The sequence below is a fragment of the Balaenoptera acutorostrata genome, chromosome X, assembly GCF_949987535.1.
Source record: "Balaenoptera acutorostrata chromosome X, mBalAcu1.1, whole genome shotgun sequence".
NCBI lineage: Eukaryota > Metazoa > Chordata > Mammalia > Artiodactyla > Balaenopteridae > Balaenoptera > Balaenoptera acutorostrata.
In genome coordinates this window covers 120641389-120785567 of record NC_080085.1, presented here as the reverse complement: position 1 = coordinate 120785567, position 144179 = coordinate 120641389, and the positions used below count along the sequence as shown (strand labels likewise).

The 144179-nt window shown below is 39.7% G+C and overlaps 2 protein-coding genes, 1 non-coding gene and 1 pseudogene across 12 annotated transcripts; 2 read left to right on the top strand and 2 right to left on the bottom strand.

Annotated features, from left to right (window-relative positions):
- Nucleotides 1-30353: 30353 nt before the first annotated feature.
- On the top strand, nt 30354-96407 carry MCF2 (MCF.2 cell line derived transforming sequence). 10 transcript variants are annotated; one of them, XM_028165022.2, is made up of 26 exons: nt 30354-30693; nt 40534-40653; nt 41460-41576; nt 43053-43202; nt 45863-45996; nt 46303-46417; nt 49119-49238; nt 51510-51701; nt 53317-53508; nt 55194-55365; nt 56870-56917; nt 59681-59718; nt 62779-62867; nt 64087-64153; nt 64807-64922; nt 65038-65107; nt 66924-67016; nt 71176-71268; nt 72785-72910; nt 73560-73781; nt 78231-78323; nt 79807-79885; nt 80452-80512; nt 83466-83575; nt 85148-85257; nt 94828-96407. In XM_028165022.2, exons 1-26 carry the CDS (start codon nt 30643-30645, stop codon nt 94837-94839), a joined length of 2790 nt encoding a protein of 929 aa, XP_028020823.2. In that variant the 5' UTR covers nt 30354-30642; the 3' UTR covers nt 94840-96407. The 10 variants fall into 10 exon arrangements, with proteins under 10 accessions (XP_028020823.2, XP_057395124.1, XP_057395125.1 ...); XM_057539141.1 differs by lacking the exon at nt 94828-96407 and adding an exon at nt 88383-88532; XM_057539142.1 differs by lacking the exon at nt 94828-96407 and adding an exon at nt 87170-87854.
- On the top strand, nt 63679-63805 carry LOC114236988 (U4 spliceosomal RNA; annotated as a pseudogene).
- Nucleotides 96408-105799: 9392 nt separating the features above from the next.
- Nucleotides 105800-135124, bottom strand: F9 (coagulation factor IX). Its single transcript, XM_007176522.3, has 8 exons — nt 134838-135124; nt 129698-129861; nt 129469-129493; nt 125020-125133; nt 118208-118336; nt 115775-115980; nt 108543-108657; nt 105800-107877 (listed from the first exon to the last, which is right to left on the bottom strand). The coding sequence occupies exons 1-8, from the start codon at nt 134923-134925 to the stop codon at nt 107330-107332; spliced, it is 1389 nt and encodes a 462-aa protein (XP_007176584.1). The 5' UTR covers nt 134926-135124; the 3' UTR covers nt 105800-107329.
- Nucleotides 116466-116538, bottom strand: TRNAK-CUU (transfer RNA lysine (anticodon CUU)). The gene has a single exon. It is a non-coding gene; the product is annotated as a tRNA-Lys (tRNA).
- Nucleotides 135125-144179: the final 9055 nt, after the last annotated feature.

The following is a 144179-nucleotide window of genomic DNA, read 5'->3' as shown; positions in this document are numbered from 1 at the left end:
GCTCAGCAGCTGTGGCTCACGGGCCCAGCTGCTCCGTGGCATGTGGGATCTTCCCAGACCAGGGCTCGAACCCGTGTCTCCTGCATTAGCAGGCAGATTCTCAACCACTGCGCCACCAGGGAAGCCCCCATACAAGTTTTTTTTTTTAACAGCTTTATTGAGATGTAATTCACATACCATACAATTAACCCATTTAAAGTGTACATTTCAGTAGGTTTTAGTATAATCACAGAGTTGTGCGTTAATTACCACAAGTTTACAACATTCCCATCACCCCAAAAAGAAACCCTCATACCCATTAGCCATCACTCCCCATTTCCTCCCTACAGCCCTTCCCACCAGCCCCTGGGAGCCACTAACACACTTTCTGTCTTTAAAGATGTGTCTATTCCACAGATTTCAGACAAATAGAATCATAATAGATGATCTTTTGTGACTAGCTTCTTTCACTTAGCATAATGTTTTCAAGTTTCATCCATGTTGTAGCATGTGTCAGTATTTCATTCTTTTATCTGGCTGAATATTTTAATTATCCATTCTTCAGTTGATGGACACTTGAATTATTTCCACCTTTTGTCTATTATGAATAATGTTGCTATGAATATTCTTATACAAGTTTTTGTGTGGACATGTTTTCACTTCTCTTGAGTATATATCTAGGAGTGGATTTGCTAGGTCATAGAGTCACTGTATGTTTAATCTTTTGAGGAACTCCCAGACTTCCAAAGCAACTGTACCATTTCACATTCCCACCATCGTTGTATGAGGGTTCCATTTTCTCTACATCCTTCTGAGAACTTGTTAATCTCTGTCTGTCTGATTCCAGCCAGCCTAGTGGGTGTGAAGTGCAAAGTGGTTTCACATTGTGGTTTTGATTTGCATTTCCCCAATGGCTAGTGATGTTGAGCACCTTTTCATGTGCTTATTGGCCATTTGTATATCTTCTATGGAGAAATGTCTATGAAGATTCTTTGCCCATTTTAAAATTGGTCTATTTCTCTTTTTACTATTTAGTTAGTTGTAAGAGTTATTTATATAGTCTGGATTCAAGAATCCTTATCAGATATTAATTTGCAAATATTTTCTCCCATTCTGTGGATTATCTTTCATTTTCTTGATGGTTTCATTTGAAGCACAAGCGTTTTTAATTTTGAAGTCAAATTTACCTATTTTTCTCTCTCTTTTTTGAGTCTCTGTTTTCAATTCTTTTTTTAAGTTGAGGTATAATTGACATATAACATTATATTAGTTTCAGGTGTACAACATAATGATTCAATAGTTGTGTGTATTGGAAATGATTACTGCAATAAGTCTAATTAACATCCGTCACCACACATAGTTACAAAAATTTTTTTCTTGTGATGAGAACTTTTAAGATTTGCTCTGTTAGCAACTTTCAAATATGCAGTAAAGTATTTTTTTTAAAAAATTTATGCATTTATTTATTCATTCATTTATTTATTATTTATTTTTGGCTGCATTGGGTCCTAGTTGCGGCATGCAGGCTCTTCGTTGTGGTGCGTGGTCTCTCTCATTGAGGCGCGCGAGCTCAGTAGTTGTGGTGCACGGGCTTAGTTGCCCCACGGCATGTGGGATCTTAGTTCCCCGACCAGGAATCAAACCCGTGTTCCCTGCATTGGAAGGCAGATTCTCAACCACTGGACCACCAGGGAAGTCCCAAGTATTTTTAAAAAATTAATTAATTAATTAATTAATTGGCTGTGTTGTGTCTTTGTTGCTTCACGTGGGCTTTCTCTAGTTGCAGCAAGCAGGGGCTACCCTTCGTTGCAGTGCTCGGGCTTCTCATTGCAGTGGCTTCTCTTGTTGTGGAGCACGGGCTCTAGGCCCGCCGGCTTCAGTAGTTGCAGCACATGGGCTCAGTAGTTCTGGCTCGCGGGCTCTAGAGCACAGGCTCAGTAGTTGTGGCGCACGGGCTTAGTTGCTCCGCGGCATGTGGGATCTTCCCAGACCAGGGCTCGAACCCGTGTCCCCTGCATTGGCAGGTGGATTCTTAACCACTGCACCACCAGGGAAGTTCCCCAAGTAATTTAAACTATAGTCACTCTGCTGCACCTTATATCCCCATGACTTATTTATTTCGTAACTGGAAGTTTGTACCTTTTGACCCCCTTCACCCATGTCTCCCACCCCATCTCATCTCCCACCTCTGGCAACCACCAATCTGTTCTCTTTGTTTGTTTATTTTATAAGATTCCACATATAAGTGAGACCATCATATGATATTTGTCTTTCTCTGTCTGACTGACTTCACTTAGCCTAATGCCTTCAGGGTCCGTCCATGTTGTCACAAATGGCAAGATTTCCTTCTTTTCTATGGCTGAATAATATTCCATTGTATATGTATGTATGTATGTGTGTATATATATATATATATATATATATATATATATATATACCACAGCTTCTTTATCTATTTATCCATTGATGGACACTTAGGTTGTTTCTATGTCTTGGCTATTGTAAATAATGCTGCAATGAACATAGGGGTGCATATATCTTTTTGAGTTATTGTTTTCGTTTTCTTTGGATAAATACCCAGAAGTGGAATTACTGGATCATATGGTACTTCTATGTTTAATTTTTTGAGGCACCTCCATACTGTTTTCCATACCAATTTACATTAACACCAGCAGTGCACAAGAGTTCCCTTTTATCCACATCCTCTCCAACACTTCTTTCTTGTCTTTTTGATAATAGCTATTCTAACAGGTGTGAGGTGATACCTCATTGTGGTTTTGATTTGCATTTCCCTGATGAGTAGTGATGCTGAGCATCTTTTCTTGTACCTGTCGACCTGTTTTTTCTCTTGTCTTCTTTGCTTTCGGTGTCATATATAAGATAATATTGCCTAACCCAAGGTCACGAAGAATTCCATCTATATTTACATCTGAGCTTTATAGATTTAGGTCTTACATTTCAGTCTTTGATCCATTTTGAGTTGATTTTTGTACATGGTGTGAGCTAGGGGTCCAACTTCATTCTTTTAACCATATGCATATATACAGGTGTTCCCAGCACCATCTGTTGAAAAGAATATTCTTTTCCCACTAAAATGTCTTGGTACCCGGGTTTAAAATCAGTTGATCATAGATGTAAGGGTTTATTTCTGGACAATTCTATTCCACTGATCTATCTGTAAGTCTGTCATTATATCTGTATCATACTGTCTTGATTACTGTAGCTGTATACTAAATTTTGAAATCATCAAGTGTGAATTTTCTAACTTTGTTCTTTTTCAAGATTGTTCTGGCTATTCTGGGACACTTCATTTCCATATTAATTTTAGGATTAGCTTGTCATTTTTTACATAAAAAACTAGCCAGGATTTTACTAAGGATTGCATTGAGTCTGTAGATCAATTTAGGGAATGTCTGAATCTCATTTTTTTAGTTGTACAAATTGAGGTTCCCCCAAATATAGGGCATTCCTGTTTAAAGTATTTGGGAATTATTTACTCTAATGCTTTTCTGGCCCATCAGTGCTCACATTGAATGATTACTCGCCTGTAGATTTTCAAGAGTTCAGTTAGGATTATGATATATTACTTCATTCTTATTATGGGAATTATTCTAGAGACCCTGCTAGAAACTTTTAAGAGGCATAAAACAGTAAATATCCACAAGAGTTCTCCCAAGGGAAGACAAATTCACAATGAAGACAAAAACAACAAAATATAATTACAAACTCAATTGCCTTAGTGCTTGTGATTCAACATTTGGCATGTGAGTCTGTGTGGGACTAGAGTGGGTTAACATACAGAAAATGAGAAGCGTGTGTTTTTATACCACATTGACCAGGAATCCGCAAAAGACCTTTCCAGGCTGGACGAGACCATTTGTCAATCAAATGTATAATCCCCCTCCCTGTGGCAGGAGATGTCTTTCAGGAAAATAGATCGCAGTGACTAGACAGTTAAGCTTGGGCCAACTCTGCCGTGGATTTGCTGATGCTTTAAGCAGGAAAAACATTTCCTAATCCCGATTTTTACATACAGTAACATCACCACATATGTAGTTCTCTTCATGGCACGATTCAGTCCCTCTCAAAATTTACCTATATGTATTGGGTTCCCGAGTAATGAATTCACTAGGCTGCAATTGTTAGTCAGGTTCCCAAGACAATGGCAGCTCCCGCCCCTGTACAAGGAAAACATGCTGTCTCTGTTGGGTGGCTTTTAATCTGAAGGAGGGAGGAAGGAAGAGCTTTCCATAGTCACACTCTTAAACACCTGCAAGAGACGCAGGCGAGGCCCAGCAACCTGGGACACCCAGCTCCTGGGTGGAGGCTGCACCTTTTCACTGCCTACCCGCTGCGCCTCATTTTCCGAAATCATGTGCTTTTTGGCCTTCTCCCTTTCATCCCTCTCTCTTCTTGGTTTTCTCTTTTTTATTACTCCTTTTAAACATTTCTCTCTTCCTTGCCTAGTGCCTTAGGTGCTGCTTCTTTCTCTCTGTGTGTGTGTGTGTGTGTGTGTGTGTGTGTGTGTGTGTGTGTGTGTTTTGCTTTTGGTAAGGGATTATCTTTTATTTTTCCATTTTCTTGTGATTTTATTTTTTCTCTGTTCCAATAAAACTTTATTTACAAAAGCAAGGAGTAGGGCGGATTTGGTCCCCAAGCCATAGTTGGCCAACTGCTGCTCTAGTGAACTCTGTCATACACCTGCCTCGTTAAAAGAATCACCTGGCCTTTGGGGTGAACTACAGATTCCATTGTCTTTTTTTCTGATTCAGATTTAGGATGAAGCCCAGGAATATGCATTCTTTTCAAACGTATCAGGTGATTTTTTTTCTCAAGGGACAAGTTGGGGAAACACTGATCTAGGGTATAGTTATTCTTGCTTTGTAATATTAGAAAACCACAAACGTTTATTTCCAGTTTTAACTGATTAATAATGACTTTTCCAATACATATCTGATCAAGGTTGAGTCAAAAGGACTTTAATATTTGGTTTCAATTTGCTTTGGCAGATTATTCTGATTTATATTATTATTTTTTTAAAATGAAGTATAGTTGATATACATTATATGTTATAGTTGTATAAAATTTACAATTTTTAAAGGTTATACTCCATTTATAGTTATTAGAGAATATTGACTATATTCCCTGTGTTGTACAATATATCCTTGTAGCTTATTTTATACATAATAGTTTGTTCTTCTTAATCCCCTAACCCTATATTGTCCCTCCCCCTTTCCCTCTCCCCACTGGTAACCACTAGTTTGTTCTCTATATCTGTGAGTCTGTTTCTTTTATTATATTTACTAGTTTGTTGTATTTTTTAGATTCCACATATAAGTGATACCATATAGTATGGTACTGGCACAAAAACAGACACATAGATTAATGGAACAGAATAGAGAGCCCAGAAATGAATCCACACTTACATGGGCAATTAATCTACGACAAAGCAGGCAAGAACATACAATGGCGAGAACAGAGTCTCTTTGATAAGTGGTTCTGGGAAAACTGGACAGCTATCTATAAAAGTATGAAATTAGAACATTCTGTAACTATCTACAAAAGTAAACTCAAAATGGATTAAAGACCTAAATGTGAGAGTAGAAACCATAAAACTCCTAGAGGAAAACATAAGCAGAACACTCTTTGACATAAATCATAGCAATATTTTTTTGGATCTGTCTCCTAAAGTAAAGGAAATAAAAGCAGAAATAAACAAATGGGACCTAATTAAACTTGGAAGCTTTTGCACAGCAAAGGAGACCATTGACAAAGCAAAAGGACAACCTACAGAATGGGAGAAAATATTTGCAAATGATATGACCAATAAGAGGTTTATATCCAAAATATATAAACAGCTCATACAACTCAACATCAAAAAAATGAACAACCTGATTAAAAAATGGGCAAAAGACCTGAATAGACATTTTTTAAAAAAGGACATGCGGATGGCCAAGAGGCACATAAAAAGATGCTCAACATTGCTAATCATCAGGGAAATGCAAATCAAAACCATAATGAGGTATCACCTCACACCTGTCAGAATGGCTGTCATCAAAAAGACCACAAATAACAAATGTTGGCGAGGATACGGAGTAAAGGGAACCATCGAACACTATGTAAATTGGTGCAGCCACTGTGGAAAACAGTATGGAGGTTTCTCAAACAACTAAAAATTAAAAAAAAAGAGGGCTTCCCTGGTGGCGCAGTGGTTGAGAGTCTGCCTGCCAATGCAGGGGACACGGGTTCGAGCCCTGGTCTGGGAAGATCCCACATGCCGCGGAGCAACTAGGCCCGTGAGCCACAATTACTGAGCCTGCGCGTCTGGAGCCTGCGCTCCGCAACAAGAGAGGCCGCGATAGTGAGAGGCCTGCGCGCCGCGATGAAGAGTGGTCCCCACTTGCCACAACTAGAGAAAGCCCTCGCACAGAAACGAAGACCCAACACAGCCATAAATAAATAAAAAATAAATAAATAAAAAAAAAAATTTAAAAAAAAAAAAAAAAAAAAAAAGAATTACCATGTGACCCAGCAATTCCACTCCTGGGTGTATATCCAAAAGAAACAAAAACACTAATTCGAAAAGATACATGCACCCCTATGTTCAGACATTTATTTATTTATTTATTTATTTATTTATTATTTTATTTATTTATTTATTATTTTATTTATTTATTTATTTATTTATGGCTGCGTTGGGTCTTCGTTGCTGTGCATGGGCTTTCTCTAGTTGCAGTGAAGGGGGGCTACTCTTCGTTGCGGTACGTGGTCTTCTCATTGCGGTGGCTTCTCTTGTTGCAGAGCATGGGCTCTAGGTGCACGGGCTTCAATAGTTGTGGCATGAGGGCTCAGTAGTTGTGGCTTGCAGGCTCTAGAGCGCAGGCTCAGTAGTTGTGACGCACGGGCTTAGCCGCTCCGTGGCATGTGAGATCTTCCTGGACCAGGGCTTGAGCCCATGTCTCCTACATTGACAGGTGGATTCTTAACCACTGCGCCACCAGGGAAGCCCTTATAGCATTATTTACAATAGCCAAGACATGGAAACAACATAAATGTGCATTAACAGATGAATGGATAAAGAAGATGTGATACTTGCACACACACACACACACACACACACACACACACACTGAAATACTACTCAGCCATAAAAAAGAATGAAATTTTGCTATTTGCAACAACATGGATGGACCTGGAGGGTATTATGCTAAGTGAAATAAGAGAAAGACATTTTCTTTTGTTTTTAAATTAAATTATTTATATGCAATCAGTTTGGGATTGTGGAACTTTTCTATGGATATAGATACATTAATTCAATTCAACATGTATTGATCACCTCCACTGTTGGGATATTTCAGTGAACAAAACCCACAAAAATCCCTGCCTACAAGGAGCTTATTTCTAACTGGTGAGAACAACAGTAAAGAATCCATGTGTATCTAAGCATTTTACCAAGCTGGGATCTTCCTCCTTACCTTGAACTGTGACTTGCATTTGAATGTGTTTACTTAAAAATGATTTCATATTGAAATGTGTGATACAAGAGTACAGGAAACATAAAAGATATAATATAAAATCATTTTGTTATGTTATTAAAATTTTTTCCTTTCATGGAAGACAAAGAGGCTACTACACATTCAGGGACACTGGGTTCTCTGTTCATCAAACGCTCACTTGCACTCCTGTGCCACTGATAGTTAAGTTGAAGAATTAGCTGCTCAGTATCAGTCTGATGACAAGAAAAACCATAGGGAGTTATTTTAAATAATATTTCCCGTATTTAAACTGAAATGGTGTGATTATATATTCTTAGACTCTTTGATGACACTGAAAAGTAATATGTGTATTTGCAGGACATCTTTGTGTTTGCATGTGCCAGCCGGATCACGTGATTAGTCACAGAGCAAAAAGCAGCGGCCCTGTTTTTCTTTGCCATTTTGCACTTGTCAGTTTCCAACAGAGGGTCAGTTTTGCTTCCTTCGTTAACACATTCCAAGGACCACTGACAGATGTTGTGTGTTCTTTTGCATGCCTTATAAGCTAAAGTAAGTCATTTTAATCGGATTTACCATTGCAGATGCTGTGTATTTCAAAATTAGATTGTCTGAACCCAAGAAGAGATGAATAGCCACGGAATAGATCTGGCATTTGGTCATATGTCTACATGGATTTTGTGAGTTCTAACATTAGTGGGTCATCTCGTCTTCTTTTATAGCTTGTGCTTTAAATAGCTGCTCTCGAAAGGCTTGATGTTATAATAAAAATTTTAAAAAGAGCCTAATGTTAATATTTACCTGTTACTAAGTTAGTGTGTTTAGAATCATCTAGTGGTGGCGGTAGTGATTTTAAGCTCATGTTCATTTGCCTGCTCATTTGCACCGTGAGTACTTGAATGAGTATGATTTGGATGAATAAAGTGATGTCCCTTTGATTTACATGCTTTTTTCTCAAATTTCTATTGTTAAGAAATAATTTGGAACATTCAAAATTATGTGCTGAAGAGGTTTTTTTTTAAACTGTGCTCTCAGAAGTACCCACGGAAGCAAATTCTGAAAGACATTTATTTTCATAACAGGTAATGTATGGTTTTGAAGATGATGCATAATTGTATATAACATATATGAAATATGTATATAATATATATCCTCATATACATGTTAAAAAGCCCTTTACCAGAGTTCCGGCATTTAGCAAAGATCTTGTCAATTTTTATGGAGTATAAATTTTAAAAGACACATGATCAAGTCACAAAAGCGCTTTCACAGTGAAGAGTAAATAAAGGCTCCACGCTGCAGTTTTTAACCGTTTCTTATCAGTGTGAGCTTCTTCATATTGCCTATTGACTTTACAAGTGATACGAAAGACGGCAGAATGAATTTTCAGAACCAGCCGTTTTAATTACATACTTATTATTTCCAATTCTCTGGACTATACGCATGCGCAGAAACACATAAACGTGGGAGTTGGCAGAAGTTACAGAAATGAACAGTTCCCTTTCATTTGTCTCATGCATGACAGGCTGAGGGAGCTCACTACCACTTACTCCCCTCCTTGGAAGCAGGTCAGAGGCCATCGACCTTGGTATAATGTTGAGTCATGCTGCAAACTGAAAATGCTGCAAACGAATGCCGGGAGGTATTCAGCACAGATTAGGCCACAAAAGCGTTTTCTTTCCATTTTTTATACATCATCTGTTTTATCAGTTTAGTGCTCTATGTCCTTTCTCTGTGTGCTCACAGTATCCTAGGCTCAACACTATTGTAACACTTTGCTCCCAGATGAAGAGCCCATGAGGCTGGGCCAGTGTTTTCACTGGTTTCTGTGTCCCCAGCGCTGCTCGGGGCATGGCAACAGATGGAAGTCTAACAAAGGTTTGTTGAAAGAAGAAATACACAAATGATGAGAGTGGCTGATAGGTAAACGAAAAGGACACTTAAAGTTGTTTTGAAATGTGGATTCCTGATTTGTATTCCTATTCTCTCCTTCCAGCCTCTCATTCCTTCCTTCCCTTTCCCATCATCCTTTAGAATTCCACTTCGTGCTACTGGGGGTAAAATCATCCCACGGTTCTTCCCTTCAAAGCGCAATTAAAAAGGCTGAGCATCCGAGGACAGCCGTATCTGTGGATGTTCTTGCCTGAATTGGAACCTGTTCATTCTTAAGTGCCGTGTAAGCGGGTGCTAAAGCACCGCTGAATGCATAGTAGGTACTCAGGCCACACTTGCGAGTGTTTGAGTTGACATTATACATGTCTTTCATGCCACCGCAGAGTTCCTCTGATCTTTGTTGTCACATCTAACTGATTTTTCTGTTTCCATTTTAGCCTGTGTCTACTCACCGCATTTACCCTTCAGCTCTATCACGGTAAAACTCTCCCTGATATGTTTTCTTTCAGTGATCACTAAAACAATTTTTAATGTGGTCTTTCAAAATGGATGCTTCATGAGAAAAGAAATCTGTGATAAGAGCCACGGCCCAAGCCAAAACATATCTATAATGATTACGCACATATAGGTGCATGCTAACGTCGATGGTTTAAAATTATTGTTTAAGTGGTGGGTAGAAAATATTATCTTACTGTCCTTGAAATTTGCATTTCAAACTTTACAAATGCCGTTGAGGATCTTTACAAATGTTTATTGACCATTCCTATTTCCTTTTCCGTGAAATGCCTGTCTGTGTTATTTTTTTCCCCATTTTTCTGTCATGTGGTTTGTCTTTTTTTTTTTTTTTAATAAATTTATTTATTTATTTATTTTTGGCTGCATTGGGTCTTCGTTGCTCCATGCGGGCTTTCTCTAGTTGCGGTGAGTGGGGGCTTCTCTTCGTTGTGGTGCGTGGGTTTCTCATTACGGTGGCTTCTCTTGTTGCGGAGCACGGGCTCTAGGTGAGCGGGCTTCAGTAGTTGTGGCTTGCGGGCTCTAGAGCGCAGGCTCAGTAGTTGTGGCGCACGGGCTTAGTTGCTCCTTGGCGTGTGGGATCTTCCCGGACCAGGGCTCGAACCCGTGTCCCCTGCATTGGCAGGCGGATTCTTAACCACTGCACCACCAGGGAAATCCCCTGTCTTTTTTTTTTAATTGACTCACAGTCTTTTATATATCCTTGATACTGTTTGTTTGTCACTTATATGTATTGCAGTATCTGCTTCTAATTTGTGGCTTGTCATCATTTTCTTTATGATGTCTTTTGATGAAAGAAAACTTTAAATTTAGTGTAGCCTAAATTATCAATCTTTTCCTTTAAGCTTTCTGCTTCTTGCATTTTGTTTAAAAAACTCTATCCTACCCACAGGTTATACACATATTCTCCTGTGTTTTCTCTGATCTGATGCCTAACGCTGTAGGCTTTGAATCTCCACCAAAGCATGACCATTAAAACCAAGTTCTAAGTCACCTGGGATTTAGCAGCTGCCCTGGGGCAACTTCTATTCTCAGTTGGCTTCTCTCAGAATATTTGCCCTGGTAATGGTTTTGGCCTCTGAGGTTTTCCTTGTCTTTCCTGCCAACTCAGCCATTCATTAGAAAGAATTTAATTTTATTTTCCCCACCATGTTTGTAGGTTTTGTAGCAGGAAGATTTTTTCAGGATTTTTAGTCCCCTGTGAGACCAATAAGGGAAAGCTCCTTCATGTTTGTCAAACTTGAGAGTTCAATTTTTATATTCAAAGGTGATATCATCTCAGAGTTTTCCTTGTATACAAGACTTGAGATATGGATAAGGAACCATGACCTAGTCTCCTATTTGCAGATGAACTGAAAGATGGGAGTGGTATTCTGGCCTAGAAGCAGCCGTGGCTGTTTGGGGAGGGTGGGAATTAAAATCTTTGCAGAACCATAATGCTAACCCAGTCATTATCTGTCACTGCCTGAATGCTCACTTGTACACTAAACCTTTTAAATTGTAATGTTATATTTTCTTTCTTCTGTAACAATGGCCAATGTTTATTGAGCACTTACCATATACTAGACACTCTTCCAAGTCTTTGCATGTATTAACAACTTTACTCATTATAATAACCCTATGAAATAGGTACTGTCATTTTCTCCATATTACCAATAAAGGAAATTGAGACACAGAGAGTTTAAGCAGCTTGTCCAAGGTCATATAACTTGTAAGTGGTAGAGCTGGAATTGGAATATAGGCAATCCGTCTTTGAAGCACGCACTCAAAAGTACTGTGCTATATTACCTCTACAAGAAATATTTGTGTGAAAAAAATCAGAATTCTATATTTATACATCACCTAAGATAACACCGAAATATAACCACTGTGTGAACTTACTGATCGTGTGATGTCCTTGTGGTTTACCTTTATGCACAACCTTCATCTTTTTTCCTGAACATACATTTCCAAAAGTCGAGCCCACTTCTGTTTGTTTTTCATGTTTAAATTCCTTTGGAAGGAGAAGTAGAAAAAAGTGCAACCTTTGCTCAAATGAACTTTTTTCTTATAAACACCGATTCTTTCCTTGATTTATTTTGTAACAGCCTTATTGTGATGTACTTCACATACCATATAATTTACCCATTTAAAGTGTACAGTTCAGTGTTTTTAGCACATTCAGTGCTGTGTAGCCATTACTGAAACCAGTTTTGGGGCATCTCATCATTCCTAAAAGAAACCCTATACCTTTCAGCTACCATCCTCCCAGTTTCCCCATTCCCCAGCCCTAAGCAACCACTCATCTACTTTCTGTATCTCTCTCTATGCCTGTTCAGGATATTTCATATAAATGGAATCATATAATTTGTGGCTTCTTTCAGTTAGCAAAATGTTGTCAAGGTCCATCCATGTTGTAGCATGTATCAGTCCTTCATTACTTTTTATTGCTGAATAATATTCCATCATGTGGATATAGCACATTTTGTTTATCCATTCTTCAGTTGATAGACATTTGGGTTGTTTCCACCTTTTGGTTATTATGAATAATGCTATTGACATTCCTGTATGTGTTTTTGTGTAGATGTATGTTTTCATTTCTTTCGGGTATATACCTAGATGTAGAATTGCTGGGTCGTATGGTAACTCTCTGTTTAACTTTTTGAGAAATTACATAACTGTTTTGCACAGGGGCTGAACCATTTTACATTCCCTTGAACAGTAGATGAGTTTTCTAATTTGTCCACATACTTGTTGACACGTGTTACTGTCCATCTTTTTCCTTATAGCCATCCCCATGGGTATGAAGTGGTAACTAATTGTGGTCTTGATATGTATTTCCAAAATGACTAAATGATGTTGAGCATCTTTGCATGTGCTTATTGGTCAGTTTTATACCTTCTTTGGAGATGTGTGTATTCAAATCCTTTGCCCATTTTTAATTGTGCTATTTGCCTTTTTATTATTGATTACTAAGTGTTCTTTATGTATTCTAGATACATATTCCTTAACAGATAATGATTTGCAAATATATTCTCCCTTTCTGTAGATTGTCTTTTCCTTTTCTTGTTAGTGTCCTTTGAAGTACAAAAATATAAATTTTTTTTTCTTTTGTTGCTTCTACTTTTGATATCATGTATATGAAGTCTTTGCTTAATGCAAGGTCACAAAGATTTATTACTGTATTTTATTTTAAGAGTTTTATTGCTTTAGCTCTTATATTTCAATGTTTGGTTCATTTTGAGTTAATTTTTGTATATGGTGTTAAGGTAAGGGTCCAAGTTCATTCTTTTGAATGTGGATATCCTGATGGGATGGGACACATCACCATTTGTTGAAAAGACTATTCTTTCCTCATTGAATTATCTTGTCCTTGTCAAAAATCAGTTGACACTAGATGTATGGCCTAATTTTTGAATGCTCAATTCTATTCCACTGATCTTTATGTCTGTCATTATGCCAGTACCACACTGTCTTGTTTTTACTGCAACTTTGTGTAGTAAGATTTGAAATTGGGACGTGTGAGTCCTCCAGTTTTGTTCCTTTTTTTTTCAAGATTGTTTTGGTTAACCTGCCTCCCATGCATTTCCATATGAATTTTAGGATCAACTTGTCAATTTCTGTCAAAAAAAAAAAAAAAGCCAGCTAGGATTTTTATTTTTTAATTTTATTTAGTTTTTGGCTGCGTTGGGTCTTCATTGCTGTGCGCGGGCTTTCTCTAGTTGTGGTGAGTGGGGGGGGGCTACTCTTCGTTGCGGTGCGCGGGCTTCTCATTGTGGTGGCTTCTCTTGTTGCAGAGCACAGGCTCTAGGCATGCGGGCTTCAGTAGTTGTGGTGCGCGGGCTCAGTAGTTGTGGCTCGCGGGCTCTAGAGCACAGGCTCAGTAGTTGTGGCGCACAGGCTTAGTTGCTCTGTGGCATGTGGGATCTTCCCAGACCAGGGATCGAAGCCGTGTCCCCTGCATTGGCAGGCGGATTCTTAACCACTGTGCCACCAGGGAAGTCCTGCCAGCTAGGATTTTTATAGGGGTTGTTTTGAATCTGTATATCAATTAGGGGAGTAATGCCGCCATAATAATATTGTCTTTCATTTCATGAATATGGGATGGCTTTCCATTTATTTAGATCATCTTTAATTTCTTTCAATAATGTTTTGTCATTTTCAGAGTATAAGTTTTGCAGTTATACTTTGGACAATAGAAATACAATTGATTTTTGATCTAATATACTACACCCTTGCTAAACTTGTTTATTAGTACTAAAAGGTTTTGTCGTTTTTGTGTCTCTGTGTGTGAATTCCTTATTATTTTCTACAAGCAAGATCAAGTCATTTGCAAATAGAGATAGTTTTACTTCTTCCTTTGGGGAAGTGACTGTGTGTTGGGGGTTCTCAAGACCACCCCAAGTTTGATGCCTTGCTAGACAGACTCACAGGACTCGGCATATTGTTCTACTCATAGCTAGTATTTATTACAGCAAACAGATACAAAGCAAAATCAGCAAAGAGGAAAGGCACATGAGATGAAGTCTGGAGAAAACCAGGTACAAGCTTTCAAGGGCTCTCTCCCAGTGGAGTCACAAAGAATGTGCTTAATCAATTACCCCAGCAACAAGTTGTGACACATGTGAAATGTTGCCAATCAGGGACCCTCTTTAGAGGCTCAGTGCAGGATTGATATTGGTGGGTAGTTACATAGGCACCCAATGCCTAGCAGGTACCAAAATTTTTCCTTGCTCCCGGAAGGAAAGCAGGTATTTAGCATAATCTGCATTGTTTACTTCCTGAATCCAAGTTCCCAGATGCCAGCCAAAGGCTTACTTTGCAATTCAGCCTTTCTAAGGATAAGCAGTCTAGGCCTGCTATGTTAACTCTTTCTGTACTGACTTCTAATGCTACAGGAATTCTTTTTTTTTTCTCCCAGAAAGTTTTTTAAAATTATTAAAAAATAATTTAATACAATTTTAAAGGTTACTTTCCATTTACAGTTATTACAAAATATTGGCTATATTCTCTGTGTTTTACAATACATCCTTGAGCCTACCTTACGCCGGATAGTCTGTACCTCCCACTTCCCCACCTCTATTCCCTCTCTCTCCCATAGCCACTAGTTTGTTCTCTCTGTGAGTCTGCTTCTTTTTTGTTTTATTCACTAGTTTGTTGTATTTTTTAGATTCCACATATAAGTGATATCATACAGTATTTGTCTTTCTCTGTCTGACTTATTTCACTTAGCATAATGCCCTCTAAGTCCATCCATGTTGCTGCAAATGGCAAAAATCTCATTTTTTTATGGCTGAGTAATATTTCATTATATATATTTACCACATCTTCTTTATCCGTTTATCTGTTGATGGACACTTAGATTACTTCCATACCTTGGCAATTGTAAATAATGCTGCTGTGAACATTGGGGTGCATGTGTCTTTTCGAATTAGTGTTTTGGTTTCTTTTGGATATAAACCCAGGAGTGGAGTTGCTTGGTCACATGGTAGTTCTTTTTTCTTTTTTAAGTTTCAGTTTTTTGAGAAACCTCCATACTGTTTTCCACAGTGGCTGCACCAATGTACATTCCCACCAACAGTGCACGAGGGTTCCCCTTTTTCCACATCCTTGCCAACATTTGTTACTTGTGTTCTTTTTGATAATGGCCATTCCGACAGGTGTGAGGTGATATCTCACTGTGGTTTTGATTTACATTTTACAGGATTTCATTTTGAAATGATGGAAATGTTCTGGAGTTAGATAGTGGTGACAGTTGCACAACTTTTTGAATATACGGAAATCTACTGAATTGTATACTTAAAAGGGCGAATTTTTGGTATGTGAATTATATCTCAATATATATAAATAAATATATAATAAAAAGTGTTTCTTCTCAGGCTCACAGGGGACATTGACCAAGATGGACCACCTTAACAAATTTAAAAGAGTATAAATCATAAAATGTCTAGGGGCTTCCCTGGTGGCGCAGTGGTTAAGAATCCCCTTGCCACGGGTTCGAGCCCCGGTCTGGGAATATCTCACATGCCGTGGAGCAACTAAGCCAGTGTGCCACAACTACTGAGCCCACAAGCCACAACTACTGAAGCCCACGCGCCTAGAGCCTGTGCTCCACAGCAAGAGAAGCCACCGCAATGAGAAGCCCGCGCACCACAACGAAGAGTAGCCCCCGCTCGCCGCAACTAGAGAAAGCCCACGCAGCAACAAAGACCGAATGCAGCCAAAAAAATAAAATAAATAAAATAAATAAATTAAAAAAAAATTCTTCCTGGAAGAAAATTGGAGGTTAATAAACTATATATAGTTAGTAATTTGCATTAGAGCTGATTGAGTGTGTTCTTCTGCCTGTCTGAAGGTTAGGGAACCAAATGGATGACACCGTGAAAGCTTCTTCTAAATCTTCTACTGGGTTCTACCTTGGGTCTGAGCAGTGCCTGTGCCTAGCATTTGTTCAGTGTGAATTTCTTAAATGAATAAGTACATGAATAAGAGCCTCTCTGAGCCTGTTTCCTCACCTGTAAGGTGAGGGTTTTATTTATTTTTTATTAATTTTTAATTAATTTTTACTGGAGTATGGTTGCTTTACAATGTTGTTAGTTTCTGCTGTATAGCAAAGTGAATCCATTATACATATACATATATCCCCTCTTTTTTAGATTTCCTTCCCATTTAGGTCACCACAGAGCACTGAGTAAGGTGAGGGTTTTAATATCCATCTTGGAGTACTAGGTGCTCAGCAAATATCTACTTTTAATCATTCACTGCACTTTTCCCCTCTGTTTTCATATTGGCTGTGGCAGTGGGTCAGTTGCCTTGAAAGAGATTGTATCTTTCTGGTTGACACTTCCTTTATTTCCCTTTCTATTTTAATTTGTGCTCCATTTTGGCCTCTTATTTTTAGGAAGAGGTGAGAATAGAGGTATTTGCTCTTTTAAGCAGTTAATATTCGCCCTGGCGCTTGAACAGAACGGCATGTGTGTGCAGCATGGTGCAGAGCTCGTATTCTTCTACGGGGTATGAACAGAAACCCCGGAGAAGGGATAAATGCATTGTACACAAGAGCATGCCACTGTGGCATAAAGCTCAAGGGTTGGAATTATAGCTGTTATACACCAGAATTTGGAGTAAAAACGCTTTCTAGAAAATGGGAATGCTTGTAGATACCAATTTACTTAACTTTATAAACCATCATTTTCCTTATAGGAATCATTAATAAACTCAGTAGAATTTAAATATCTTGGAATGGTAATACATACTCAGTTCGTGGAGGAATAGACTCTTGGAGAAGTAGGGCAAGAAGGATCATTTACTCCAACCCACTTACACGCTCCATTGTCCTCTCTAGCCTCCTTGCTACAGAGCTGCTTGGCCTTCGTTCCAACCCTATTAGTGGTAGGGAAAGGCTTCTCTACCCACCACGGCGGTCATTTCATCTCCAGAGAGTTCTGACTTCTAAAACAAGTGCTTCTTTACATGGAGTCTGTGTAGTTGTCTCTGTTGCTTTCTGTTTGTCTTCTCTCTCTCTCTGAAGGGAAAAACCAACCAACCAACCAACTTCCAACCAACCAAACAACCAGCCAACCAACCAACCACACAAACAAAGAAGTACCTGATCAAGTAGGTTTGGGAAACGCTGCATACATAGCCCATACCCAGGGAGTTGCAATGTGTGTGTGTGTATTTGCTGGGGAATGTTGCAGTATGCTTTACCCCCAATATCACAAAACTTTTTTGATTGCGAATCTTTACTTTTACCCAGAACATCTATCCACAGCTTAGTATCTGGCACATAGTAGGTGCTCAATAAATATTTGTTTTAAAAAAGTGAACGGATGGGGCTTCCCTGGCGGCACAGTGGTTAAGAATCCACCTGCCAATGCAGGGAACACGGGTTCAAGCCCTGGTCCGGGAAGATCCCACAGGCCGTGGAGCAGCTAAGCCCGTGTGCCACAACTATTGAGCCTGCGCTCTAGAGCCCACGAGCCACAAGTACTGAGCTCACGTGCCACAACTACTGAAGCCTACGCGCCTAGAGCCTGTGCTCTGCAACAAGAGAAGCCACAATGCTGAGAAGCTCGCGCACCGCAACGAAGAGTAGCCCCTGCTCGAGGCAACTAGAGGAAACCCATGTGCAGCAATGAAGACCCAACGCAGCCAAAAAAAAAAAAAGTGAATGGATGCAAGATAATTCTTTAAAAGCTATAAAGGGCACCCTGTATCAAGGTGACAAGTGTTTTGGGTTTTTTTTTTGAATATTTATTTATTTATTTGGCTGCGCTGGGTCTTAGTTGTGGCGTGCAGGATCTAGTTCCCTGACCAGGGATCAAACCCGGGCCCCCTGCATTGGGAGCACGGAGTCTTAGCCACTGGACCACCAGGGAAGGCCCTGACAAGTGTCTTCTATTTCTGCAAGTGACACAACCAAAATGGATCAACTAATTGGATGGGTTTACCTTCCTCCTCTGCGAACCATCCTAAATATATTATTTATTTCCATGCCTTTTAGGACTTTAAAAATTCTTTGTATTTGCATTCTGAGCTTGTATCCTCATTTGCACAACTACCTGTTATGTTATAAAAGAAATATTAGTGATTGAGTTTGCAATTTATGGCCAAGGCAATAAAAGCTTGCCTCTCTTGCTTCCTGATCAAAAGTATGGAATGAATGAGTTGACAAGCACTCTCCTCGTCTTTTGTTTTCAGTTTGTGCCTGATTGTGTTTGACTGTCCAGTCACATGGTTGGTTCTTCAGCAGAGCTTTTCAATGAAGAGCTGCTCCATCGGGGTGTTTCGAGGCTGTTTGTCAGATTACTTATTGAGTTAGTTCCCTTTTTTGGCTTCCCAACCAGCCCTTTTTCACAACTAGTCCAAAGTAAGGAGAATGCACGCCTTTCATTTTTGAGTGATTGACCTTAACCACATGGGACAGCTCCACAAACCTCCTATCAAATGTGAATGTGGTCAACAGGAATATACTGTAATGTGGACCTGATCCAGCTTTGGTGACCCAGGCTTTTTATTTCTCATGCTCTGGAGTAAAAGAGTTTAAAGGGTCATCAAGAAGAACATTCTAAACCATATTTGTTCTCACATTTACATTTCTGGAGGAAATCTGTGTGGAAATTCAAGAAGGTTAGATACAAAGCTGGGTTTAACTCAGTGTCAGCTTTCTCCGAAGTCCGTGCTCTATTTCTTTCTTCTCAGCAAAAAGCCCGCCTTGTCTTTTGTGGCTGCTCAGTGATAACCCCGTGGCTTCTGTTTCCCTTTCCTGCTGTCTTCTCTCCCTTCAGTCTGTTTCCAACCCAGAACTTGATCATTTTTTAAATTAATTAATTAATTAGGTTGCTCCGGGTCTTAGTTGTGGCTCACCAGCTCCTTAGTTGTGGCAGTTGGGCTCCTTAGTTGTGGCATGCATGTGGGGTGTAGTTCCCTGAGCAGGGATCGAACCTGGGCCCCCTGCATTGGGAGCGTGGAGTCTTAACCACTGAACCACCAGGGAAGTCCCTGATCATTTCTTAAAGTAGTAACATCTTCTCTTTTAACCATTTCTTTTAATTGAGGTGTAGTTGATTTACAATACTATGTTAAGTTTCAGGTGTGCAACATAGTGATTCACAAGTTTTAAAAGTTATACTCCATTTATAGTTATTCTAAAATATTGGCTGTATTCCCTGTGCTGTACAATATATCCTTGCAGCTTATTTATTTTATACATACTAGTTTGTACTTCTTAATCCCCTACCCCTATCTTGCCCCTCCCACCATCCCTCTCCCCACTGGTTACAACTAGTTTGTTCCCTATATCTGTGAGTCCGTTTCTTTTAACCATTATTTTATCCTTTTTTGTTAGTGTGTAAATGTCATTTTGTTGGCATAATTGTGGGAGATATTTTATGATAGTGTGTTTTCCTTATATCTATGGATTTTACCTGTTGTCGGATCTCAGAGAATGTAAGGGGCCTTGGAAAGCATTTGTTGTAGTACCCGCAGAGGGTAGTGAGCTGAGGGGTAGGGAGTGACTTGCCCCAGATCCCAGAGCTGCTCAGTGGCCGAGCCAGCACTGGGCCCAGGTCCTCCCATTCCCAGCCCTCGGCCTTTTATTTTATGCCCTGATGCCTCTCTGATTATGTGAATGGATTAAAAAAAATTGTAGAGTAAGTAGACATAGTTTCTGTAACTGTGCAAGAGCCTGAATGGTATGGGAGGAATCAGGTTGCAGATATTAGTGCTTCCAGATCTGCCACATGACATAAAATTTATCCATTTATGTTGATAGCTATTTCTACTGATCAAAGCAGGGGAGAAAATTGGGTCTTATTATGTAGGAATATTTTAATGCCTAATGCTCTCATCTAAACGGTAGAACACATTTGGGGCATTGCCACTTGTGCAGGCCTCTGAGAGCAGAGAAAGTTCTAGTCCTCTTTGCACTATCCCCATCTCATCCTTCCTTCAGGTCTCCAGGCGTAAAAATGTCAGTATATGACACATGTTTGTGACTGTCATAAACACATGCTTTTATCAGAGGAAGCATGTACCATTGTAAAAATAACTGCTTTTGGCAGTTTGGGTTGTGAAGACTGGGACGTACCAGGAGCCTAATTTTTTAAAATTACAAGACATTTTTAGGAATTGATTTTTATGTCCTGACAAATGGTGGATTTTTAATGGCATGTTTCTTATGAAAAATAAATTTGTCAGTGAATTTATGTTCCAAATCATGTGTTTGTGTGTGTGTGTGTGGCTCTGTAACAGAGGCCCTATTCCACTGTCTGGTGTGGGTCATTGAGAACTTGTCTGTTCAGGGCCCTTGAGCAGGATGGGCCCTGATCCACCACCTCCGTATGGTATGATCTGAAGAGCACTAAGAAGGGTAATGTGTCACCAGTCTGACACCACCAGAGACCAGGTCTTTGAAGGCCCTGTGTATCAGAGGGCAAGGGGAAAATATGGTTTCTCTGAGAGATGTCACAGGCATTAAAACCAGCAATCCAAAATAGCTGAGTTTGATGACCCATTTTCTTTTAAAAAGTTATCCTTGCTCATGGACCAGAGGCAGGTAGTGAACTTTGACCTGGGGCCCCTGTAGAGTTCACTAGAATCGAACATTACAAATTAGCACTTAAGATCTGGGACAACTAAAACATATTGAACATCACATGGATGTGTCCCACCTCTAGTGGTCAAAGATGAGTTAATAGGCTGCCGTTCATGGAACACTGACTCTTATGCCAGTTATTTTGCATTTGGTCAGCAAGGCACCCTGTGGGGTAGATGTTATTATGCCCAGTTTACAGATAAGGAAACTTGAGGCTCTGAGAGGCTAAGTAGCTTGTACATGTTTATACAGCCAGTAAATGCAACAAGCTGGGATTGGAATCTAGGTTTCTCACATGCTTAACCAATACTTTGTACTCGCTCTCTGACATTTTTCCTGACCTGTAAGATGGGATAATAATACCTTTCTCCGGGTTATTTTGAGGATCCAATGCGATAAACGATCCGAAAAGTGCTTTGTAATCGCTAATAAAGCTTTGCAGAGTGAAAGGCATTATTAGAAGTAAAAGACACTATGCCAGTGTCTCTACGTGACTATCTACCCTTTAGATAAATAAATCTGGATGTCCTGGAGTTTGGACCTTTGCCCCTCGCTTTCTGGTGAGGGAGAGTAGTTTATGTACCGGGCGTAGATTCTAAGAACGAGGACACTGGTCCTACTTACCCAGTGATATTGTCCAGAGTGTGATTTCCTTCTTATGTGGCTGAGAGGAATAAAGAGAAGGTCAGCAGTGCGTCTGGGGATGCAGATCTGCGGGACCCCCAGAGTTCTTTTCGGCACGATGAGAAATCATGTGTGCGTTTCTGGCTGTCCTCTAATGTGCCCGCTGTTTCTCTCCCTTTCTCGTTTGTCATAGAAACCGAGGTGCTCCTCCGTGTGAAGGACATCAGCCATTTCTTAATGCAAGACATTGCCTTCCTGTCTGGTAAGCAGACTTTTTCATATATTTAGGCCAGGTAAATGTTTGAATCTATTAGCAAAGTTAGTTTGGTCCTTCTTATATAAGTGGCTGTATAATTTTTATATTTTAATAAACATTCATACATTGTGCATGTAGTTGCTAAAAAACGGACATTTAGAGAATAACTAGAGGTTTGAAATATGTTTAGATATGTGATTAAAACCAGTCTTACCAGTCTTGTATATTGGACGTTTGGACAAGTCTTCAGCAATCTGTGATGGGCGAAAGTGGAATACATCTCCTAGGTGGGTGCAGGCTGAGTGAGAGGGTAACCACTCAGGTGGCCTCTTTGAGGTTTCCCCCTCCACCATAGCTCTGATGACTTAAATGTTCATTACAAATGCTACAAGGCACCCTAATTAAGCAACATGTATTTTTTTTTAAAGGATTTCATTTACACATGATAAAAAAGTTTGCTTTTCTAAAATATGTATAGGTATTTGTATATGTACATGCATTTGTATATAATTTCTAAAAATTGTGATGAAATACACATAACAAAATCTACCGTCTTAACTTTTTTTCTTCTTTTTTAATGAAATTTATTTAATTTATTTATTTATTATTATTTTTATTTTTGGCTGCATTGGTTCTTCATTGCTGTGCACGGGCTTTCTCTAGTTGCGGCGAGCCAGGGCTACTCTTCGTTGTGGTGCGTGGCCTTCTCATTACGGTGGCTTCTCTTGTTGCGGAGCACGGGCTCTAGGCGCGCGGGCTTCAGTAGTTGTGGCGCATGGGCTTAGTTGCTCCACGGGCATGTGGGATCTTCCTGGACCAGAGCTCGAACCCGTGTCCCCTTGCATTGGCAGACGGATTCTTAACCACTGAGCCACCAGGGAAGCCCATTTTTAAGTGTACATTTCAGTGGCATTAAATACATTCACATTGTTGTGCAACCATCACCACCATCCATCTCCAGAACTCTTTTTGTCTTATAAAACTGAAACTCTGTACCTGTTAAAAAAATTACCCCTCATCCCCTCCTCCGTCTAGCCCCTGGCAACTACCATTCTACTTTCTGTCTCATAGGTATTTGACTATTCTAGGTGCCTCATATGAGTGGAATCATTGCTGTATTTGTCTTTTTGTGACTTGCTTATTTCACTTCGCATAATGTTCTCAAGGTCTTTCTATGTTGTAGCGTTTTTCAGAATTTCCTTCCTTTTTAAGGCTGAATAACATTCCGTTGTATGGATGGACCACATTTGTTTATCCATTTATCCATTGATGGACACTTGGGTTGCTTGCATCTTTTGGCTATTGTGAATAATGCTGCTCAAAAGAATTACATATTTTTAGAGATATAGCAATGGGAAACCACCCTTGTCTTTTTAATTTGGTCAGATATCTAGGGAAGGCTTTGCCTAAAGACAAGCAGATTCCTTTCAGGTGTTAGAGTAACTTGAACTATGCCATTAAACATTATATTTATTGTATTAAACAGATAAGAAGAACTTACGAGTATATGAATTGTTTGCATGAAAATCCTTCTTAGGTGTTGAGAGTACAAGAGACCATCTTATTCCTTTTAAGTAGTTTAATTATTTCTTCTGAAATGATACCTACATGCTCGGTTTACTAAACAAACATTTACTTTACAGATGATCCTAATTGGACACTTCAATCTGGCCTCTGCTTTAATGATTATAATTAGCGGTAATTGTGGTGACTTAATTAATGTGATTTTATGTTTTATTTTATAAGTGGTATAAATGTGTGATATGCTTTCACTGTTGAGATTCAGGGATTTTACTGAAGCTTCTTAGTGTTTTTCCAACTGTGTTCCAAATAGAACCACCCTCAGGACCTGTTCCCAGACCTAGATCCCGCTCCACAACTTCTTTCCTTATCTGATTTTTGTAGTTGTTTTCAAAAATGCTTATGCCTATCGTTTCTTTTGAAGAAAGGGTTCCTAATGGGAAAAATACTGAAAACCTCCCAATTAAGAATATAAATATCTCCCTGTTCTTTTCTCGCATGTTTACTACCTAGTATAGCACTTGTAGGTACTCAGCGGTAATAACGGTTTATAGATTAGTCAATGACAATCTGTCCTTAACAAGAACCAACATTCTTTCCTTTGACAGGTATAGTTTGCCTAAGTGTTGCTTGGCAAGTCTAAGTTATATTATGTATAATATATATATAGAGAGAGAGCATTATATGTTATATATTATTTATATTCCTAGTTCTACACCATACGGTACCTATAGAGGCCCTTTGTTTCATGACTGGCTAATCTCTTGGTTCAGAGTTGTACAGTTTCTCCTTTGAGTTCCTTTAAAGTTCTTGGGTGGGTGCCATCATTTTTCATGATTATCTTTCTTCATCCTGCTCTTTAAGTCTAGAATGTTATAAAGATTTATCATCATTTGATTTATTACTTTGGTCTAGTTTGATTCAACAGATACTATGGGAATGGGGACCTCCCTTCAGTTTCCATTGGTAAAGATTAAGGCAAGGAATGAATTTGATCTTTCCCAAGTACACTTGTGTAGAATATGTGTTCTGCTTTTGTTGGATGGAGTGTTCTAGAAACGTAAATTAAGTCACAGTGCTGAGATTGTTATTCAGGCATACTGTTTCCTAGTGAACTTCCTGTCTACTTGTTCTATCACTTATTGAGGGGGTGGTGAAATTTCTGACTAAAATCTGGATTTGTTTATTTCTCCTTGCAGCTCCATCCATTTTTGTTTCATGTATTTTGAAGCTCTGTTATCAGATACATAAGCGCTTAGGATTGTTATGTCCTCTTGATGAATTTACTGCTGTTTGATTATCAAATGATCTTCTTAATCTTGACTCTGAAATCTTCTTTGTCTAAAATTAGACACCTTCCTTTTGACTACTTAGCATGTTATATCTTTTTCCATCTTTTTGCTTTTAATGCATTGTGCCTTTATATTTAAAGTATATTTCTTGTAGGCAATATATAGTTGTGTCTTGATTGTTTTATCCAATTTGACGATCTCTAACTTTTAATTGGGGTGTCAAAATCGTTTACATTTAATGTGATTATTCATGGCTCAGTTTAAACCTATCATTTACTATTTGTTTTCTATTTGTCCTATTCTTCGTTTTTTTCCCTCCATTTTTGCTTTCTTTTGGAATTAGTTGCTTTATCATTCTACTTTCTCTCCTTTGCCTTTGTCATAGTTTTATTGCATCTTGAATTTTTTTATATCCTGTACCTTTCTTTATTCACTTAAATTTAGCCAAATGAGAATTACAACTAAACCTCTCAAAAAATTTCTTTTAGCAAGCTAAATTCAAAGGCCACTGTACAACTTTCCTCCTAAAATAATCTTTCAACTTCCATTTAGCACTAATATGTATTGAGCACCCACTCTGTGCCCAGGTGTTAGGCTGACTACAGAGTGGGACCTTAGGCACATCTAAGGCTCATCCCTGCACTAGGTGGCTTTCATTCTCAATCCTCCAGGCTGCGTAGAGGGCTGTGGAGTGGGGTGCACACTGAATTTTAACCCATGGAGAATTTGTGGTCTTTCTTTCTTTGCATTAGTAAGATTCCTATTCCATTGTTGGTATTATTGCTTATATTGTTTCTTCCACCAATCCGTTAGAACATCACTTATTTCCTATAGCTTGTATCCTATACTGTTTTCATGCTCACCATGACTCTAAGTGGTCAGTTTTATCAAGGTTTCCACTTGTTATCAAGCTGTCAGTGACTCACTTTGAATTTAGGCTCATAACACTGGTATAGAAACAGTTATTTCCCAATACCCATGGTTGTCCAATATGAGTGATCAGCTCTATTTTCAACTGCATTTATTATACATATTCTGTGAAATTTTTTCTCATTTTGCCTTCTCTACTCCCTCCCTCCCCTCTTTCTTTCTTTTTCTTTCTTCCTTCCTTCCTCCCTCCCTCCCTCCTTCTCTTTCTTCCTTTCTTTTCTTCTTTCTTTCTTTCTCTCTGTCTCCCCCCCTTCCTCCCTTTCTTTCTTTCTCCTTTTTTATTTCAAAACCACCCTGCCACTTTTTAGACTTCAGCAGGAGCATGGTGCTGTTTTGGTTTCTGTGGAGATCATCATCCTTATAAAAGTTGCATTGGCCCCAGACTGTCTTCTAACCACCCCTCTCAAATCTAAAATCCTCTTTCTTAACATTGTTGTCGCATAAATGCTAATTTGGTTTTTTATACTATTTTAGGTGGCCGGGGAAAGGACAATGCTTGGATCATTACGTTTCCGGAAAATTGTAATTTCAGATGCATACCAGAAGAGGTGATAGCAAAAGTGCTGACTTACTTGACGTCTGTTGCAAGGTATAGCATTTCGTTACATTTTTTTTCAGTTCGGTTTCTATTGGCTACCCATTTGAATGTAGTAACAGGAAAATGGTGTTTTAGTGTGGCTTTTGTTATTGTAAATGATCATAAGACTCACCTTCAGAGTAGATAAGAAATAACTTAGAAGGGGAAGCTGACAGCTACCTAAATTGCTATAAAAATTATACTGAGGATCTATGAAAACCAAATTGGGGGCCTAGAAGTATTTGTCCCCATGCAGAAGAACATAGGTTAAAAATGATGATCATACATAAAGCCTTTAATTCGCCTAAAAGGAACTCTCACTAGCCAGTAGCTAGACAGCTATTCTTCATTTCTTCCAAGGATAAAATAAGAAGACTGAAAGTTAAATAGACTCAAAAGTGATATTGGAATGGATTAGGAGTTACTTGATATTAGAAATCATTTGAGATGAGAATGCTTTAAGGGGAAAGTTTCAAAAGCTTCCTTAAAGATTTTATTTAGGTTGAAAACAAATTTTTTAAAGGAAACATTTTCTGGTTATTAATCCTGAAGACTAAGAAGGCAGGAATCTAAAATCATAATATTGTGAAGAACCTCATGAACAAAAATCAAATCCCAGAAAACTAAATTTACACTGCACCCCTTAAAGCTTGAAAGTGGTCTTTTTAGGGCAAATGAAAGTTTTATTATCCATTACACTGCCTTCCCTCAAGGAGCAGGCAAGAGGTAGGGATATGTATTTAACAGTGTTTTTCTGAATGAATGAATGAATGAATGGATCATTGACTCCTGATGGATTGCCATGAAGTTACATCTGACGTCATGAAGGACAGCTGTCTATAAGGTTTTCCCATGCCCCAAATCGTAGTATTCCGAATCCATTTTAGTGGCCTACCTGCATGACACTATTACTTGCCTATTTAAAAGATTGACATTAGTGACAAAAAAGAAATTTTAAATAGTGAGTAGTGGAATATGGAATTAAATTGGCTTTCCATTGTAGCACTTTGTGATAACTTTCCAAATCTGTCTTCAGGCAAGGCATCACATGTAAATGAAATAATCAGAAGTAAGGACATATCTAGCAAAGTTGGGTTATTACTAAGAAAAACAGAGTATTTCCTCTCATCTTGTAGGCAAAATGGATCTGACTCCCGATTTACCATTATTCTTGATCGACGACTGGATACCTGGTCTTCTCTCAAAATCTCTCTCCAAAAAATCTCAGTGAGTACCAATTTATTCTACAGTAACTTCTTTTTTTTTAAGTAGATCTTTATTGGAGTATAATTACTTCACAGTGCTGTGTTAGTTTCTGTTGTACAACAAAGTGAATCAGCCATATGCATACCTATGTCCCCATATCCCCTCCCTCTTGAGCCTCCCTCCCACCCTCCCTATCCCACCCCTCTAGGTGGTCACAAAGCACCGAGCTGATCTCCCTGTGCTATGCGGCTGCTTCCCACTAGCTAACTGTTTTACATTTGTATTCTACAGTAACTTCTTGACTTTGTTTTGCATTATACTTTCTGTTTGTGGGGTACAGCTTATTTTGATACTGATGGAGACAATAAAAATAGATGGAATGGGGAGGTGGGAAACTAGAGAGGCGAATTGGTAGAGGAGATTGAGCTAACCAACTCTACCCAAAATAAAACCTAATAGGAAAGAATGAGTAGTTAATGGTTCAAGTTGAGTGAGAAGTGATTCATGGTCCCCTATGCCTTTCAAAGCAAGGCAATTTTTTTATGAGAACTGCTTAAAAAATGGAAATAGGTGTGTTGCTGTATACTTATTATATATGGAATAGTATAAAGAAGAAGGTTTAAAACAATAGTCAGTAATCGAACTGTCCAGAAATAAGCACTTTTTAACATTTTGGTGTGTATCTTTCTAGACTTTTTTTTCCCCTGGGGTAGAGAGGGAAGGGACTCACCTGCAAAATGACATATTGTCCCTATTGGAAGCTAGTCCCCAGCTCTCCAAGACCCAGAGAGGAAAAACAGTTTCCCTAAAGGAGACAATATGAGAGATGCAATCCTGCCCACAGCCAAGATGATCTTTTACATGATTAGGCTCATCTGGATATTGTCTGACACTTCTCTTTCATAGAAGAAGAGGGAGGTGAGGAACCCATAGACTTCTCCTGAGCTGGTAAGAGTGGGGCTGTCCGCAAAAGTGCCATGCAGTCACCTTCCTCTATCAGACCAGAGTAGCTGGGAATCAATATATGTTTTTCTTTGACAGTCCAATGTCATCAGCCATCTGAAATTCTTCCTTGTCTCCGGACTCACGCGGGAGGCCACACCCAGCAGAGGCAGTTGGTTTAGTTGTGAAGGCAAGAAAAAAATCTAGGTTGTTGGACTTATGAGCCAGTGTTCTTTTTGCTCTACTAACTTGCTGACGAGTGTAAGAAATACACTGGCACTCAGATGGTAAAATGAATGAGATCATTATTCTTCTCATACCCAGTATGAATTATTCCTCATCTTGGGCAAGTCAGCAAGGTGGTTTTTTGTTTATTTTTTTATAACAGAAGTGTTTAATCCTAAGCAATGAAGAGAAGAGTTAATTCCAGGTTCATAAAAGTTACCAGAATAAAATAGTAAAACCTCGATTTTGGATAATACATTTTTGCTTTTTCAAAGGCATTCACATTTATTAACTCATGTTGATTCTCTTTGTTTCCTGATTAAGTCCTGTGGGCAGGTATCATTATAATTGTCCCATAGATGAGGGAATTACATTGATATATGCATTTTGGAAAGATTACGTGTTGAATCCAAGGTCAAATACCTGCTGCTTCCTATCATTTTCCAAATGACATGTGGAGAGACAAATACATTAAATTTTTTTTAGAAAAAGGTAAAAATTCCTTTGGAGAGAGTACATCTGGCCTGCAGGTACTATTGAGCCCTATCAATGGGCTGAATCATATAAAAGGTATTTATCGTGCCCTGGCCTTTAGGATCGGTCCTTGGGCTTATTGAGCAGACTTTAGTTTATGACAATAATCAATTATTTAATACTAAATATAGCACTTGTTACAATAAAACATTTTTTTATCACCCAGCCCAGCGTTTTTTCTTTTGGCCAAAACTACCTGCTTGATGAGATTAATTTTCACTGAGTGACTGGTTGGCACATGGCATCAGTTTTTTGGTAAAGTTTTATTTTTATTAATCAAATAGATTGCTTAGAACAGAGGTCTTGTTTTTCCCAAAAGAGAAGTACAAAATTGGGTCTTGATACTATTGGTTTGGGGTCAATAAAGGAATAATGACTTTGTTGACCCCAACAGAAAGGGGAGGTGATGCTCCCCTTTCTGTTTCCCTAGGGAATGCTCTCTCAGTGGGGAAGTGTGAAGTATGCCCAACAAAGAGCTTTGAGCCCAAGGTCGCTTTACTTGCAGAACAGCCGGGCAGGAGTGGGAGGTGGGGGGACGGCAGGTGACGATGACATGTAACTGGCTATAGATTAGTTTAAGCGTTGTTTCTTTTTAGCATTTTAAATGTTTCTGCTTATGGTAGAGCTTCTATACCCATACTCAAAAGCACATTAATTATATCTCAACCATTAATAGCCATTGGACACTGTTTGCAATAGAGGTAAATATTGAATGCAAGCCAATTTCAAGAACAAAAGTTGACATTCAGAAAGAATTTCTGGTGAAAATGGCCATTGTGTAGATCGGTCTAACTGTCTTTAGTACATTATTTTAAACTAGTGTCTATGAAGTAATTATATAATTCAATTTGAAGATCTTAATTTCTAGATTCCAAAAGAAACTACGCAGTTAGGCTATACTTCATAATGATGAGACAAAATTTTTTGTTTTTTAGTTATACATTTTGGGGAAATGTTCATTTGGGAGAGAATCCTATCCGTCTTAGAAAGTTTGCACGTTCTGCTCTTTCTAGATTATCATCTGGCCAAAATTTCACAAGCTATTAACCTTTCACAAGGCTTAAACCCAGAATAGAATTTAATTAAAAAAAAAAAAAACAGAATTGAATTTCAAGTTACAGACCAGGGTAGGACAATATTAAAGATATCAGTTAATACTACCTTCACAAAGATTCTTAGCATTCCACCTTAAAAATCAAATTGCGCAGAGGAGAAAGCCAGTCCCATCTAGCCCCTAGGAGGAGAGTCGTTTTTTTTTCCTTCCTCCACTCCCTGGACGAGGCTGATCTTCTTGAGCAGTCCAGCACCAGCTAATCCATGAGGTTCAATCAGGCTGAGTAATTGGGGGAATGTGTCGACTCTGAATTACAATGAGCAGCAGGGAAGGCTCTGTCAGCTGACGAATCAGGGATAGTGGTTTTTTTGCAGCGCTGCCACGGTGGTAATGGAAGCAGCTACGGTAGCTTTGTTTGATAGAGATTTTTGGCTGCCGCTTTTAAATACTACCTAAGAAGCGGCTCATATTTCATCAATGTGGCATTGACAATTGGAAAAGAAGAGTGTTATTGTGTATAGGCGAGATGGCAGAAGCAACTCCCCCGAGAGGCAAGATGAGGTTCAGAAGGAATGCGGTAAGGGCTCTGCCTGCAGTCCTGGAAAGCCTATTGCCAAGTTCAAGTGCAGGGATGCGGCAGCATGGTGCTATAGCACAAACTGCTGAATGGGGCTTTTAAGGACAGAGGGCGAGAATGGAGACTTGTGTTTGCATGGACTGCATTGATGTGATTCCTGTGATACGGACACAGGGGAATGTTAAGGCCAAGGTGGTAGAATGTAATTTCAAAATCTAAACGTGATCAAGTTTATGAGGAAGCACAATCCGTCATGGTATTTGTTCAAGATTGTATGAGCAATTTTGAATCGTTGGGCACAGTAGCTTTAAGTGACTAGTTAAAATAATATGTAACGAAAGGATTCATCCTTCCTTTCACCATGGTCAAGTAGAGTATGATATCATGGACAGATCTGGAGACGACTTCATCAGCATTTAAAAAGGCAGCCCTTCCTGGGTGTTACCGGACAAGTGAAAAAATGTTGAAGTCTGATGATTTGAAATCTTTCTGATTTCATTTCTTCCCCATATTCAAACTTGAAAGATGCAGATTTCTAGCCTGTTGACAACTGTTTCTTAAAGGAAAAAAAGTGACTCACTGTTCTTTATAAGCTAGAATTTAGAAATCTCTCCTTTCAGATACATTTTCAAATTTTCCCATCGTTGGTTCACTTGTATACTAAATTCCCAGCAAATTTCTGAAGGGATATTTAGATGTATTTTGGAGAGATACGAAGTAACACTAGCTAATTTGATAACTAACTGGTCATCAGCAAGGTTTCTTTCAAAACTTAAGGTAATGTTGTTGATGTTGTGATTTAAAATATAATACTTGCTTATTTAAATAATCAAGACAACACACAAAAAATAAGAGAGTGAAAATCAGTCATAGAAAAAAATGACACTTGGAATCAAAAGTAAGATCAGGGAAATAAACCAGTAAGAATTTTATTGTTGTTGAATGACAGTGAACATCAATGGGTAAGTAAACGGTTTATTTTCTTTTATTTATTTATTTATTTATTTATTTATTTATTTATTTATGACTGTGTTGGGTCTCTTAGTTTTCGTGTGAGGGCTTTCTCTAGTTGCGGCAAGTGGGGGCCACTCTTCATCGCGGTGCGGGGGCCGCTCTTCATCGCGGTGCGCGGGCCTTTCACTATCGCGGCCCCTCCCGTTGCGGGGCACAGGCTCCAGACGCGCAGGCTCAGTAGTTGTGGCTCACGGGCCCAGTTGCTCCGTGGCATGTGGGATCTTCCCAGACCAGGGCTCGAACCCGTGTCCCCTGCATTGGCAGGCAGATTCTCAGCCACTGCGCCACCAGGGAAGCCCGGTTTATTTTCTAATAAAGCTCTTGACACAAAATGATATATTAAAAATTACAGTTTAGGATATGAATCTTTTTTTTTTTAAAGGATTTTCTTATTTATTTATTTATTTATTTATTTATTTATTTATTTATTTTTGGCTGTGTTGGGTCTTCGGTTCGTGCGAGGGCTTTCTCCAGTTGCGGCAAGCGGGGGCCACTCTTCATCGCGGTGCGGGGACCGCTCTTCATCGCGGTGCGCGGGCCTTTCTCTATCGCGGCCCCTCCCGTCGCGGGGCACAGGCTCCAGACGCGCAGGCTCAGCAATTGTGGCTCACGGGCCCAGCTGCTCCGTGGCATGTGGGATCTTCCCAGACCAGGGCTCGAACCCGTGTCCCCTGCATTAGCAGGCAGATTCTCAGCCACTGCGCCACCAGGGAAGCCCGGTTTATTTTCTAATAAAGCTCTTGACACAAAATGATATATTAAAAATTACAGTTTAGGATATGAATCTTTTTATTATGACAAAATTGTATCTCCAGCTCTACACATGATTTTGTATTATGCGAATAATAGCTTCAGACTTTTAACAGACAATTCATGGTGCACAAGAGATGCCTGTGTATATGCTTTGCAATACTGAGTGCAACTGACGTTAGTACTTTTGTTATCAAAAGTAATTTACTTAAGCTTTCAGAAAATTCCTAATTCCTTTATATGCATAGATGTTTTCTCAGTTCTGAACTTTGTTTCGTGTAGATGCACATCCCTTAATATACACACAAATTAATACAGCACACAAGTACTCAGTGAATAGATATATCTAGTACTGTGCCACACACAACATGGGTTACAAAGGTAAACATGGAATGGCTACAGAGCTGAAGGAGCTTTCAGTCTAGCAGAGAAGGTAGGACATGTTCATAAATAACTATTATGAAAGAACTTCTAGTTGGTAGGGAAGGGCTCACAAAGGAGATGACGTTTGTTTGGACCTTCAGGAAGAGCATATGTGTCTATTACCTTCTTGGTTTCTTTCTTCTCTTTTTCTCTCAAATGAATTACTTTAAGTGGTCCCTATGAACAGCTAGCTTGAAATGAAATTGATTGGATTAAGCCTGAAGCCCAGAACTATGGTGGAAGACAAATTTGTTCTGCTTGCATGCATAGGGCCTGACCAGAGTGAAAAATTTGCAACTCAGTTGGTGACACCATAGTTTGACTTGGAAGGATCTCTGGAGTTGGGCTGATTCTAGAGGCTATGATAGGTAGCACCTGGAAGGATGGTAGCAGTGGATTTAAAGTCCAAAGAGAGGCTTAAACTGGCTACTTGGTGGAAATTGCAATGAGTGTGAACAAGTGAGGGGGTTGAGAATGGATATGGGACAAGAAGGGCGAATCACAAGGAAAAGAGTATTGCCTGGGACTGTCCCGCTCCTGAGATCACTTGGCAAGTTATTTGGGTATCTGTGGAGTAGCTCTTCCTTTCTATACTCTTTAAGGGTGGGGTATGTGGGAAGAGTGCAGGAGTAGCTAACGGCCTTGGAAACTCTTCTCTGTAGCTTGAGGTCACAAGATGTTTCCCAGTGTATTCTAACGTGATAGTTTGGACCTTATCGAGGTCAATCACATGCCAACAATTCAGTATTTTATATTCTGTAATAGTTATATTCTGTAACTATTATAATATGAAATTATAATAGTTTTGTTCAGTAGGCTCCATGTTGCTAAATTGTTTCAAACATTTGTTTTTGTTTGTTTTTTTTCAAACATTTGTTTTTACTGTTAGTATTTGTCCCATTTTCTAGATGTCAAGGTCAAGTTATTCCTAAATGCGAGGCAGCAAGTCTGAGTTTGCATTCAGCCTGTGCGTTGTTAAGTATGTGTCCTGGAAAGGGTTAAGGGTCCTGGAAAGAGCTTGTCCTTAGCATTCAGATTGGCCTGGTTTCCCTCTTATTGTGACTGCATTTCTCTGCCCTAAGGATGCAAAGAAAAAGCTCTAGGAATATAAATTGTTTTCATAGTAAAATAATCAAATTTTTATGTGGCATCAGCCATTGTAAGCGTTTTTAAAGAAATAACTAGAATAACTGAAAAGCGAGCAGAGGGTGTATGAATTGCCCGGCTGAGATGCCGCACAAAAGAATATTAAACAAGGTTAATTTCCAGACTTCAGTAGTGAAAAAGCCATGCCTTTTGTCATTGTTATTGCTGTCCAAACTGCCGTGAGGCCATATAACTGGGTGATCGGAAGACAGGCATGAGGAGAAGGGAGTAAATGTCTTCTCTAGGAGGGGAAGGGGAGAGAAAACGAATTCTGTGTGCCTTAACTTGAAGAACCGGTCGGAGCTGCTGCCGAGGGCTGGGGTGGGGCCGTGCTCAGAAACGGGAGAAATGGCTCTGAGCCCTATGAAGACAGGCGGCATGTTCATTTTTACTGAGGCGCCTTTAAGCAGTCACATGTTGGAACTCCAAAAAAAAAAAGCCTGCAACCAGTGCCTAAAACCAATGCTGTTTCCTCTCTCATGCTGCATGCTTTTTTTTTTTTGGTAAAGAAGAAAGCAATAAAAGAAAACAAGGCTGACCCTTGCTCACATCTTTTTGCTTTTTTGACAAGCTCTCAAAAACGATTTATAGTTTGCAAATCTAGGGTTTGATTTTGGAGAAAATAGAAACTGTGCCTTTTCATGTTTATATAACCATCCAGATTAGAGATCTTTAAGGCAGCATACCAGAGAATGTAGAAATGTAGTTTCCCCAAACCGAATGGGAAACCTCAGGGGGCTTGCGCTATATTTGCTATAAGATACGTGCATCTGATCCTGTTTATGATATGTGATATGCTGTTTGAATGTTCATTTCAATAGCGGCTTTAAAATAGATTATCTTGAATCTTTTAGTTATGCAAATATCTGTATATAAAGAATAGAATCTGTCTCTATACCTATTTGTATGCTCACATGCAAACACATGCAGACTCACCCTAAATCCAAAATGGCCTTTCAGGTTAAAATTTCTCAAGAGTGCCCTGTCCCCTCCAGATTCTCATAGCCAGCGATCACAGCCAGAGAAGTGGACAGAGCGTTGATACTGGCCCAGGTTCAGATGTATGAAGCTTTAGTTCCAAGGTTGCAAACTGGTGCTCCATACATGTGTTTTGTTGAGACCATCCAGTGCTTTAACAAACTTTCCATTTGTTTCCCATCTTTGAAAATCGTGTTTCCCACAGAAGTCTGGATTTCTGGCTTCTTTTGAGAAATCACAGCTTTGGCAGAGCTGGGCCCACCTTCCCACATGACAGCGTTTAGCTGGAACTGACTAGTTGTGAAATGAGGATAAAAGAACCTATTGCATGTAAAATACTTAGTATGATGTCATAATATCATGATGAGGATAATTCTCATAATAGTCATTCAATAAAAAACAACACTCCCACCCATGGCCAGCTAACCAATCTCCTGTCCCTACCTTAAGGCTTTGAGGGGTCCTGGATACATGTAAATATATGTACATGTGTATACATATATATATATATATATTTTTTTTTTTTTTTGCTGGAGAGAAGCTATTAAAAGTCATTCACATGAGGTTGTGGTTTTACTATAACTAGTTTGACAAGCACCTATTTAAATTTGGGATAAGTGAGTGGGACTGGGATTAAAAAATCAAGTTTTTCTGATTCATACATGGGATCTGATGAATGTGAGGCATAGAAACAATATGCCTGGTCTGAACTGTATGATTTAGTTTTCTAAAAAAATAACTCTGACAAATCAAATGAATTGTTTGAATGCCACCCAATTGTTTAGTAGTTTTGCCTACTAAATAATAACTATTGCCTACAAGTTATTTGTTCCTTCAAATGGCTTAGATTTGAGAGTAGCTATTGGGTTAACAGAATCCATGTATTCTAGGAAGATTTGCATGGCAGCTCAATAAAGGTCCTAAAATTATCCTATAATGAACAACATTGCAAATGTAATTATACAGGCAATAAATGAAGTGTTCATTCTTGATAGTGCATTTTCTTTAGAAATGCAAATATTTGTAGGCTTTTAAAAATATATATATATTTATTTATTTATTTGGCTGCATTGGGTCTTAGTTGCAGCACATAGGATCTTCCTTGCAGCATGTGGGATCTAGTTCCCTGACCAGGGATTGAACCGAGACCCCCTGCATTGTGAGCTCGGAGTCTTAACCACTGGACCACCAGGGAAGTCCTATAGGCTTTCTGTGATGAGCGAATCACTAAACATTTTGAAGGAATTAAGGGAGGAGAAGGTATGATAAAATAATCAGGAAGTTTTACTTAAGAATGATCTGCTTAGAATGTAGAAATATCTTTAGAAGCATTTTATTCAGCTTTCAATGTTTGGGATAAACCACTTTATCAAATAGACGGAATAACTGATTTAATAAAACAGCCAACATGAAATCCCTGACTTAGGAGCAGCTGAATACCCCCAAACCCTGCCTGAACTCTCTTCCCCATGGATGCTGTGAACAGTGGTTCTGCTTCTCTCTCCTCTCTACTTTGTTCCCTGCTGTGTGATCAGCTGTCCCAGGGCCTGGCTGCTTGTTCTCCTAAGAGTGGCAGGTTAGAGACCAGGGCCTGACCTCGGGGCAGAGAGTTGCCACATGGTCTTCTCTGCTCCCATAGTATCCTCCCCACCCCAGTTTTGGAGGTGGGTCAGTATTCCAGGCTTTAAGTTAGTCATCCCTAGGGTGTTGCATCTAGAGAATTCCAATGCAATACCAGAGAATATGACATTAAGGAAAGTCAGAGACAAAAAAGACAATGAGAGCAGATCAACCTAGAATCCATGAAACAATAAAAGTAATAGTGCTTTAAGTGTTGGCAAAAGTAGGATGCTTTCGATTTCATTTAAAAGTGAAAAAATAAGCTGGGGCAAGGCAGGTTAAGTATAATAATTATACTGGTAATTTGCCCATCTGAAGGAGAAGGAAAGGCTTAACTCCTAAAGTGAATAGGATAGAAATACACTTAGTGCTGTCAGTCTAGAAGTAGGTCCAGAGTTCTCACAAGTCCCTGTCAGAGTTTCCCCTTAAGCAAGCCTTTATCCATATTCCGAAAAAGTTTTCTACCTAAGTCTGCTTGTTCTTCTTTAGGTCCAGGAACCCAAGGTAAATTAAAAAAACTATCTTATTAATTTTTTTAGAGTTGACAAAGTAGCTTTATAGTCATTATTTCTTTTAATTCTTATAATAACTATGGCAAGTATGTACCATTCTTAGCATAAAATATAATAGACATTATGTACATAATAGACGGTAGGATACACATTATCATTGGGACTCTCTGTCTCTACTTCCAGTTCTCTATACATTGTTGGCTTTGTTCTCTGGAATAAGCTTCCTGTAGCAGCAGGGGTCATGGCTACCAGTAGCTCTGGAACTGCACCCTCAAAGTTTCCTTCCCTCAGCGCTAGTTTGAAAAACCCTAGTGTGGGACTTTTTACATCAAATTTTCATCCCACTACAAATCATTGTATGTTAGAAGGGCAAGGTCATGAAGAAACAGAACAGTTCTCATTAGAAACCAATATTAAGAATAATAAGAGGTTGGGCTTCCCTGGTGGCACAATGGTTAAGAATCTGCCTGCCAATGCAGGAGACACAGGTTTGAGCCCTGGTCCGGGAAGATCCCACATGCCGCGGAGCAACTAAGCCCATGTGCCACAACTACTGAGCCTGCACTCTAGAGCCCACGAGCCACAGCTACTGAAGCCTGCATGCCACAACTACTGAAGGCTGCACGCCTAGAGCCTGTGGTCCACAACAAGAGAAGCCACTGCAATGAGAAGCCTGTGCACCGCAATGAAGAGTAGCCCCCGCTCGCCACAACTAGAGAAAGCCCACGTGCAGCCACGAAGACTCAACGCAGCCAAAAATAATAAATAAATAAAACAAATAAATTTATTTAAAAAAAAAGAACAATAGGAGGTTGTCTTAGTCCTTATGGGCTGCTATAACAGAATACCATAGACTGTGTGGCTTATAAACAACAGAAATTTATTTCTCACAGTTCTAGAGTCTGAAGTCCAAGATCAAGGTGCCAACAGATTCGGTGTCTGGTGAGAGCCTACTTCCTGGTTGGTTCATAGATGGCCATCTTTTCTCAGTGTCCTCACATGGCATAAGGTGTGAGGGAGCTCTCTGGGGTCTCTTTTGTAAGGGCACTAATCCCATTCATGAGAGCTCCATGCTCATGCCCTAATCATCTCCTGAAGGCCCCACCACCAAATACCTTCACTTTGTGGGTTAAGTTTCAACATATGAATTTTGAAGGGAGGGGAAGTAGTTTCTCATGAAGGGAGAGGGTAGTACAGATATGGGCACCTAGAGGAGTTTTCAGGTAGATAGCCATCCCGATTCGTGTCTATTTGTCATCATTGTTTAGTTTAATTGATTTAATTTTGTGCTCCTTTCTTTTACCTATTTGTATCACACTCAGTTCTCTTTCCCTGACTCTAGTTCTCATTGCCACTTGTTTATGTTTTTATCATCATCTCAAGTTGAATTTTAAAAATCTCCAGTTTTGAATGTCATTTCAGAGTCTAGGTCTTATCCCTCTATGAAAGTTACTCTTTTTTTTTTAATAGACTTTATTTTTTAGAGCGGGATTAGGTTCACAGCAAATTGAGCAGAAAGTACAGAGTTCCCATATACCCCCGCCTCCACAGTATCTTATTAATTTTTGTTTTATAGTTTTGTTCAATTATTAATATTCCAGCATTCCTAAAAGATGACTGTATTTTAAACATTTTGGACATATTTTGCTTTATTATGCTTTAATCCACTGTTCTGAGACTGATGACTCCCAACTCTACATTCCCAGTGTAGGCTTCTTTCCCTCCTTACTTGTATATCCATTTGTCTGATGGACATCATCAGATTGTCCTGATGACCCTTCCAACAGGTCAAGGAATGGGAATCAGTATCATATCCCCCTCCTGAAAACCTGCTTCTCTTGTGTTCCCATGTCAGTGAGGGTCGTACCATTCACCCAGTTACTCAAGCCAAAAATCTGGAAATAGATTGTCCTAGTCTTTCCTTTCTCATCAGACACAGCCAGTCATCATGCCTTGCAGATAGTACCTCCTAAATTCTACCCTCATCCCTGCTACTGTTGCTCCAGTTCAGAAACTCACCATCCCTGGCTTGGATGACTGTTCCAGCCTTCAGGCTCATCTGTTTGCTTCCACTCTTGTCCAAATCCTGTCCTTTTCCAAAGCCAAAGTGATCCTTCTAAAATGCAGATCTGATCGTGTTGCTCTGCTGCTTAAAAACTCTTGAGTCTCCCTTTGCCTCCAGGAAAAAACCCAAGGTCTTTCCTGATCTGGCTCCTGCTCATCTTTCTAGCACCATCTCCCATTGCTGCACCCCTCCACCCCCATCAGCATTTTCCTGTAGCTTTCTGGACTGGGACCTCTTGATGTGGGGCAGACTCGGGTGCCAATTCAGACTTTACCAGCTGGGTCAAGTTATACTTAAACTCTATGAGCCTCACTATTTTTTGTTTGTAAAAGAGGATAGCCTAACTAATTCACAGGATTATTATGTAGAGGAACTGTGATAATGTTGGCAAAATACTTCGTATACAGTAAGCGTTTGATATGTGGTGTTTTATCATTTATATCAAGCCATACTATTCCACACCTTGCAAATTCTGCATAGCGCTCCCCTTGTCTTTTGCATTCTTTCATTTAACGATTATTTCTTGACCACCTACTATGCGCCAGTATTCTAAGAGGCTGGGAAACATGGGTGCACCAGAACAACATTCTAATCCAATTTATTCCTCTTTACGGGAGACCTTTTTGACATTCCTAGGTCTAGGATGCTCTGTGCTACCACTTCCTGTTGTATATTATTCTAATTCCCTTGTTTCATTTATCAACTTATCGTCCTATAGAGTAAATGATACTAATGGACTCTACTATTAGACTGTCATTTTCTTGCAAGCTGGGTAGGGACTATATTTTATTAATTTGTGTACACCAAGTGTTAACAGTGCCTGATAATCATTCACTTAAATACATGGAGTAGACACGTAGAAGATATTCTGTGAATGTTGCTTGGCTGAAATAAAAATATGAGTCCATAAAATAGTTTTCTTCCATTGTTTACTGTATTCAGTATTTCAGCTCCCTTTGGCATTTAGGGCTATCCTAGAAACCTGCCTCCTAATTCTTTTTTACAGGGATTAAATGCAATTTGAGTACAAACAACTAAGTTTAAAATGAAGTTTAAGAGTATAATTTTTCATAACTTGTGATTGACTTTAGTGTGAGAAAATTCCAGGCCACGAGAACTGCGAGGATCTGACCTGATGACCTTACATTAGTTTTATTTCTATTTTCGTGTTTTTAGATTTTATCAATATCCATTTTTTGAAGTTTTATCCTTTTAGTGGCTTTTATGACTTTAGAATTTGTTTTCTTTAACTATATATTTTCTGCCATGTGCTCACTTGAATGCATGTTTTGACAATTTTTTCTTGCTTTCCTGTGGTCTTTCTTTCTATAGGCTTCCTTCCCTGGGAACTTGCACTTGGTTTTGGTCCTTCGTCCTACCAGTTTTCTCCAACGAACTTTCACAGACATTGGATTTCGATTTAGTCAGGAAGATTTCATACTCAAATTACCAGTAAGAGTATTTAAATGTTTTGTCCCTTTTCTCATGAAAATTTTTCACCACGCTATTGATGTTTTACATGTGGTCACAGAGCATGTAAAAGAAAAAAATAGAATTTGTCTTCCGAAAATGTAAAATCAAAATGCCTAAAAGTCTTCTGCTCCTACTGTTAAAATAGAGGAAAAGATTAATCAACTTGTAACAAAGCAGTTCCTTTGGAAAAAGATGTATGTCACATATGTTGTATATGTGTATATATGTATGTGTGCATGTGTATAAAATCAGGACATTTTATTTTTAGAGAAAAAAAAATGAGTGTGTGTTTTATGTATTTGAACTCCCATGAACTTACATCCTGAGCTAGTTCAGAGTAAAAAATTTTTTTTTTCCAAAAGATATTTTTATACGTTTTTAGAGTTAGGAATAGAGTGCTCATAAATTTTGGTACTTTTGCAAAGATCAGTCCCTCCTGTTAAATTATAATTTACTGCAGAAAGCCCTTTTACTTTGTTATGGGCTTAACATTCTTTCAGAAGGTTGACCATTGACAGTGCAAAATTTTAGATCAGGGAGAATCAGGTGTTTGGGTTTCTATGGAGATTACTTTCACTTTACAGAGAAATGTTTTGTAAATGACAACTGTTATTCCCTGAGGAAAGGTAGTGTATCCATGTGGGAGGGGATGTACAGGAGAGAATTGTTAGAACCATTTATAAAAGATAGCATTCTGCTAAATGAATGCTAAAGTTCATTGTACGGCTGTGTGGAGGGATGCCACGGAGGGCAGTTAACGGTATCTTTCTTGCTTATTTATATAGGTTGTTATGCTGAGCTCAGTTAGTGATTTGCTGACATACATTGATGACGAGCAGTTAACCCCTGAGTTAGGCGGCACCTTGCAGTACTGCCACAGTGAATGGATCATCTTCAGAAATGTATGTTTCTTTTGCCCTTACCGTAGAGCCTATAGTTCGTGTCAGCTTTGAAATCTAGTTCTAGAGTTTTTTTTTTTCCTCCTTGTGAAAAAACAGGTTTCTGGGGCTCCTATTTTTCAAAAACATGTATAATTCAACATCTTGATTTTCTTCCCTAGGAAATATCTAGAAATGATGCAGAGTCACTGAGGATGGCATTTGAATGAGAGGCCTATAGGGAGTAAGGAGATCCTACTCTACCCACCCCCTCCTGTGGCCATGTAGTAACTTGAAGAAACCAAGGGTTTGGGTTCAAATCCTAGCACTGCTGATTTTTAGGGATATAACTTTGTGCAAGTGGTAAAAGCTCTCTCAGCCTCAGTTTTTCCAAGTATAAAATGGGAAGAATAAGACTTTACCTCATAGGAATATCAGGAAGATTAAATGAGATTACAGATGTAAAATGTTTGGCATTGTGGCTGGCCTATGGTCCACCCTCAAAAAATGCAAGTAATCTTATTAATCTCATCAGCCTAGTGATTCTCCTGGGGCAGTTAGATTTGTAGCAAAGATGCCTTCTGTTCTAGAAATGTACGAATAGGCAAGGGCCCTGTGCCTCACAGGTGTGAATCTGTCCTATAAGAATCTTTACTCCAAATCCCAGAGATATGGGAACCCTTCTGAAGGAAATAATGATATTTAATTCAATCAGGATTCTATTTTCCTCATCCTTATTTTCATTCAGCAGTCCTGTTCACTCGTATGAAAGTGTATTGTCAAAATAAGCAGTGTCTTGCCTTTAATAACCTATAAAGCTATAAATAAAAGAGCAGACACCTTGAGTTGCATGGTAAATAGAGGGTTTATATGGTCTCTACATGTTGTCTTTCTTTCTCTGAGTCATTGATTTTGGAAACAAAATAAACAACCCAACCTTACTTGACATTTTAGGGCAGCAGAGCCTTTGGGGGTCACAATTTCAAATCTTCCCCAGTACCTGAAATGAACTGTTGTGACTAATATTCCTCTGTCACCTTAGTCCATTGCCTTGTTTGAAATGCTAATACTTGCTCATAAATGATAAATATAAAGTGGCTTTGATGTTCTCATTTCTCTTCAGAAGTAAAGTTATTATAAAATAATTTTGCAGTTTCAGAATTTAATAGAATAAGGAAACACTGTGTTTTGCAAGAGAATAAAACAAATTACTCTTTACCTGGCATCTTTAAGAAAGAGTTTTCATCGGCGTTCGAGAAATAAGTACGGAAGTTTAGGTAAAAGACATTTGAGAAGACTTTCCACCTCACTTTAGTTTCTTAGGGGCTTAGATGGAAAGTTAGAGTTGATTGTCGAGGGCATTGCCAGCTTTCCTCAGCAGAGTTCATAGTATATATGTTTGCTGTCATACCTAAATGAAAGTTAATACAATTGCTGGTCTAGGTTTTGATATGCTGGCAGAACTTCCATACAATTAAAAGAATCACGGGCTCTTTGCAGGCTATAGAAAATTTTGCCCTCACAGTGAAAGACATGGCTCAGATGTTACAGTCCTTTGGAACTGAACTGGCTGAGACAGAACTACCAGATGATATTCCCGCAATAGAAGAAATCCTTGCAATTCGTGCTGAAAGGTACCACCTGTTAAAGGTATGTCTGATAGAGGGGACAAACCAAAATTTCCCATAGTCTTTCTTTTGATAGAGAGATGTTCAGTGTCCATTTCACACAGATTGCTGGGTAGGGAGACAAAGGAGATATTTATATATTATAAAGCACACTGTTAAAAACAAAAGAATACTTTACAAGAGGAAGATGTCCTGGATATGTTGAATCGAAGTGTCCCTTGTTTAAATGGTGCATTCTCTTGAGCAGCTGTTTATTTGTAAATAGAATAGTTTATCAATGCTCCAGAATAAGGGATCCACAGTCATTTTTGTTGCCATGCATTCTGTATCTTATAGAAAGGCCCTGTCATTTGGAAAGCTAGAGTGAGGATCACGAGGCAGACAGGTGTTCTGTTTCAACATCCAGCAGAGGTACACTGTGAAATGGAGAAGGAGAACTTGATGAGGAGTCAGGAGGCCTGGTTTCTTGTTCCACCTGTGCCATATACTAGCATTGTGACCAAGCCAAACATTGCTAAATTGATTACAAGCTTTCTTTTCCACAGAGTACTAGTTCTTGATGTCTTCTACAATAGACCATAGCTAGCAAGTTGATCTTACTCTCCTCCCCAGTTGTCTGGAGTGTTGTGTTGTGAAGGCTTCTGAGTCACGTTTCAGACAATCACCAAATACTTTTAGATTCACTTTCCCCCAAAAGTTTGAGCATGATCTGAACAAGCACCAGGCATCCCTGTAAAACTTATGTCCTTTGTACGATAACAGGCGTGCTGGGGGCACTGACAGATACAAGCTCTATGTGGAGGTGACATTTTTATGTTAAGAAGAGGAGAGAAATGGAAATTTTGAATCATAATCTAAAAGCAAAACTCTATTCAAGGAAAAAAAGCTCTGTCCCTCACAAGCTGAGTGACTTGGTCATTTGCTTACCCTCTCTGAGTCTCAGTTTCCTTATATGTACGATGGGGTTGATGATGATGATGATGATACATGCATACCTTGTAGGGCTGTCGTGAGGATGAAATGAAGTAAGTATCTGATGTATGTCAAACATTGTTTGACACATGGTTGGCACTTCATAAACAGTAGCTCTTAATGTTTATGTTATTATTTCGTGTTGGTGGTGGTATCTTGGAACCTGTTCCCAGAAAATACATGGGCACCCAAATTTTTCCTTAAAATTTCAGAGGGCCTTTGCATCTCCTGAAGGGAGTCATAGATCACTCTTAGATCCCTAAAGGATCAAGATCCTTCTAAGGTTAAGACCTTCTGAATAGAAGTACATGCTTCATGGTGAATTCATTAATCCAAACGTGAAGTAACAGAGTACTTATGGCCAGCAGTGATTGGTAACAATTAAGGATTAGTAGGAAAGGTATCTAACTATATCTGAATATGCATTAAATATTATTTGTAACTGTATGCTTTCTAGGGTGGTAGTCTTTATTACACTACTACTGCTTTATTGGAGCACATTAAAAATATTAACAAAATAGAATAGAATAAATTAGAACTTTCTTTTTTTATTGAGGTATAGTTGATTTACAATACTATATTCGTTTCAGGTGTACAGCATAGTGATTCACAATTTTTAAAGGTTATGCTCCATTTATAGTTATTATAAAATATTGGCTATATTCCCCGTGCTGTATCCTTGTAGCTCATTTTATTCATAGTAGTTTGTACCTCTTAATTCTCTACCCCTATTTTGCCCTCCCCCCTTCCCTCTCCCCACTGGTAACCACTAGTTTGTTGTCTATATCTGTGAGGCTGTTTCTTTTTTTGCTGTATTCACTAGTTTGTTGTATTTTTTAGATTCCACATATAAGTGATATCATACAGTATTTGTCTTTCTTTGTCAGACTTACCTCACTTAGCATAATACCCTCCAAGTCCATCCATGTTGTTGCAAATGGCAGATTTCATTCTTTTTAATGGCTGAGTAATATTCCATTGTATATATATACCACATCTTCTTTATCCATTCACCTGTTGATGGACACTTAGGTTGTTTCCACATTAAATTAGAACTTTTTTTTTAAATTAATTAATTAATTTATTTATGGCTGTGTTGGGTCTTCGTTGCTGCGCGTGGGCTTTCTCTAGCTGCAGGGAGCAGGGGCTACTCCTCATTGTGGTGCACGGGCTTCTCATTGCAGTGGCTTGTCTTTGTTGTGGTGCACAGGCTCTAGGTGCGCAGGCTTCAGTAGTTGTGGCACACGGGTTCAGGAGTTGTGGCTTGAGAGTGCAGGTTCAGTAGTTGTGGCGCATGGGCTTAGTTGCTCCGTGGCATGTGGCATCTTCTGGGACCAGGGCTCAAACCCATGTGCCCTGCATTGTCAGGCGGATTCTTAACCACTGTGCCACCAGGGAAGTCCCTAAATTAGAACTCTCTACCTGTGACAGAAGGAGGCTACAAACCGAGCATGGGGTACTTCTGTCTGTAAGGATCTTATAAAATTAGTGATTGCAAATCCATCTCAATAGGCAGGGCTTCTTGGAGATCCTCACAGCTTTTGGATTCTGTGGTAATGAGGTATTCCTTGATTTTTCACTTATGAAAGCAAAGGCCGTTCTAGAACTGCTGTTTCTATTCTGCATGCTGCTGCTGTATGCTTCCTTTTCCCCAGGTCATTCAGAGTAGGTTCCCAGCAGGCTGATTCATCCTATTTTGCCTTTGTACAGAAGGATATTACAGCTGTAACCAAAGAAGGAAAAATCCTGCTAACAAATCTGGAAGTGCCTGATGCCGAGGGTGCTGTGAGTTCAAGACTTGAAAATCATCAGCAAATTTGTGGTGACTGGCAAACTATTAATAAGTGAGTAGTACTCTTCTGGGTTTAGAGTTACTTATTTCATACCTCTGAAAGGGAATTATACATTTTTGCTGCTACCTGTTAAGTGTGAAAGTATTCCTGGACCTCTGGGAATCTGAGAACTCCTTCCTGAGTTGTCTCACAGAGATTAGTTTGCTCATAGAGGAGGTTCTGTGGACACTGATAGTCTCTACCTGGACCAAATGTCATGGGCTGTGACTTTGCCTATAATTCTTAACGTCCAGACCAGGTTTATCTGCATACCTGCAACACAAATCGCTGTTTTAATTATGACTTTGCTTTGTTAAGATTGCTGACTCAAGTACATGATATGGAAATAGCTTTTGATGGATTTTGGGAAAAACACCAGCTAAAAATGGAGCAATATCTGCAGCTCTGGAAGTTTGAGCAGGATTTTCAAGAGGTCAGTTAAAACTTTCCTTGATACAGTGTTTTGCATTATGCTGGAGGTTCTTACTCCTTGATCATCAGAAACAGTCTCGCGAGGTGCCCATTTATACCCCCAGAGAGGTGAAAAGAGGCAAGTGTGAGTGAACCTTGACTTAGAATGAAGAAAACAGCTACGAAAATGCCAAGACTTCTACTTATCTGGGTTAAACTCATTTCTTATGAGAAAGCATTTAAGTGCTAACATAGATGACAGGGATAAAGTTGCTATCTACACTGATGTTTGATATTCAAATTTATTTTAGATACAAAATGCTTTCAGCCTATGGGATAACTTTCCAAGGAAATAATGCCAAATTCCTTCATGATTTTTAAAATACCATATATCTATGCTGACCATATTTAATATAATCTAACGAAACATTTTTTTCTGATCCAGCAATTTATTTTCTATGAAAAGCCTGATGTATGAAATTAAATCATGTTTAATTATACATTATTTAAAAGGTTATAAGTATATTCTAGTTCCATCCTTCTGAAAAATCCATCCCATATGGATTTATTTTCTTCTTTTCTTTAATAGTCAGCATCCAAGCTTCTCCCAGTCTCTGTCATAGTATTTTCCCAAGGGTCCAAGGAAAACTCACTTCTCTCTCTTGCACGTGGTCAGCTTGTTTCTACCCATGAGTGGCTGACTCGTCTGGCAGAATCAGTTGGGGGAGGGGCACTGCATTCTGGACTCAGGGCTCAGTTACTACCAGCCTTTTCCCTCCAGTGATTCAGATTTTGAAGTGCTGTGCTCTCCATGAAACCTTTCTTAAAGACAGAATAGGTCAAATTGCTCTTGGGCCTTCCAGATTATTTGTGTCCGTCCCTCCTCCCCAACCAAACACATGCAAAAACAGCACTTTTCCTGAATAGACCCATTGCGCCTCTACTTATATGTTAATTTGCCTCCAGGTTAAATTCTTGTCCCGTGGTTATAGTCTGTTTCATGAAGTCATTGTTGCCTCTGATCAGTATTGCTGTTGTTTGTCTTGGATTGTAATCTCACTGACACGATCTGTCTCTCATAGTGACATGCAGATGGATTCTGGATATTTAGGAATTAACTAAATAAAGGCTTATTTGGCAATTCAAACTTACAAGAAAAAATTGAATATTCTCAAACTTGAGATACTCTTGAACATACAGAATAGGAATATTTTCTTGCATAATCACAGTACAGCGATCAAATTTTGTACATTTACGAATAATGCAGTAGCTTTCTAATTATCTGCCATCAGTATTCGGATTTTGTCAATTGACTCAATCATGCCATTTATATCATTTTCCCCCCTCAGCACAGGATCCAGTCTAGAGGGTCGGGTATTGCATTAAGTTGTCATGTGTCTTTAGTCTCCTTTAATCTGTAACATTTCCATAGCCTTTCTTTGTCTTTTATGACACTGACATTTTGGAAAAATACAGTCATTTTTTAAATAAAATATTCACCATTTTGAGTTTGTCTGACATTGTCTCATGATTAGATTAATCTCCACATGACCAGCAAGAATACTGCATAAGTGATGTTTCCTTTGGGGGGGTATCACATCTGCAGGTAGATTAGGTCCATCTGCCCCTCATTGTTGGTAAGGGTTTTGATCACCCCGTCAGAGTGTTGTTGAATTTCTCCAGAGTATAGTTACTTTTTTCCCTCTTGCAACTAGTAGACAGTATGTGGGGAGAAAATTTAAAGCCATGCAAATATCTTGCTCCTCATCAAAAATTCCCCATCCAGTTTAGCTTCAAAGTATGATGGTTGTGAAATGCTGATTTTCATATCTCAGTGTAGGTATGTCATGGAGTTGTAACTGTTTCAAGCCCATCCATAGGAACAAGAGTACAAATCATTTTGAAGAAGCTAGGAAAATGTCTATCAAGAATGCTGTTTGGGGGAGTTCCCTGGCGGTCCAGCGGTTAGGACTCTGCGCTCTCACAGCTGAGGGCCCGGGTTCAATCCCTGGTTAGAGAACTAAGATCCCACAAGCTGTGCAGTGCAACCAAATAAATAAATAAACAAATAAAGGGGGGTTTTCAAAAAAAAAAAGAATGCTGTTTGGTGTTTATCTATTTATTGGGCTCATGGCTTCTAGTTTTTAATTCATTACTGTTCTTAACTGTTTTGGTGTTTCCACCTGACTGCTGTGTCCTTGTGACATGTCCAAACATTTTGATCACTTCTTTACTTCCTGGCATAAAGAGATGTTCCAAACTAATCTTATTCCTACTCTGCCTCAGCCCTGGAACCAGCCAATTTCCTGCAAAGCCCCGGTTTCTTTTTCTGGGAAATGATATTAAAGACCAAGATCTGGGTGCTAGGTGTGCTCATTGCTACTGAAGGGTCTTTGTTTCTAGAACCATTCACCATAGAGCTAGGGAATATATATGCATGTATATACACGTATATATACTTCCATACCTGTCCATATACACATGCCCTTACATGTACATAGTGATCTTTTATAAATCATCAGTACACACTGATGTCTAGCAGGTTAAATTTTAACAGATTAAATTGATTTCTGTGAATAAAATAACTGAAGACATTTTCCATATGTGCAATTTTTCCATATTGATGTTCTTAATTGCTAGCATTTACTACAAAACTTGATTATTAAGGGAAAATGCTTAATAATCTATATGCTTTTAAGACTTTTTCTCCCCCTTATTTTTAGCTCGTGAGTGAAGCTGAACTTCTTTTAAACCAACAAGCAGAGTTGGCAGATGTAACAGGGAATATAGCTCAAGTAAAACAAAAAATTAAAAAGTTGGAAAACTTAGATGAAAATTCTCAGGTAAGATTACATTTTAGATGTTCTCTATATTTATGGAGTATAATAGTCACATTTTGATGTTTTTTAGTAATATAAACCCTTATTATAATTAATCTCTCATAGCAACAATCTGTATAATTGGTTCAGTAATATTGGTCTATATTCTGTTTTGTTCAATGTGGGCCTGATTTGACTCTGCAGTTATGTTATGTAGTTGTAACTGTTTCAGGCCCACCAATAGGAACAAGAGCATAAATCGTTTTGAAAAAGCTAGAAAAATGTCTATCAAGAATGCTATTTGGTATTTGAAAATGATGGAAACATAACAACATAATTCCTTAAATAACTATCATTTGATATATGCAATTGAACCAAACATAGATTCATACAGATAGATCTACTTAGCCTTACCAGTTGTGTGACCTTGGGTAAGTCGATTTAAGTTTTCTAAGCCTCAGTGTCCTCATCTATACATTGGGGATGTGATGACCTACTTCTCAGAGTGATTGTGAGGATTTATTTAGATGCTGTAGATAAAACACTTAGCACAGGGCTTCCCTGGTGGTGCAGTGGTTGAGAATCCGCCTGCCAATGCAGGGGACGCGGGTTCAATCCCTGGTCCGGGAAGATCCCACATGCGCGGAGCAACTAAGACCGTGCGCCACAACTACTGAGCCTGTGCTCTAGAGCCCACGAGCCACAACTACTGAGCTCACACGCTGCAACTACTGAAGCCCGCGCGCCTAGAGCCCGTGCTCCACAACGAGAGAAGTCACCACAATGAGAAGCCTGCGCACCGCAACGAAGAGTAGCCCCCGCTCACCAGAGCTAGAGAAAGCCCCGCGCGTAGCAACAAAGACCCAACACGGCCAAAAATAAATAAATAAAATAAATAAATTTATTTTTAAAAAAAACAAAAAACACTTAGCACAGTACCTGGGATATATGGATATATAGTAAGTACCCACAAGAGCCAGCTATCATTGTTCTGCTGGTCTTAAAGCTTGGACTCATGGCTTTAATACTCAGCACATTCTAGCTTTGCTCTCCTGTCTCATATGTGAGAGCAAGGCCATTGTTTTTAAGGTGTGTTCTCAGCAAACAAATAGATTTATGGGTGTACCACAAGCATCTAAAAACCAAAATTGAGAGGCAGCAGTTGTGGTGCCCAGTTCTGAAATTGTGCTTGTAGATCTTTGTGATCATGGGGCAACTTACAAATCTTTATGGTGTAGGAGAAAGAGAAGGCAAACTGGCTTGCAAACTAGGGAGCTTTGAATTTTTTGTTTGGTTTGGTTTTGTTTGTTTTCATTTTGTTTTGTTTTGAATAATTTTTAGTTTTAATTGTGGTAAAAGACACACAACATAAAATTTACCATCTTCACCATTTTGAAGTGTACAGGTCATTGAGTGTATTCACGTTGTTGTATAACAGATCTCCAGAACTTTTCCATCTTGCACTATACTGGGTGGGGTTGGGGGGCGGTCAGTAGTTGATAGAGTAGAGGCTAGGCTGCTGAGATCCCTTTTGACAGGGAAACCCTGTGACGGTCACTTCATGTGTGTAAAGTACTCAGGTAGATGCCAACTAGACCGAATGGGATTTCCAAGACTGAAGTGATATGAAATCCCTTAGCTTTCACTTGGCTTTTGTGTACCTCATTTGATATATGTGGTTCTGTTCTAAATCTGTACATAGGGGCTTCCCTGGTGGCGCAGTGGTTGAGAATCTGCCTGCTAATGCAGGGGACACGGGTTCGAGCCCTGGTCTGGGAAGATCCCACATGCCGCGGAGCAACTGGGCCCGTGAGCCACAGCTACTGAGCCTGCGTACCTGGAGCCTATGCTCCGCAACAAGAGAGGCTACGATAGTGAGAGGCCCGCGCACTGTGATGAAGAGTGGCCCCCGCTTGCCGCAACTAGAGGAAGCCCTCGCACAGAAACGAAGACCCAACACAGCCAAAAAAATAAATAAATAAAATAAATAATAATTAAAGGTGCTAATAATTAAAAAAAAAAGTTTATATCTGTACATACCAGGAGGAACAAATCTAATCCACATTCTGGGCAGGCTGGTTAATTTTCTGTTTCTGTGACCAGAAGTGCATGAGCTTCTGATGACATCACTGCCATAGCTTTTTTTGCAGCCAGCAGAAGTATGACAACAAACTGTATATTTGGCAATATCTGTCTCTGGTTCAACCAATTATGCTTGTTTAATTACATTCTTTTCTCCCCCTCTATTCACACAGAGATCATGCAGTTTTTGTTTCCCTTCTTTCTTAAAATCAGGACCTGTTAGCAAAGGCCCAGTTCGTGATACTACATGGACACAGGCTCGCAGCAAGTCACCATTACGCCCTGGATTTGATCTGCCAGAGGTGCAATGAGCTACGTTACCTTTCTGATATTTTGGTGAATGAGATCAAAACCAAACGGATACAGCTCAGCAGGACCTTTAAAATGCATAAAATCCTCCAGCAGGTAGTGTCATGGGACATCGTGCATTTCTGAAAGAGAAGATACTTTTTTTTTTTTCCTGGGTCCTTCTCAGAGGCTATGGGGCTAAGGTCTGGTATAGCTTTGGAATTAAATTTATAAGAAGTCTGAAGGACTGAGTTTGATTATCCTTGTTTAATCTGTCTACTTTGCAATATTCAGAGCAGGTCCAGTATTGTACGAATTTTGGCCTCTGTTCTGAATATTGACATGGTGGTGGCAGTGGCTTCCTCTGTATTTTCGGTCCATCTCTGTAGCCTCTGCCCTGGCGATAGTTTGCAATCAGAACACTTGAAAAAGCCCTGGGGGCATTTTGCTAAAGCCTGACACTCATTCCACATTTCATAGTTACAGCAATAACAAACAGTGATTGAAAACTATTCCTCCATGGCTTGTGGGTCTGACCCCTTTGATGATTAGGCGGTGAAGAGAAGTTGTGATCGTGGCAGTGGAATGTAAAATAGGGGTATCACTTATAGGCATCGGATCTGAATGTGAGCATTCTAATCTGTACATCTCCTTCTCTGGCAAGGAAACTTTTATCCTTGTCCTTGGCAATCATTATGCATTTATATTACACTTGATATTTTGCAAGGAGTTTCATATTTCAATTATTGATTTTGGGAAAATAGCGTGCAGCTGAAGTGCTGGTGTTGAGAGAATGGTCAGACACCTGCTGCAGAATGAATTCCTCATTATGAAATGAGTGCAGCACTTCCCAAACTTGGCTGTGTGTCAGAAATACCTGTGGAGACAGAGACTTGTGGTTGCCAAGGCGGAGGGGGGGGTGAGGGAGGGATGGAGTGGAAGTTTCAGATTAGCAGATGCAAACTATTACATATAGGATGGATAAACAACAAGGCCCTACTGTATAGCACACGGAACTATATTCAGTATCCCGTAATAAACCATAATGGAAAAGAATATGAAAAAGAATGTATGTATATGTATAACTGAATCACTTTGCTGTACAGCAAAAATTAACACAACATTGTAAATCAACTATACTTCAATTAAAAAAAAAGAAGGGACCTCCCTGGTGGTGCAGTGGTTAAGAATCCACCTGCCAATGCAGGGGACACAGGTTCGAGCCCGCAGGGGACAAGGGTTCGAGCCCTGGTCCGGGAAGATCCCACATGCAGCGGAGCAACTAAGCCTGTGCACCACAACTACTGAGCCCGCATGCCACAGCTACTGAAGCCCACATGCCTAGAGGCCGTGCTGTGCAACAAGAGAGGTCACTGCAATGAGAAGCCCACGCACCGTAACGAAAAAGAGCAGCCCCCGCTCGCCGCAACCAGAGAAAGCCCGCGCACAGCAACGAAGACAACACAGCCAAAAATAAACAAATAAATAAATTAAAAAAAAAAAAAAAAAGAAGTACCTGTGGAATGCTGTACAAATATAAATGCCTGGCTTACAGCCCAGAGCTACTGAATCAGAATTTCTGGGGGTAGAAACCAGATATCTTTTTTTTTTAACAGCTCTGAAAACAACTCTGATTCACAGAAGCCAGAGCTGATAAACACTCTCCTAAGGGACAAACATATTTCTTCTTTATTCATTCATGGTTTGTGCATGTGTGTGATTTGCTCACCAGGCTCGCCAGTGCTGTGATGAAGGAGAGTGCCTTCTGGCTAATCAAGAAATAAATAAGTTTCATTCTAAAAAAGATGCTCAGAAAGCCCTCCAAGACATCGAAAATTTTCTTGAAATGGCTCTACCCTTTATAAATTATGATCCTGAAACCCTGCAGTATGAATTTGATGTGATTTTATCCCCTGAACTGAAGGTAAGAGGCTTTTGGGGGCAAGTAAACAAACTTTAAAAAACTATAATTGCATTAGTGTTGATAAGAGTTTTACTGCTTCACAGGTAACTTTATATCACATTGCAATTACACAGTTCTCTTAAGGATTAGGGGTTATATCAGAGCCACTGTTAGGCGTCAAAGAATTCAAAGGCTTATGTTTACCTTATAATGAAGAGTAATTTCCTTTCTGAGCTCTGACTGCAGTATTTTTAATTTTTTAATTTATTGTTGTTTTTTTTTAATTTATTTATTTATCTATCTATTTTGGCTGCGTTGGGTCTTCGTTGCTGCGCGCTGGCTTTCTCTAGTTGTGGCGAGCAGGGGCTACTCTTTGTTGCAGTGAGCGGGCTTCTCATTGCAGTGGCCTCTCTTGTTGCGGAACATGGGCTCTAGGCACATGGGCTTCAGTAGTTGTGGCACGTGGGCTCAGTAGTTTTGGCACACAGACCCTAGAGCGCAGGCTCAATAGTTGTGGCGCACGGGCCCAGCTGCTCCGCGGCATGTGGGACCCTCCCGGACCAGGGCTCGAACCTGTGTCCCCCTGCACTGGCAGGCGGAGTCCCAACCACTGTGCCACCAGGGAAGTCCCTAATTTATTGTTTATTTATTTATTTTTTTTGGCCACACCGCGCGGCACGCAGGATCTTAGTTCCCCGACCAGGGATCGAACCCGTGCCCCCTGCAATGCAAGCGCAGAGTCTTAACCACTGGACTGCCAGGGAAGTCCCATGACTGCCTTATTTTTAAACTCTTTTCACATACTAGGAGCTCTCACATACATTTTCTTGTGCATCCTTGGACTAAGGCCCAAAACTGTCCTAGAATATTGGACCCATATCAAGAACACTCTACCCAAAACATCTTTCCTTTGTGCTGCAGTGACCACCAGCAGTAGCTCTGGGGACACAGATCTGGCTTTCCTACTAAGTTTGAGGATGAAGAGATGAGGGAAGGATCTGGGTCTTCTTGGGGAATGGGGAGCAGCGGAGGCTGGTGTTGGCAGGGGGAGAGAGCTATAGGTTAGTTCAGCACCACCCTGTTGGCAGCTGCCATGAAGCCCTGTCTCCACATTGTGGATAAGAGCATTTGTGATGCTATTTGCTGCTAAAATGTCTCATTGACTCTTAAGTTTGGAGCAGTATCTAAATCCATTCTTAGCTGCAGATCTGAGGGGAATGCCCCAGAAGATCAGAAACATGGCGATACCCAAGTGATTCTCTAGCTGCCTCAAATCATCAGTGGCTCTGAGGAGCCTTTTACAACATGGTGAACTATAGAATGTCCTGCAGGCTGAAATATAACAAAGTACCGTGATAACGCTTAACTTGGTGGCTTTCTCGTACTAAACACGCCTTCTTTTCAGGCCTTGATCCCCTTTCAGCCAATGAAGGGTAAATCACTTTATGCAGTGACCTATTTCATGACTGCTTGATAAATTTCTTCTTCAAGTTGTTTTGGCTGAGACCTTCTGGTTTTATAACCATGTGAAATAATGCATTAATCTGTTTCCCATTACTTTCCTAAATTTCTTCCAGTTATATATTAAACTCTATATTAATTTTTTTTTCTATATTAATTCTTTATCTGAGTCTGAGAAATGTAATAGGATTTGTAATGACCCCCATTTCAGAAACTATTTCATAGAATTTTTATGCAACCTGCAGGCTCAAATGCAGACCATACAACTCAAGCTTGAAAACATCCGAAGTATATTTGAGAACCAACAAGCCGGTTTCAGAAACCTGACTGATAAGCATGTGAGGCCAATTCCATTTGTAGTACCTGCTTCTGACAGTTTGATCAGATCTAGAGAACCATTTTTTTCACCTAAACAAGGTAGAGTATCTTACATTCCCCTTTTCTATCTCTTCTTTCCCTGCTATTGTTTACTTTGTTACTCTTGATGTAAATGCTGAACTCATTCTTCAGTCCCGAGAAACTGAAATTTTATTTTTAGCGTCCTTGGTCATGTACAAATTATATTGCACAAGGCAGGAGTTGTGATAGAGATTATCGTACAATAATTAAACATAGTAGTAGTATAGTATAGTACAGGATGATGAACATCTGGACGGAATTGCCCAGTCTTGCAATGAATATGAACATTATACTAGCATCAAACTCACCCTTTTCTTCAGCAGGTGGAGGAAAGCATATGAAACTGGTATATACACGCATACATTTACCACTTCTTGGGATAAACTATTACTTGGTTCTTATAAGCTTCTAGTAAGTGAATGATAAGATAGATAGGTAATTGAATGAATTGCCTTTTCTAATAGGCACAGGTAAATTGAATAGTTTCACTGGTAATTAACTGTTACAAAGCTCATTTACTCACTTTAATCTTTGTAGACTAGTGTTAAACATGTAATATCCATTTCTGTTTTCTACGTTCTATGGGATAAAAGAATTATCCTCACTGTGGTGTTGAGCTACTTTGGAAATAAGATGACTATTGCCCCAAGGTTTTTCTTGAGCTGCCTCTGGGGCCTCTTAGGGGAAAGAAATTTGGCCTTTGGGGCCCTAAGTTAGTTGAGAGGGTGAACATGGGACTAAATTCGGTCTCTTTGATCTGAGAGAATCAGAGACTTCATTAATGATGGGAACTGCTTTGAAAATCAGAGAAAGCCTGAGCCAGGCATAATGAATATAAAAATCCAGCTCAGCCCCAGCATGGATCAGATTAAAACGAGGTGATGAAAGCAGATAGCTAGGCTAAGATGATAAAAGTTATATAGTTAACAGTTATTAAATATAAAAATATACTCACAAGTAAAACCATGAACAATGCCATAAATAAATTATACTAAGAAGATACTGGGAAAAAGAATAAAAAGAACAAACAACCAATAGGGGATAAAAACCAACAGCTATGAGAATAAAAATAGAATAGGTTGATATTCCTAAACAGAAGACAGAGCTCAGATTTCTGGCTCCATTCATGGGTTATGTGACCTTGGGCAGTTCACTTAATCTCCTTTGTTGGTTTTGCCTTGGTTTCCTTGTCTGTAAAATAGGAACAATAATACCTACTGATTTCAAAGTGTTGTTGTGAAGACAAAGTGGAAAAAAATTGTAGGATATAAAAAAATACTCAATAAACTAGACTATTCTTTCCCTCATGACTAAGGCCTCTTGCTTTATGGTCTTCTAAAAGCTCAACTGCTCTGAGGGCGTTCCGAAAGCGGCATGCCTCGGGTTGAGGAACAGGGCTCTGAAAAGACTGCCCAAGGCCCACTCAAGGCCTTAGTCACTAAAAGTACATTTTGTTTTGTGTTGTTTCATTTTTTTTCTTTCTGATATTCTTATTTAATGGCGTTACACTTTCTTTCTGCAGTGGGAGTTGGATACTCTTTCTTTCAAGCATGTAAACTTTTTTCAAAAGGTACCCATCTTTATTACTTTTCATCAGTACATTTTCTGAGTTTGTGTACGTGTGAAAAACCAGTTTGGCATCTAAAACCAGCAGCAATTCATTCTTGCATTCTGCCTAGGATTAACTTTCTCCTTTTTTTCATAATAAGCATCCATTATTCTCTCAATACTAAACTTACCTTGGAAAATAACTATATAAAAAGTAGATTATTCCCTTTCATCAAATGACCACTCATAAGACGAAAACAGGAAAAACAATTGGCCATGTTAAAATAAATCAAGCTTGCTTTCATTGTAGAGACTCTCTGTCGCCCAGAATAAAACTATTTGTTGGGAGTAGCTTGAATTTGCCTCGGTTTAGAACTGCCTAATGTATTTATAAGGAAGAAGGCAGCTTACTGAATAAATGACATGGACGGATAAATGACTTTATCTGTTATCCATCATGGTTTCTAAATTAAATCAGAACATTATTTATGCTACAAACACTGTTCATTTTACCTAATTGGTCTGTGAGTAGTGGGGATTCTAACAATCAGTTCCAAATAATTCTTCAAGACTTTTAATTGCTAAGCCAAATATATAAGATTTGGTTAAAAAAAGATTTGGTCAAATCAAGGCATAAGTGTTAATTTTTTATAAAATAAGTCAAACTGTTTTTTTGTTGTTTTTGTTTGTTTATTTTCATTAATTTGCATCAAATAGAATCTTGTATCTAACACAGTGCCTGGCACCTAGCAAGATGTAGTAACTATTTGCTGAATTAACATTTCATACAGAGGGAAGTTATGGGAGAACATTGTGTGCGAGGGGTAAAATGTGGTTTGAGCTCCCAGATCTGTAGCTCTAGTCTAGATCTTTCTCCTAAACTTCAGAGTCTGCGTTTCCAATTTGCCTCCTTGAATTTCCTATCGGCAGCTCAGTCTCAGCGTACCCCAAAACTGATGCCATTTCTCCTGCTCCCCTTTCTCACTCATTCCCGACCTCTAATCAGTCCAGAAAATCCACTTGTTTCCATCTGCCCTGCTAGCCCTCACTGCCACTTCCGGAATCCAGCCTAACAACCATCTGTTGCCTTGGCAACTACAGCAGTCTCCCTGTTTCCCACTTTCTTTTCTTAAATGCCCCTAGTTGTCTTGCCTTTTGGACTTTACACCTACTGTTCTCTCCTACTCCGCCATCAGATTTCCTATCTCTAGGCCTCTTCCTTCAGGTAAGCTTTTCCTTCCTGCCTCTCCCTCCCCTGCACCCCAGTTCGGTCAGGTGTTCATGCTATGGCATAACAAGCCCCTCTTCATTTCTTCTCAGCTTTAGCGTCATTGCCTGTTTCCTGTCTCTCTTGCTAGACTATAAGCTCTGTAAGAGCAGGGACTGTGTGCAGTTCACGTTTGTATGCCCAGCACCAGACACAAAGCTTAGCAGAGAGTATAGGTGCTTAAGAATTATATATATATATATACATAGTCATATTGTTAAAAGAATGAATACATCTACCTTGCTTTTCAGAAAAAGATGCATTCTTCATAAATTGTGTATATATTCCTTTTTCACCTCTTAATGTATTTGCAAAGAATTAATTAGTAAAGCTAATAAGTAAAGCTCCCTAAGTTTCCTTTATAAGTATCTTTGGATGTCTGTATATCAAGTTTCTTTAAGGTGATGGGTATCAGTATTTACTGAGAAATTGATTTTATATGGTAATTGCCACTAAGTCTAATTTATATTTATCTATTTACACATATATCGTGTAAAGGTAAATATTCCCATATAGAATATATATTTAAGTAAATGAAAGTGAAGGATAAGATTTAGAGAACTTAACAACAGAGTCTTTCCCTGAGTGGGCCTTGTAATGGCTCCCACCGAGGAGGAAAGGACAAAAAGTCTATTCCTTCCAGCAGCCCTGAGAATTAGGAGCCTAAACGGCCTAGTCTTTGACTGGACCATGCCCTGGGCTGTGGAGGAACGTCTGGACTCCTTTCTTAATAATACAGGGGCTCACCCTTTGTAAACAAAACAGAAAGATTAAACAGAAAGAAAAAGAAAGATTACGTAGGAAGAACAGAAAGATGAAAGCTTGGAATTTTGATAAAGTATTTTTTTTGTTTTATTTGGTTTTCTTTTAGCATTTTAATGTGCTTCAGAAATGTTGTTTTATATAGTGGTTAGAAACACGGATTCTGATAGTAGACTATATGGATTTGGGTACCAATTCTGCTTCTTGGACAAGATATTAAGCTTAGTTACCTATAAAATGGGGATAGAAGTAGTACTTATTGCTTAGGGTCGATTTGAGGGTTAAAAAAGAAAATGCACATGTAGGGCTTAGAATAGTGCCTGGCATGTAGTAAGTGCCAAATAAATGTCAGAGGCTATAATTGTTAGTTAACTAACTTGAGATTTTTTTCCGAAATTCTTTTTGATTCAGTTAATCAGTGAGCTACGATCTGATTAAATGCTTATGTTATCAGAATGAACACTAAACCTGCAAATAATCATGGGTACTAACACCTAGCTTCGTGCTTGCTCGGCAATCCAGCAAATGTTTGATGAATGAGAGAATGGGTGAATACATAGCAAGATCATACTCTGTAAGAAGTTGAAATCATATAGATAAGTCTAACTAATCATCTGTTATGTATAGTGTGATTTAAAAATACTAATATAAACATGATGGAACATTAATGTCTCTCTAACACACATGCACGTATTTTTATGAAAAGTGTTGATTTTAATTCTCATTTGAAATTCTTCTTTCATATTTTTCTACCAGGGAGGAAGACTTGGAGACAAAATCAGAGCAACATAAAAGTAAATATCATTAATTAATTCAAAATTGGCCTTATTGCTGTAGTTGCAGAATTGGGATAGGGGCTAAAACCATATTTTTTCATTCACTAAACCAATATTGTGCATTTAAAAGCCGATTTCATCTAAAAGAAAAAGCTGCTGTTGCATTGTGTCTAATTGCAGTACTGGCATAGCCCCAGATATATGAGCAGTTTCTCAGGTCTTGGCTCAAGTTCAGAATAATTGCTGTAGAACATCTCACATAAGTTCCAGCTTCTCATTCCTGCCCCCACCTCAATTCACCTAAACAATTGTTGCATCTTCTTGCAAAAGGAGATTTCTTTCATAAGTGATTCCAGTCCTGCAAGTATGAAACATGGACAAAGGACAGATTCTAATGGACCATCCCCTGGGCTCAAAAAAGACATCTATTCATTTCTTGATAGATTTAAGATTCCTTTTCAGTTAGCCATGATATTCTAGTATCTGCAGAGAGTAGCCTCCTCAAAACTGCAGCACCCTACGTTTTCTTTGTGTGTTCTTTTTTTAAAATAATTAATTAATTAATTAATTAATTTTTGGCTGCATTGGGTCTTCGTTGCTGCGCGCGGGCTTTCTCTAGTTGCAGTGAGCAGGGGCTACTCTTCGTTGCGGTGCGCGGCCTTCTCACTGCGGTGGCTTCTCTTGTTGCTGAGCACGGGCTCTAGGCACGCAGGCTTCAGTAGCTGTAGCATGCGGGCTCAGTAGTTGTGAGTCGCGGGCTCTAGAGTGCAGGCTCAGTAGTTGTGACACATAGGCTTAGTTGCTCCGTGGAATGTGGGATCTTCCCGGACCAGGGCTCAAACCCGTGTCCCCTGCATTAGCAGGTGGATTCTTAACTACTGTGCCACCAGGGAATTCCCAAAGCACACCTTTTAAAGAGGGAGCATGTTAATGGTGGCTGACCATGGGCTTGACTCTGTTTCATCACTTACTACGTGACCTTGGCCCTGTTGCTAAACCTCTCTGAGCCTCAGTTTTCCCATCTGTAAGACGGGGATGGGGATCAGTGTGCCATCACTTGCTAAATTGCTGTGCGGATTAGATATAATGAGGTGTGTTGAGCACCTAAGACAGTGCCTGCTCAATATATAGAAAGCAGTCAATGAATGTTTGTTCCTTTCCACGTGTATCAGTAATAAGTAGGTCATATCGTGTGGAGATGCTTTTCAGGTGATAGATCCTGTACTTCATTTTCGGTTGTAGCTGTTAAGAAGTAACACTACATTTACTTGGGGGTTAGGCTTTTTGCAAGCTCAGCTGTCCAGTACAGCCAAGATCCCTGGAATATGCTTCCAAAGAGCAAATAACCATCACAAATCTCATGCAGTCGACTCAGTAGGGCAGTCCAAGTCCTGTGGAGTCTGCAAAATAAGGCAGCGGTTTAGGATCAAGGAGATCACTGACATGTGGCAGAGAGCAGAGATAAACAGGTCACAGCCATTTCAAGACACAATAGACAGTTTTGCACATCTTGTTGGCCTTGGAGTGTGTCATTAGATTTTATCATATCATTCATGTTCATGATGATGCCACTGAGTCTTTGGGAAAAGGGTCAGTGATACTGTGTGTCCTTGGTTAAAGAATTCAAGGATTCATGTAATATTTGCTATCCAGATTTCCATAAAAAAATCAGTAAGGTTAGGGACTTCCCTGGTGGTGCAGTGGCTAAGACTCCGAGCTCCCAATGCCGGGGGCCCGGGTTTGATATCTGGTCAGGGAGCTAGATCCCACATGCATGCTGCAACTACGAGTTTGCATGCCACAACTAAGGAGCCGGCGAGCCACAACTGAGGAGTCCACCTGCTGCAACCAAATAAATAAATAAATAAATATTTTTAAAAAATCAGTAAGATTAAAAAGCCATGTTGGGGGCTTCCCTGGTGGCGCAGTGGTTGAGAGTCTGCCTGCTAGTGCAGGGGACACGGGTTCGGGCCCTGGTCTGGGAGGATCCCACATGCCGCGGAGCGGCTGGGCCCGTGAGCCACAATTGCTGAGCCTGCGCGTCTGGAGCCTGTGCCCCGCGACGGGAGGGGCCGCGATAGAGAGAGGCCCGCGCACCGCGATGAAGAGCGGTCCCCGCGCCGCGATGAAGAGTGGCCCCCGCTTGCCGCGACTGGAGAAAGCCCTCGCACGAACCGAAGACCCAACACAGCCAAAAATAAATAAATAAATAAATAAATAAATAAAATTAAAAAAAAAAAAAAAGCCATGTTGGTTCTTCAATGAATAAACTTTAGTTATCTGGACAATCAACTTTTTTGGCAGCGGTGGGGGGGGGCCATGCCGCATGGCATGTGGGATCTTTTTTTTTTTAATTTTGGCTGCATTGGGTCTTCATTGCTGCGCGCGGGCTTTCTCTAGTTGCGGCGAGCGGGGGCTACTCTTTGTTGTGGTGTGAAGGCTTCTCATTGCAGTGGCTTCTCTTGCTGTGGAGCATGGGCTCTAGGCACATGGGCTTCAGTAGTTGCAGCACGTGGGCTCAGTAGTCGTGGCTCACGGGCTCTAGAGTGCAGGCTCAGTAGCTGTGGCATGCGGGCTTAGTTGCTCCACGGCATGTGGGATCTTCCTGGACCAGGGCTCGAACCCGTGTCCCCTGCATTGGCAGGTGGATTCTTAACCACTGCACCACCAGGGAAATCCCGGCATGGGGGATCTTAGTTCCCCAACCAGGGATCGAACCCATGCCCCCTGCAGTGGAAACACGGAGTCTTAGCCGCTGTACCGCCAGGGAAGTCCCAGTACAATCAACTTTTTATGAATTAACCTCATTTTCCCGAAGTGCCAAAGAAATGAAACATTACTTAACATATAAAGTAAATGGTAATGAATATCTTAAATCTGTCCTCTTAGGCAACTAAAATCATTTTTTTAACTAGTACATATCAAAGTTATTTCTGAAAAAGTCATACTCATAGTGTTACTTTTCAGTTTATCTCTACAGTTAGAACGTAGAAAGAAGAAAACTTAATTTGACCTAGAGTTCCATGAAAAAGAACTATACCTACGTAGATGCTAATTTCACTTTTATTTTCATTTCAGATTGAAGCGGTGCATGATTGTCAGGAGAAGAGTAGTTCTGCTCAGTCCTCCAGTTTGGACAATGGCAATAGCCTGGATGTTTTAAAGAAGTATCTTTTGTTTATTAACATACACCCATATATACATCTACCAGTAGGAGGCTCTGATTCAGTGTTCAAGGCAAATGTGCTTAGAATTTTGAGTTCACAGAATGGGGTTCTACTGGATGTGATGAAAAGTACACTAGAGAAGGTGTCAGAAGTCCTGGATTTAGGCCTGGCCAACCTATATTCTGTTTATGTGACTTGAAAATTAACTAGATCTTTTCAGAATCTTAGTCTCCTCTTTTATGAAAGAGGTGAGAGTGAATGGGTCAGTGTTTCAAAAACTACAAAGGATTATGTAGATATACAATGTGATTTTATAGGTGCTAATAAAAATCATTGTTTTGTTCACTTTTATATTATTATGTTAATATTCCACACATATGAATATTCACCTTTTAAATTTTATATCACAGACTTTTGAGTAAGTAGCCAGTATTTTGGAGCAAGTTATGGTCAAAGATGGTTAAATGTTAGTTCTTAAAAGTGTAAAAATTTAAAAGAGGCCAAGGATAGAAGTTAAATTAAATGGGTAACTTATATTGGGGAGTGAGGAAATAAATTTTAAATATGATGTCAATTAGAAATCACATTGGAAGGAAAATGTATTTTATTTTAAAGAGACAGTAAAAAAATTACTACAGAAACTTAAGTATGATCTATATTTGGGAAAACCAGTATAATCATGTCTTGGAAAATTTCAGAACATTACTGGGAAAAAAAGGAAAAATTGTGCCTAAAATGCTAATATTATTTTTTTCTGAGAGAGAGAGGGAACTATAGCACAGAAACTGTGCTGTTCAAAAAAGTATTCCCAGCTTTTGCGCAGTGGCAGTATCATAGCCAATGAGGTTTATCCGAGGCACGATTATTGCTAATTGAGAAAAGTATTCCCCAGATTTTTAGGAATAGATTTTGTGAATTTTTAGTAAATGATTCTTAAGCTTAGTGAGTTAGAAATAAGATGGGGTTTTTTTTCTCATTTAAAAATAACTCCTGAGCCCCACTCCTCTTTTTTAAAAAAAATTTTTAAGAGTCTTGTGCATAGTACTTACTCTAGAAACCATAGAATTAATTTTATGTTTTGATGATAAAACCAAACCATTGGTAGTTCCCCTGCATTATTAATTTTCATCTTAGACAATTTATAATGATAATAAGTGAAATGTTGCAATACAATTCTAAAGCCATAAAATAACTGACAAATGTGGTCCTTTCATTTTAGCCACGTCCTAAATGAGCTGGTACAGACAGAGAGGGTGTATGTTCGGGAACTATTTGCTGTTTTGTTGGTAAGTGACTCAGATCGTATTTTCCTGTCTTTTAGGAAGTGCTTTGGGCAGACTTCTCTTTTTGTCTCCTTCCTTGATTGTTAAATGTGCATATTCAGGTTCTCCCTCAGCAGTGAGAATTGTAGGTTCAGAATTTATTACAGAACAGATAAGCTGTTCCCTTAGGAATACAGCAGATCGTTATAATTATTCCCAGGGTGCTCTTTAGAGATTGTGATGTAAAGCGTTAAGTATGGGAGAAAAACATTCTCTTGATACAAATGTCATAATATTAATTTGGTCTGAAAAAACCCAAACAATTATTGCCTGTTTAAGGAGAAGTTAATGACCTGTAATATCATTTTTCATACCTGGTTTCTATTTTGTTTCCTATTTTGTTTCTATTTTGTTTTCCTATAAGCTACCCTGAAGGCCAAAGAGCTGTCACTTTATTCTACCCATTGAGTAGAAAACCTTGACTTCCTTGTTCTGCTATCTAAAATAATAATAATAATAGTGGATAAATTTGGGAACTAGAAAATTTGAATGTTAAAATTACAAACAACTTTACCCATTAATCCCATATATGTTCGGCTATACCTATACCTTTGGTGGCCCAATCAAATGTTGATGTAAATATTTTTTAAATGAATAAATGTATTTATTTTGAGTAGGGCTATAGAGAGGAGATGGATAATCCAGAGATGTTTGACCTTATACCACCTCTCCTGAGAAATAAAAAGGATGTTCTCTTTGGAAATATGGCAGAAATATATGAATTCCATAACAAGTATGTAATTGCTGAATTGAATTTTCTTTTTCATGATTATTATTTAAAAGGTTATTGACCAATTTAGCATATTTCACACAAAATCATATCATTTTTTTCTTTGAAATTTTTACAGCGTTTTCATGAGCAGTCTGGAAAATTGCGTTGTTGCTCCAGAAGGAGTGGGACCTTGTTTCCTGGAAAGGGTTAGTTCAATGATTATTTCAAAATATATAAATATAGGCCACCAAAAGAGCAGGCCATTTTACAGATTTAGAGACAAGGTAGGCATTATTTTTTATGTCTTTATGTTTTTGGAGGAAACACATCACTCCAGCAAGTATTTGAGGCTAAACCAAGTTTTGTTACAGGAATGGGGTATTCGAACGTGCAAATGGCCATTGTATTCTGTGGTATCAAATGCTACAATGGCTCAGCTTGTGTCCACTGACCCCTGGGTGATCCCAGGAGTCCAAGGACCATCCTGGCTGTGAAGATGGGAGATTTGGGATCATCTCAGCACAACCATTCTTGGCTTGGTTAATTTTTAGCCTAAGAGATGCCTTGATATTCCCCTCTAATACATGTGAAGTCTTTGAATCAAATGGAGTCTGGCTTTCAGACACCAAGGCATCTATCACAGGAACTTTGCAAAATGGGGAGCTGTGTGTTCCTTTTATTCTACAAGATCATTCAGGGAGGCTCATTTCTCTGTGTCCTAAGAGTGTACTTAGTACAATTGACTTCCCAGGCTTTGTAATCATACTCTCTTCCATTAGAGTTTTCTCTCACAATGTTCTCTGCTTATCTAGTTCCTCCTCTTCTTGAAAGATCAGTTTTGTCTTGATTTGAGAGTCAGTTTGATAGAGATGATCACTGAAAGCTTCCAAGGAGATATCTTATCTCAGAAAGCGTTTATGGTGTGAGAAGATAATAGGGATAAGGCAGAACCTTTCTCAACATATCCAAACTTCAAATGCGTTTAAACCATGGCCAAATTCCTCCCCGACCTCCCTAAGCAACAACAACCTCTCTTTCCTTTGAACTCCTGTAGTACTTAATGTCTGTGCTACTCATTGGGAATTTTACATTACTACGCATCTTTACACATATTCATGAAATCTGCTCCAACTAGATGGAAAGCTCATTGAGGCAGGGTCCATATCCTATGTATTTTTGTATCTCTAATAAGATCAGCATGGTTCTTGGCAATCAGTAGGGGTTTAATAAGTGCTTGTTGATCTGTTCATTCATTCAACAGCCATCTACTGAATACCTACTCTGTGCCAAGCACTTTACTAGGCAATGCGGAATACCGAGACCATCCTCATAGAAAGACAGGGAATCCATTGTGTACAGTGTGAGATGTGGTATATTAGAGATATACAAAGGGTCCTATAGGAGCCAAGAAGAGGTGCATCTGATATTGACTGGAGGTATAAATGATGGCTGTATAGAAGAGATGACTCATGAGATGAATGATAATGAGTGAGTAGGAGGTAGCCCATTACATGAGGGTCAAATAAAGATGATTCCAGGGAGAGAGAATAGCACGGGCAGATACCTCGCAGTGTTACAGTACAATGATGATGCTCCGAGGAACCAAAGACCTCGGGAGTTACTATAAGTTCATTCACTAGGGAGTCGAGAGACTGAAAGCATAGAAAGAGCATATTTCTTGGTACCCTATTACCTCATAGTAATGAAAAAAGTAGTCTGTTTTCATAGTTCATTCAAAGAAGGCTTTTCTCCCTCTGACTTTTCTTTTCTCCCTCTAACTCTTAAACTTGGTAAATGGAAGTTATGAAATTCCTTGGATAATTATGTGTCCCTCTACCTGGTCTGATGGGCATGCTGTTCTTGGAATATAAAGAGGGCTTCTGACCAGCTTCCAGTGTGACAGGCCCTTTAGGCCACATTCCCTGTGATGCTTGGCCATACTCACTCTTGCTCAGCCTTCCTTGATAAGAAAAGTACATGCTCACAAATTGCTAATACCCTTGAATTTTCTTTTTATCACAGAAAGATGATTTTCAAATGTATGCAAAATACTGTCAGAATAAGCCCAGGTCAGAGGCAATTTGGAGGAAGTATTCAGAATGCGCCTTTTTCCAGGTATAGTAATTGTTCAGGTATTGGATGTACTCTCTGTGGAAGATACTGGGATATTTCTTATTTATAAATTCATTTTCTGCTTTAAGTAAGTTATATATATATATATATATAAGAGCGGTTTGACCCTCCCCAAAATATACATACATGCACACAAACATATATGCTGCTCCCCAGAGGCAACTACTTTCTGCTCTTTTAGCTACTTCTTTCGGTATTTACCTCCATACCTCCAAATATCATACTCATATTGCTACTTCCCATGATGGAAGATGAGGATGTAGCTTTCTTTCATTGTTCTTGCTCCCCAGCACGCAGACACACACACACACACACACACACACACACTCTCACACACTTCTTTTCCTCCAAATCGTCCAATCTAGTTATATTGTGTAACTCTGGTTAGATTGATATACGGTGTTAAATTATTAAGACTATGTAATTTATGTGCTCAGGTGAATAATGTGGAATAAGACGGTTGCTTTTCCTTCCTTATTGTTTTTCTTACAAGTGTCTTTTTTTACTCACTTAATTTTCTAGGTACTTATCCCTATTCTACCCCAAACTCTCCCAGTTGTGAGAGTTATATCAATCTCTTCTAGTACATTTAAACATTATATTTTCTCTGAATTTCATCTTGAAAAAATCTCCCCTGGAGTCTTCTGACCTGCTCATCTAGACTCACTAAGCCCATTGTACAGCTGCCATCTTGGAATGCTGGTGAATATCAATTTCGGGGAGTCTGCTCACGTGTCTCTTGCCTAGGCTCTCCCGTTTCCTAGGCGCCATATCTGTCTCTTCCTTGTTTTATTAACTTGTTCAGCGGAATACATCCTCCAATAGCTTTACTGAGAAAGTGTGCATGATAGGTAAATGTTTTTGAGAGCTTGCATGTCTGTGAATGTCTTTATTCTACCCTAACACTTGATTGCTAGCTTGACTGGGTATAGAGTTCTATGTAAGAAATAATTTTCCTCAGAATTTTGAAGGTATTTGCTCCATTGTTTTCTAGTTTCCAGTGTTGCTGTTAAGAAATCTTATGCCATTTTGATTTTTGTTCCTTTGCACGTGACCTAGTTTTGTCCTCTCTGAAAGCTTATGGGAGCTTCCTTTATCCTCAGGGTTCTGAAATATCACAGTGCTCTGCCATTATCCAATCTTATGGTGATCCCTTTGCATTTGGAACCCCTTGTCCAAATTTACTTGGATTTTTTTTCCTTTGATTTTCTCCACACAATTTTCTCCATTTTCTCTTTCTGGAATTTCTATTGTACAGATGTTGGAGATTCTGGACCAGTCCTCTAATTATCTTTTCTTTCTATGTTCTGGGTCTTTGTCTTGTTGCTGTATCTTCTGGGATTTATCTTGCAGTCCTTCTGTTGAGGGTTTTGTTTCTGCCATCATGTTATTAATTTTGAAGAGCCTCTACCCATTTCTGTTCTCTGAATGTTCCTTTCAGTACAACCCTGTTTATGTTTCATGAATTCAATATCTTTACTTATCTATATGAGGAGAATTATAATAGATTTTCCTTTTAAAAATAGCTTTCTCCTCCTTGCAGAGTTTCTGTTGTCTTCATATTGCTTTTCTTCTTTCTTTTCTTTTCTTTTTTTTTTTTGTTTCTGTCACTTTCCTCAAATGTCTGGTGATATTTGGTTGTCCACTTGCGTTAGGAATAAGCACTAAAAAGCTCACTGGAAGTTTCCTGTGCTTATGTGGGTTTATTGACCATGGTCCTCACTGTTGGGTCCTTGGAGGATCCCCAAGACCTGTATGTTTAGGTCCTTTTGCTCAGGCTGGTCAGATTCTCCAGTCTGCTACCTGGAGAATAAGGATCTGGCTGCCAGTGTTCTGGTAGCCAAGTGGGGGGAAAGGCTGAGAGTCTCTTAGTTGGTACATAAATATTCAAGTAATCTCTTTGCTTTCAATATGGTATGACGCCGTCAGCTGGACCTGGTATTCCCTAGTCCAAAGGCCCTCTGTTTCACTCTTTTCAGATAAACATCGTTTCTTCTGCTGTGGGGACAAGGGCGGCAGCCACCCAGTTTTGCACAGTGGCGTGCTGGCTCAGATGCTTACTGTTGCTGCTGCTGCCGGTGCTGCTTTGTTTAGATTTAATTCTCATTTAATTCTTTTTTTTTTTTTTTTTGGTAACAGCTTTGTTGAGATATAATTAAAATAGCACAAAATTCACCCTTTTAAAATGTACAATTCAGTAGTTTCACTATATTCACAACATTGTGCGACCATCACCACTGTCAACCTAAGAACATTTTCATCACTCCAAAAAAAAAATACCTTTTAACAGTCACCTCCCATTTTCCCCCAAGCCCCACAGCTCTCTGCAAATACGAAGCTACTTTCTGTCACTATAGATTTGCCTGTTCTGAACATTTCATATAAATGGAATCTTAAAATATGTGACCTTCTGTGTCCGGCTCATTTCACTCAGCATCATGTTTTCACAGTTCATCCATGTTGTAGCAAGTGTCAGAACTTCATTCCATTTTATGGCCTAATAATATTCCATTGTAGGGATGGATATTCCACATCTTATTTACCCATTCGTCAGTTGATGGACATTTGGGTTGTCTCCACCTTTTGTGTACAAGTTTTTGTGTGGACATTATTTTCATTTCTCTTTGCCATAGACCTGGGTGTGAAATTGCTAGGTCATATGGTAATTCTGTTAACTTTTTTTTTTAATAGTAATCTTTTATTTATTTATTTATTTTTATATTTATTTTTGGCTGTGTTGGGTCTTCGTTTCTGTGCGAGGGCTTTCTCTAGTTGTGGCAAGTGGGGGCCACTCTTCATCGCGGTGCGTGGGCCTCTTCACTGTCGCGGCCTCTCTTGTTGCGGAGCACAGGCTCCAGACGCGCAGGCTCAGTAATTGTGGCTCACGGGCCCAGTTGCTCCGCGGCATGTGGGATCTTCCCAGACCAGGGCTCGAACCCGTGTCCCCTGCATTAGCAGGCAGATTCTCAACCACTGCGCCACCAGGGAAGCCCCTGTTAACTTTTTGAAGAACTGTTGGGTTGTTTTCCAAAGTTGCTGCACCTTTTTACATTCCTACCAACGGTGTATGAGGGGCCTGATTGCTCCACACCTCTACCAACACTGGTTAGTATCTAATTACTTCTTAAACAAACTTTTAAAATTACTTCTTAAACAGCCATCTTTTTTCAAACCCCACCTTCATCTCCAACTTCAGAGGTACTTGATTCTGGAGTCTTTGTGGAGGAGGGGGAAGTGTGTTCTTTAACATAAATTGAGTTGTTCCTTGGCTTTTCCCTCTGCCAGTTTCCAAATTTTGTCAATGTTTTTCCCTCTTTCATCTTTGTAACTTTGGGTTTTTCGTTGTAAAAATAACTTTTCCATCACTTTAATTGGGTTTCATGAGTGGAGAGCTAAATACATGTATCAGTCCACCATTTTTAACCATAAAAGTTGATAATCGAATTAGATTATGTATTGGATTTTATCACATACAGAGGAGGGTCCTGGATCTTCCATAGATATCTCCTCTCCCATTCCCTTTGTGTTCTGCACTTCCTATACGCAGATTTCATCCTAAACAGCTCCATCTTGCCCTAATTATGGACCCTACAATGTTCCCAGGACTCAAAGTCATGGCTTTTATATTTATAGTGGCAGCAAGCCAATAATCAGATGAAATGTAGCACCAGTTGATAAGGGCTGTATTTTTCTTGTGATATTTAAAAAACTCTTCTCATACCCAGTCTGATTTATATTCAGTACAACCTATTTCTTTTCTGGGTCTTGGCCTGCAGAGCTGAGCCTTTTGTTAATTTTCTTGGATACTTTGAAGAACTTTTTGGTCATGTTAACCTATAGTCATTCATTGCTTTCTTACTTTTTAAGCGTTTCCACATCATTGTGAATTTATGCATAAAAACTTTTTAGTCTTTGAAATTTGGGGATTTTCTACCTCTCCGATCCTCGAAATAAAGTTTACTGTAGTTTTTTAGACATACTGCCTCTTACAATTTCCATACCATATATAACAGCAATTTTTCTGGTAAATTTTCCTTGAGATGTAAGAAACATGCATGCATTGGGTCTAATCAATGAACATTTGACATTTTCATAGGTAAATGTCAATTTAAATTTATTGATAATTGTATTTTAATGACAGGAATGTCAAAGAAAATTAAAACACAGACTTGGTCTAGATTCCTATTTACTGAAACCAGTGCAACGGATTACTAAATATCAGTTACTGTTGAAGGTAATTACATGAAACATTTGTTTCTTTCTTTACTTCTTTGGGTCAAAGGTGGCAAAGCCATTAAAACGGGAGCAACTGACTAGTAAGCACTAGAAATAGGTCGGCTTCCTGACTGAGACAGCTGCATTTAGCAGTTGAATCAATGCTTCTAGCTATTTAATCGTCCATACAAGTTACACTGATATATGGATAACCCTGACTGTAGAACTTTTACTGTTGTTAAGCAGAACTAAACAAATATTGTTTTGAGACTGTATTTCCTATAGTTTTGAGACTGTATTTCCTATAGTTTTGAGACTGTATTTCCTATAGTTTTGAGACTGTATTTCCTATGGGCCTTCTCAATGAAAAATGAAGATGGTACACCTCTGAGTAATGTGAAAGGATTCCAAAAATGTCACGTTAAGTATAAATACAACATAGCTTGTTTTAAAATATCTTTTTACAATGTTCTATGGTATATGCATAATGAATAAAATGAATTGCTGTAAGTGGAGGATCAAAAAATGTGTAATTGCTTTAAAAACGGATCTCTAGTGTGTCCTCATACCTATTGTCCTCCAGCTCCAGAAGCATTGAATGCCCTTTGCTTTCTTTTTTTTTTTTTTATAAAGTATGTGAAAGTTATATGCTCTGACATTTTATTTATTTATTTATTTATGGCTGTGTTGGGTCTTCGTCTCCGTGCGATGGCTTTCTCTAGTTGCGGCAAGCGGTGGCCACTCTTCATCACGGTGCACGGGCCTCTCACTATCGCGGCCTCTCTTGTTACGGAGCACAGGCTCCAGACGCGCAGGCTCAGTAATTGTGGCTCACGGGCCTAGTTGCTCCGCGGCATGTGGGATCTTCCCAGACCAGGGCTCGAACCCGTGTCCCCTGCATTGGCAGGCAGATTCTCAACCACTGCGCCACCAGGGAAGCCCATGCCCTTTTCTTTCTACTCTTCAGTCACTATTCCATTTCTTCCCCAGTTTTGACATTGTTATTAAATATAGTATTTTTTTTTTTTTTTTTTTTTTAAGGATTTTCTTATTTATTTATTTATTTATTTATTTATTTATTTTTGGCTGTGTTGGGTCTTCGGTTCGTGCGAGGGCTTTCTCCAGTTGCGGCAAGCGGGGGCCACTCTTCATCGCGGTGCGGGGACCGCTCTTCATCGCGGTGCGCGGGCCCCTCTCTATCGCGGCCCCTCCCGTCGCGGGGCACAGGCTCCAGACGCGCAGGCTCAGCAATTGTGGCTCACGGGCCCAGCCGCTCCGCGGCATGTGGGATCTTCCCAGACCAGGGCTCGAACCCGTGTCCCCTGCATTAGCAGGCAGATTCTCAACCACTGCGCCACCAGGGAAGCCCTAAATATAGTATTAATGTGACAAATAGCATATGAAAGAAATTACTCGAAAAACTGCCATTATCTTTGGATTCCTCCTCGAAAGCGTGTTAGCCAACAATGTATTCATATTCTCCAGTTATTAATATCTGCCTTATATTAAGTTTAATTCTTGACTTCTAATTACAGGAGCTATTAAAATATAGCAAAGACTGCGAAGGATCTGTACAATTAAAGGAGGCACTTGACATGATACTGGATTTACTGAAGTCAGTTAATGACTCAATGCATCAGATTGCAATAAATGGCTATATCGTAAGTAGATCATAATGATTGTTGCAGTTTTACAGGGTAAGCATGTTAACATCTCTTTCTTCCTCTCCTGGAATCAACTGAGAAATAAGATGTAAGAGGCAGACAGATGAAGGATCCGAATGTCAGCATTATTACTTATGATGCTAAGTGGAAAATTGGCTTCAGATCAGCAGCCAAATGAATTTATGACATTCCCCGTGTCCCTAACAAGGCCTACCCCCAAGTGCAGACCTTGGGAGATCCCGCTTGCTGGAATGTTTGGGTCTATTCTAAGGAGGCATATGGTCCCAGAATTGCTCTTTGCCTCAGTCCAGGATAGAGATGGAAGAAAGAGATCAAATCTTTAGAGTTAACTGCCCCCTGTGGGAAAACTTGGACTGGGAGAGGTCATTTACCAATTAGGATTGAGGAAGTAATGGAAACATGAAGCCAGGGAAAAGGAGGCTTCTTCTGTCTCCTGGTCCCACAGTCATTTTGTAACTGGGTGACACATGGCATGTTTTCCTGTGAAAAGTTATGATGAATGAAACTTTAAAAAGTATAAATTAAGCTTCAGGGTTTTAGTAACTCAATCTAAATACTGTAATATTGATGTCAGAGGTCTGAATGTTGCTCTGCCTTGTACTAATGAGTGGGTTTTCCATTCCAGGGAAACTTAAATGAGCTGGGCAAGATGATAACGCAGGGTGCATTCAGCGTTTGGATTGGACACAAGAAAGGTGCTACAAAGATGAAGGATTTTGCTAGATTCAAGCCAATGCAGCGGCACCTTTTCTTGTATGAAAAAGCCATTGTTTTTTGTAAAAGGCGTGTTGAAAGCAGAGAAGGCTCTGATCGATACCCGTCATACAGTTTTAAGCACTGTCTGAAAGTAAGACTGTTTGAATTGTGTAATGTAATAGTCTTTCATATATACATATACTGTATTCCAGTTTGTATACTTTTTCAGCTCAGATGACTGGGCTGAAAAAGTATATATACTCTTATACTCTAGTTGCACATCTTTTTTTAAAAGAAAATCTTTCTTTTTAAATTGAGGTATAACTGACATATAACATTACATTAGTTTCAGGTGTACAGTGTAATGATTCAATATTTGTATATGTTGTGAAATGATCACCACAAGTAACATCCATCACCACACATAGTTACAAACCTTTTTTTCTTGTGATGAGAACTTTTAAGATCTAATCTGTTAGCAAGTTTCAAATATGAAGTACAGTATTATTAACCGTGGTACCCATAGTCACCATGCTGTGCATTACATCCCTAGGACTTATTTATTTTATAACTGGAAGTTTGTACCGTTTGACCCCCGCTTCACCACCCATTTCGCACGCTCCCACCCATGAAACCTTAAGTAGAAATCTTAGAGAGAAGTCAGGTGAAGCAGAACTTTTCTGCCTGAAATGAGAGCCACGGAGGGCAGACCGTGGCCTCCTTCCTTTCCTCCCTCACTTCAGTCCCAGGCAGTCCCCAAGGGGGCGCCCTAGACTCCTGCACGGCACAGTTTGAAATTGTGGGCAGTGACCCAGGCTCCCCCGTTAGCACTCTCTTACCATTGGCACCAGGTGGAGTTCTTGGTCTTGGTAGCAAGGAGCTTTTCTCATACGGGAGAGTCAAGGAGGAAAGAGTTTCTTCCTTTTTTTCCGTGTGATTTAAAAATGGATCACTTTTATGGTTAGCACATTCCCATCGTATCCCTCCTCCATCCCCTCCCTTCCTGGGTGTCCAGAGCCGCCTACAGCTGGATCCTGCCCACACCTGTCCTGTCCGATCCTTAGAAATTACTTTCTTCTCTCCCATAACCCAAGCTGCCATTGTGTCCTAATGTTAGTTTGGTATTAAAATGAGAGCAGTATTGTCTGAGGAAGTCACTGGCAATCCAGTGACACTCCCAGCTGGTTTTGACATTTGACAAGAGGAACCTCCAATCCACATGAGTCTGTAATTGGCAAATTTGATTTTTTTCACACCTAATTAATTTTATCTTTCAAGTTCTACATTGTAAAAGCGGTATGGCATTTGTTGAAGAAAATTTGGAAAATGGAGAAAATTATGACCCTCGACTCCCCAGCCACTGTTTCTTGGTTGTTAGCGTGTTGAGAATTGATGCGATGTCCAGCAGTGGTAATGGAGAGGACGTGCCACGTGTCCTGAGCCAGGCCCGAGAAGCAGGCCCTGCTTTTGATTCTTCCCAGAGGCCAACGACCCCATGCTGTTCCTAATGGGGTTCCTGCCCAGGGTTAGGTTTCTGACTTCCTCCTACTGTCTACTTTCCCTGCTTCACTTCTGAACCCACAGCAATGGCTATTCAAAACCCTCACTGTTTTCATAACAAATGCCCAGTTGCTCCTTTTAAATAATTAATTAATTAATTAATTTTTGGCTGCATTGGGTCTTCATTGCTGTGCCTGGGCTTTCTCTAGTTGCGGCGAGCGGGGGCTACTCTTCGTTGCGGTGTGTGGGCTTCTGATTGCGGTGGCCTCTCTTGTTGCAGAGCATGGGCTTTAGGCGTGTGGGCTTCAGTAGTTGTGGCATGCGGGCTCAGTAGTTGTGGCTCGCGGGCTCTAGAGCACAGGCTCAGTAGTTGTGGTGCACGGGTTTAGTTGCTCTGCGGCATGTGGGATCTTCCCGGACCAGGGCTCAAACCCGTGTCCCCTGCATTGGCAGGCGGATTCTTAACCACTGTGCCACCAGGGAAGCCCCCCATTTAGTTTTAATTTATATAAATATTATTCTGTTATAATTCTCATTTTCTTTCTTTTTTTGATCCCAGAAACTATTTTCAAGATACAGTTATGTTACTGTTTTATACCCAATATCTTGTTTCTAACTGCTTCACGGCAGTTCAGCCTAGCTACATTTTTTTGTTGTTGTTGTCATTGTGAATCAAGATCAATTTTTTTTTTTTTGGCTGTACCACGTGGCATGTGGAATCCTAGTTCCCTGACCAGGGATCAAACCCGTGCCCCCTGCATTGGAAGCGCAGAGTCTTACCCACTGGACCGCCAGGGAAGTCCAAGATCAATTTTTTCATAGTACAGACCCAAGAAGTAATTATTATATATCCCAGAGACAGAAATAGAAGTCTTTTTTCTTTTCAGTTTTACAACATGGACTTTTCATTTAATATATCAAGTGCTTTCCCTCCCAATATTCAACTAGTTTTTTTTTTAATAGATCTTTATTGGAGTATAATTGCTTCACAATACTGTGTTAGTTTCTGTTGTACAACAAAGTGAATCAGCCATATGCATACATATGTCCCCATATCCCCTCCCTCTTGAGCCTCCCTCCCACCCTCCCTATCCCACCTCTCTAGGTCATCGCAAAGCACCGAGCTGATCTCCCTAATAAAAGTCTTAAGATAGGTAGTTATTGGTTATAATCCCAGAGTTCTGACCCACTGGGTGACTTTTAACAAGGTAGTTGACATCTTCACACTACCCTGAAGACAGAAAATTAGGTTAAAAGTTGGGGCCCTGAGCACTTGATACAACAAGATGTCTTCAGATAAAATGCTTTAAAATAAAGAAAATATATTCATAGCTACCAGAAATCATCAGTGAAAATGTGAAGGATGAGGCAGAGACCACAGTTAGGGTATAACTGTAGAATCAGCCTCGTTCTTTTATATATATTATTTATTATATATCATATAACTATATTCATATAGTTAGAGCTTTAACTCTGCCTCTAGGTTCTAAAGGTAAGTTTTCATGGTATAGTAAATATTTAATAAGAATAAAAACCTTTTGATAAAACCTTTATATTGTGTTATTTGAGAAAATATCTACAACCCATGAATTACAAATGGATTGTATTACAGTGGATCATTTGTAGTGAATTGTTTAGAACTAAGAACAGTGGTGTTTGATAGCTATCATGGTTAGGTTTCCAGAGTAACTCAAAAAAGCTCATTTAATCTATAATGCTGTGCTCTATGTATACAGTGAAAAATAGCAAAACCATTGCTATTCAAATAAGGGAAAGTTGAGAAAGCAAACTCATACTTTTAAAAACTCATCATGTTATCTAAGCCTTTAGTGCATGCTATTTAATCCTTATATCAACTCTATGAAACAGGTACTCTTCCCACTTTATAGTTGAGGAAACTGAAATTCAGAAAGGTTAAGCAACTTGTACCAGGACACATAGCTAGCGCATGGGCTTTCCATCTTATCATGCTGTTAAAAAAAAAACCATGTATTGAAACAAAATCAATTTAAATAGAGATTGAATATGAGATTATTGTTTATCTTAAAACCTGATGTTTGAGCAAAAGTAGGTTAGTTAGAGTGGTTGAGTAGGAATGAATGTAAAGATATTTTTGGACATTCTGAAAGTAACTTCTGAGTACATTCCCGGTAGATGTCACAGGCTCTTTCATTTCTAAGTATAATCCTTTTTCTTTTCCTTGATATGGGGATCTCACTAGCACTACTTTGAATGCTTATCAGCTCTAATTAGGGTCATTTGGGAGGCATGTAAATGGAACAGAGAGTGAGATATTCCTTTAGTTAATTAGGAAAGGATTGAAAGGAAAGAGAAGGCAGAAGGAAACTAAAAGAGGATGTGTGTACAAGGGAGTGAAATTGCTCAAAATGAAATTAACCAAGCTATTAGCAACACAGGATGAAAGAAAATGGAAGAGTTTGTGCTTTGCACAATCATATGAAAGAGAAGGAAAACTATGGTAAGGAAGGGATATTGAATACCTAATTTTCACTGGCTACAAGAAGACATCACTGTCCCATGACAGGTTGTTTTCTAGAGAGGGCAAGAGATTGGTGGAAATAGAGGGGATTTCTGTGTACCTGGTTGGTTCTCCCCTGACCCATAAATTGGATGTCTATAACTTGTAGGGCTTCTATAGACATAAGTAGTAATTTGTGAGATTAACTTATCTGGCATAAAGTTATTAAAAAGAACCATTTAAATTAATTTTGGATGACCTTTTCCACAATGTTTAATTAGTTTTACTTCTGTGTTTGACACAATAATTTGTTTTTATAGTGTACAGTTAATTTATAATGGAATTCAATCTTACGTGGGCTACTTGGTTGCTCAGATTTGAAACATTTGTTTCACTCAGTGGAATGGAGCATGTAGTCTGTACTATATAAGTGCATAGTTTAATGAAAGCATATGAACACTCAGGTCTCTGATTGTATTTATCATTTCATATTCTTTGATTATAAAACATATTTTGCAGAAGTGAGAAATTCTGTTTCATTAGAATATGATGGGGGTAGATTTAATGTAATTTCATTTTCAGAATAAAATGCTCATGAAAATGGTGACTCATATATTGTAGATGGATGAAGTTGGAATCACTGAATATGTAAAAGGAGATAACCGCAAGTTTGAAATCTGGTATGCTGGGAAGGAAGAAGTTTATATTGTCCAGGTTGGTCATTTAAGAATTATTCTAGAAACCATAACCTGCCTTAAGATACAAAAGTCTGAATTTGCAAACAAAAATAATTTTGGTTACATTACAAAAGTTCTCAGTCCTTTCCTGTAGGTTACCTAAATATTATTTGATTATTATTCTTTGTGATGCAATTAAACTTTTTCTCAGTTACCAAGTTTTTTTTTCTTTTATTGAAGTATAGTTGCTGTATAATATTATATTTTACAGGTGTACAATATAGTGATTCACAATTTTTAAAGGTTATACTCCATTTATAGTTATTATAAAATATTGGCTATATTCCCTGTGCTGTACAATATATCCTTGTAGCTCATTTTATACCTAATAGTTTGTACCTATTAATCCCCTACTGCCATATTGCCCCTTCCCCCTTCCCTCTCCCCACTGGTAACCGTTAGTTTGTTCTCTGTATCTGTGAGTCTGCTTCTTTTTTGTTATATTCACTGGTTTGTTTATTTTTTAGATTCCACATATAATCTCTAGGTCCATCCATGTTGCTGCAAATGGCATTATTTCATACCTTTTTATGGCTGAGTAGTATTCCATTGTATATATGTACCACATCTTCCAAATCCGTTCATCTGTCGATGGACACTTAGGTTGCTTCCATATCTTGGCAGAAGTTTTCTTTAACTTGAGATATGTCTGTGATGCTTTCTATGGCTTTAAGTTTTCACCACGACACCAGGAGACTTATCAACAAGAGCTGATGGCCAAGAGCTTGGCGGTGCTTCTCTGTCCCCATCAAGTTTCTTGAGTTACAGATTTATAACAGTTCTGAGTTCCTCTTGTGCTCAGCATTCAGAGGGGACCTGATTACGAGACAGGGTGATGTGATGATTCAGATCGGATTGTTTTTTCTAAAGAATGTGGTTAAAGTCCTGGCCAGACGCGCTGTAAGCTTCAACCTGTTTCATGGAAGAAGAGAGGAATTAGAACATTTCAAGAGAATATTGTCATTTCAAAGAGTCTTTTTTTTTTTTTGGCCGCACCACATGGCCTTCAGGATCTTAGTTCCCTGACCAGGGATCGAACCCCAGCCCTCGGCTGTGAAAGCGCCGAGTCCTAACCACTGGACCGCCAGGGAAGTCCCTACAATAGATTGTCTTTTCAGAAACAGTAGGACTTATTTTGTTTTACCAAAATTAAACATAAAAACATTTATATATTTAAAAGAACCCTCCTACACAGAAAAAATAAGTGAGATTTATATTTCACATTTCTCTGAGCATTATTATTGAAGGCCAATTTCAAAATGGTTTTGGCTATTATTTCATCTAATCCGATGGCTACTTATTTGCTTCTTAGAAGTTTTAAGAATCAAAATGTTAGAGTTGGAATATGGTGGTTCAGGTTGTAAATCGTGTTTGATATACTTAGTGACATTTGTTTTATTATAAAGCATCGTTTTAAAAAGGAAACATGTCCTCTCCTCTCCTGCTTTTTAAATTTTTAGGCTTCAAATGTAGATGTGAAGATGACGTGGTTAAAAGAAATCAGAAGTATTTTGTTGAAGCAACAGGAACTTATGACAGGTAAGTTCAAGCATGCATAGTCCAGAACAAGAAGTACAAGAACAGCTCGGTGACTCAGATTTTGTGATAATTTTTACAGGGAATGGGGCTGATATTTACTTTCTACTATTTATAATGAAAGGGTTTGCTCAACTCATAAGTAGGAGATCAAGATGCAGGAGGCTGTTTAAACTATGTCGGAGAATGAATTTTACAATGGAAGATGAGCTCTAGTGCCTGAGAAGCAGTGGTGCAGTGATAGAACAATCTGAATGTGTTAATTCTAAATGCTTCCCATGAGGCAACTCTGCGTAGGACCTCAGTAATCAGTGCTTGGTAATGTTGGCCTGGGGGTGGTGCTAGTTATAAACTTGAATTTCTTGAAAAAAATATTACATGGCTTGATCCTTTCCTATATTCCAAATTCAGACTGGCCTTCCCTCTGGCTGTTTCAAGTCTGTGAAGGTGAACTCACATGGGATTGGGGGGGTGGGTTGTGTGTGCATATGTGAAGGTCATTGGTCCTCAAGGAAGTAAGAAGTGTGGCTTCCGAACAATGCTTATATAATCTTTGTTTTATTTCACAGTTAAAAAACAAGAACAACATAATCAGTTAACGGAACAGAATCTTTCTTCTCAGCGGAATGAGTAAGTGATTATACTTTAAGAAATACCACTCTCCAATCTTCTGTTTTCCGTATATAACATGAAACAATGTAATTAAACTATCAGACAAAAATTACCTGCCCTTTTAGCAATAACTCGTCAAATTCTATAAACACATTTTCTCAGTTCTGTCCTTCGACTTGGAGCCTGATAGTCCTTAATAGTTATCTCACTGTTCCCCTGATGTTAAAAAGAATATAAGGAAGTGCCTTTGTTCAGGGAAACATCTTGACCCTGTCCGCCTGTGGCTGGCTGCAAGAAACAAGAAATTAACACATCCTCTCCCCCAGGAGATGTTTTGCAAGACTGATGGCCCTTTTTAGTTTACTTCCTCCCCGCCTCTCACTCTCTATTATGCCTTTTTACTTTATTTCCCTCTCTGATTCTATAAAAGAAACTGGCATCCAGACCCCGATAAGATGGTTATTTTGAGACATTAGTCTGCCATCTTCTCGGTCTGCCGGCTTTCCGAATAAAGCCGTATTCCTTGCCTCAAAAAAAAAAAAAAAATAGTCTGGGCTAATTTTTAAACACGATTATAAGTGCTTTGTTCTCAGTATACCCTGAGGGGAGTTGCATGTAGGCTGCTAGCAAAAGCGGCTACACTCATGGCTTTCTCTTCAAAATATTTCTGGGCACCTTCAATCTGATTGGAGAAGGAGAGGTATAAGAATGATGAAGTACTGGCAGCTAATACTGGCCTGCAGCTTTGTGGTCCCTTGATGGAGACCACTTGCTGGTGACTTGGCCTCTCTGTGTAGTTAGAGAGGAGGTATGGATCCCGGGGGCGGGGGCTGTGCCTGGACACAACCACGACGTCTTTGAGGAAGGCAGCCGTCCTCGATGATAGCTTTGCTGCTGGTTTAGAGGTGTGGCCTTTGTATTCCGCCTCTAGGAACCCTAAAAGGTGGTGTTTCCATACAACGTTTACATATATGCAGAAAGAATCCCCACGCTGATTCCAAAGCCTTGGCACAGAAATTCACCACGCAGCATCTGCATGATGTAGGGATCATTGAAGGACTTATTAAAAGTACTCTTTTTCAATGGTACAAATGAACTTATTTACAAAACAGAAATAGAGTCACAGATGTAGAAAATAAACTTACAGTAACCGGGGGGTGAGGGAGGGATAAATTGGGGAATTGGGACTGACGTATACATACAACTATAGATAAAATAGATAACTAATAAGGACCTACTGCACAGGGAGCTCTACTCAATACTATCTAATGACCTATGTGGGAAAAGAGTCTAAAAAAGAGTGGATATATGTATATGTATGACTGATTCACTGTGCTGTACAGCAGAAACTAATACAACATTGTAAATCAACTATACTCCAATAAAAAATAAAAATACTCTTTTTCTCTGTTGCACATCATCTTTCACAGGTAGCTAAGATCAGGTGCAAAGTATGTTGATTCATCTGAGGCTTTAGGAGTACCATTTTAGTTTATTTTTTATTTATTTATTTTTGGCTGCGTTGGGTCTTTGTTGCTGTGGACAGGCTTTCTGTAGTTGTGGCGAACGGGGGCTACTCTTTGTTGCGGTGCGTGGGCTTCTCATTGCGGTGGCTTCTCTTGTTGCGGAGCACGGGCTTTAGGCGTGTGGGCTTCAGTAGTTGTGGCACACGGGCTCAGTAGTTGTGGCTCACAGGCTGTAGAGTGCAGGCTCAGTAGTTGTGGCGCACGGGCTTAGTTGCTCCGCGGCATGTGGGATCTTCCCGGACCAGGGCTCGAACCCATGTGCCCTGCATCGGCAGGCAGATTCTTAACCACTGTGCCACCAGGGAAGCCCCAGGAGAACCATTTTAAAATCACAGTGGAAGTCTTTGTTTTCCACGGTTCACAGTACTCAATGTTTTATCATGTATTCTGGAAGTAAAGGCTTTAGATTTCATGGAGCAATTGACTCTATAGTAGCTGATACAACTCAACAGTATTAATCAGATTGAGGTTTCATTGTCATTCATATACACTTTGCCTAATTCATTGAAGTTAAAAGTTCATAGAACAATCGGGTTTTTTTTGTTGTTTATATTTTTTCCAACTTATTGAGTTATAGTTGACAATTAAAACTATATACGTTTAAAGAGTACAATTTGATACCATATGCTAACACATATATATGGAATCTAAAAAAAAAAAAGTTCTGAAGAATCTAGGGGCAGGACAGGAATAAAGATGCAGACGTAGAGAATGGAATTGAGGACACGGGGAGGGGGGAGGGTAAGCTGGGATGAAGTGAGAGAGTGGCATGGACATATATACACTACCAAATGTAAAATAGATAGCTAGTGGGAAGCAGCCACAAAGCACAGGGAGATCAGCTTGGTGCTTTGTGACACCTAGAGGGGTGGGATAGGGAGGGTGGGAGGGAGACGCAAGAGGGAGGGGATATGGGGGTATATGTATATGTACAGCTGATTCACTTTGTTGTACAGCAGAAATTAACACATCATTGTAAACCAATTATACTCCAATAAAGATATTTTTAAAAAAGAGTAAAATTTGATGATTTGACATACATATACACTGTGAAATAATCAACACAATCAAGCTAATTAACATATCCATCACCTCACATAGTTATCCTTTTTTGTGTCTGTGGTGAGAACATTTAGCATTTACCTCTTAGCAAATTTCGGGTATACAATATAATATGCAACAGGAATTTTAAACAATATACCTGCCTTGGGTCCAGAAGGGAGCCTTTTCTTTCCATGCTGGCTTGGATCCCAGGATTTAAGCTTTTGTATATTATGAGCTATTATCACACAGACTTAAATAAGGGGGAAAATCAGCTCTGTTTGAATGGATTCTTAGACTATGTTCTTAACACATGGTATTAGTAGAAGAAATACCATTTAAAATTTCTTATTACTCTTAAACTGAAAAAAAGCTTACCAAGTTTTACATATTTACTATTTCAGAAGGCAACAGGGAGCTTTTATAGGCGCTGAGGAAACTGACTTGGAGCACACCAGCGCTATGGTGGAAGTCGGTGAGGCCATCGCGTCAGTTCGGGCAGAAGCAAATACAGGTATGTGTAATGCTCATCCGAAGGGAGAATTCATGGCTGTGCAAATTGTTTCCTCCCGTTGTTAATTTGAGAAATCTACCCATCTCTTCACTTTATATGGAGAAAACAAAGTTAACCCATTTTTAGAAGGCTCTTCTGTCTTGTGCATATGCAAGATACTTGGCTGAGCAGAGGTTGTCAAGGTGTGGTCCGTGGACCAGTAGCATCGGCATCACCTGGGAACTTGTTAAGAAGGCAGATGCTCTGGCTCCATCCCAGACCTTCTGAATCAAAAACTCTGGGAGTGAGACTCAGCCAGCTGTAAAGTAACAAGTTCTCCAGGTGATTCTTTCTGGCACCTTCTCAAGTTTGGGAGCCCCTCCTACATAGGATACAGAGGTGAATAAAACGCATCCTGCATCAAGGGATGCACACTTGCTTGACTCACCGTAAGTTTAATGAATAGAGAAGAGTCATTTACAGCTCAGGAATATTTCTTTTTATTTTGCAAATTGGGTCATTTAAAGGGATTTAAAACAATTTGTTTAATTTAACAAACATAACAGCCTGTGTGCCAGGAACTGTGCAGTACTCTGGGCATACAGTCTAACTGAGATACACTCAGCTGCCATCCCCGCAAAGCTAGGAGAGTAGAAAGATAATGCAACAAGCAATGAAAATTCAATTTGATAGTGTGATAACAGGGAAGGCGCTTCAGAAGCACCTGCAAGGGTCACCTCAACAACTCTGGGATCAACAGCATAGACTTCCCTGAAGAAATGCCTAACGGGGTGCCTGATACTCAATGCTTAAATATGATGGTCCTTAATCTGGAAGACTTCTCTACTAGCTGAGGAGAAACAAGGAACAACAACCTTGCTCAGCTTCAGTTCTCCATTTACGGGTCACTTCCCTCAGGTCATCTATACGGTGGCCCCCTGAGCCATCAGGAGAGAGCCTAGTACCGCTGCCTTCATTTGACAGATGAGGAAACCAAGTCAGAGAAAGTTAACATGACTCTTCCAAGGTTACATGAATAGTTTAGTGTGGCCAAGATGAAATGCTGTCATTTCTCTGCCTACATCAGATTGCTTCATCCATACCAGTTCAATGCATTTTATTAATTAAGCATCTCTTACAGGCAGGTTCTTATGAGACACACAATGTGTAACACATGGTTCCTGCCTAATAAAAGAGATATGACAAGTCCGAAATAACAGTATTACCAGGTAGAATGTTATAAGTGCTATTTAAGTGGGACCAAGAAGAATGCTATAGAAAGAATTTTTGGAAGAGATAATTTTCTATAAGAAGGGATAAATGTTCTCTGGAATGTTATTTAACTTATTATTATCTGTAATAACTCCCACCAACCCCAACATGAAACCATCCTAAAAAGTAAAAGAAGTGTAGATATTCTAGGCCCTTTCTGAAATACCAGAAATTCTAAACTAGTACAACCTAATTGGAGGTTTTATTACAAAAGATATTATTCTTGGACCATTGAAGGGTATGGCCTTGATTATTACACTTCATTTTAATTCTCTCCTTGTGGTGGACCAGTAACTGCCACCCTCCATGTTTTTCTTACAGTTTGGACTGAGATGTCATCACCTGCAGAAATCTCTGGTGAGCCTGAGGAATGGTCCAGTAACTATTTCTACTCTTCTTATGATGGCAATGAAGAAGAAAGGCCTCTAATGGTTAGTAATGACATATTAAGATAAATAAAAACCCTTCAAGCAATTTTATTGATGAAATAGGTGAGGCACATAGGGGCAATCCTTTGTCAGTATCCTTGAGGTCATGTGGTCATTTCCACAGTCAAAAGATTTGAAACAAGTCTTACTGTGAACATTCAGTAAGCACTTTTATCTCTGTGAGAACTTGTTTGAGCTATACATGGAGCTCCTAGTGAAGTTGATGAGATAGTCAATCATTCCAAGTCCCATATTGTGACCAATTTTATCTTTAATTGAGCTTCACCACTCTGCTTTCAATCTGGGCATGTGAGATAAAGTCAGAGCACAAAGGAGGTTCAGATATACTTAGAAATCAGTTTAGATTCCAGATTAGAAAATATAGGAAATAAACATTACACATTAAAAACTATTTAATACCATCTGGGGAATATATTTTAGTGGGGTGTCAAAAAACGTGCTAATGCTACAGATCTCAGCATATCAGAGCAAGAGGGCACCCCATGAAAGTAAAGGTTGCTTTAGGGTAAAAGTAAGTGTTTTATAGGAGAACTAGTTTTCAGTGTTGTTAGGGTCCTGGTGGATTATTACAGGGGAGTTAGGACTGTTTAGGATAAATCTCCAATTTTCTGAAGTCACCAGGGTGGAGGGTGGAAATGATGCTTTGTAGTGGACTGTTCCTTGGTGCTTTTCAGAGGAATAAATTCAGTTTGGCAGTTCTGGTGTTGGGGTAAGGGAGTCATGGCATGGAGAATCCCAAAGCTGCATCGACGCTGGAATGCTTTCTTTAAAGAAGCAACAGAATATTCTTTCCACTAATAATACAGTGACCATAATTCATATTTGTATGGTCGTTTACAGTTTTCAAAGTGATTTCACACTGAATAGTCATAGTCTTAGTGAGGCTTTATTCCCTCCAACTGGCGGAGGAGGAGACCGAGGCTCAGAGCTGTTAAGAGATTTGTCCAGCGTTCGTTGTCTAGACTGGCAGTGCTCAAATGTTTTAATGAATTTACATTTTTGAAACCAAAAAAATCTAGTGAGAAGAGTGGCATTTAAAATATTTTTGCAGCCTAAAAAATAAGGGACTTCCCTGGCGGGCCAGTGGTTGGGACTCTGCGCTTCCACTGCAGGGGGCGTGGGTTCTATCCCTGGTCAGGGAACTAAGATCCCGCAAGCTGCGCAGTGCAGCCAATAAAAATAATAATAATAAATGAAATATTTTTGCAAATCTCTTTAACATCTGGCTTCAGAAAAGACAGCTGGATTCTCATATCTGCGTTTGCATTCAATCTGTTGTGCTATCACACATTCGGTGGCCTCTTGAAAACTCCCCTGTAGACTTGTGAGAGGATGAGAGTGAAAAAGGCAAATAATATATTTAGCTTTGACCCTTACAGACCCTTGGAACTCCCAACGGTCAGCCTCCCAAACTTTGAGAATTGCTGATTTAGACGAATAAATAAAAAGAACTTCATTTCCTGAAGTAACATTATCTGAGGACGGGAGGGGTCGCTGTTCAGATGTGAGCAGTAAGTCAAGGGAAGCCAGTTGGGATTTCAATGTTTGCTGTAAATGATGCTCTATGAAGGGATTGTCAAGAACCGAGAAAGCCTTCAGTAAGCATTTTCCCAGCTATGGTGTCAGAAAATAAAGCCAATATGCAAAATTGATTAATGCTTTCATCATAGGGGATGGGAATGTAGAAAAACCTACTAGCTCTCCTCTCTTCTCCCAAGAATTCCCTGAGTTGTGCTACTAAGGAAAACATACAAGGGACAATATAGTGCATTCCATACCCCCTCAATTAAATAACCCCCAACCTAAAAAGCAAAACAGGTTGGAATGAGCTAATCTTTTAGCCTCGCTTTATCAAGTCAAAAACAAGAAATAATGGGTGCTGCTTCCCTTGTAGAGGCCCGTGTCGGAGATGGCTGTCCTATTTTAATGAAGCTACTCTGTTAAATGGCAAGTAGCTCTTTCCTGCCTGCTCCTCGGCCCATTTGATAAAAATACTGCTCAAAAGACGTTCAGCCCGAGTGATGCGGATAATGTTTTCAGGTTAATTCCTTTGGACGTGCAAAGAATCAACACCAGATAATTATTTCTTTCCTTTTATTTTTAAAAAGTTTTAATTATGGTACTCTTACTCTTTAAAATCATATATTCAATGTGTAAGATACTGTGCTGGAAAAATTCTCATCTCAGAATACGTTTGGACTTGAAGATTACTATTTCTTCTCTGTCTACCTTGTAACCAAATGCAATCAGTGTGCCTTGAATTATTTAGCTTATTAATGAATCAAGTTAAAATTATAGCTGCAAAAAGATTAAGGCCAAGTAAAGCACAACATTATGGTTTAATATGCTTATTTTGGACTAAGCTTTTGTGCCCATTATTTTTACCTGTGCAAAACGATAACAAAGCACAGGAATCCTTTTGGGGGCGTTAGTAAATCTTTGTTCAGGGCCATTGCCTTTTTTATGTGCCAAGATAATTATTTTTAATGAGAGTAGTTTACAAATAACAGTATTTAAAAATTATTTTCATGCTTGTTTTTTTTCTGGATTTATGTTTATTATTCATGTAACTTAAATCAGTTGTGCTCTGTTATTTTCTGTGTAGTTCATGCTGTAATTCTCTTTTTGCAAATAAAAGTGAATTCTTCAGGTTAAATAAACACGTCCTGCTTTTTTTTTTTGCCATCACAAACTGCTCTATGTTTGTTTGTTCCTGCAAAGCTGCTGCAGCTAACCACATTTACCATTGCAGTAAAGAATGAAGTCTGTACGTCACAGAATAGGCAGTTATGCAAGTAGTTTTGCATTCAAATTTGTAATGTCATTTTTCAAAACAACCTTACAGTCTCCAGGCAAATATAAAGCCCTAGCAGATTGCAGGAAGAGAGGCTCAGAAGACCTCCTGATTAGAAATGGGGATGTCATTCAGCTTCTCCATGAGGATGCTGAGGGTCAATGGTAGGTGAATTCTCCATGACTATGTTGACCTCCGCCTGGGGCACACGGATATCTAATCAAATGTTCTGCTTTACTTGTATCTTTGTTATACGGTCTCAAGAAGCAGAAATAACACATTTCTTATCAGTGTTTCATTTTCATTGCTTCAGCCATGCCTATATAGCTCACTGAAAGGAATGTTAACCTTTGGTGAGTGAAAAATGCTTTGAAAGAATGAAATGCTATGAGTCTGCATGCTCTTTTGTGGTTTACCTTTGGCTCAGATGTTTCAGCTGATACATCAGGCTTTGTAATGGCTACAGATCACATTACATTAGGTCCTTTAAGTCATTCATTAATTCATCACATGTTTAATGAATGCCCACTATGTGCCAGGGACCATGTTCGCTACTTTACAACATAGCCACACTTTGCTTTATCAGTTCGAATACTGACTTTTTAGTCTTATCATTCTATCCTCATGCATTTGACTTTATACAGCACTGATTGCAAAGATGCTTCTGCCAGATATGCTGTTTAATTATAGAGAACCCAAAGCAGGAAGGAAATATTATTTGGAAGAGGACTGAATGAAACTTACATAAAGCTTTTGGAAATTTTATATGAAATAATTCTGCCTTCATTGTGTCAATAACTTTAACTGAATTGCTACATTGACTGTGTACTCTGACCCTAAAGGGGGAAGTGCAGGTGAAATTAATGATGGATCATTAACATAATAACCATTTTTGCTAGTGAGCTAAGTCTTTTGTAGATTACTCAAAGGACTCAAGCACAGTGTCATGAAGGTCTTTGAATACGTGCAATAGTTTGTGAAAATCTGAACTTTAATGCAATGTATATGTTATTACCTTATATTACCATTATTGTCTACTAATTAGTTTATTATTTAGGTTGGTGAAAAATCTAAACAGAAGAAAAGAAGATCTGATTCCAGGGAACAGTTTGCAGGGGTTTTTTGTTTGTTTTTTTTAAAATGTATTTATTTATTTTTGGCTGCGTTGGGTCTTTGTTGGTGCATGCAGGCTTTCTCTGGTTGCGGCGAGTGGGGGCTACTCTGTTGCGGTGCGTGGGCTTCTCATTGCGGTGGCTTTTCTTGTTGTGGAGCATGGGCTCTGGGTGCCTGGGCTTCAGGAGTTGTGGCTCACGGGCTCTGGAGCGCAGGCTCAGTAGTTGTGGCACACGGGCTTAGTTGCTCCGTGGCATGTGGGATCTTCCCAGACTGGGGATCGAACCCATGTCCCTTTCATTGGCAGGTGGATTCTTAACCACTGCGCCACCAGGAAAGCCCCAGTTTGCAGGTTTTAATCGGTGACTATAGGTTTCGGAATGCCAAAGTTACAGGTATAATATGAACTTGACTGTATGCTATTTGTTTAAAGGCTAAAAATTTTAAAGCTCCACCAAATATGTAATTGGCATAGGGTAAGAACCTCTCTGCACTTAGAAATAGAGCTGCAACTATTTACAATAGCCAGGACATGGAAGCAACCTAAGTGTCCATCGACAGATGAATGGATAAAGAAGATGTGGCACATATATACAATGGAATATTACTCAGCCATAAAAAGAAATGAAATGGAGGTATTTGTAATGAGGTGGATGGAGTTAGAGTCTGTCATACAGAGTGAAGTAAGTCAGAAAGAGAAAAACAAATACAGTATGCTAACACATATATGGAATCTAAGGAAAAAACAAAACGGTCATGAAGAACCTCGTGGCAAGATGGGAATAAAGACACAGACCTACTAGAGAATGGACTTGAGGATATGGGGAGGGGGAGGGGTGAGATTTGACAGGGTGAGAGAGTGTCATGGACATATATACACTACCAAATGTAAAATAGATAGCTAGTGGGAAGCAGCCACATAGCACAGGGAGATCAGCTCGGTGCTTTGTGACCGCCTGGGGGGGTGGGATGGGGAGGGTGGGAGGGAGGGAGATGCGGGAGGGAGGAGATATAGGAACGTGTGTATATGTGTAGCTGATTCACTTTGTTATAAAACACAAACTAACACACCATTGTGAAGCAATTATACTTCAATAAAGATGTTTAAAATAAAAAAAAAAGAAATAGAGCTGCAAGCATATTATGTTAGCTAGGATTTAATTTTTTCCCTTAATAGTTTTAAATTAATGAATAGAGATGTTTTAAACATGTTAAACTTTTCTCTACAAGGTTGGTAGGTTTGAAAGAAAGTTTCATGTACAGTGCTGTCTTATAAGAGATCCTTCAGAACTAAATACTGATGATATGATTTTAAGGAACCAGCCTTACTATCCAAGGGTGCTTCACCAGTGTGTTTTTACTCAGTTCTAAGAGCATGCTATTTCCTTATGGTAGGTTTCTGCTACACGTTTGTGCGTGTGCGTGCGCACGCACACACACACACACACACAAACATACCCTGTGTCTGTGCCCAAGACTTAATGTGTGAAGATATTACGAAGAAATGAGAATGTTCCTTTCTATTAACCCAAGCATTAGTACATGAAATTTCTGTATACAAACCAGTATTCTTATAAATTTTTCACCTGATACTGAGCTATCTATAAAAAGGCAGCACAAAAACAGCAACAACAACAGATTTGTTTGTGAACAAGATTATTATTATTATATGTACATATTTCCTTTGAATTCCTAGTTTTGGACTTGTATTTGAATTCTAGGTGATGTTACCTTGTGTTTAAATGAATCTACTAGGCCAGGAGTAACATACTTGGTTCTAAATTTCATTTATGACATGAAACAAAATCTAAGGGTGATAGGGCTCAATATAAATATTGGGTCACATGGGAATCCCCAAAATAGAGTCACTTTTTGTTTGTGTTTTTGTTTGTTTGTTTGTTTCTCTAAATCTGGGCCACCTTTCAAAGGTTTTTTTTTGTGATAATTATTGAATTACTGAATTATTTAGACAATTAGTAATCGGAAGAGTCTGATAGGCCAACAACCTGAACCATTTGGCATTTATTCAAAATCGACACCCAACAACTGCAGAATACACCATTATTTTTAAGTATACATGGAACATTCACCAAGATAGATCATACGTTGGATCACAAAAGAAATAATAAATTTCAGAAGACAGGAATCATATAAAGTCTCAAAAGATATTATATTAGAAATAGATTATCCCTAAATATTTGGATATTAAATAATACACATCTAAACAACACATGGGACAAAGAGGAAATCACAAGAGTAATTATAATTATTTAAAATTGGATGAAAATGAAATGTGACATATCAAAATTTGGGGATGCAGCTCAAGAGGGAAGGAAATATAGGGAATTGTATATCTTTAAATTAAGTCCTTGTATTACATGCTTCAAAAGTCAGTATAATTTGTCATATTAACATAATGAAGGGGAAAATTATGTAATCATTTCAGTAGATACAGAAAAGCACTTGACAAAACTCCATACTCATTCATGATAACAACTCTCACCACACTAGGAATAAAGGGAATAATGTGTGCTTGTGAAAAATCACAGTTAACCTCATTCTTAATGATGAAATATTGGAAGCTTTTGCCCCTAAGGTTGGGAATAAGCCAAGGATATTCATTCTCACCATTTCTATTTAACATTATATTGGAAGTCCTAGCCAGTGCCATAACTCAAGATAAAGAGATAAGGAACCAAAATATTAGAAAAGAGACAATGCTATCATGCTTAGCAGATCATGTGTATGTATGAAACCATTGGGAATCTATACACAAAAAGACCCTATTAGAAGTAATAAGTGAATTTTATAAGGCCATGGTATATAAAATAATTATAAAAAAATAAATTGTAATTCTATATCCTAGCAACAAATAATTGGAAAAAAAGAAATAAAAAATACCATTTACATTAGTAATATAAAATATAAAATAAATAGGAATAAATCTAACAACAGATGTCTAAGGCTTCTATACTGCCAACCACAAATAATTGCTGGGGTATATTTAAGATGACCTACTAAAAGGAGAGATATACCATATTCGAGGATTGGAAATCTCATTGTTAAGAAATCCATTGTCCCCAAATTGACAGTTAATGAAGTCAAAATCTCAGCAAGGCCTTTTGGAAGAAAAAATAAAGACAAGTATATTCTAAAATGTATATGGAAGGCAAAAAAACCTAGAACAGAGGAATCTCAGAAATCTCGAGGATTTACATACCTGATTTCAAAACCTACTAAAAGGCTACAGTAATGAATACAGTGTGGTATTGGTTTAAGTATAGAAAAATAGAGTTCAAAAATAGACCTACAGGGACTTCCCTGGTGGCGCAGTGGTTAAGAATCCGCCTGCCAATGCAGGGGACACGGGTTCGATCCCTGGTCCGGGAAGATCCCATGTGCTGCGGAGCAACTAAACCCGTGCGCCAGAGCTACTGAGCCTGCGCTCTAGAGCCTGTGAGCCACAACTACTGAGCCCGCACGCCACAACTACTGAAGCCCACGCACCTAGAGCCCGTGCTCCACAACGAGAAGCCCCCCGCAATGAGAAGCCCACACATCATAACAAAGAGTAGCCCCTGCTCGCGGCAACTAGAGAAAGCCAGCGCGCAGCAATGAAGACCCAACACAGTCAAAGATAAATAAATAAAATAAATTTTTAAAAGAATTTAAAAAAAAATAGACCCACGTATATATAACTGATTAATGTTTAATCAAGGTGTCAAGTCAACTGAATGGGGAAAGGAAGGTTGTTTTAGCAAATTGTGCAGGAGCAACTGGGTATCCACATTAAAAAAAAAATGAACCTCCATCCCTACACCTCACTCCATACACAAAAATTAATTTCAGTTGCATCATAGACCTAAACATAAAAGCTAGAATCATAAAGCTTCTAAAAGCACAGGACAATATCTTCATGCCTTTGAGCAGTTAACCATTTCTTTCTTGTTAATTATACAGGGCAGAAAAAGTACTAACCATAAAAGAAGAGTATTAGATAAACACAAAGAAACATTGCACATGCTTAATTGAGCACTTTACACTTTAAAAATGTATATGTGTTCGAATAAGGTGAAATCTAAGATAGTGACATTTTGAACACTTTCAAAAGCCAGATAGTTGTAATGAATCATATATTCCCCTCAAATTAACTGATTCCATTTTACACATTAAAGAGTTAAGTTTGAAAATAAATACGGCCAGCTTTCTGCCAACTGCTTTATGCTTATTTAAGTGGTTAATGAGAGAGAGACAAACACATGAGTCACTTAAAATACGTGCTCGAAGAGCTGTGTAAATTAAATATATAAATCATTTTTTAATGAAGCATATTTTATAAACCAATAAAACCATGAAATAAGAGTGCAGTGTATATACTAGAAAATAATGGCCTTTCCTGTACTCAGGTCTCCAAAATTCAAAATTGAAAACACCAAGTGTATTCATCTAACTTCCATATAATATTAGCATTTGTATTCAACATTAGGAACACGCAGTAGATTTTCCATAACTTTTATCATCATCATTTTAAATATAGAGCCAGATGTCCTTGTAATTAATTCAGGACAAAGTTAATTACATTCAATTTTAGCTAACAGTAATGCAGGACATGTAAAATTACATATATGATTAGTTTTAATTTGAAATGATTCCATTACTGTAACTAATCACAGTAGATTTAGGGCATATTACCACCTTTTAAAAAGTGCATGGCAAAACAAATCTGCTTTGGGCTTGTGCTTATTTTTCAGGCAGTGAAGGGCTTACTATACATTTGTTAACATACATACACTTTATTTGGAAAAAATAACATTATTCTTTTCATTTTTATTTTCTACCATCAGTACACTTTTTCAATATCCTTTTCTTTTTTGCAGTGTCATCAGGAGAGTTAAGTGTAATGGATTGATATACCATCAGCATTTAAAGCATGTATTACTCTCTTGGTATGACATGCTACTAGATAAGGTGACATGGTCCCATAGTTCCCTGTTCTCTAGAAAGTTCTGACTTCGGAAGTTTTAAAAATATACATTACTTTCAAATAACATGGATTTATGACAGATCGAATTGACAAATTAGTACTTGGTAGATTTTGGTTGAATGCTATATCAAGTGGTCTTGATTGAGATCTGTTCCTCATATTACATTGCATAGAGCAAAATAGTATAATGTGGCCTACAAAAATATATTGTACTGTGTGTCAATTAATGGATTAGGAAATGAAAGTTGATCGTATATGCAACTGTCAACAGCACTTAGGTTTCAAAATATGTATTAGAGTATCTTATTTGAAATCTGGCAAATGGAATGTAAAGGTCTCTCCATTAATTATGTGCTTAACATGTTTCATCTATATGCACACAGCATAATTCATACAATATTAGGGAAATCTGGTTTTAGGAGATGTGAATTCTGTTTATTTTGCTTCTAGTGAAGTTATGCCGTTCATGAAATAGATGCCTTTAATAAATCACTATGTAACGGAATAACGACTTTCAAATTAAAATAAACAACCAAAAGACATAACCTTTGAATTTACGATGGACCTTTTGAATCCTCACATTTAGTGTTAGAAGTCATAGCACAGACATTTTTGGCCTTAAAAGTCACGAGTATTAACATCATTCTTCATTATTTTGTAGATGCTGCTCTGAGTAACACAAGGAAACTAAGTTCCCCTTGAATTAAAGGAGAATGAATAGACTTTAAAAAATAAGATTTCCTTTGGAGGTATGAACTAGATTACAGTTCTTAAAAGTGTTACAGATAAACAGCACAAGAGTCAGGATGATCCTATGCTACCCATGACATTCACAGAACTTCCTCAGGACTGAGGTGGACTTCGTCATTCACAGTTTGTCTCATTCTTGCGAGAAGCCATCTTCACACCTTCCATCCCCCCAGGTGAAAAGTGCAGTGTTATTTTGTTTCCAAGTAGGGTTTTTCATGGCATGCATTCAGATTCCATCTAAACAAAACAGAAAAAAATCCAAAGAGAGAAAAGAGATAATCAGAGGTTTTAAACCCCTTTGGTAATTGATAGTGTATGTTATTATTTAATTTTGTTAACTATGTGACTATAATGTACCAAAGGGATACGTTCTGAAGGACCTCTTTTGCACTTGGACTGGTATTTAGTGTTGTCAGAGCTGTCTTAATGGTTCTAAAAAGACCCAAAGCTAAAAATCCTGCAGTTAGGATGTGTTGAAGTTTACACTTTATGCATTGAAATTTAGATACATTACAGCTTTAAGTTAAATATTCATATTTACACAAGAGGTATTCCTATAACAAAGCTCTGCTTTCCAGTGTCTTTACTTGCTTTTGAGTTTTCTAGAAAAACCTATCCTAGTGCAGGTTTTCTTAAGTTATATTGTGTTTCTTCCTGTGGTTTTTCTTTGATAATGTATGTATAGATGTCCTTCTTTTAAATATGTAAACAGCGAGATCACTTGTTTTAAAGCACAGGCCCAGTTGTTGCATGCAGTGTTGAACTTAGGCTTGGCATATTTTATATTATGGGCCACTGAAGACAATGGTTTGAAATTGCTGCCTTTTGAATCATGGATCGTGAGTTTTACTATCAAATTGGCATATTAGGTGCATGGTTTTTGATGATTGGTTTTACAAAAAACAACACAATATATAATACATAAATTAACTTTTAAGTAGGTTTGTGTATAATGTCAAATCATAGTTTATTTCAGTGGTATCATTAGATGTAACCATTTATATGACAAACCAATTGTATTTTATTCAAAGTTACCTGTAAATTATAAATCTTCTAATGTCAAATTGCTGGAATTTGTGATGGTTGATTTATAACTGACTCATGAAAATGTCCATATGTTTGATATTTCAATTAATGCTTCTGCAACAATAACAACAACAAAATGATATTAAAATACATTTCTTTTGTGTGCTGACCCTGCGGTTAGAAGACAGAATTAGGAGATAAAATCTTTGAATAATGATGCCCCTCTGCACAAGGCATTTTATTTTCATGGTATTAAACTAGGGATTTTAATCATTTAAGAAAGTACTGAGTTCTATATATTCAAACATACAGTGTAGTCTTTTAATGTTTTAATCACTGTACAATGAATGCTATATTTGTACATGTATTTGTATATGTAACTGCACTGTATTAATATTTTCGGGTTTATAAATGTGTGTTACTATGAAACATAGCAGCAATTTCCCTTTAAGTCTTCAAATTTTAATTACGTTATAAATGTACTTAAAAAGTAAATGTACTTGCATTAATTCCACATTAAAAATATCCAACCTTAAACTCACTCATATATTTTTTTCGGTTTAGTATAGTATCATTGAAAACTCCTTTCCTTTTTTTTTTTATTGAAGTATAGTTGATTTACAATGCTGTGTTAATTACTGCTGTACAACAAAGTGATTCAGTTATACATATATATATATATATATTCTTTTTTATATATAATATATATTCTTTTCCATTATGGTTTATCACAGGATACTGAATACAGTTCTCTGTGCTATACAGTAGGACCTTGTTGTTTATCCATCCTATGTATAATAGTTTGCATCTGCTAACCCCAACCTCCCAATCCATCCCTCTCCCACCCCCTCACCCTTGGCAACCACAAGTCTGTTCTCTATGTCCTTGATTCTGTTTCTGTTTCTGTTTCATAGATAGGTTCATTTGTGTCCTATTTTAGATTCCACATATAAGTGATATCATATGATATTTGTCTTGCTCTTTCTGACTTACTTCACTTAGTATGATAATCTCTGGGTCCATTCATGTTGCTGCAAATGGCATTATTTCATTCTTTTTTATGGTTGAGTAGTATTCCATTATATATATGTACCACATCTTCTTTATCCATTCATCTGTCCATGGACATTTAGGTTGTTTCCGTGTCTTGGCTGTTGTGAATAGTGCCGCTATGAACATAGGGGTGCATGTATCTTTTTGGATATATGCCCAGGAGTGGGATTGCTGGATCATATGGTAATTCTATTTTTAGTTTTCTGAGGAACCTCCACACTGTTTTCCATAGTGGCTGCACCAATTTATATTCCCACCAACAGTGTAGGAGGGTTCCTTTTTCTCCACACCTTCTCCAGCATTTGTTATTTGTAGACTTTTTAATGATGGCCATTCTGACTGGTGTGAGGTGGTACTTCATTGTAGTTTTGATTTGCATTTGTCTAATAATTAGCAACGTTGAGCATCTTTTCACGTGCCTATTGGCCATCTGTACTTCTTCTTTGGGGAAATGTCTATTTAGGTCTTCTGCCCATTTTTGAATGGGTTTGTTTTTTTTTTGATTGTTGTTGAGTTGTATGAGCTGTTTGTATATGTTGGAAATTAGGCCCTTGTCTGTTGCATCATTTGCAAATATGTTCTCCCAGTCTGTAGGTTGTCTTTTCGTTTTGTTTATGGTTTCCTTTGCTGTGCAAAAGCTTGTAAGTTTGATTAGGTCCCATTTGTTTATTTTTGTTTTTATTTCTATTGCCTTGGGAGACTGACCTAAGAAAACATTGGTATGATTTATGTCAAAGAATGGAAAACTCCTGTCCTTTCATTTATTAATGATACAGTAAAGACACAGTAAGTATTTTGAGTTAAATGCTTACCTTCAGATTTGTCATAAAGTTGTAATAAAGAAAGAGAATGAGCTCAATGGTAGACAAAATACAATAGAACAAAGAAAACCCAGAAACAGAGTCTTACATATATTTAATTTGCTGTATTGATGGATGTAGCATTGCATGTGGGGAAATAAGGGACTGTTTAATAAATGATGCTAGGAAATGTAGGAAGAAATGTTTACTTTCAGCCTTGCTTCTCTGAGAGAGACAGAGACACAGAGACACAGAGATCTGACCAGAACTAGGATAAAATGTTTTGCTTAAAAAATTTCTTTACCCAAATTTGTAGGATAGCAGTTTCAGGGGTTAGATAGCCATGTTTATGAGTGGATATTTCCACACACTGAAAAAATCTGCTTCCATGTGATGGAGCCCAAGGAAAGCTGGAAGGCATCTAGATACCCACAGTTGTTTTCTGAACCGTTGCTTGCTTTTGCAAAGGGCTCTTAGTTGGGTTTGCCAGACTTAATCTCTTCCACAGCCTGTTAGGGAGCTAGAAGTATGCCTTAATATAGAGGGGGAATCAAAACCTATCAAACTGGTTTGGTTGAATCTTCCATTTCTCAAAAACTCAGATTGTTTCGGATGTCTTAATGAACATCCCATGACAGGATCAACTATTCCTTTTTTGCCTTTAATTTTATTTTGAGCTTTTTTGAGGAAGCACCATTGGTGAACTACTTAATCAAGCATTTAATCCATCTTCAAGAACTCCTTGAGGACTTCCCTGGTGGTCCAGTGATTAAGACTCCACACTTCCACTGCAGGGGACATAGGCTCGATCCCTGGTTGGGGAAGTTCCGCATGCTGCGTGGCGGCCAAAACATAAAAAAAAGAACTCCTTGAAAATTAAAATGTGTATTCAAGTCTTTATTCCTGTGTTGGCTGAGGAGTAAGTATTATTGTTGACATTTCCAAAATTACACATGAATCTCACAATATAGAGTATGTAGTTGTTTTAAAAGCCTCCCCAACTTCTAGGCTACAGTATTCTCTTAAGAAGAGAGAAAGTTTCAGAGTATATATTTGAAAGTGTAAGGGAGTATGAGAAATGCTCCACCTGAAGAGAAATTAGGTCAGTGATTTTGTCTGAGGTTTAGTCAGAAATCAATCCAGTTTCACTTAACAGACTTTCTCTGAGAAAAATGCTTATTATTAGTAGGTATTAGAACACAGGAACGTGCTTCCCTTAGGAGCAGTAGACTCCAGAGTGCTCAGTGAATCAAGTCTCAAGCAATTAATTGTCAAAGCAAGTCATTTTTATTACATTTCAGTACACTTCTCCACGTTGATTTGGAATGATCAGTTTGCAGTTGGTCTTATGGGGCCTTCCCAAGGACAGCAAACAAACAAACAAACCAGTGTCACAGACAAAACGTAAACCCTTTATATCGTTCAAAAGGAAATTAATAGAAGTGACAATAGTCTTTTAAAAGTAATTCCTTTTTAGTTCAAAATGTATTTTCTATATTAAAGCTCATTACGCACTCAAGTCTAAAGTTTTCCCTTGTACTTGGTGAGGGACTACCTAATATTTGTTGATCACCTCATTTTCACATATATGAATTTGCACTTTAAATTCTGAAGAGATAATTTCAGCAAATGTACACCAAATAGGAATAATGTGCATTGAGAACAGCTAATGAAGCTGGACTTTGTGAAGATGAATTCCTTAAGGTAAAAGAAACTTTCCTTAAGCCCAAACCCAAATAAAATGTAAACTGTTTCAAAGGTACGTTTCATCTAAGTATTTCTGAGATAGACTCACTAACTCAATTACTCCCAAAATAACCAAACAAATAAAACCAGGCTGGAGTGAAAGTCAGAAAGATCTGAAGCATGAAGAGAACTCGATGTGCTGAGAGTTATCTAAGTCAATTTTTTTTTAATCTCAGTTTGATAGTGAATGTGCTCTTTTACATGGCAAGCTATGAGAACAAATAAAATGTTAGTAACTAAGTGAACTGCAACTTTTCAACCATGGCAAAAATGACTTAAAAGGGAAAAATCCTAGTGGATGTTTTGGAATCTAATGTTAGAAGCTAAAGTGGTCTCTTTACTGACCTTGGAGAAGACGCAGAGCTATACCTATACATTCAGAACTAGTTTCAAAATACCTGAATTCAATGCAAAACAGCCATTTTACATGAGTATTAGTAGCTTTAAAATCTGCCTGTATTTCTAAAAATACCAAGTGTTAGAAAAAAATGTGAAGCAAGAGCTCTTATACGGTGCTACTGGTGCATAAATTGGTACAACCCTTTGATGAACAATTTGCTAATACCAAATAAAGTTGAAGTGAATACTGTATGGCTTAGCAATTCCACTCCTAAGTGTCTACCCCAGAGAAACACTCACACATGTGCTCAAGGAGACATGTGCCAGAATGTTTATAACAGCATTGTTTGGAAGAGTAAAAAATTTGAAGACAATATTAATGACCATGAACAGAAGAATAGATAACTAGATGATGAAATATCATACAATAAAATACTATTTAGAAGTTAAAATGTATGATCTAGGGCTTCACCTATCAACGTCAATGAATCTTGCAAGATAGATGCAAGATGATAGCATCTGTATAGTTTTAAAATGTGCAAAAACTCTATACTTTTAATGGATAATTTAGAGTAAAATATGTATATGCTGGATAATGATGAACACCAAATTAAGGATGGTAGCTACCTACCTCTGAAGATGGGGTGGGGGGGAGGGGAGAGACAGAGACGGAGGGAGTTTATGATATTGAATATTATCCTCTCTATATTTTTATATGTCTGAAACATTTCATGCTGTAAAGAATTCTGCTTACTTTAATTCAGTACTGGAAAAGTGGATTATAACGTCTTGTCCCCTGATGATTGAAGTATAGTGAACATCTACACCAAACTTACCTTCCATACATCCTTGTGGGATTTTTTTTTTAAATCTTACATGCTAGCTGAAAATAACAGTCAAGGACTCTTTTCTGCAGTCTTCATAAATATCTTAAATTACTATGCACTAACATACCAGCAGAAAACTACCATAGAATAATCCTTCATTGACTTCACAATGTGTGATTGTAAATGTGTTGTATACGAGAAATATTTGCACTTAAGAAATGTCATGGGACTTCCCTGGCAGTCCAGTGGTTAAGACTCTGTGCTTCCACTGCAAGGGGCACAGGTTCAATCCCTGGTTGGGGAACTAAGATCTGGTATGCTGCGTGACGCAGCCAAAAAAAAAAGAAAAGTTAAAAAAAAAATTGTTTTATTTTTCAACAAAATAACTACCTGTTGCCACCTGAGAACAACTTTAAAGGTCTGATTTTTAAATATTTCTAGCTCATGAATATTCTGCCTCCTTAAACAACTTTTATATTTTAATTCACAGTGTATTTAGTGCTCACTCAGCAATAACTGAGTAGCAGGACTGTAAAAATGATGAATTTTTTTTTAAATGATGAATTTTTTAAATCAAATAATTAGATTGTGTCAATTGGTATGTTGATAAATGTTGAACAACTGGCTCTCTTAAGAAAACGTATTTGTAGTATTTGTCAATATCTGTTGTGTAAATACCCCTATCATGGTAGATTTCAGGCTACTGACATGAAGTCACTGAACTGGATGTTGGAAAGAGATGTGCAAAATTCACATTTGTGAGTTGGTATAAGCCAGTTACAGCACATGGCTGATTTTATCTTATGAAACAGACACAGTGCTAGGCCCATAGTAAGTGTTCAGTAAAATTCCTTATTCCTTATGTGCTAAGATTTCCGAATTATAACCCACCATTAGGTAATGTGTAGCTATGCTTTTAGCTGTATCAATTACCCAAATTTACATTTTCTAAAGTAAAAAAGCAGAGATTGTGATCTCAAGCACAATCATCTAAAACAGAACATATGGAAGAGAGTGTGGACAATGAAAAATATGGGAGGCATATTGAGAGAAATTAAATCCCTGTGGTGAAGAACACCAGTTTGATTCAGATATAAAACTTTGAAATCCAAATGAAAGCCAAGAGCTGACTATAAAACCAAGGTACAACAATAAAATACCTACCTAAATAAGGATACAAAGCACAGATAAGAGAGGTAAATACGGCTTCTGGAGAACACAAACACAAAAGCAAAAAATGTTAACAGGAGGGGAAAAGGCTAAAACAATGGTCTTATGGGCGATTCTTTTTTACATTTCCTAGAAATTAGTAATGACTCCTCTCATAATCCTTGGAAGGACATGGATGTAGGCATTCTCTCTGTATTTGTCTTTCTTCCTTTCTATGGCATATTTCCTATGTGTTCAGGTTGAATATCTCATTCCTACCCTAGATAACTGTGTTTTGCTCTGAGGTAGTCAGTAATAGCTTGTTTTTCTTCCATTTCATTCACCCATTGGTTTATTCAACAAGCATGCACTGAGTTTCTCAGAGACCTGTTGTATTCTTAATTTGGCTACTTACTTTCAGAGCTGAGTTTTAATATCATGAAAATGCATGTTTATTTTTGTAATATATTCCAAGAGGAAAATAGATTTTTATACATAGATCTTCACTAAAGCATGTCATGTGTAAATCGTGAGACCCCTTAACTTTATGACGCCAGCACCTAAGCCGCTACACGGTTATTGATCTGGAGAAGCTATCTACTGCAGCATTTCTTTTTTTTTTTTAAACCTTTTAAAAAATAGATTAATTAATTAATTGATTGATTGATTTTTGGCTGCGTTGGGTCTTCGTTGCTGCGCTCGGGCTTTCTCTAGCTGCGGCGAGCGGGGGCTACTCTTCATTGCGGTGCACAGGCTTCTCATTGCGGTGGCTTCTCTTGTTGTGGAGCACGGGCTCTAGGTGCGTGGGCTTCAGTAGTTGCAGCACGCAGGCTCAGTAGTTGTGGCACGTGGGCCCTAGAGTGCACGGGCTTCAGTAGTTGCGGCTCGTGGGCTCTAGAGCGCAGGCTCAGTAGTTGTGGCACGTGGGCCCTAGAGCGCACGGGCTTCAGTAGTTGCAGCGCATGGGCTTTGTGGCCCGTGGGCTCTAGAGCACAGGCTCAGTAGTTGTGGCGCACGGGCTTAGTTGCTCCACGGCATGTGGGATCTTCCTGGACCAGGGCTCGAACCCGTGTCCCCTGCATTGGCAGGCGGATTCTTAACCACTGCGCCACCAGGGAAGCCCTGCATGCTGTCACTCTTATACTTCTAGAAATGCTGCAGTAGGGCTTCCCTGGTGGCGCAGTGGTTAAGAATCCACCTGTCAATGCAGGGGACACGGGTTCAAAATACAGAAAACATTCCTATTTCCATCCTTCTCCAATCAAGAGGTAACTCTTGGGGGTAGGGTGGGGGTGGGGTTCGGGGGACAAAAAAGAGATCAGTCTCCTTCCAAGGTGAAATGATCTGGCCAGGAGTTCAAAATAGTACTCTCATTCTGTGAGGGGGTCTTGGCTCTCTTCCAGAAGCCGTTGCCTTTTTATCTATAAGAAAGTGTCTGCTTGCTGTTCTTCCCTTCGGATACATTTATCCATATAAGAGGTTGAGATTAACTCTGGAAATCTCAAGGCAAGCTATAACCCCACGGACACGGTGGAAGAGGTCTGCCTTGAAAGTACTCTTGGAGAAAATGAGTGATCTGTGTCCCTGGATTGGTTGGAAAGGGCAGGGGTCCCATAGTCTTTTGCCTCCTGTGACTCCATAGTTTCCAGAACATGATTTTTGTGGCTTTAACCATGAGATTTTTTCCCCCGAGTTTTAATTTTGTATTAATCCACTGATCCTAGCATTTTTTTTTTAAAACCCTGAGGTTTCTAAATGGCATCAGCCTCAGGTTCAAAAAGAGCCCTGATTCCTGAGTGCTTTGCTCAGACAGGCCTGTCAACTGCTGAAGTCTGTTTCCCCGTCACCCAGGGCTGGACGGCATTGTTCGCATCCCAGATTCGGTGGGCCTTTGAAGCGTTCCTTCAACTCTCAAACAACAGCTTCTGGGGTAGGCTGCCGTCTCGGCGTGCTGCCTATGTTTTACCCTGTGCAGTTGCAATGAATCGAGTTGAAATGTGGCCGGGATGACTGCGTGCCAGATGACACTGATGAACTTGCTCTAGAAGTCAAATGTCACATCTGGAAGGCCCGGTGCTCACAGCTGGGCTAAATCCAGACACTAGCACCGCAGGTTCATTCCACATGTGCTGCTCTGAGTCCAGGACTGCGGTTCCAGTTTGCTATTCGACTGCCACTCTGCCTTCCCCGCCACCTGTTGGTCTTCTTGATTTGGTCACCTGTTTGTCAATTAGAGCATCACTAGTGAGAATTTCAGGCAGTTTTCACTCCCAGGTTTGCTGAAAGGATCGCCACCAATGCAGAATGCCCCAGCGGCCCTAAAAATATAGACAGGGCTCTAATTGAAGGCACTGTACTTTCACGGTGTGGAGTGGGACACCTGAGTTCTAGTCCTGGCTCTTGACATTGTGTTACTTTGGGCTTGGCATTATCTTGGCCTCAATTTCCTCATCTGTTAAATGGGTAGAGGAGTTTGGATGGTGTCTAAGGGCCTTTGCAGCTCTGACATTCTTAGATTGGACTGTAAGCCTTCAGAAGTGGTTTAGAAATTATAATTAAGCAACTTTGCGAACTGGTCTGTCATGGTACAGGAAAGTTGGGGAGAAAACCTTTCTTTCTCCCTTGGCGGAGAAAATTGGACACTTTGTTCCTGTCAGCATTTAGCAACTAATATTCAAAAGAACCCAAAACAGTCATACTTAAACAGCAAGTTGAAATGACCGCACTACATTAACACACTTTTCTTCACTCAGCAAGAGTTCTGTTTTAATCTGTCATTCCCAATATTGTTGCAGCAGCATATTTCAGCCAATTTAGGTTAAGTAGCTACAGGGATTTTTGAAAGCATTAATGATTCTTATATGGCGACTGCAAATGCTCTAGGTAGAATCTAGCGAGGGCCTGGATCCAAAGCCGCTGGCTCTTAGGTGGGCTTAAAGGCCCCATATGTTTAGTGGTGGCAACATGCCACACGTGGGTCCTAATGAATCCAGTCATTTTTGAGCTTATGGGGGAAAAGGCTGTGGATTTGAGGCTGATGGGCCCAGGAGCTCCTCCCTCTGCCACAGGGAAGACCAATCACAGGAGGTATAAGGCCATGCCCCCATTGCTGCCTTTGTAAGGGGTGGTCTCCATGGCAACAAGGCCAGAGTGGCTCCCTTTTATCAATTGCAGAGCGCTGGGCCTACAGACCTTTCCTCATTCAAATTTGAAGTAATGTGTTTCCTTGCATGAATCAGTACCCTCCTTACCCTAGGTGGACCATTACAGTGTCTCCTCTCTCTCCTTTAGCCAACAATAGCCGAACTGATTTCTTTTGTTTGTTCATGAAACCTCAATCCCAGGCATTATTTTTATTTAAGTATGTCCTCTTCTCCTGATACTCAATACAAGACTAATTCCTACTGTGGGATAAACATGGGTTCAGATTCAGCTAACATTTACTGAGCAAGTACTGTGTAGTAGTGTAGTAGGCACTGACAAGGCAGTTCACATTCATTATTTTAGTTAACTCACAAAATATATAAATGTGAACTTAAATTGTAATGAACACTCTTGGTGTTTGGCATACAGTAATCACTCCTTGAATATTTGTTGAATAAAGGAATGGAAGAACATGAACCCACCGACTATCACAGGGTCAACAAGGGCCTTTGGAGAGCATCCTGCCAAACTCCCTCATTGCACAATGGAGAAATCAAAGCACAAAATGTGGAGTGACTTATCCAAGGCCATATTCACAGCTGTTTAGACTCAATCTTCCCATGTGGATCCAGACCACTGTCCTCACCAGGATACACACACGCTGCCTCCCATGAAAGCTGGGTGACAGCAGACCATCAAATCTCTGCTGTGTCATATGGCACTTGGACACATTCTTCTGAGTGTCCTGCCGAATGTAGGGTTTGAGAGCTCTCTCTGGGAATGATTCAACAAGAAACACTTTTTGAGAAATTGAAAACTACATTTATTGATACTTATGTTTGAAAGACTAAAGGAAAAAGGGATTAACTAGAGTAACTTGAAATAAATCAGCAAGTGTGAGGCCTGGCGGAGGGTGAGATGAGGGCAGGAGCAGCAGCAGCTTGGTGGGGTCAAAGGGGTCCAAAACATGATGTTGTCAGTAGTTCCACATGTAATCACATGCAGGGTAAATGATTCACATCACCCAAATTCGTGAAAAGCCAAGGTATGAATCAGAACACCAGTTTAATTCACAAAGGGAAATAGTCTAACAGATCGAAGTATTGATGTGATTGATGTGTTGGTTGGTCAGTAACCCTCTAGAAAATACAATATAGAAGGCCTAATTATAATCAAAAAGTGGCTTGGGGAGCATGAACCAGAAAAAGGGAGTTGGTTGGCTCATTGGAATGAGTGCATCCCTCTTCACTGTGGTGATACACCAGTTGAGGAGGCATGATGCCTATCTTCTCTGGTCTGGGCAACTTCTTCCTTAGCCCTAGACAACACTGGAGACACACCAACAAATTCTTTCTTGAAGACTCTATTAGCTTTAGTTGCAAACTGACTGTTCTGACAGGGGACAAAACACCTGGGTTGATGTCAGCTTTCTTGGTTACAATGACATGCCAGTTTGCCTTCATGGAAGCATGTCTAGTCAAACCTCCATAACAACACAATTAAAGCTCTTAGGAAACTATTCTGATGGGTCATTCCTTCCATTATGTATGTATTTTAATAATGTGACTGTCTGAGAGGAACTTTTCCTCCAAGTTCAGGCACCTTACTTCATCCCTATGTGATGAAAAGCAAGTCCAAGACCAAACTGAGAGCAAGTCTGGGTTTGATAGGTATATATAATTGTGCACAGCAGTAAAACAGTATCATGCTCCCCTTCCCTCCTTTAATGCCTATGTAAGGAAAAGGGGAGAGAGGGAGAGAGAAAGAGCAAAACTGATTTGGGGATTAGGAGTTGGCAAGGACAAAGGATGCAGGAATAAGGGTACCGAAAAAAAAGTAGTGTTTCCCATGAGTTTTAACCTGTCAGCTGCTCCTGTGTTCTTCCTGCATGAGTGTGGTGCTGGCCTTGTGATGGACTAGACCAAATATCCTGGATACGGATCTAATAAATTTTAACGTTTTGATGGGAGAGGTGAGAAATACCTGGCACATGGAATGCTGCTAAGGATGGAGAAGCAGGGAGTCGCCCCAGTGGAGAAACATAATGCCTGATGCGCAGGATGAAGAACTTAACTTCACAGTTCTGTCAAGGGCTGGACCTGGAGGAATGGGCACAATTTCCCACCACAGTATATTTCTCTAGTGATTACATTTTCTAATCTACTTATTCTAGTAAAATATGAATTCTAGCTAGACTTCTTCCGGTAAAGAGAAAAAGCAGTATTCCTAGAATGTATATATTCAAATCTAAAGAGATGGGAAAGTGGTTAGTAAAGGACCTTGTCCATGTTCAATCCCAAATATATCAGCCTTGGAAATACATTTTTCTTTAAGTGAACTTTGTTTTTTCCTTAATCCAGTTGACATACCGGGATACCTTGGTATATATTCCATATTTTCCTTTCACTGCACACTCTTCGCCCCAGCTAATAATTCCAGTTAAGAAACTGGTACCTTCCACTTCGGTAACATGGGGTCCCCCACTGTCTCCTTGGCATGAATCTTTACCTCCCTCATGGAAGCCGGCACAGAACATGTGATTATAGATGGTGAACTTTGTGGATCGAAGGCATGTAGCTCGGTCAACAAGTGGAACTTTCAGGTACTGAAGAATTGAAGCCGATCTCCCTCTGTTGAAGACTCTCCCCCAGCCACTCACATAACCATATCCAAATTTGAGGAAGATGTTCGTGTATTCCCTGTCAGCAATGCAAATAGGGGTTATGTAGCTATTTAGCATTAAGGGTTCATCCAGTTCCAGAAGGGCAATGTCATGGCTGTACTTATTAACAGATGCGTTGTAGCTGTGGTAAGGAATAGCACGGATCACGTTTCGCTTTTGCTCTGTAGGTTCTATCTCCTCGGTGTTATGCTCACCTATTGAAAAGAAATTTCTTTTTCAGTCACAGTCTTTCCCACAAAGAAACACGTTTTCCAAGTGTCCACCTAGCATCATTGAATTACCTGGCAGTCAAGTGTCAAAGATCTTATATTGTTACGATTTTGGTAAAATGTAATGAGGGCCGATGCATACTTTTCAGACCAAAAAGCCATTCAGGACCATCGGATAGATGGATCTGTTCACCCATGCTGTTACAAGTCTTACATGGTTCACAGGTGATAATGAATCGACTTGTTATGAATTATCCTAGATGTTCCCAATTTCAAAGATTTTGACCCCTTTTTTGAGCACAGATAATACATTCATTTGGTCATTCATTCAATGTTAACTGAGGGCAGGTTGCAGCTTGTGCCAGGTGCAAGGATACAAGAATCAGTGATATGACACGGCTTTTGGGAAGGCTCAGTCTGGTGAGGAAATGGACACATCAGTAGATAATTGTACCGCACTGACATGAAAGGTCCGCCAAAAGAACAATGGGGGGCTTGGAGGATGGAACACATTGGATTTTGAAAAGATGGCCCCTCTACCACTAGTTCAACTTATTTGGCAATGAGCTTATTAGACCTTAGTAAAGTATGATCTAGCAGTCATGTAGAAGATCTACGGATGTTGCAGACGTCTATCATTCTTTATTTACCTGCGACAACAGTAATTTTAACACCAGGTTTGATACAGTGGGCTGCAGTTACAACCCATTTTTCATTAACGATGGAACCTCCACAGAACCCATCAATTCCATCACTCAAAAGGACCTGTGGAAACAAAATTATGAATGTTACTACATAATATAATTGATCCAGAACAAAAAAAAACATGTGTGCTGTTTAGAGGAGTGGGCAAAATGTTGGCTTCTAGGTGCTGGCGGAAGTGGAGTGTTTCTGGAAAGTGTCAGTTTTGAAGATGAATTAGTGTTTCTGGAGCACAATCAAAAAAGCCATTTCTGAAACTCTTGAAGAGAATGAGCAGTGATAGCCAGGGGGAGCACTAGATGAGGCAACTCTGAGGCAATGGCTTCTTTTGATGATTCAGGGCCCTTGGATTCCTTTTCCAGGTGAGTCAGGTTCTCTGATAGCACGAATTGCTTCACGGGGATATGGCAGGTACATTCAGAAACGCACTTATTTGACTCCTGGGGATCAATAGTTAGTACTGAGTCTTCTGTCCCTGCACGAGGAAATCTCCTTGCTACAGATCATTTGAAAGAGAAAAACTATTGATTTTTCCAGGAGGTCTTTTCAAGCCCTTTCTAAACCAGAATGATGTGAAATGAGACCTATGGCCTCCCTAAGGGCTGTGCTATGGCCACCCAGGCAGTGAAAACAGCGGAACTCGCCCACTTCTTCCGGTCTCCCCCAACTCTATTCTCCTCCCCCAACTGGATCCGTAAGCTGCCTCTGTCCTAAAAGGTCTATTAAGCTATGTTTGATTTGGGGACAAAGCAGACAAAGGTGTTTGGGCGCTGCTTTGAGCCTGGACATTATTAGATAAGAGGCCAATCCATTCTTTCATCTGTACATTCATTGTATAGCCAGAGTGGTTCATGAATATTTTTACCACCTCAATGTCTAGATCAAGTTGGAGAATTTCACTTCTTGTGTATGCAAGGGCCTTGCTCCATCTGAGAAGTGTGAACACTAGAGGGCACACTAACATTTGGTAAACCCTTTGTGGGCCCTGACTAGCCCTTGTGAACTGCTGACCTTTTACTAAAGCACACATAGCCCCAGGCATAAACCCATTCATAATAAACTAGGGAAGGGGTGTGGTCACTCCTTTCAAGTGTGAGTCTGAGAAGGTCCTTGGGGGCATATTCTAGTGAAGATTCTTTTTGTCCTGAATTCAATAATGGAACACTTGCTAAATCTTAGACACCAAAGCACTAGCCTCCTACCTGAAGACCTATGGGCCTGACTCACTGCAAGCCTCTGACCCTCTTTTCTATACTCAGGTTTCCCTCTCATTCTAGCTGTTGCTTCTTATGTTGAAAAGTAAAAATATAGGGAAACTCACACAATATAATAAACACCAGTGTACCCATCGCCCAGACTTAACAATCTTCTTAATTTTTTTTTGACCCTGTATTGATTGCTTACTATGGATAATCACTGTGCTAAGTGTTTTATGTACTTTGTGGAGTGACAGTAACATATCCATGTATAGATGAGCAAACTGAGGTTTAAATATGCAGTTAGTTAGTTAAGGTTAGTTAGTGGTGAGGCTGGGATGCAAACCCTAGTCAGCCTGGCTTCAGAATCTAGGCTTCTAAGCACCCAGTATTTCTCCAAGTGTGCTTGGTGGGCCGATTGCTGTAGAATCATCTGGGATGCTTGTAAAATGCAGCTGTGGGAGCCCACCCAGACTTAATCAGAATATTTGGTGGCTGGGATGGGAGACAATGAAGATCTCCAGAATATCCTTATGCATAATTAGATTTGAGAAATTCGGTTTCAGAATTCCCAAGGCTTGGTGACCTTTCTGTTTTAAAAGTGCTCACTCCAGGCAGGGCTGGCCACATAATTTGTAGGGCTTGTTGCAAAATGAAAATGCAGGGCCCCTTGTTCAAAAGCCAGGGAAAAGTGTCACAGAAGATACTAAAATACAAACCTTTTTCTTTTCTTCTGTGGTCTCTCACAACCTATCACGGTGTTTTGAATTTACTATTTAAAGTTGTGCTTCCTCGGGTATGGGGGATATTCGCTGGGCGAGCGCAGATCCTCACAGGTGCCCAGGGGCTACAGCCTGAAATCGAGCACGCAAGCACAAACGCAGCCCTCAGCTGCCAGGTCCTCTCTTCCGCCAGCCCTGTGCTGATGCCCTGTGCCCCAGCAGGGGGAAGGGTAAGTCAATCTTTCCCACTGGTCCACTGTAGCAATCAACAGCAAACAGTGACTCCCAAGGGATTTCAACTTCCCTGCCAGGATATGTTCAGGTCCTGGAATGAAGGTGGACAAGAGGTTTGCCCCTGCCATTCACCCTCCAAATGTGCTATGACGCATTTCTGGTCCTGAGATGCCATGTGGCCACGCCCCGTCCCCAAATGGCATAGAGTCTGTGCACCCAGCCTCAACCCTCCCTGCCTGTGCCGGAGGAGGATGACAATGGTAGCTGTTGAGGGTGAGGAGGGGGCATCTGCCAGTGAGCCAGGGGTTGGGGGTGGCAGTGGTCATTGGGCAGCTGTGGAAAGGGGAGACAGAGCTAGCCAAGGCACCAGAGGACAGGGGAGAGGGAGGTCAAGAATCCATCCCTGGGTGGTGCTGAGAGGTCAGAGTGTGGTGACTTGAGGTTCCAGGTCCCCAGCGCACCCATGCTCCATTGTCTCATTGAACTTGAGTTACAAAACACAAATGCAAAGCACTGAGCTACAAATGCGGGAACCTTTTGAAGACAGAGCCCTGTGCAAGTGCACTGGTCACCAGCTCATGAAGCTGGCCCAGACCTCAGGTGAGTTTCATCACCAAGCAAATTTGCGTAACACTGTTCTTTACTGGGCCTAATGATTACAACTGAATACATTTGCTCAAGTAACTGGAGTTAAGCATTCACATGCAATGATATAATGGTGCTTCTCCTCGATATGAGAGGTGAATTGGACATCTCTGAGCTTAATGGGCTAGTTAGGCCAGAGTGAATGATAGCCACAGCCCCTGGGCACAGAGACTAATCTGATGTAGCTAGTCTGACTCCTGCCAAAGACTTGCTGCCCGGAGCTTCTACGCTGTTCTGGTGGATGGCTGAGAAATACAGTTGTGTTCTTCTAAGCCCGAAGAGTGTTTTTTTGCCCATTCCTGATTGGTATTAGAAATTTTAGCAAACATCTTTGCCAAGAAAAAGCCATAAAATACATTTGCATTTAAAGATATTACAAGCGACTTGGTTTTGGAATGTTTGCTTGGCTACCTCAGGATCACAGCTATCTAAATATTAGCTGTTTGGGTATGAGCTGTCTGCTTGGCCAAGGACAAGTTCTTGTATGACATCACTTTGGAGAATGTTGGGAAAAATGGGAAAGCATATGTTCTGAGCAAGGATGTCGGAGTTCTGATCTGTCAAACATTTTCATGTTTGTCACATCCTAACAGGAGCCTGTTTTCTCTTTCAGACACCCACACACCCACACACATCTGCAAAACACACATTCACATATCTGTTTTGATGTTCTTCACTGACAATGCCAGCCTAGAGTAATAGCTGCTGCCCTGTTCCCATCCTAACCTTTTAACTCAAACTTGGCCTTTCCCTGTGATTTCAGTAAACCCTCACTCTCCCTTCCTAGCCACCTCCAGCTTTACAATAATGTTTTTTCTTTGCACACTTGTTTTCTTTCATATGAAGAGCAAAACCATTTCTACATTATGCACAGCTTATTATGCCCACAGGTGTGATTCGCCCAGCCCTTGGCCCTACTTCATTTTTCTGGGCACAGAGGGGATGCTCACTTTTGGCTTTTAATGGTTAACTAGACTCATTGAAAGAGACTTCATCAAACCATCCTAGAGAATAATTGTCTAAATGTTCTGTTCAAAATAGTTTTGTGAGGCCAGATGAGATTACATATGTTGTTTTCATTTCTGCTAATTGGAGCTGTATCATCTGAGCTAGGAAAAATAGAGGATTACCTTTCCAAGTGAAGATATATCTATAGTCTTAGGACCTTCCTGTAACATCTTCCTCCCACCCACCCCCGCCGCCCCCCCCCCCCCCCGCAAAAAAAGAGGAAGTTCTGGTTTGTACAGATGGTAACTGCATGTTGTCTGCCATGGGGGTGTATCCTAATCAAATGGAAAGGACTGGGTCTGTGTAGGTAGCTGTATAGGTCAAGTGCTCAGGTACCTTTAAGGATAGCTTCAGGCCAAAGCTGAGGAAAGCCAAGACTGGGGAAAATGCTAAGACATTTTAAAGATTGTTTAGGCCAAGAATAGAATAAGGAATAGACAGACTGCCTCTCAAGACATATTTTGTTGGTTAAAATGGTTAGATACAGGCAATTGCATATGATACAGCCTAATATAAAAGATTAAGAAAAGCTTAACTACTTGGTTTCCATTGTATTCCGTTTTTATCAATCTCATAGAATGATCTTCAAATTATTAAATGTTCAATAATTTTCGCTAATACAGAACCTGAGGTCCATGATAAAACAAAAGAGAAAGATCTGGTACTTCACACACAGGGCCGGTCGGATCCTAACTCAAAGCAGAAGAGGAGGACAGAGCTCTTGGGGGCAGGCTTGCGCATGCTCAGAATTGTGGGCTGGCAGGGTCAAGTGCATGGGACCAAAACCCAATTAAAGCTTTAGAAAGCCGAAACACAGTGCTACTTCCTAAAATCTCTCACTTTTAAGCTGTTGATGAAGGTGGTCTCATGGTACAGGTGTTTCGATTTCCCAACCCTAATGTTCACATTTTTCATTGTTTCCCTTTGTAGCTGTATGAAATTCGAGTTCTGTTTTAGTTTCCCACTCCGCTAAGGATACACCGACTCTAGGAAATAGCCTTTCTGTTCCTATATAAGAGTTAACCCTCTAGCTTCCTCTCTCCGCTCCTAAGTGGCCCTGCAGAGTCCCTGCTTCCCGTCCCCAGAGTTCTCCAGAGGCTCTGAGCCCAGCGCTGGGCATCTGGAGGGAATATGAAGGAAACTGGCCTCACACCTCCCTCCGCTCCTTTCTTGGGTGTTCTGTCACTATGATGTGGGGTCAGAGGTCAGAGGTCAGGCAAGCCTGCCTTCACCTTTGGCCTTGGGGGTCGGGGGTCAAGGCGGCCGGAAGCGCAGGGGCTTCTGGGAAGCGTCTGTGGCTGACGCGGCGCGGCTGTGGCTGCGGCGGCGGCGGCGGCAGCGGCAGCGGCTTTTCCTCTAGCCGGGAAGCGGAGACGAAAGCCCTAGAATAAGGTAAGAAATGCACGCGGCCGCGGACAAGCTGCGCGGAAGGTGAAGCTCGCTCCTTAGGGTCTCAGAGCTGTACGGGGTGGCTGTGGTCCCTAGCCTGTCCTGTCTCGTCTCCCACCAGGGGGGCCCGAGCCCTCGATGCTCTCCGGGATGGGGTTGTCCCGCCGCTGCTGTCCCAGTGACAGAGCAGCTTGAGTCAACAATTCCACGAACATCTGTTCAACCAGATCTCCTCCCGGAGCTGCCCAGCCCACGTGGCCGACCCAAGTGGTTGGAAAGGGCTTTTCTTAACCGGGGCCAGGATCGACCTGCCTGCCTGGAACTTTCACCCGTAAGTCTACAAAGAAAAAGTCGTCGTCCCCTTTCTCTTGTGGCGCTTTAGCTCTCGCAAACAGCTCACCTAAACCTTTAACAGACTAGACATTTCCAGTTCGTTCAAACTGTTTGTTACTCCAGAGGAAAGTGAACTCCGTATGTGCTGCTTTGTGGGATTGCTTCACCCACGTGGTCGCGTTATTTCCCATCCCCTTTTATTGACGCATCAGCATTTTGAATCACTTTTTTCTAGGTGACATTGCTAAACAGTATTTCCTATGTCAGAGCCACAGATCTAGTTTGGCCATTGAAACCCCAGCTGTTGCTAGCTTTCTCTTGATGCCTGGGCTGCAGCAGGTGTGTTGCATTCTTGTCTGCAATCAGATCAAGTATTTCCACCTTGCAGATTAACGGTGATATGGTCGAGCTGGCTCATCCACAAATGGGGAGAGATTCTGGTTGGTTTTATTTCTTATTTTGTCTAAAAGTGACTTTTGCACACTCAGTTTGTCTCCTATTTTTGAAACCCAGTAACCTTTTGTGAGAAACTGGGTGGACGTGGGTGTGGAGAGACGGTTCTCTGGTGAGGAAGGAATCTGTGTGAAAGTATGGCAGGGTCTTTCTCAAGTATCCTAGAAAGTAGCAAAGCTCTTCACTTTTGGAAAAAACTAAAATCTAGCGCTTGGTACCTCTACAGTCAGTAATCTTACTTCATATGGATGAAATGGCGAGTGAACGTGTATGTGCACAGGTGTGGATGAGTGATCTTGAACATTCCTAATGATCTTAGCTGGGCTCCATAGGAAGGAGACAACAGGTACACTAAGTGTGCAGCGAGGAGGACGTGAAAAGGTTTGAAATGATGGGTATCAAATCTAGCCCTTGGCTGTTAACTCAGAAATGTGCACAGGTGATTTTCATGTGGGTTGTCTGCAGATAACACCTGGAGAAATGTGGGACTAGGTACCACGAGTCTACTGTTTGGTGTTTTGGAGCCTAGCTTCTATAACAAGTTTGTTTCCTTTGGACCAGTGCGTTTCAAATTGTAGAGTGCGTCAGAATCACCTGAAGGGCTTTTTAGTGCACAGATTGCTGGCCTCACCCTCAGAGATGCTGATTCAGTAGGTCTGAGGCATGAAAATTTACATTCCTCACAAGTTCCCAGGTGAATCTGATGCTACCACACTTTGAGAACTACAGCCTTTGACCAAGCCCCTGTCTCATATCCCCTGGTTCCAGTATCCCAGTTCTTGCCTTAATCCTTCCTGAGTCCTTTTAAAAATGCAGATGCCTTCGAAATAATTCAGTTTCTCTGGACCTAGAGACTTTTTGACTCTCACCGGTTCTCCCAGGGGCTGAAGCTGAAGTAATACGCAGAACCCCAGCACCGGTGACCTTGCTTCCAGACCTCCCTGTTGCTTGTCTGAAATCCTGCTGTGCTATTTCCTTGATGCCAACCTCCCCTTGACCTTGTATGTTAGCTGTCCCTGGACTTCTCTCTCACCGGCTCCTCACCTGTCAGAGCTTTCTCATCCGGCTTAGTGTTGAAACACTTGCCTAAATACTTCCCTCATCCCAATAAGTCTGTCTGATGTCCTAGCCTCAGCCTCCCACCTGGCCTGGCCCTTGCCCACTGGGCTCCGGTTTTGACACACCATAAATATAGAGTACCTGCCAAGGGAATTGACCTCTTATGGCGTCTTCTCCACCAACAATGCGAGTGACGTCATTGGATGATTGGTTGCTTTGAGTGATGTTATCCAAAATTATTTCAGCTTCAGTAGAATTTTCATAGTCCATATTGGAAAAAATAGTTTCAGCACGGGTGAACTTCATACGAGTGTTTGAGACAGAAACTCTTCCACAGGGAAATGGCACTAGACAAATGGAAAAAAAAAAATTACTGTTCTGGTATTTCTCATTGGCAAGCAGAACTTGTATTACAAAAATGGAAAATGAGGCCCATCCTTGTCACTTCTGAGAAGTAGGCCCGTCGATATTTTTAAAAAAATCAAATCAGTGAATATAGTCTAAAACTAAAAGGTTAATTGAATTATTTTCATGGAAAGTTTTCAAACCCTTCATGAAAAGGACATTTGGCTCAGGAATCCATCATCTTTATGGAAATAGAAGAGGTGTTCCAGAATTGAATTTTGTAAGACTTTTATAAAGTCTAATGACTTTCTGTTTAGTTTCTTTGCTAAAAAGTCTTACTCTCAAGTACTGTCCCTGAACGGAAATCTGGTGCTATGTAACTTTGAGTTTAGAATTAGGTAAATGGGATGTCTGCTGCTTAGTGTTAACAGGATTTCTTTCTTTCTTTCTTTCTTTTGGCCGCACCACGCGGCTTATGGGATTTTAGTTCCCCGACCAGGGATCGAACCCGGGCCCTCAGCAGTAAGAGTGCAGAGTCCTAACCGCTGGACCACCAGGGAATTCCCAGGGTTTCTTTTATAGACCAGAATGCCTTCTAGATTCCAAGGTGGACTTTAGGTATCCATTGGGGAGAGATCATCGTGATTTAATTACCTACCTGGCTGTTGAGTATTAACCAAATAAGTTATTGATATGATTATTACAGCCACATCTACCTGGTCACTGGCCACCTTTTACCTTGGGTTGGTTTATTTCCTAAAGAAAAGAAATCATCTACTGAAACACTGGGGACAACCAGAATGGAAATTTGTAGTCCAGCAAAGTCACCTCACATTTCATTTCTCACTTTCCTTCTATCCACATTCCTTATAACAGACATTTCTATAGCAACCAGCTGCGGCAGGGTATCATGAAGACAGCATGTGGTTGGGAAAACAAGAAATTAGTTCAAAATACTTATGTATAAATATAAATCATCAACAATAGCTAGAGAAAAGGGACCATTACTATTGAAAGGCAGAAAAGCTTATTTTAGGTTTGGCCTATTTATTCTGCTAAAGCTAAGGCTATATTCAAATATAACACTTAATAGTTGGAGGTGGTTCTCCATTTTTTTTTCCTCGCTTATAACAGAGAAGGGCTTATAAGGGTTTAGCTACTATGCTATCTGTCTACACTGGAAGTTAGGTTTCGAAGGTTAAAACAGATATACGCACACACTTCTCCCTAGGTAGGCTAATTTGAAGCAGTGCATGTCAAGAACCAGGTAGAAGGACAGGAGGCAGGCAGGTCTCTGAAGCATTAGAGACTCTTCATTTTAGTGCAGCATGTATACTCTTGGCTTCTGATGCTGCCTTTAATTTCCTCTGCCAGGTGCATTGCTGAGATAGGTATCGAACCCAGTTACAGAGGAATGGTGAGTGATTTAATGTACCAATTTAATAAGATATCAGGCTTTGGAAATGCAAAAGAAATTATATCTAGTTTGCTTCAAAAAGACCCCTCATTTATCAAATGTAATTGATCCCGCAGAACCTGCTTTTTTCAAAATCCAAGTTTCTACTGCCTTCTTTTTCAGAGAAGAGCAGTATGAGTTTGGAGTGGAGATGCTCTGAACACACCAGTCAGCTGTCAACATGGTGGCATGGTTGACATGAGTGGGAAACATTGCTTTGTCCACTGCTGTATAGATTGACTGTGCTGATCAGCCTGACACAACTTAAAACAGATGGTTGTCAGAACTATTCTGATGCCAAGCGTGTAAACTCAGCTGAGACCCAAGGATAGGAAATAACTTTCTTGGAGTAAGCCAGCCACACCCGGACAGATCATGCTTAAAATTCACTGTCCTTGTACTAGAAGCCTATCAGTCAATCACGTACGTATCTTTTATGTTATGGGATTACTACATTAATTTGACTTGGCGAATTACAAATATGCATACAGAAATCACACAGATCGATTGCTTCATGATATAAAGGTCTGAGAAAAAAATCGGACACAGCAAAGAATTCAGACTGAAGACAATTGCAGAATTTCTATTTAAAATGATGATGCATTTTGAAAAATTAATTTGTCCATGCTACTAGTCTTTTCTATGATTTCAAAAGGAAGTAGAAACAAGTAGGGCATAAAATTATGTAGGTTAGTTATAATGCAAAAAGTTCAAATATGGATTTGGAGAATGTATCTGCCGAGCTTAAAAGAAAAACTTATTTAGATTTTGACCTGCTGGTTCGCAGGACTTTTGGTCTTCTGCAAGTCGGTATCCGGCAGTACAGGAACAAACCACCTTGTTATCAGCGCCCTTTTTACAAAACTGCTTGCATCTGCCATTCTTAATGCTGCATGTCGCATCTGAAAGAAAGCAGAATCAACAGCAATAGCATCATTTATTTTTTTTTAAGATTTTTTTGATGTGGACCATTTTTAAAGTCTTTATTGAATTTGTTACAGTATTGCTTCTGTTTTATGTTTTGGTTTTTTGGCCACGAGACATGTGGCATCTTAGCTCCCTGACCAGGGATCGAACCCACACCCCCTGCATTGGAAGGGGAAGTCTTAACCACTGGACCGCCAGGGAAGTCCCAGCAATAGCATCATTTAACATGCATTTCTAAAAAGTACATGAAACTACTGACTCCTGTACAGGTCAGATATAAGCTGGGGGCATTCATGGAGAGAAGTGTGTGAACCTTGAGCTAAGAGTAGGGAAAAAAGATAAAATTCTTAATAAGGCATAAAAATGGTGGCAGCAATATATGTGATTTGGCATAAAACTGAAATTGTAGATATACTACTTTCACAGAGTCATAGAGTGCAATAAAAAAAGCTGTTTATAGATATACTACTTTCACAAAGTCATAGAGTGCAATGAAAAAGCTGTTTATTAGAGTATAACATATTCCGAAAAGTACCCAGAATTTTGGAATAAGTTTTCACAAGGTGACTGCGCTTGTTTAAACAGTAAACAGATCAGTACATAGGATGTTATCAATGCCCCAGAAGCTCTCCTAATTCCCCCTTCTGGTCACTATTTCCTCCTTCCCAAAGTTACCATTACCCTGACTTCTAACAGGGAATTAGTTTTGCCTGTTCATGAAGTTTATATAGGGAGAAGCTCCCAATATGTACTCCTCTGTGTCTTTCAGTTAACATTTTGTCTGTGAGCTTCATCCATGTTGTTTTGTATAGCTATAGTTCATCTGCATGCTGTGTAGTATATTCCATTGTATGAATATTACTACCTTCATTCATCCATTTTACTGTGGGTGAATATTTGAGTTGAGTTTCCAGTTTTTGGCACTTATGTATAATGCTGTAATGAACATTCTTGTACATATCTTTTGGTAACATATGCGTGCCTATTTACTGGATATATACTCATGAGTGCAATGATTGGACCATGTGTTCAGGTTTAGTAGATACTGCCAAGTAGTCTTCTAAGATACTTCTGCAAATTTGGATTCCCACCATCAGCGTATAAGAGTTCCAGTTACTGGATATATGTATTGCGGATATTTTCTCCCACTCTGTGACTTACCTTTTCACCCTAAATAGTATATTTTGCTGAATAGAAGTGCCTGATTTTAATATAATCCAGTTTTTCAAAGCAAACTTGAAGCTGGCTGACGTGAGTATGTGTCAACACAAGAGAATGAAATAGGGTCCTTTAAGGGAGCTAATGCCAGAAACACTATGTGTTGACAAACGATAAGCATTCTACTGGCTCATATTTTCTTTACTCTCCTATACAATCTCCCTTATTAATATAAAATATATTTCTTTGTCTCTTATAATGCTTTTTGTCGGGATTCTATTTTATCTGATATTAAGATAGCTTTGCCAGTTTCTTTTTGTTAGCATTTGCCTGGCAAATGTTTTTACATCCTTTTATTTTAGCCTCCTGGTAGAGTTTTATTTTAGATATCTCTTTTATCAACAGCATACAATTAGATTTTTAACTCCAGACTGAAAATTGTCATTAACCCCAATTCACATTAATTGTGATTCCTGATATATTTGGCTTGTTCCTGCCATCTTATTTTCCATTTTCTAATTTGCGTGCTTTCCCTTTGTTTCTCTGATGCGATCTCAATAACAGGAAGTAGCAGGGTTTAGGGCTTGCTGGCTGAGACCTGCTGAGTTAAGAGAAACAGGCTCTGCCCTTGGGCTTATTTCTGTCTCTAGAGCAGCATAGGAACACAGGCATAGGCACCTTCCCCCTTGCCTACAGGCTCAACAGCAGTACAGCCTTCAAGAGAAATGCTCACTTGTCAGTGCAGTTAGAACATGGAGAGTTTGAACATGAGCGACTGTGTTAGCCACCTCTTTGTGCATCACCTTAGTCCCCACCAGCCTCACCCACGTCCGTCCCCAGCACCCTGGTGATCAGCTCTGCATGGACTTCCGCTGGCCTCGTCCAGGTGCAGCCTTGAATGGCCTGGGCTCAGATCTGTACTGTGTGCCTCTCGCCTCTTAGCTTGGCGTTCCCGGGTTGATGCTGAGGCCTGGGATGCCATGTGACCTCTAGGGGGCCCCAGCGTGTACAACCTGGTGATGCAGGGGAGTTAAAGCCCCACAGGCTGAAGTGTTGACCATCTGGAGAAGGATGCTGATGGACAGATTCTTTCACCTCTTCTCCCCTCCGAGGCTGACTCTCCTGAGGCCAGCTCACGTGGCTTCTTGGAAAACAGTCCCCGGAGATCAAACAGTCAGTTGCAGATGAGGAGAGATGACTCCTTTTACTCTTGGTTCTCCTTTCCTCACTGCCTCACTCCCCCATCCCTTACTCTTGCCCCCCTAGAATTGCACACCCTAATAGATAAGCTTGTGTCACAGACTCTTTTTTCCTGGGGGATTCCAGGCTAACAGAGTGACTATATGGTTTTGGAGTATATTATGGAGTTTTGAGTGACAGATCTAAATTTTCTAATTACATTTTACATAGGTAGCATAGGCTAATGTAATGATTCGCTCATGTTCCTTACTGATACTTCAGGAAATAAGGGGAGGCAAATCAACTGTTACTAGGTGGACAGAGGAACCAGCCTGAGCTTTAACCTTCGCTACCAATAATCCACTAAGTGCATGATCCATAAAGGTGGCACTTGGTCCTTTTTAATTATTTATTTATTTTTTAAAGACCTTTCTCCTCACTATTGGTGATTACATCCCTGGCTCTTCTCATGTTACTAGCAATCATTTTGTTGCTACAAAGCAATACTAGAGTGTTCAGCCAAATCAAATACCACCTGCAGGGAGTGTTCAGTCAATATGAGATTGTGCTAAGTTCACAGAGGTGGGTGGTAGGTGCTGACTACTTTGGTCCAGGCCATGCACAACGGGAATGGGTAAAGTCAGGGTGCTTTTCCCGATTCTGATGCTGCGTCCTTGGCTAGGTAACTAGACCTCTCTGTCATGTTCCTCATTCGTCATTGCTCTTTGCAGCCCAGTGTGTTGCCGCTGCTGCTGTCCTCTGGCTTGGTTTGCACACGCAGTGGGAAATATTGCTGTCCGACCAGCAGTCTTTTGACCTCAGGTAAAGAACTCGAGTCTGGAAAGAGAATAACAGCACGAGGAGTTCCAGTTGAGAGGTCTGTAGTCCTGGACCTCAGGGACAGTCACTGTGGGCCTCATTCATCAATAGTTTCTTGAGCACTCGGACGTCAGGCACTGTGTTGGGTGTGGGTTCTGCCTGGTCCTGGGGCTGATCTCAGTGCCTAGAATATCTGTGGAAGCACATGTCAAAGCATCTGTTCTTCTCCCTCCGAGGTATTAGAAATACCTCTTTCTAATTCCCCTCATGCCTACTACAAAAGTTACCGTGTTCTGCTTTATTTTACTCTGCCTTCATCTTCCCTGATATATTCATGGATGGGAAAACCAAAGCTTGGACAAAAGATGTTCTGTTTAACCAGTGTATCACAGAATATGCTGTTATTCGGCTAAACTCAAGATATTTTCTTTTTTCTACTCCACAGAAATACGCAGTAAATTAGTAGTGTCTGTGACGTGTTAGCAAAACGAAAAAAAAAAAACTGTTTATATGCTTGTTTTTCTTTCCATCCTCTGTTACTGTGGGGAAATGCCTCTCGTACTCTGTAGAAGGGACAGGAATGACCAAGTTCTTATAGACTTTGATTTATCTGAAAAGGACTCAGATGTGATGTGTAGCTGGGCACATACAGTGGTCTTTATACCAGCCAAAGGGACACAGTAGCCAATTAATTGTTCTAACTAGAAAGCGTGCCCTGAATATTTGCACCTCTCTCCCCTGGAGAGGAGCCTGATGAACAAGAGAAGAGGAAAACAACAAGGATTTAACAATGGAAATCTCCTTCCCTTTCCGAGACAGGGTGAGGCAAGGGACTTGGGGCCCAGATACTCCATGAACTGTGCTGTTTTTCTAGCAGCTTTTGAGATTAGTCCTTAGTTCAGTTTGAAGCAACAGCTTAAATGGGAGTTTGTATATGCTTTTGCTTTCCTCTAGTGTCTGAGATAAAGAGCTTTTTGAGAGAATTCCCACTTTGTTTCTGAACTAAGCAAGCTGGGAAGATTTTTCTAAACCTTGATCAGATGGGCTGGGGGAGCTCAAGACACCCTAGAGGCCAGGTGTAATGGTGGCTGCAGTGTCACCAAACCAAAACGTGGGGAACCCGAGAGGCCTGAGATGGTGCCCGTTGTAGACCTAGCACTTTTGCTGTGTAGACTGTAGCCTCACACACGTAACAAAGCCTGTTATAGCAGTTTTGTGCTTATAGCTACATTCCTCAGGGCTCTTTGCCTCTTCTAAAGTGTCTTTATTTTTAAACTAAAGACATTTAGGAATATTTAATACTAAACACTGTTTTCAGTTATACTTTGCTACCACATGCCCTTCATTCTTATACTTTTTTTTTTTTTTTTAAGATTTATTTATTGATTGATTGATTGCTATGTTGGGTCTTCGTTTCTGTGCTAGGGCTTCCTGTAGTTGCGGCAAGCGGGGGCTACTCTTCATCGCGGTGCGCGGGCCTCTCACTATTGCGGCCTCTCCCGTTGCGGAGCACAGGCTCCAGACGCGCAGGCTCAGCAGTCGTGGCTCACGGGCCCAGCCGCTCCGCGGCATGTGGGATCCTCCCAGACCAGGGCGCGAACCCGTATCCCCTGCATTAGCAGGCAGACTCTCAACCACTGCGCCACCAGGGAAGCCCAATGCCCTTCATTCTTAACGGAGACCAGTTGAGTCCTTCATTCCCTCAGCTCTAATAGTTATATTATTTAAGCTGATACTCCATCAGTTTCTGTAGGTTTCCATAATAGCAGGATGGGATTTATCTAGGTCAATCTGAACTTGAAATTATAACCTTTCAGATGAAAGTAGCACTTCAGAGGTGTTGAGCTAATGAACACACCCATAGGAAAGGGAACCCAGACATCGGTTTGTCCCCATGCTGGGAAGCCTGCAGGAGTGGGAGTCCAAGCCTGGGGTACAGTTCATCCACCTGCATCTCCTTTTTTCTTTTTTTTTTTTTAATGTTTTTGCCCTGCCACCTTTTCTTTTTCCTATCTTCTATTCCTTTTTATCTTTTGGATCTCAAAGGAAGATGATCAATGGATTTCTCTTTAGCACTGAAAGGATTTCTGAACAGCATTAGAGATGACTTTTTCCCTTCTCAATAGGACAAGTGCAGCTGCTGCGTTTCATTTTGTTTTATGCCCTTTTCATCTGTGTGTCAGGTGGGTTGCCATAACGCCTTAATAGAGTCTTGCTAATTTTCTACTCTTTGCCCTTAGTCATGTAGCCTGTGGTGTTAAATTCTTTCCCTAGAACTGCATCTCTATTCTTTTGGAGTTTCAGAGGAGAAAGAGAATCCGTCATTAGCACTGTATGCTTTTCACAATCACGATACCAGTAATCCTGCATCCAGAGGTAATAAACAAGTAGGTAAAGGACTTTGGGGTTTACTGTTCCAATTGCCAAAATCTCAGAACAAAAAAATTCTAGGATATGCAAAGAAAAGATGCACAGTGATCCTAGATTTTCTATGTAACTCTTTCAGCTTTATCAGTATAGTCAAATTCAGGAATGAGTTTTGATTTTTGTCAACAAATTTCATATGTGAAGTGGTTCGTATGCGTGGAGAAGTGCCGAGTATATGGGAGAATTGGCCTTCCCATACCCCATTTCTTTACTTAGTTGACTTCCACTGCTTTTGTTGATAGCAATTTAGTCATGAGTTCTAACAATTTTATGGGTCAGTTTTCTTTGTGTTTTGTGGGTAGCAGTTAGAAGAATGGGTTTTGGTCAAACCAACTGAAGTTCAAATCCTGGCTCAACTGTTTACTGCTTCTGTGATTTTTGAGCTGTTTGAGCTGCACTTTTCTCACTTGCATAGAATGGAGATGATAACGGTGCTGACTGCATGTGGTTGTACTGAGGGTGAATATGCTAGTGGAACATCGTTACCACTTCCTACTAGCTACCAAATCTTACTATTGTTCTTCATCTAGTTTCTTGAGTGCATCCTGGAAACTATGACTGCAGATAAAATGAATGTTTATAAGCTTTGAAAGTATGTTTTATACAATGGAATATTATTCAGCCTTCAAAAAGAAGGAAATTCTGTCATAATCGACAACATGGATGAGCCTAGAGGACATTATGGTAATTGAAACAAGCCAGTCGTAGAAGGACAAATACTGCATGATTCCACTTATATGAGGTGTCTAAAAATAGTCCAACACATAGAAGCAGAGAATACAATGGTGCTTGCTAGGGGCTGGGAGGAGGGGAAAATGGGGAGTTGTTGTTTAGCAGGTATCAAGTTTCAGTTATGCAAGAGAAATAAGGTCTAGATGTCTGCTGTACAGCATAGAGCCTAGAGTTAGCAGTACTGTATCATACACTTCAAAATTTGTTGAGTGTAGATCTCATGTAAATGGTTCTTTACCATAATTTAAGAGAAAATTATGATACATACACATTGCATTTTCCAGTTGCATCTGGTTTCAAAGGGAAATTTTGAACCACGAGTAATCCAAAGGTAGTTACTTACCTAATTCACAGTTCTTTCCTTCAAATCCAACTTGACACCAACATTCATAGGAATTAATGTCATCCTTGCACAGGCCGCCATTTAAACATGGATTGGACTCACACTGATCTCCATCTTTGAGATAGATTAAGAAAGTGAATTAGCAGATCCATTGCTTAGAATGCTTAGTCTTCCCTGCACAGATTCATGGAGAGGGGAGCCTGATTTTAGGGTCAGAGCAAGACTGCTGACCTGGAAACCAGCTGCTTATGGGATGCCCCTGTCTTCCTAAGTTTCTAAAAACAAGTAAAGGTTCTTAGGCTACCACTGTCCTAGGAAATGACCCTGAGGAAGGCATGTACATTGTTTATGTAACTGAAGGGAGGAGGAAGAGGGAAAAGAACGTCTGAGTATAGAGATGTATTCTGTCAGCAGAGTGTGAGAAGAATTTTCAATCCTTCCTTATCGAATGATGATGGAGTTAATTCTAAATCAAATCACATTGCTTCAGCAATCATCTGTGTGTTGTACGAGGCTTGCTCTGTCACAGGTCTTGTAGAGCAAGCTGAGCTAGGTAACAGACAGCAACTCCACCCAGGGGCCTGGCAGCCTAGGCATGGCGCTCATGCATCCACGTCCTCATCTTATCACTTCACTTTTAAGCAGAGTATGCAGTGATGGTTCCAAACAGTACAAAATATGCTTTACTCCTGAAAGATGTTCTACTGTCTGTGATTAGGTCCCAAATGGTTTGGTAAAGTGAGAAACGACTTTCAATACAAAGAATTAAAAAAGAAAAAGTTCTGAAAATGTGCTTTATTTATATATAGATTGGCTGTGTTTCCTTCCTACCTTTCCTGAAGTTTCTACATTTGCAGAGTTCTGGAGAGCCTTTGAAGATACTGGTCATCAGAAAACAGGAGGAAGGAATAGGTAAAGAGGGGAAGGGTCAGGATGTGGAGGGAGCCTTTAAGTGTGGTTTCTTAGAGCTCTGCCTCCATCCGCGCTTCTAAGGAAGCTTCAGGAGAAAGGGATGCATAGAACCAGAAGGGAGGCTGGTGTGCACTGTGAGCTGAGAGGGAGCCCTGAAGAAAACTGGGCGCGAGATCAGCAAGGCTTAATGTCTGAGTAACAAAAGAGTAAGTGATAAAGATGATGTAAGAGTAAAACAGTGAGCGAAAGGGGGCAATTTAAGAGAAATTTCTATTGGTCGTTCATATTTTAGAGCCGAGCTCTGTGACATCTAGTGTGTGGACCCTTGCCTGCTCTAGGGACAGCAGTAGAGTGTCTGTCGCGCTCGCTGTCAGTAGCATGTTTCCAGGTCCCACTGGCTGGGGGTTAATACCCCTTTTTAGGAATAGTCCCTCTCTGGAAAACTGCTTGTTGTAAAAATTAGACCTTGTCCCCTCTGCCCCTTGATCCAATGTGCTTTTGCACAGATACTTCAATTTGTTCCAATTCTATGAAAACAAAATACGTTATCTCTGGTTTATTATTATTGATGTTCAGAACTGGTCTAAAAAAACGAGCCACATTTGCACTTTATATTACAGACCAACGGAGCTGAATTATTTAGGATGTTTCACTGAAAGGCCCTGGGCTTGCAGCCAGCTACACAGCAACTCATTTGCTGAGACATATCTTTAAAATGAGTGTCATTTCATCCCGCATTTAGTCCTCCTTTGGGTGCTTGTCTGTGTGTACTTCGGGCTGAAGCAAAGCCACAGACTTTGGGGTCAAAGACAACAAGGGGCAAGACCTTGCCAAGTGAGAGCTTCCTGTTTAAGCCTACTAGGTGGTGGTTTAATGAATAACTGCATTTAGATTTGAAGGCCGGGAGGGGTAGTAGAGAAAGTGGGGATTGGGCAGTGGAGAATTTGGCTCCGTGACTCCCTAGCTGGGTGACCTTTGACAAGTCATTTAACCTCCCTAAACCTCAGTTTCTTCTTCTGTAAAACGAGGTTCATAGTGCTTTGCTCACAGGGTTGGTGTGAGGATTAAAGGTGACAGGCACTCTGTAAAGGGCTGGCCAGATGCTGGTTAATTGGGTTGGGTGATGTTTCCTCTTCACCAGGCTCCTTACTTGGTGAGATGATGGAAGAGAGTAGGGCAGGGGTGAGGGGCCTGCGTCCCTACCGTGTGAGAAAGCCCATACAGGGAGAAACAGCATAGGCTATTTTGTGGGGGTTGGGAATCTCGACTGCAAAGTGAAAAGAAGCCGTAGAGTTGGGTTTTCTTTTTCTCTTTTCTTGTTTTTGTTTTATTTTTAGCAGACAAAGCAGTAGTGACAGTGTAAAAAATTAATAAACAGAAACCTCAGTTAAACAGAGTCAAGAGGGACTTCCCTGGTGGCGCAGTGGTTAAGAATCCGCCTGCCAGTGCAAGGGACACGGGTTTGAGCCCTGGTCTGGGAAGATCCCACGTGCCGTGGAGCAACTAAGCCCGTGAGCCACAACTACTGAGCCTCCGCTCTAGAGCCCGCGAGCCACAAGTACTGAGCCCGTGTGCCACAACTACTGAAGCCCTCGCGCCTAGAGCCCGTGCTCCACAACAAGAGAAGCCACCGCAGTGAGAAGCCCGCGCACCATGAGGAAGAGTAGCCCCCGCTCGCCGCAACTAGAGAAAGCCCACACGCAGCAACGAAAACCCAACGCAGCCAATAAATAAATAAATTTATAAAATAAAAAAAATAGAGTCAAGAGACTGGAAGGCAGAGCTCTCATATGAAAAGCCAGGAACTGTTCGTTTACTGTAGCCCTCCTCACTTCCTTTTCCCCTCTCTAAAGGAGCTGTCTGCCCCCTGCCATGCAGGGACTTGCACCTGGCTCATGGTGGTTGTAGACCCTGAATTGCAATTCTCTGCTGATCCTGAATAAACCCATCTTTGCTGGAGTCTGTTTGTTTCAGGTCAACAGCAGAATCATGCCCTTGATGTTTTCCAGGTATCTTTACCTGAGTTACAGTAAACAACACAGCCTGTGACCTAGAAGGCAGGGAGCCAACTTCAAAATATGGTGTTTAAGAGGTACTGATGAACCCCTACTCACAGGTGGGAGGCCAACTGGGTGGGGGGTGGGCAATGAAGGGACCATGAGAGTTTAAATGCAGCCAGGAATATTTTGGGAGGAAAGGTAGAAATTGATTTGCTTTAAAATACAAGATTCAAAGTTTTAAATAGATTAGAAATAGAGAATAAAAAGACTTGTTTGGACTAACTGTAGGGCAATGCCTTAGTAGAGAGTTGGCGTGGTAGCATTCATTACTAAGAATGAGGAAAGGCAGATAAAGCAAATGTAACGGAATGGACCTCTTCTTCCCTCATGATTTAAAAACAAAGTGGAGAAATTATGAGTTACAAGAGTATGAATAAGTCCATTAGTGTCTACAGAATAGAATCTGAGAAAATAGAACTGATGGAATTCAGTGAATTTGCTGTCCAGGTTAGTTTCTGTCCATGCAAATGGTCTTAGGTAAATCAAGCTGGGAAAGTTACACTGCCTCAAAATCCTGCTGCTGGATTTTAAATTAGTTTTAAAACTTACTTGTCATTAAAGTTTTGACTTTTCCTCCTTTTGGTCAATTCATTCAGCAAATATTTACTCAGTGCTTCTGTACCAGATACTGTTCAAGGTACTAGGACTACATCAATAAACAAAACAGTTGAATACCCCTGCCAACATGAAGCTTGCATTCTAGTGAGGTGGGAGACATAAATAGTATATGTAAGACCATTTTATGATACCTCAGTGGTGAAAATTGCTGTGAAAAATAATAGAGCAGGATACGGTGTCTAAAGTGATGGGGTTATGGGGGGCAGGTTGAAGTATTAATAGATGATCAAGGCAGGCTTCATTGAGAGGGTGACATTTGGGTAAAGACCTGACGGAGGTGAGTGAGTGAGCCTAGGGGAACCTGGCAGAAGACCGTTCCACATTAAAGGAACAGTCAGATCTAAGACTTTAAAATGGAAGCATTCCTAGAGCATGCAAGGAGCAGCAGCAAGGCCAGGATGGCCGGGGTCCCAAGTGTGAGGAGGAGAGGAGGTCAGAGGGGCAGCAGGAAGGGAGGGGCTGGGCAAGCAGGAGGGCCTTGTAGGCCGCCAGAAGGAGGAGGACTTTTAAGTAGTATACATTTAAGTCAATCAACATTCTCTGATTCTCTACTGAGGATTGCAAACTCTCATTCAGTCCCAGATGCAATTCTCTTTGGTCTCTCCCTTCCAGATTCCTGGGGTGGAATGATGTTCCTTTTGAAGCCCTAGGAAGGAGTAAGCGTATCTGCCAACGGATATCTCCCACGCTGGCATAAACCTGGAGTCTCTCACCATTCAATTTTGGGTAGAAAGAGTTGGACGTATTTTTCTGAGCCCTTTTGACAGAGTTTAATATATTATATGTTTATACAGAAGAAAAAAATACATAATTCTCAAATGTTTCGTATACTAGTTAGAGGATAAAATGAATTGCTTACCAACATATTGCTTCCAAAATTCAGTCTATAACGAAAAAGAAGACAAGTTAATGGTACTATTTAAAATGTTTTTGATTTGATTCCTTCTCTATTATAACATTTATAAAACACGTGTATGTATAGATATTTTAAAATTCCAAAGAGAAGTATGGTTCCCCCGCCCCTTTTCTTTTTAAAGGTTTTCTGTTCTTTGCTCTGCATCTGAAGGATGTTATGTGGAAATACTCACAGTTTTCTCAGTGTTTTCAAAAACTTCTCGTGCTTCTTCAAAACTACACTTTTCTTCTATACATTCTCTCTCAAGGTTCCCTCGAACAAACTCTTCCAATTTACCTGAATTATACCTCTTTGGCCGATTCAGAATTTTGGTGGCATTTTCACGATCAAGAAAAACTGAAATTTAAAAGAAAAAGAAAACATCATGAAAATTAAATACATCTCTTAAGAAAGGATTTCTTTTTAATCCAAGTAATCCCAAAGCCAATTTATCTTTGGGGCATGGAGCCAAAATCTATGATGTTCTCATGGTACTGTATACACATGGAGATTTAGGAATTAAAATTCAATTTTACTCTTAGTCAAAAGAACTCTGGTAATAAAAGGTCAGATTTTCAATCATATTTGAATTCACTCTGGATGAAAAAGAAAGTTCTCAGATAAGCAGTTAACTTCACACTTTGTCATCATTTGAAAATAACTAATTGCAGATCCTTGCAAGGTGATCCATCACGCTGGCCGGGCTGTGTTTACAGGACGCAGTTGCCCAAATGACTTTGCAACACATTTCCCTTGGAAGAGCAGAAGCCTAAATGCAACCCTGCTGTCTCTCACTAGATATTAAAGAAAAACCACTGCATTCATGTTTTTTTTAACCTTCAGACTCACAGCACCTTAAGTTGGCACGTGTTCTAGGAATTCCAGTGACATAAGTCTTTCTCTGGGATTCAGGATGTGGTTTATTTTAGCTCTGTCTAGCCTGTTAGGAACGCACTCCTGAACTCTGGAGGATTGAGGTCTCTAACCTAATTCTCCACCCCAGCCCCTCCCTGCCACTCTCCAATCTCAGTCTCTTCTTTCTGTTTCACTCTCTGTGTGTGTTTCTCTCTAGATAGAGAGATACAGATGTAGTATCTATATCTATAACTAATAACAGGAACTCAAGAAGTTGCCTGGAGTTATTCCTTTCTTCTAGAGACTGTCTGATACCATCTCAACAGGACCAGGTGTTTATAACATGAACTTTCCAGGGCATTTTGGGACTGTTTTCTCATTAGCGCCAAAAAAAAAAAAAGGAAAGGAAAAGAAACAAACCGAAGTTCCTTATTTCCATTGCAGCTGTTCGCTTTGTGGAGCCTTCTAGTCCCTTGACAGCCTCTCGCTTTTCTCTTGCTCTTCAAGTCCCCTTGGGCTTTACTTTTTCCCTGAATTTAGCTTAGACTTTTTCTCTTCAACTCTTCCCTTGCCAACTTTCTCAGTTCCCTTCACCCCTTCTTCAGTGCTGCAATACCCCACAATCCCAGCCACTAGGTCAGTGCCGTCAGCTGCCTCTTCCTTCCCTTCCCAGGCAGCCAGGCGCCCTGGGAGAAAGCCACAAGCTGCAAATGGGTGCCATGGCATATCGACGCCTCCCAGCCTCCACCAGGCCCTCCTCTCTGCTTGCCAGTTCATGTGCTTGGCCCTGGGCGCTCCTACAGTAGCATCTGTGTCTGTATCCATTTACAGTGCGGTCTAGTGGAAAAATAGGGGTTTGGAGTCAGAGCAGACACACCTGGATTTGAATCACATGTCTACCAGCTATTGGCAATGAGACCTCAGGCAAGTCACATAATCTCTGCAGCTTAACTTTGTCAAGTGTAAATGGGTATAACAGTAGTATCATCAGACTGTCTACCTCCCAGCGTTGCTGACAGGATCAGTGAGATAATGTGTACAGGCTGGTGTATGTTGGTTTTCTCTCTTCCTTTCTACTCCTCTGTCTGGTCTGCCTTCCTAATTTTCTCCATCCCCTTTTTATTTAATGCACTTTTCTGTGGCTCTTTCTCTTCTTTACCGCCATCCATATAATGAAATGACTACCGTCAGGATCAGCAATGACCTCCTAAAGGGTAATTTTGAGCTTCTGTATTTCCTGCCTGCTCTGAAACGTTTCTAATTGTTGATCTTTCCCTTTTCAGGGTGCTCTTTTCATGAACTCACTCTCTCCTGGTTCTCCTCTTCGCTCTGATTCTTGTTATTCATCCACCACTTGCATCCATTCATTCCCCTTCTTCTGCTTGCCCCTTATATGTTCAGAGTTCTCCCAGGCTCCAGCCTCCAGCCTCAGCCTTGTCCGTCTTCACTCCATACATCCTTGCTAGGGCCGGGGCTGGGGCGAGGTAAACAAGGCCCCTAGGGCACAGAATCTAAGGAGGCACTCTCTCTCAGCGTGTGCAAGTATGTTTATGCCCTGTGTGCCCTGCTTGCCTCACCCTAGTCCAGCCCTGACTCAACACAATTTTCTGAGCACTCACTACTGCCAGGCACTGTACTAGGTGCCACAAGATCCATGCTCACTCCCTGGATCCTCACACACGTGGTTGTAACTACTGTCTATATGACAGTGAGTTCCGAATATCCATCTCTAGTCAGATATATCTTCGGAATTCCAGATTGTCTTTCCAACTTTGTAACTGTCCATCATCATGTGGCTGATAAGAGCTGATGTTTATTTAATGCTTCTGATGTGCTGGACAATGTGCTTGGTGCTTTGCATCCATTATTTCATTCCCTTCGCACGGCAGTCCCATGAGAGAGGTGCTGTCGTCTCATTTTCGTAAATCAGAAAAACGGAGGTTCAGAGAGGTTAAGTGATTTGCCCCAAGTGATATATTAAAGTGTCAGAGCCAGAATTTAGACATTGGCAGTCAGACCGCACAGTCCGTGCTCTTAGGCACTGTGCTGTATCCTAAGTGCTCAAGACATGGTCTTTCCACTTCCTCTAAACCCGTTCCCCTTCCATACCCACGTGGTTAAGTCATATCATTTCCACTTCCTCAGTGTCACTTGCATTCCATTCCCTCTTCTCTGTCTGTACAGCTAATGTCCAGGTTCAGGCCCTCGTGCCTTCCCTGGATGATTACAGTAGCCTCAAGACTGGTCTGCCCTTGTCTGGCCACCCCTTCCTCACACAGTTCATGAGAATGTTGCCAGGCCGAGCAGCCTGAGCCAGCCATCAGTGGTATTCATGTTTACACTTCTGATGACTCCACATTGCATTCTGTTGTCCAAACTCCTTAATTTAGGGCCTTCCTTATCTGATGACCTGACCCTGCCTCACCTGTCATATTCAATATTGAAAGCATACTTAGTTCCTGAAAGACCTCACATTCTTTGTGGATCTGGATCTCTGCACGTGAGTGATCCTCTCTGCATAGGGTGACCTAGATCAGTCATTTAAGGAGAGTGAACCTACTTATTTTTTAAGACCCAGCTCAAAATATTGTCTCTCTGTCAGTGTCTCCCCAGTTAATGTGTTCCTTTCTGTGTGCCCCTTTAGCACCTGGTATACATCTCCTCATGTTATATTGAAATCTCTCAGCTGACCTCATGGTGCTTTAGGTCAAAGAGGGAATCTGGTTTATCCCCGAGCCCCTAGTACCTTGCCACAGTACCTGGCACCGTAGTAGTCACCTAGTTTTGTAAAGTTTTGTAAAGCGTGTGGACTGAAGCTGTCTTTCATTTATTTCATTCATTCATTCTAAATGAAAGACAGGTTGGGTCCATATGCTTTACAAAACTGAATTGGTTTTACGGAACACATCTGATTTCAAAATTCTAAATTGGTGCAATAATATCTAAGGGCAGCAGCCATGAAAATGCAACATCTCAGAAAATCATTCATAGAAACTGCTTTTAGAAGCCAGTGGCGGTTCAACAGCAGAGGAGAGCACTGCATCAACACTGTCCGTGCTTAGGGAAGGCCCCTTGGCGCTCTGCTCAAGGACCTATTATCTCTGACTAAGGTGACTCCGGAATCACACTGCCTTTCTCCTCACCATTGTCTGAGGGTCATATATTTAACCTCCCTTCAGGCTTATCTCTTCTAGTCATTATCTCCCAAGCTCTGAAATCCTAGTCCTTCTTTTTTTCTCTGAATCTATCCTCTTTCCTACATCTGAGGTCTTCAGGGGGGGCAGCAGTCCTCTTAAAACCTCCATCATCTCAGCACTTATCCTGAAGGAAGGGTTTGGATCCTTTGTCCTCCTAGATTTCACACTGATGAGATGTGTGTAAAGACTTAGCATTCTGTCCCACTTTGTGAGTGTTCGTGCTGAATTTCTTTATTGCTTGACTCTAGCCAGTTTGCTGGTTTGATTTAACCTCTGCATTCTTGTACCATTATTTCTGCATTTCAGTGTGACATCATGTCTGGAGTGGGAACCACGGGCCAGTCTGCTTTCTGGGGATGCTTAGGGTTGGCACCCCTGATCCTTGCACTGTCAACTACTAGATTTGATTATAATAGGTTGACAAGTAAGTGTGATAAATGCTTCCTGTGAGAACATGCCGTTTGTCTAAATGGGGTAATTTCTTCCCTATGTGCCTGCCTTTGGGGAATGCATAAAGTCAGTAAAGTTGTGAAAAAAAACCAAGTGATGTAAATTGCTTTAACTAAGTTCCTACTCGACATCAATTCTTGGACTTGCTTTGCTGTCCTAAGAGCTCAAGTGAGTATTGAGTTTCTGCCTGTATTAACTCTGAGATGTTTAGAATCAGACAAAATAATTTCTTCCTCACCCATGGAAAACTTCAGTGATAAATAACAACTTACTAATGAAAAGTTTGTATTTTAACTAAAACTTTCAATTGAAGGTATATAATTTTATAGACTAAAAATTAGAGGCATGACTCATTAAATAGTTCTAAAATTTTGAATCACATCATGTCTTAAAATCAAACTTTTTGTGTAAATAAAACCATTGTTTTTGCTTTAATGTTTCCCATTTTGATTTCAAAATAATGAGTTAAAAACCCACAAAATGACAGTTAATTTTTTCTCCACATTCAGCTGTTTCCTTGTTAAAACATTTCCCCCTTTTAATTTTTTTTTAACCAAGGAGATGACTTTTCTGAGGAATTACATTGTCAAATCATAAGCCCAACAGTGTCCATTAAAAAATGTACTATAAACATTGTAAATCTATTTAGTTTTAAAAATGAGGAAGAACCAGTACCAGAGAACTAGTACTCACCAACCCACATGCTAACTAGTAGAATCTTAAACATTGTGGTCAAATCCTGTAATCATTATTTAATGAAGAAGACAGCCCCAGATGTTTCTATATCTAAAAGACAAGCACATTGAATGTATCTTTATAAAGGAAACAAACCTGTACATTCAGCACTGAGTAGATATCCTAAAAGGCAGATGGTGACGAGGCCCGGTGATTCTGCCATGATCATGTTCAGGCACCGCATAACCTTTGCTAGTAGATTGTGCAAGTAGCAAGGTTGACAATTGTTCCAAAGTACAAGCTGAGCTGTATTTACTTCTGGGAAACAATGTCCATCTCCCTCAGTGGGTCTTTGGGCTGTTTCCGATGTCCTCTTGGGTTAAATGAAGAGAGGAGGCAGTGGCCATTGTTAAGCTTCACCTCTGATTCCATGGGCTTCTGTCACTGTGGCTGATCTGAGGCTGAAGCAGGAAGTGACCCATCATTAGAATAGGGGGAGGTATAATGGCTGCAGTTGCTGTGGCAGCAAAATTCATCATAGGATCCATCTTATCCTTGTCAGGGAGCATTAATGTCATATAGTTGAAAGGTAAAGAGATGGAAAGAATGAAGTCATTTTGTCACCCACCTTAAAACATCTCCACTGCTGATATCTCTTGAGTCACCTGGTGGATCCTTTATGTTCCTCCTCATAACAAGGAGCTTATAAACTTTGTTGTGCTGTGTACCCATATGGTGAAACATATGGGCCCTGTCTCAGAACACATGTATGTATGAGTGTATGTATATGCATATATACTTATGTATAGAAAATAAATGTTATAAATATTATTATGTAATAGTTCATATTGATATACCACTTCACATGTAATATAAAAACTCATAATAGTATACCAACATTTACCTACCATTCTTTGTGCTGTTGTTGTGATACATTTTATTTCTAAATTAAAAAAATTTTTTTTATTGGAGTATGATTGCTTTACAGTGTTGTGTTAGTTACTGCTGTACTATGAAGTGAATCAGCCATATGTATACCTATATCCCCTCCCTCTTGGACCTCCTCCTCCCATCCCACCCATCTAGGTTGTCACAGAGCACCGAGCTGAGCTTCCTGTGCTTTATAGCATATTCCCACTAGCTATCTATTTTATGCATCGTAGTGTATATATGTCCATCCTGATCTCCCAGTAAACCCTATATTACCTTATTCTGCCTCAAGCAATCAACAGTCTTTCAAAGAAATTTAAAAATGAGGAAAGATATTTTATATTTAGTCACATATTCTTCATTTCTTTGTGTAGACCCAAATTTCAATCTGTTACAGTTTTTCATCATTGTGAAGAATTTTCTTTAATAATTTTGATAGCGTAGGTCATCTTTTGATGAATTTTCTCAACTTTTGTTTATTTGAAAATGTCTCCATTTTATGTTCATTTAAAAAAAGTAGGGGCTTCCCTGGTGGCTCAGTGCTTGAGAATCTGCCTGCCAATGCAGGGGACACGGGTTCGAGCCCTGGTCTGGGAAGATCCCACATGCCACGGAGCAACTAAGCCCGTGAGCCACAACTACTGAGCCTGCGCGTCTGGAGCCTGTGCTCCGCAACAAGAGAGGCCGCGACAGTGAGAGGCCCGCGCACCGCGATGAAGAGTCGTCCCCGCTTGCCGCAACTAGAGAAAGCCCTCGCACAGAAACGAAGACCCAACACAGCCATAAATAAATAAATTAATTAAAAAAAAAGTAATTTGGCTGTATGTACAATTCTAGGTTGACTTTTTTTTTTTTCTTTCAACACATTAGTCATCCTGTTGCCTTCTGGCATGCATTGTTTCTGATGAGAAGGCAGTGAATATTCTTATCATTTCTTTTCAGCAATTGGACTACAATGAGCCAAGGTATTCTTGGGGTTCATTGAGATTCTTGGATCTGTGGCATTAAAATTAGGAAAATTCTTGGATCTTATTTTTCAAAATTTTGTCTTAAAATAATTACAGTTATGGGAAATTGCAAAAACAATACAGAGAAGTCCCATATACCTTTCGCAATGTTTATATCTTACATAAATATAGTAGTATAATATCAAAACCAGGTAGTGGACATTGATTGGTCTGTTGTATGTGTATAATTCTGAGTGATTTTATCACATGCATAGATTTATGTGACCACCACTACAATCAATATACAGAACAATTATAATTAACAATTATGTCACCACAAAGGTCTCCCTTGTGCTGCTATTTTATAATCACACCCCTCCCCCTCCTTCCAATTATTCCTAACCCCTGGCACTGCTGATCAGTTTTCAGTGTCTATAGTGAGAGTGTTGTATAAATGGAATCATAGAGTATGTGACCTTTTGAGGTTGGCTCTTTTCATTCAGCACAATGCCTTTGAGATCCATCTAGATTGCCGCATGTTTTAGTAGTTGCTTTTTATCGCTGAGGAGTATGGATATGCCAGTTTGTTTAACTATTCACTTACTGAGGGACATTTTGATTGTTTCCAATTTTTTGCTAGCAATAATGTGCTTTCAACATTCATGTACAGGTTTCTATGTGGATGTAACTTTTTAATTTCTCTGGGATAAATGCACAGGAATGCAGTTTCTGGGTCATGTGAGAGTTGAATATTTGGTTGCTAAATAAACTGCCAAACTATATTCCAAGACGGCTGTACCACTTTACATTCCGACTGCGATGGATGAGTGGTCTAGTTTCTCTGCATCCTTGCCAGCGTTTAGTGTTATCACTATTTTTTATTTTAGACATTCTGATAGGTATGTATTTAGACCATTTATATTGAAGATAATTATTAATATGTTAGTGGTTGAGTCTGCCATTTTTTTTTAACATCTTTATTGGAGTATAATTGCTTTACAATGGTGTGTTAGTTTCTGCTTTATAAGAGTCTGCCATTTTATTATTTGTTTCTTTTTCCCCCCTCTTGTTCTCATTTCTCTGATCTCTTTACATGCCTGTTGGTGGGTTACTTGAAAAAATTTTTAGAATTCCATCTTGATTTATATATAGGGTTTTAAAAAAAGTGTATCTTATTGTATAATTATTGTAGCTTTTGCTCTGGGTTTTACAATATACACATGTGACTTGTCACAGTCTACTGGTATCAGTATTTTAACACTTCAAGTGAAGTATGAAGCCTTGCTTTGATTTTGGTCCATTAACCTTCTCCACTTTTAAATATCATTGTTGTGATAACCAGATAGTGCTATTTTTTGTTTTAATTATCAAATATCATTTATAAAACTCATGAGAAGGATAGTCTAATGAATATATCCATATCTCTTCTCTTTGCATTGCTAGATCTTCCTATCCAATTCTTTTATCATTTGCTTCTCATTGAAGAACGTCCCTTAGCCATTCTTTTAAGATAGGTCTGAAAATGCCTCTATTTCCCATTCATGCTTGAAGGATAGTTTTACTGGATATAGAATTTGTGTTGGACTGGTTTTTTCCCCCCAGTACTTGAAAAATGTACCACTTCCTTCTGGCCTCCATGTTTTCAGATGAGAAATCTGTCATTCAAATTGGTCCTCCTCTACAGGTATTGTGTCAAATTTCTCTGGCAGCTATCCAGTTTTTTTTCTTTGTCTTTAGTTTTCACAAGTTTAGTTATGATGTGCTTTGGCATGGATTCCTTTGGCATTATACTGTTTGGGGTTCACTCAGCTTCTTGAATCTGTAAATTTGTGTGTTTTGCCAAAATTGGGAAATTTTCAGCTATTATATCTTTGGCCCCACTTTCTTTTTCTTCTCCATCTGGGATTCTAATGACACCAGTGTTGCATGTATTTTATTGTCCCACAGGTCTCTGAGTCTCTTTTCATTTATATTAGTCTATATTTTCTCTCTTATTAAGTAAATTCTGTGAATTCACTGTTGTTTGGTGATTTCTGTTGAGGTCTCTTTTAAGTTTACTGAGTTGATCTTCTGTCATCTCCACTCTGCTCTTGAGCCTCTCCAGAGAGGTTTTTTTTTTAAAGTTATTCTTTTCAGCTTTATATTTTCCATTTTCTTCTTTTTTTAAAAATAGCTTTTACACTTTTGCTGAGGTTTTCTACTTTTTAAATTTTTTTCTGAGATAATCTGTAATTGATTATTGAAACATTTTTATGATGCCAGCTTTAATATCCCTCTCAGATAATTCCAACATCTGATTCATTTCAGTATTAGTGTCACTTGATCATCTTTTCTCATTCAAATTGTGATTTTCCTGGTTCTTAGCATGATGAGTGATTTTCAATTGTATTCTGGACATTTTGTCTATTATGTTAGTAGACTCTGGGTCCTATTTAGCAGGCAGTCACTCTGTTAGACCTATCACACAGGTCCTGGCCTATTTTTCTGGGCTGTGATTCCAATTCTAATTTAACTTTTAGATCCTTTGTGGGATTATTTTGGTAATTAAAGTTCCAAGTCAGTTGATATTATGATATGGAGACTATCTGGGTGGGCCTGACCCAGTCAGGCATATCCTTTAAAAACAGAGAGTTTTCTCCAACTGATAGCAAAAGGAGAAGTCAGAGATGTTCAAAGTACGTGACAGATTTGATGAAGCATTGGTGGCTTTGAAGTTGCATGGGAGGTGGTGGGGCATGTGGAAAGAGTGGTCTCTAGAGGCTGAGAGCCATTCCTGGCTGAGAGCCAGCAAGAAATCAGAGATTTCAGACCTATAACCAAATGGGATTTAATCCTATCAACAACCTTAATGAGTCTGAAAATGGGTTATTCCCCACAGCCCCCAGATAGGAGCCTAGCTGGCTGACATCTTGACCTCAGCCTTGGGAGACACTAAGCTGAGATCTCACTTGAGATCACTTGCTCTTCTGTTTACCAAACTGAGACATAATAAATGGGTATTGTTTTAAGCCACTGTGGTTGTGGAAATTTGTTATGTGACAGTAGAAAACTAACACTCCATCATTAGTGTTTTCGTTTGTGCTAAGCATTGCTTTCTTCTTGAAGTTCTGTTTGAACTGTTGGTACCTCTGGGAGGGTAAACAAATACCGTCTTGAGAACACTAATTTGAGATTATAAAAGCTTTATAGTTTTAGCTTTTATGTTTTAGTCTGTGATATATCTTGGATAAATCTTGTATATGAAGTGAGGTTAATATTTGAGGTTAATTGTTTGTTCTTTATGAATATGGATTTCTCCAGCACTATTGATTGATAAGACTATTCTTTCCCCATCATATTACCTTGCTACCTTTGTCAGAAATCAGTTGGCTCTGTACATGTGAGTTTATTGCTGAACTCTCTATTCTGTTCAGTTTGCATACGCTTTAATTTATATGAATGGGAGTATATTATATATTTTGTGTTTCTTTAATTTTTAAATTCAAACCCATCATTTTAAGATCCATTTTTATTGCTATGCACACATCTAGTCTAATGCTTCTAACTGCTGCCTGATGTATATGTACCACATTTTTTCCTAGCTTTTCTCCCAGTGATTGACATCTAGATTGCTTAAAACACTCTGATTCCACAGATATTGCCACAGTGGACACGTTCTTTTGAGTACCCTTATGGAATAATGTGGTAATTTACTTAGGATATATATTCAGGAGCAGAATGTCTGGGTCTTAGGGTATTCCTATTCCTGATTTGTCTGAGCACCGACAGATTGTCCTCCAGGTTGGCTGCACCAATCTACACTCCCACCAGCAGTGCGTATAGATTTCTATATCTGCACATTCATGCCAATTCTTGGAATTATCCCTTTATAATTCTTAATAATTTAAAAGAGTTAAAGTGCTATCTTGTTTTAATTGATGTTTGCCTTATTGTTATGAGTTACAACATGTCTCTGTATACTTTTCAGACTTCTGAATTTCCCCTTTTATAAATTGCCTGCTTATGACCATTGCCCATTTTTCTTCTGGGGTTGTTAATTTGAAGACTTTCCTTGAATATTCTAGATATTAATCCATTATCAGTTTTAGACATTGTAAATAATTAGTGTTTCCCATTCTGTCATATGTCAACTAACTTTGTGATTTTCTTATACTTTGTTGAATAGACATCCTCAATTTGAATTTATTAAATCCATCAGTTTTTGCTTTTTTTTTAGTTTTCTTAAAAAATTATTTATTTATTTTATTTATTTTTTGGCTGTGTTGGGTCTTCGTATCTATGCGAGGGCTTTCTCTAGTTGCAGCAAGCGGGGGCCACTCTTCATCGCGGTGCGCGGGCCTCTCACTATTGCGGCCTCTCTTGTTGCGGAGCACAGGCTCCAGACGTGCAGGCTCAGTAGTTGTGGCTCACGGGCCTAGTTGCTCCGTGGCATGTAGGATCTTCCCAGACCAGGGCTCCGTGTCCCCTGCATTGGCAGGCAGATTCTCAACCACTGCGCCACCAGGGAAGCCAGTTTGCTTTTATAATCTGTGTTTTTAAAGTTTTGTTTGAGAAATATTTCCCTGCCCCAGGTCAAAAAAATATTCTCTTATATTTTTTATACTAACTTTATAGCTTTATCTTTCACATCTAAATTTATAGTCTAATCTATGTCTAAAATTTGATAACAAGGTTGATGAGAGTGTGGGGAAGGAGTACTCACATTTACTGTTGGTGGGTGTACAGAGTTCTGGAGGTCATTTAGGTCTTATCAAAAGCCTCAAAAATTCATTCTTTTGACATAGAAATTAAGCTGATAATTATAAATGAACAAAGAATTTACCTCAAACTATATTTTTTGCACTTATTATAATAGTGAAATACTGAAAATAACCCAAATATCCAGCAGTAAGAATTATGGTAACAATTAAATAATGGTATATTGAACTATAACATGATACAGCTTGCCAGAATAGCCAAAACAGTGGGGAATTGTTGTTCAATGGGTATAAAGTTTCAGTTATGCATGAAAAATAAGTTCTAGAGTTCAGCCGTACATCATTATGCCTATAATAATAAATAATAAATAAAATTGCTACAAAGCCATAGTAATCAAGAAAATGTAGTACTGGCATGTGGATAGAGAGATTGAATTAGTTTCCTATTACTGCTGTAGCAAGTTGCTACAAATTCAGTGGCTTAAGATAAAAAATTTATTATCTTATGCTTCTGAAGGGGTCAGAAGTTCAAAATCGATCTCACTGGGTCAAAGTCAAGGTGTTGTCAGAGCTGGTTATTTATGGAAGTTCAGAGAGAACAGTCCATTTCCCTGTCTTTTTCAGCTTCTAGATGCCACCTGAATTTCTGGCTCATAGCCCCTTCCTTATATTACTCCAAGCTCTTGCTTCCATCATCGTATCTCCTACTGACTGTGATCCTACTGCCTCTCTCTTATAAGGGTTCTTGTAATTACATTGGGCCCACTGACTAATCCTGGAAAATCTCCACATCTTAAGATCCTTAATCATATCTGCAGTCTTTTTTTTTTTTTTTTCCATAGGGAAGATTGGAAAAAAAATCCTAAGAAAGTTTCCCTCCAGGTGCTGTCTGGGGAGTGAGACAGGAAATACCAATATCCAAATACCAAATATCTAATGTCCACCCATCTCATCTTTCTTATCTGCCCTATGGAAACAAAGCCTTAATATGCAAGGTCCTCAAAACCTGATGCCCGAGGACACAGATGGGAACCCACTATAGTTACAGAAAAACGAGGAGAAAAAAAAACCTTACCCCTTGTGAAGGGTGAACGCATACTAAGCCCAGCATTACCTCTGGAGAAGGGCCAGGATCACTCGTGAAGACCTCAGATCTGGGTCCCGCTGTTTATAGTACCTGCCTGGGACTGCAGCTAAAGGAGAACTTCAGAGAACGGACCTTCCTGCCCATCCCCCTGCCCCAGCATCCAGCTACCATACTCACAAGATTTGAGTAAAAATAAAAGTGGAATATAGCTGAGAGAGAGGCAAGAAAGAGATCCTTTCTGGTGAGAAAAAGTGAAGAATAAAATGTGAAATTTCATATAGAAAAAGAGTAAAGCTAGAATTTGACAGTAAAACTGTATTAAATCCTGCTTAGCAAAGGCACTGACTAATCCTGGAAAATCTCCACATCTTAAGATCCTTAATCACATCTGCAGTCTTTTTTGCCAAATGTAAGGTAACATATTCATCGTTTCTGGGGATCAGGATGTGGGCATATATGGGGGCCAGTATTAAGCCTACCATATATATCAATGGATTAGAATTGAGTGTCCATAGATAAATCCTCAATTTTATGGTCATTGATTTTGACAAGTGTATTGAAACAATTTGATGGGGCAAAGAACAGTCTTTTCAAGAATTGGTTTTGGGACAGTTGGATACCCACGTGAAAAAGAATGAAGTTGAATCCCTACCTCACATCATACACAAAAATTAACTCAGAAATCGACCACGGAACTAAAACTATAAAACTCTTAGAAGAAAACATAGGTGTAAATCTTCATGATCTTGGATTAGGCAATGGTTTCTTAAGCATGACACCTAAAGCTCAAACAACCAAAGGAAAAAAAGCAATAAATTGAATCTCAACAAAATTAAAAACTTTTCTGCGTCAAAAGGTGCTATTAAAAGAGCGAAAGTATAACCCACAGAATAGGAGAAAAAATTTGCCAATCATATCTGATAAGGGATTTTTAATAGGATATATAAAGAACTCTTACAACTCAACATAAAAAACACAAATAGCCCAATTAAAAATTGGCAGAAGATCTGAGTAGAGATTTCTCTGAAGAAGGTGTACAAATGACCAATAAGGACATGAAAAGATGCTCAGCTTCATTAGTCATTAGGGAAATACAAATCAAATTCACAATTAGAGACAACTTCAAACCCAATAGGATGGCTGTAATCAACAAAACAGAAGGTAAGTTTGGTGAGGATGTGGAGAAATTGGGACCCTCATACATTGCTCTTGGTACAGCCTCTATGGAAAACAATTTTTTGGTTCCTTAAAAAGTTAAACACAGAGTTACCATGTGACCCAAGAATTCTACTCCTAGGTATATACTCAGGAGAAATGAAAATTTATGTCCACACAAAACTTTGTACATGAATGTTAATAGCATTATTCATGATAGCCAAAAAATGCTATCGGCAGATGAATGCCTAAGCAAAATGTGGTATATCCACACACTGGAATATTATTCAGCCATGAAAAGGAATGAATATAGCATCCATACATGCTACAATATGGATAAACCTTGAAAACATTAAGCTAACTGACAGAAGTCAATCATAAAAGGCCACATATTAGGACTTCCCTGGTGGTCCAGTGGTTAAGACTCCGCACTTCCACCGCAGGGGGCATGGGTTCAATCTCTGGTCAGGGAAGTTCCACATGCCGTGTGGTGTGGCCAAAAAGAAAAAAAAAAAAAGGCCACATATTATATGATGCTATTTATATGAAACGAGAATAGGTAAATCCAGGTTGCTGAGGGCTTTGGTAAAGGGAAAATGGGGAGTTACTACTGACAGGTACAGGGTTTCTTTTTAGAGTGATCAAAATGTTTTAAAACTGATTGTAGTGATAAAAAATGTTC

Coding starts and splice junctions, on each gene's coding strand:
- MCF2 (XM_057539141.1), top strand. CDS start 30,643: ATGGCAGAAGCAACTCCCCCGAGAGGCAAGATGAGGTTCAGAAGGAAT. Junction 51,702..53,316: donor TGCATAAAATCCTCCAGCAG/GTAGTGTCATGG, acceptor TTTGCTCACCAG/GCTCGCCAGTGCTGTGATGA. Junction 53,509..55,193: donor TTTTATCCCCTGAACTGAAG/GTAAGAGGCTTT, acceptor TGCAACCTGCAG/GCTCAAATGCAGACCATACA.
- F9 (XM_007176522.3), bottom strand. CDS start 134,925: ATGCGGTGCCTGAACATGATCATGGCAGAATCACCGGGCCTCGTCACC. Junction 129,494..129,697: donor TTGAAAACACTGAGAAAACT/GTGAGTATTTCC, acceptor TTTTCGTTATAG/ACTGAATTTTGGAAGCAATA. Junction 107,878..108,542: donor TAAAATTACTGTTGTCGCAG/GTAAATAAAGAA, acceptor TCTTTTCAATAG/GTGAGCATAACACCGAGGAG.